The 141632-nt window shown below is 49.9% G+C and overlaps 1 long non-coding RNA gene across 2 annotated transcripts; it reads right to left on the reverse strand.

The window, feature by feature from the left end:
* Positions 1 to 11825: 11825 nt before the first annotated feature.
* LOC144173372 (uncharacterized) lies at positions 11826 to 121112 on the reverse strand. Of its 2 annotated transcripts, none has more exons than XR_013323237.1 (7): positions 121036 to 121112; positions 52113 to 52208; positions 37820 to 37849; positions 32545 to 32577; positions 25711 to 25767; positions 14963 to 15013; positions 11826 to 12235 (listed from the first exon to the last, which is right to left on the reverse strand). It is a non-coding gene; the product is annotated as an uncharacterized LOC144173372 (long non-coding RNA). The 2 variants fall into 2 exon arrangements; XR_013323238.1 differs by lacking the exon at positions 121036 to 121112 and adding an exon at positions 58336 to 58821.
* Positions 121113 to 141632: the final 20520 nt, after the last annotated feature.

Genomic DNA, 141632 nt, shown 5'->3' on the forward strand with positions numbered 1-141632 from the left:
TTCAGAGAGACCGGCTGCAGCAACTGCAGCTTGTAATATCTGATTCTTGGGCTTTGAAACAGATTTACCTTTCTTGGATTTTGCTTTTGGCTGCACTTCCAGGGTTTCGGTACTAGGTGATCCGGAACAGTCTCCATAGGCCAAGCCTGAAGCTCCATGTCCGAGTCTGAAGAGGGCGAAAGGGGAGGAATACAGTTGAACACGGATATATCGAACACGGATATATCGAATTATTGTCTATATCGAACAGTGCAAACATCCCCTTGAAAATCCCATGCAAAAGTATAGGGCTGTTGTGCGCGTGTATCGAACTCCTGATCACGGGAAAATTCGATATATCGAATTCCGCGCCGAAGGTGCCCCTGAAAGTTTGCTTCCTCTGATGGGGTGGAGTTGATGATAATGTTGACTCATCGCAGGAGCTGCCTGGCTTGAAGAGACAAAGGCGGCGTCCGCGGCATTATGTCGCTTCGATGGCCTTCAACAGCTGTTTTCACGCTAGCAGGACGGGCAGCTCCATGATAGCTAGAACGCGGATAGTGGTTGGGGCGAAAGGACATAAAGGAGCAAACAAAAGAAATTGACCGGAGGCACTCTTTTTCTGTGATTTAGCTGTTTGGTGGCTCGTGCAGGGGGACCGATGCGGCGTTGTATGTTTGTTTTGAACAAGGCATTCATTTCGGAGCAACGAAGGCGAGAATTCGTCGGGTGCAGGCTGCTGAAAAGATGTTGGTATAAAAGGCGTTCGGAATTCCTCGCAGTAGTTTTGAGGGCGATGCTCGCATCAACGTTGACGTAAAGGCGAATGCAGCACAACCCACCCCGGCTTTTCCGGAGCGTGTCGGGCGCAAAGCGACTTCGTTGCACGCCTCCAGATGGGGGAGGTGTTCGGTTCAGATACTGAAGTTAACGGCCCTCAGTGCCTGACAACGTTCCCAACCGCCTACTGCAGCCGAGGTTACGTCAGCGTTATTCGCCTCTGTTGTGGCACAGTGTACAGCGTTTATTTTCTAATTTGTGCGTGTTTGTAATCTTGAAGACAATTTGGCGAACTTTACGACGCAGGAGAAAAAAAACAAGCGAAGCTCAACGACATTTCAATGATAAATAAGTGCGGTGGTCATCATGCTGCGGTTCGGATTTTCCGTGCTTTGAGGGTCAAAACGGTAAACTACCGTTTTCCACAACTTCAGAAAACTCTCAGTGATGTGCGGAGTTGTCAGATAATCTTCGGATAGGCGTATTTTATATATCGAATTATCGATATATCGAATTCTTTCGCGATCCCCTTGGAGTTCGATATATCCGTGTTCGACTGTATACTCGTTGTCGGCCGTAGGACCACGAACAGACGAAGTACCAGCCTCAGCGTAAGTAGGATGTTCCGAACCACGCACCGAAGTAGCGAGAGTAGACGAGACTTTAACAGAATCCGAGGCAAGATTAGCTGCTGAGAGCAGTGGACCTTCAGGGACGGTGGAAACTTGCTGGATCACTTGGGGAGAGGAGGTACACAAAAGGGGAGCGGGCTGCAAATGTGGCGCCAGCTGAGTCACCACTGTGCGAGACACGCACTCGATTATGGTGGAAGTTAACTGGGTGATTACTGAAGAGACACCCTTCTCAACAGCCGCTGCTACAACGGAAGCAAAAGCTGGGTCAGCGAGGGAAGACTGTTGGAGCTTGGCAACGGCTTGTTCAACCGCTGCAACAATGGTATTCACTACGGCTGCATCAGCGAGTGATGGAGAGTGTTTGGCCGTAACTCCAGCATAACCATGTGTCCTTTCTTTGACAATTGTAACAGCATCCCCGCGCGAGCAGCGACGCTTACCCATGACCTCGACAACTTGGACTTCTTGAGCTCTCGCAGGGCAATTAGAATAGTCAGCTGGGTGTGCCGCTCCACACAAACAACATTTGGCATCTTGGGCAGTACATAGCTCGACAGAATGGCTCTCACCGCATGCGCGACACCGGGGAGACGATTTGCATGCCTTGGATGTGTGGCCAAAACGCCAACAGTTGTGGGACTGAAGAGGCCGGGGAGAGAGAGGTTCCACACGGTAAATGAGAGGCCATACTTTAATCTCCGATGGACATTGCGTCCCAACAAATGTAGCAATGACAGATTCTGTTGGCACCCTGTTTTTCTCTACAACACGGCTGCAACGGTAAACTGAGGTGACTCCCGCTACCGAAAACTGCTCTAGTACCTCCTGAGGTGTCATCTGAACATCAACACCTCGAACGATGCCCTTCACGCAAGCAAGGTGAGGGGGGATAAATGCACTCACCTGAACAGAGGTAAACATTGTACATTTCAAGAGGTCAGTGACACAGGTCTCGTCTGACGATCGGCACAAGACGCCACCTTTGCCAAACGGGCGGACCTCCGTAATGTGCTCGAACTTCTCAGTAGCCGCTCGAAGTGCCGCCTGTACAGCCCGCGGGTTTTTCAGCCGGATGAATCCGCCACTTACTGGCACCAAGGCCACGGGGATGCTGCCCACCCCACTGCGCTTTAGGGCTTCCAATTGCATGTCCTGCGGACGAATCGAGGCCGCCCAGGGGGAACTCCCCCGGCCAGGAGACTCAAAAGACATCCAGGCGCGGAAACCAGCAACCTGGAAGAAAAGAAAAGACCAAAAGAATGGCGGGAAACAACCGCTAATACGCCTGAAGGTTGACCGATCACCTCAACCAGGAAAGCGAAAAACCAAGCAGCTAAGCTTCTTCTTCTGTACGCCAGCACCGTCGTCGTCGTCGCTGGTCCTTTGTACTGCCGCTAAGTGGTATTGCCCACCACTATGTCCTGTCACCATATTGATGGTACTTTTTGCGGGCAGTCGTCAACCACAATAACATGTCGCTCGCTGTAACGCCACAGGGCCACGTCGAAAAGGTCGCTGGAAAGTCATTAATATTTATGTCTTTTGAAGAGAAGCTTTGTACCTGTAGTCCCCTTCCCCCCCTCCCCAAGGGTTCTTTCGCGACCGTTGGTGTGAACAGAAAACCCGTGCGAACAAATAAAAGAAGTTACTGGCACCGGCAGGAATCGAAAGTGGAACGAACAGAGAAATGTAGCGAGAGTCGAAAAATCAGTCTTACTGATTTTGTAGCGAATGTAGCGAAAAATCAGTCTTACTGATTGAGCTACGAGCCCGGGCGGGTACGGGGGAGATAAACGGTGCACTCACCGAGCACATATGCGTATTTACACCCCCTGAGGTTCGGGGAAAGACATGCGTCACGCGAATTCTGGCATGTGCTCCGCCCACAGCACGTGTAGCGGCCGTGTGCGTGCCTTGCGTATGCGCGAGGAGTTAAAATTAAAGAATGTTCACACCAACGTATGGACTCTCCCTTCTCATCCGTCTCTGCCACCAATCTCGTCGGCTCCGTCGGTGGCGGCAGAGACGGAGAAGAAGTGAGATTGTCTAAAACCGAGTTTGAGCATCCTTTAATTCTATAAAAAAAGAGTTTAAACTCATGTGCTTCACCAATACAACTCAACTCAAGCACTGAACCATAATTCATAGATTATGCATTGATTTAACTTTAGAAAAAATATCTTTGAAGTAATGAAGGGTGTGGTTAAGTGCATTTCACTTGTCTTTGGTTTACGCAATCGTGTGTCATCGCCTGCATTTATTCCGTTTTTGACCGAGCCTCATCTTCTTTGCATATCAGTAGTTTAAGCCGCAGCAATTCACCAGGGCTTGATGATAACGTACACATAAGTGATATCTACATTTAATCCGTCTGATATTGACTTACCCATTGAATTATCTTGCATTCATCCGGCAGGACGAGCTCATATCCCCTTCCAACGTTTGAGCATCCAACAGGTATCTTACATTTCACAACCGGACTTCATGCGTATACCGACGGCTGCCACGCTTCTAGGTCTGCCGCTGCGTTTGTCGTTTTTTCATACCTCGAAACCATGTAAGCCGCCAAAGATTTCGCTTGGTTTCCCCCACTAGTTATTTCAATGCCGAAACAATCGCCCTGCACCAATTATTCCAGTATTTCTTATGTAACATACCCACTTCCCAGTTTTCACATATATACAGACTGCCACTTCCTTGTCATGGCCCTGAACAGCCCTTTCACCATTTCAAGCAGCATCCACAACGTCAAGAAAACCATCAACTCTCTTCGACCGATCGGACCCTTACATGTATACCACGTCCCCAGTCACTGTGGTGTCTGGAGAAATGAACTTGTTGACTAACAACTCAGGCCGCAATGAAAGGCCTAGATGCGGACGGCAAAATCACTAAGCACATGGTGCGTTCTGCCTTACTAAGAGCTGGTACAAATCACTGCAGTACAAATCTGTATCGATGGGCGCCTAGTGTTTAGGACATAGCGAGGTATTTCCCGCCCCCCAGAAAACTGACCCGATTGTTAACAACCTGCCAAGGACGCTTCCTGCACTACTTTTTCCGCCTGCAATTACAGACCAGTGCTTTTGTGGACTGCCAGTGTTTTTGTGGACGCAGTCTCTCATCTGTGGCTCCTTGCTTACTGGACCGCGTTAAAAGAAAACCCTACATTAAAAATTGCAGAGGCTCACAAAACACCCACTTGAACCACCACACTAAGTTGATTACGTGATTATAACGCAGCAATTAAAATCATTACATAGCTTGTGGACAACGTGGCCAGATCTGTACTTGAAGTTTGCTGTCTCACCTGTCGTTCTGGAAGCCAACGTTTTCAAGAAACGAAGTCATACACGGCCCCGTGGTTGGTGTGGTGCTATTGTGTTGGGCAGTGTAATGCACAAGTGGAGTGATTTGTGGTGAATTTCCCAGCCGCCTTATACGCGTTAGTAGTGGGTCCTGATTCAACTAACTGCGCTTTGGTGAATGATGAAATCCAGTTTTAGAACACATCGATGCCGACACGGCCGTGCAGTTAAGTGTATTTAGAGTGAATTATTGTACAATGGGAAAGATGATGCAAAGTTTAGTGCACGAGAGTGTTTACTTTCCTATCGAGTACTGTTTCTTTGGGCTACGTGGTTTTGTGTCACTTTTCGCGGGTTTATTTCTTGTTGATACGTTTTAGTGTAAGTATTGTGTCCGTGGGTCTACATGCGGTGAGGAAATGGTTATTGATGCAGCAATAAATTTCGCATAATTCTATAACTTGCCGTAATGAAAGTGTTAGTGTACAGTTTTTGATGTATTTTAATGTGTTCTCATTTAATAACGCCCTTGAACTATTTTCACATCTTCAGTTCTATATAGTTAAATTGAAAAATTATCTGTGATGTATACGATTATTTTAGTGTGGATGTAGACTGTAGCGGCCTTGTAAGTGGAGTGTAATTTTTATTATTTTTATTTTTTAATCAACACCGAATCGGCTTTTTCCTAAAATTGTTTTGGGCCGAGTGCCAACTTTATTTATTTTGAACTGGTTTAAACCTGGGGTAGCTTTGTTGGTGCGGGTTTTGTCCTGGATATTTCTGTTTTTTTATTGTGTTGATCGGAGGACAGGAATTAAACGGAAATAAATAGGGATGAACTCCGCAACCTCCACCAGAACGTGTTACGTGGTGGAAGGACACAGAAAAGGAACCATGAAAGATGCGAGTGATGTTTACAGTGTGTTCACGATGACGGCCATGAGAGAGCAAGCACAGCTGACTCTTCTTCGCCTTCTTTGGAGACTGGGCCCGCACCTATTTTCTTCTTCTTCCAGTGACAATACAAAAAATAGCGGAGATGATGAAGGGTGTAGACCCCGCATTTTCGCAAAAATGCAGATTAAGCGGAATTTCCATCTTTAATCGTGATGAATACAATAGCGTAGGTGGTGATTTTTCTGAACTTTGCATTTCACACCGCTTCCACAAAAAATAACTGCCGCCACTCTTCCTCTGGTCTCCTATTTCAAAATTTATGCCCTTACCGTAGACTCCGTATCCCATTTGCTTCACCCACTACACCGGGCCAACCACTAAATTCGACGCTATGATCAGCCGTGACCTTGCCTTAGATGAGGTACACGTTCTTAGTATGCTGGTCGCTTCGTACAGTGACATCTTTTACTTAGAAAATCCCGGGGGGAACCGAACCAACTTCGTCATACATCAAATTGGCGCAGGTGACGCCTCTCCTACCCACAGGCGCCCGTATCGCGTGTCTCGCGCCAAATGGGACGTCATCCAAGCTGAAGTTGACAAGATGCTCTCCAAGGATACTGTTGAGCTTTCGGGAACCCGCTGTGCCTCAGCAGTCGTGCTGGTAAAAAAAAATTCCCTCGCCCTTCCCCGAGGGGGAGAGTGTGTAAGTGCGAATGCACGGTTGTTGATTGCGCGATTACGGTGGATATCGTGATCTTGGAGTGGAGAGGAGGCGCCCAACACCCGCAGTCACTGAGCGGAGAGAGGAGGAGGAGAGTAGCGCCCGCCGTTACGGCGAGGGCTACACGAGCGCCCTCACGCGTCGGAATGCGGAGCGCCCGCTACGCGAGCGAGAGCTCTCCCGCCCGAAGTGGAGAGGAGGCGCCCAACACCCGCAGTCACTGAGCGGAGAGAGGAGGAGGAGAGTAGCGCGCGCCCATCTCCCCCCGTTGCTAGGGAAGACGAGGAGGAAGACGAGGAGCGCGCGCACCCGCAGCTGTTGCTATGCGGACGACGGCGGCGGACGATTCAGGCTCGCTTAAGAAGTGCATTCGCATTTAAAAGACGGCCCATGGCGATTATGGGTCGATTACCGGCATCTTAATCATATTAAAAAAACCTACCCGATACTCCGTATTGACGACACCCTCGACTCTTCCCATGGTGCTAAATGCCGTATTAAATACTCGCATAATGATCGCACTCGCGTAATGATCGCACCCCTTAAGTACGTCGTCCAAGTTCAATTTTTTATTTCCCGCGCAATGGACGCAGCCTGAACTAGCCTCAGCAATATGTACTATGTGTGCAAAGTCTAGCTGATGATAGTAGTGCTAAGTGTGTTTCCTTCACTTTCGAAAAGGACAGGGATACGTTATTGCGGCAGACTTGCCGATATTAGCGATATCAGCGTGCATGCGTTCAATATTGATGAGGAAGAAACTCTCACTAAATGCGGGTAATATACTCACAAGTCAAACAAAACAATGCGCTCAGGTTGCTGAGTCGGCCGCCATGTCTGTTTTGATGCCCCGCACTGTCAAAGTGGCAGCCACGTATTGGTCGAAACGTTGTCACCGCGCCGCAAACTCGTACCGACCCGTTCGGTAATTCATGAAAACACGGCATTTTGTGCCACTTTGCACAGGGCTGGAGGCGGTGTGGGGAGTTTTTATTATGTTTCTATTTATTATTTGTATTGTTCATGAGAACTACCGTAAAAATTTGTACCCACAGCTTGCTTGCGTTTTCTGTGCTCAAAAATGCTTTCCGAGAGAACTACCCTGCGTAATGAACACACCCCTAAATTTACATCAAATTTCTCGAAAAGAAGTGCGATCATTGCGCTAGTAAATACGGTATTTCTCTTGTATTGACCTTTGATCTGGCTACTGGCAGATAGATGTTGACAAAATGGACCGAGAGAAGACCGCTTTCATTACACCAGACGGCCTCTATTAGATTAACGTTATGCCGTTTGGAGTTCCCAGTGCTCTGGCAACATTCGAACAAAGAGTGGACTCTTTACTGCGCGGTTTAAAATGAACAATGTGCTTAAGTTACCTGGACGATGTCATATTTTCGCCCTAATTTCAAACGCATCAAAGACATTTTGGTAATGTTCAGACGGACGGGCCTTCAGCTGAACTACTTAAAATGCCGCTTTGGCCGACCACAATCATCCTTGGCCATCTTGGTGGCAATAACGGGGTCCAGCCCGACCGTCAAAATGCACGTGCTCTCAAGCAATTCTCTGAGCCCCGCTCATCGAATGACTTCCGATGTTTTCAGGGTTTATGCTCTTACTTCCCGCGCCTAATACGGGGATTTGCGGTCATCGCGTTCGCTCTGACGGACCTTCTTAAAAAGGATGCTGAGGTCAGTTGGGGTGCATCTGAAGCGAGGCGTTTGCTAACTTGATATCCGCGCTCTCCATCTCCCCTTTCTTGGCTCACTTTGTCTCCAGTACCGACACCTAAGTCCTGGCTGATGCTAGTGGACATGGCATCGGCGCCATCCTAGCCCAGTGATAGGATGACCGACACCGTGTTATTGCATACACAAGCAAGCCTCTGGACATCCGCTTAACAGAACTTCTTAATTACGGAGAGGGAGTGCCTGACGCTGGAGTTGGCTGTAGCACAATGCCACCCGTACCTGTGGGGCTGCCCCTTCTCGGTGGTAACGGAACACCACGCTTACTGTTGGATTTCTTCTGTGAGAGTTCCAACGGGACGGCTGGGTTACTGGGAACTGCGTCTACAGGAGTATTCATACACCATAGTGTATAAATCTGGCCTCTTGCATCAAGACGCCGATGGCCTGTCCCGTTACCCTATCTACAACCCCGACCCTGCTACTTAGAGAACCTCGAGGAGTGTGCTCACCATAACGGATTTCTTGCGCCTTCGCGACAAGCATCACCACGATCCTTGTGTGCGAGCAAGTAACATTCGCCTAAACTCTGCCTCCCCCGTGCCTTCGCTGCACCGGTTGAATTTACGTAATGTGGTCCTCTATCGCTGTAACATCCGCCCCGAGGATTCAGAGATACGCGCTTGGAGGTGCTCCAACAACGTGACTTACCCACTGAAGACCACCTCTGGGTTTCGCGCACACAGTCGTTGGTGCGCGAAATACCGAGGTGGTTTCGGCTCGTCGCTACTTCTATCCAGGACTCTACCGGTCTGTCCGGCGTTCTGTGGCCTCGTGGGACCTCTGCCAACGCCGTAAAAAGCCTACGACATCCCCAGTAGGCCTGCTGCAACCATTCAACTTACCACTCGAACCCTTTTTTCGTGTAGGCGTCGATCGCTTTCGTTCCGTCTCGGTGTCTACTCCGCGCGGCAAGTGTATCGCAGTCGCCACTAATTACGCCACCGGTTGCGCCATCACACGCGCTTTCCCCGCCAGATGCGCCTCTGGCGTTGCTGAGTTTCTCCTCCGGGACATTATCTTCCATCGTGGCGCTCCTCGCCAGCTCCTTACTTATCGGCGCCGCTATTTTTGGTACCGGGTTGCCATTGATATTTTTCGTGCCGGCTCGATGCAACACAAGATCATGACTTGTTGCCGTATTCACATGAATTGTCTCACTACGAGAATCAACAGATCACTTACAGACATGCTATCAATGTATGTCTCCGACGAGGATCGTGATTGGGACGTGGTGCTACGGTACGTCCCATTTACGCACAATTCGTCCCGTTACGACACTGCTGGACATTCTCCCTTTTACCTGCTCTACAGACACGAGCCCGCTTTGCCATTGGACATTGCCTTGCCGAATTGAGTTCCAACTTCCGAATATGCCAGAGCCACAGTCGACCATGCCGACCATGGTCGACAAGTTGCCCGGTCTCACCTCGTCCTATCGCAGTTCTCCCTAAAAGCGCTTTATTCCCGGCATCGAAACTTTTATTCTCCCTTCTGACTCTTGTTCTTTTGTTGTGTCCGCCCTGTCGCATGTGGTTCTCTGAAAAACTGAAAAACGCTACCTCGTGATACTTCAAGTGACCACAGTCACATACGAAATATCTCGAGCCGCCCTTTCGCAAACTTGCCACCATAGCCCCGGAAAAACAGACATTGTCCACGTTTTCCGCCTCAAGCTACACCATCACCCCCACGCAGCCTCGCAGTAGGAAGCACCGGGGGAGGCGCTTCCTGGCCCCTCACACCATGGGGTGCCATGGGGGTTATGCCACAGTGTGTGTCACGCGCTTAGGAGTTCAACAATCATAAATAGCCCCATGTATTGTGGACATGTGCTAGGTCTTAGCGAAAAAGAAGAGGGCGCTGGACATTCTGGGCGCCGGGGGACCGCTGGAAGTAAAGGAAGGACAGGGCCATGCTGTGGCCAACTTGGTGCTCGCTTCTCTCTAAATACGTGTGCTAAATAGACACTCGGTTTCACGTCCGTAACAATATCTGGCACGGTTCTTGTGATTTATTAAGCAAAAAATAAAAACAAAGGATTAAAGCCAACGTGTCTAAAGCACAGGATCTAGGTCGTCGCAGGGAGAACGTTCGAATCCCGGATGTGACGTCCTTTTTTAAGTTTGTTTTACAGCAAAACTATATAACATTGAGCTTCGTCCTGTAGCGTTCGCAAAACATACCAAAAAAAATAGCGAGTGCACTTGAGCGTGCGCCTAGTGAAGAGCGCCGGGCGTCGTTCAGGCTCGCGCGATGGGTTGCGCCACGTGAGGAGCTTGAAAAAATACCAAGAAAAATACCAAGAAAAATACTAAACACACGTGAGCTTGTGCCTCGCGAGGAGGGCCCGGCATCATCCAGCTAGACCTTCGAGGGCGCTCTGCCCGGTGTTCCTGACGTGATCTCTCGCGCACTGTCCTCCCCACCAGTTCGCGTGAGTTCGCCCCTGAAATGGGAAGCACAGAAAAGCACGCGCTACAGATTCCGAGTTCGCAAAGCCGGCTACCGCCTGTTCTAGCGCGTTCGAACGCGGTTCACTTTGGGAGAAATGTGAAAGCCTGTGGACAAAATGGTCCGGGACTGCGAGTCATAGAGAACCTTCAAGGGCAAGTCCGGAAATCCATGTGAGGTGCAACAGTTGGGTCTGTGACGAAGGGAGAGGGTCCTACAGTTCTGCTGTTTCTCGAGCCTTGCGTCACTAGTGCAAGCTGGGCCACGTTCTTGGTTAGGTAATGTTTTCTACACTGCATTCACCATTTCGCGCTGCAACTTTCATTGATCCACGAGTGGCTTGGCAGACTGCGTGCTGACTGACAATGACGCGCTGGCGACGTCGCCTTGGCGTGATGAGGACGTCAGCACTGGCAGGCCGCAGGCATTGTGGCAAATGTCGGCCTTGTGCGAACACGCCTCCTACGACACATGGACGAGCCAGGAAAGCTCTCGCGGTAGGAGGGAAGAACATCGCAGTTCAGCATCTAAGGCGACTCGAAGGGCGTTCAGTCACTGCGTACGCCTGCGATAGTGAGTGTAATTATTCTAAGCAGTGCTGGCCGGAATATCTGACCAATTATACAGCCAAGAACATGGCAGAAGCGTGGTATGTCGATTACAAAGTGAGATCGAGAGTACCCAATCAAGGGTAAAATCGGATGCCCAAGCATGCCGTTGTAGAGAACCTCAACCGAAACTGGTTTGAATTCCAATCTTGAACATCGTCCAGTCACATCACACCTCGAACGCGGGTCACTGCTGTTACTTTTTTGCGGCCGAAACAAAGGTCGCTCGATATTTCTTTCTTCCTGGCTTTATAAATAAATACTGCTTTATGGACCGGATAAACAATGAACAGTGCGTTTATTTCAGCCAGTCTCTGCAATGCGAACAAAAAGAGAAGGTTGAAAAATTCACTTCGGTGTCTCTAAGTCGGGAGCGGTGTGGTCATCACGCACGCATGGTACGAAGGTAGTAACTGACAGAAGACTCCGCTAGCACTTTGCGTTATACCTAAAAACGAAACGAAAATCGGGTACAGGCGATTGGAAGCTTGCCAGAGGGTCTCGTTTCATGCGTGAAAAGTGACGCCGTAATTATATAGAGCTTCCCTGCAAACGCGCTGGCAAGAGCACTGCAATCACGCTGACGAGTCTTTGCTGATATATAGCACCGAAAAACACACTTTTTCATGGAAGTAAAACCATTTTTATTTTACATATTTTGTGCGAACAACTTCAGGCGTGGAACAGAAACTCATAAAGTAAGCAAGCAGTTTTCTGTCGTCGTCTGCAGTGTTTCAGTCACTTTAAAAACCTTGCGAAAATGTGCCTAATATTGCTGCAAGGTGGCTATCTACACAGAAAGGAATAAAGGACCTTTTAGAATTCCGCCACGAAAATATATGACTAGTGAGAAATCTGTAAGGATTCACGTACAGAATTTATTTCTTTTCTTTCACTGCTAGAATTTGGAGTGTCCCTCTCCCGCCAATATTGCTCCGAAATCGCGATTATTCTTTCACCATGACCTCAGGGTACCGAGCGTGAAGACAGCGTGGCATCAAATACTCCAAAAGTTCATGGCGATGCCTTTCCGGTCCCAGATAGTTTATCCTAATTTGTCGGCGAAGACTTGGATCCTATAGAGGACGAAGCACTGCGTGAGAAAGAGAAGAATTTGTTAACATCACAGTTTGCATGAAGTTCCTTCGAGAAATCACTGTATGTAAAGTACAAGGTGCTATTGTTGTGTTTCCGAACGTAGTTTACACACAAAATTTCTGAACAAGTGGGAACTTCAGGCGCAGCCATGAAGCATGTAGGTATTCGTGCATTCAGAATGACCTCCAACATTAATGATTATTGCGGTATTATTGTTACAAGATGGAATAAATAGGCAGCAGACCAATGCGTTATGTTAAGCTGATTGAGAAGACGCCGAACCCAAGTCGCACACCCCGGAATCCGTGCAGCCACAGCTCCTTGTTGACATTGTCACCATAGCCATCATTTTTCGCATCCTCTTTCCTACCTCCCCGAAATAGTTTAGTTAAACATGTCATGCCAGCCTAAACATCAGTGTCACCGTTTGTTCGTACGCGTGTTATGTACCTAATGTGCCCTTATGTTTGGAAACCTGAGTTCAAATGAGACTAGTAGAGAGGTGGAATATATTGAGTGTCTGAGGCCATGCTACACAATGTTATATCATAACGGGGGAGTATTGTTCAAAACACTATCTAAAACGGAGAACCCTGAGGCGTCCTTGCACTCAAACGATTATTTGCTGGCGGCTTTCGCGCATATCCCCCCGGTGCCTAAATGCAACAGCTCTGCATTGCTAAAAGACTCTACTACTTCCCTTGGTTTCCGGCCTACATAAATTGAGCAAGTAGCGCGTACAATACACTTAATCAAGGATAACAATATAACTAATTTCCTACAGCTATTCCGGTGACAAGCATAGAGACAAGGTGCGGCCAACAAACCACAGGTTTCAAATTAAGTTCCTGAAAACCGACTGCATCGCTAGATAATAAAATCTCTGTTCTTCCTAAGTGTCGTTTTTTTATGGGTCCTGGTGCGAGGTTCGAAGACACGAGAGCATTTAGATGTTCCAGTCATAATATTAACCTGTTCATTTGACTTGGTGGCGACGCGCCGTAAGCTTGAACGTATCTACGAATCTGAGTTACGTGAAGTGAATTTGTACGAATTATTCGAGGTCACGAAACAGCGGCTGTTTCATGATTTATAACAATTCTCAAACGGACAAAAAAGCTTTTAGCTGATTCTTCTGAGGGTTACTCAGTCTAGTGCACCTAATATTTTGGTTCGATGAAACAAATGGGTGACTTATACTCAGCGACTATCACCGCGGAAATGTAGTCGCTGAGTCCAAAGAGTTGACGTTGTTATCGCTGGTAATGGCGTGGGACACGTGAGCTGGACCATAGCGGTGATGCCTGGAAGTGCTTTATCATAACTAGGCCCCAAACATACCTGGGGGCTTTCAAGTCTGCGTACGTGCTTTGACGGTGAAAGCCTAGCGCTACTTATTACAACTTCTATACTGATAACATCATAAATGCGTATCTCCTCTTTCGTTTCTTTGTCTTTTGGCTCCAAATACTTCGACCGACTTTGTTTCTGCTACACTATGTTTGCGTCACTTTCTCCGTTTTTCATTTATTCACTTCAGTCGCGTCATAAAGCAGTCTTGCTGGAATCACTGCCAGCAAGCGGTAGCATGAACGCCACCACGACCCTAGAATCAGGTTTCTGCGGAGCTGGTGCGCACCTGCCCTGCTCACGTGTCACTACGTTCAGCCGTCACGGTGCAGGCGGTTTCTACAACTTTGATGCATCTATTTTGTAGGTTTGTGAAGTTTGTAAAACGGACACATAGCCCCTCATAGGTCCCTGTTATAGGCCATTGCTCCAAGTGGATATGTGCACGGAAAAAAAAGAACGACGTTTGTCCCGCCGCTGGCAAGGTGCCAAGGTACCGCAGTGGCTGCTAGTGAGGTGGAGAGAGGAGGTGGAGTGATTTCTAATTCCATCCGATGACACACGTTTTTTAACATTGCTTCGGCGGCGGCTATCATTTTCTTCACAGAAGGGCCACACCAACATGAACGACGACAACGGCTTTCGGTAGAATGGGCCACTTAAGCCTGCGACTTAAACCCACTCCGGCGCACCTACTGGTGTAGCATGGAAGACATTCTGTATCGTTCTTCTTATCGCACGAGTTTCTTACATTCACTCTTTTTTTGCATTGTTTATTAGGAGCTGTTCAACTGGCATTTTTAGATTTAAAAATTACGAGTACTGTAAACATTGCTTGTTATGTCATGAATCGAAAGCCATTATATTCCGTTGGCCCAAACATGTCCTCCGAATGTCATTTCATTCTTTTTTCTTTAAGCCTTTTTCCTTCTGCCTGGTTCTATCAATGCTCCGGTGCGTGCAGTACAGTGTCTAACGTTGATGCGCGGAACAGTGCCACAACTACAAAATATAAATTGTGATGGGCAAGTTCGTATCGATGAACAATAAACATTGAAATGCTCCTGTGAAGGCACACGTCACTTTCATGTTTTACCGGTTCCCATGAAAGAGCGATCACGCACATATTTTTGCCCAGTTCAGGTTCCAGCTATTTGGTGACTAAAAACTGTAGTTGCGTCTTGTCCCAAAAATATTTCCGTATGTGCCTTTTTGGCAATGTCTACGGGACACATACAATAATATTTCAATCATTTTGTACTCATGTAATAAATCTCTTAAAAAGTAGCCAGAACTGAGTATGTTTATTTTCAAACGATATATATTTAAAAATACGCAATTTTCAACCGGGTGTATGAAAGTCATCACTTACGTCAGCCAGAACACGAATGACCGTATTCCCAAGCGTGTTACTCTTGTAGTACTGCAAATAGAAGTAGAAAAAATTAATGTGGTTCCACTCAACCTGAAAGCTGTTATGTGTCGGAGCAGTGATTCGATAGAGGGGCTGTGGCGCTCTCTCGTGACTAGTTTCAGTATCAGCTTGGTGTGGATACCAAAAGTTGTCAAATGAGGGCGGCGCAGCCCCTAACAACAAGAGACACCGAACGTATGCCTTATAAGCCGGGGAAATTAATGCTTTGATTCATAACTAATGTTCCTCATTTTGTGCTATTGTGCACTTATTTGCGGTATAGCAACGGCGCCGTCTGGGGTAATAGCGCAGCGCAAGCATCAGTCCCAACACTGGATATAATAACGTATGCATCCGTAGCCCAATAGATTTGACAGCGGCTTTGTGACGCAAGGACCCAGTTTCGATTCCCACCGGGGGAAGGGGCGATCTTTCCGCAGCCTCCGATTGGGTGCCTGATCATTCTGCGGGACAACGGTGGCTAAATACCGTGACCCCGGATGACCTATGATGATAAGCCAGGCCGTTAAAGGGCTCCGCACTTAAGAATGATGCGTGTAGCCGATCATTACAATTTCTGCAAGGAAATAGCAACACGAATCGCCTGGGTGTGTGCGGTCTTTGGAAAAATCTGTCTTGTCAATGCTGCGTTGTCTCCCAGCCTCAGTTTAGACTGCGTGGCATCCGCGGAGCAACATTCTCTCCTGGCAACATTCCCCACGACTACCATCAGATCCTTAGTTTAGCTAGTCGGATGCATGAAACCAAGGTGGCCAGAACAGAGGTAGGCGAAAGAGCGTGATTGGCCACAGAATCCACTGACGGCACCGCACATCCCGCACTCAATTTAAGTGCAAGCTAGATTTAGGCGTGTCGGCAGGTGCTCGTCCTATTCATAGCGGTGAAAAACCTGACCCTACGTCAATGAACTGCTGTGACGACATGTACGCACGAATAAAAGCTATTGCACGCAACGCCCCTCGACTGTTTCCATGTGAAGCCACGCAGACGTACCAAACACCAGGGTGGCCAGTACCATGAATCGTAAGCGGACCTGGAGTTTCATCGAGTCGCTTGCAGATTATTTCAGCCAATTGGCGCTTTTTAAAACTTGTCTGCGATTTTCGTCAAATATCTTTACAATTCTCGCGACATTCACTAGCGCGTTCCTTGTCCGAATTACCCAAAACCCGGTGTGTACAAGTGCGGATTTCCAGGGATGCAATTTGTTAAAGCGTTATTAAGGAAAATAGCAGAGTTACCGCTGTCGTTCTTAGCCGTGGCCGTCAGGAACGGTGACGGCCAGGGCAGGTGACGGCCAGAGCAGTTGAATGATGAATAAGGCAGTTGAATGAAGCATCCCATATTTAGCGGCGTCCTGGATGTACGTTATGGCCTCAATTCTTGAGGCATCGCTTCCACGATTTTCAACTGAGAACAATGATATTGCAGCTTTAAAAAAAAAAAAAAACGCTCGTGATTCAGCTGAAGTGGAAGCTGGGGATTCTACAGATGGGTCAAACTAATGCCGCACATGCTGCAATAACTGTTTTTAGTTGAGGTGTGAAACGAACCATAGTTTGAAGAATAAATAAGTCGGCCAATAACGCACTGGTGTTATTACATTGCTCATAAACGTCCGACGTTACTACGATATAATCTGAATAACTGTTTTGGTTTATAGTGCAGTAGATTTTTGGGATAGACAACTTTTAATGTTCGTTATTTATTTTTCCCTCGGATTTGGTGGAGCTCTCGTAGTATTAAAATTCATGGATTTGTTTAGCGGTGCGTGCATTTACGCATTTATATAAACATTTACGAACTATAGAATTAAGATTCCCGACAAGAGTTTCACCGCGTTTTTGTGGTTCTTTTGGAATGGCTATTTGCTTGCTCGCTGGGCCACATACGGCCACCCTGCCAATCAGCATATTAAATGATCCAAGGACGTTCCGCCGTGGAAATGTCGATGAACAGGAGCTTTTAAGTCACTGGCACTTAGTAACAACTCCCACGACTACTTTGTAGGGAAGTATGCCTATTTTGCTTCCTGCGGCTGCTGACAGCGGTGCAGCAACTGTTCCTTTCGGCGGTGCGTACTCGGTCGTCTCCCTGCGGAATCTGCGCTTCGACCTTTGCGTGCCCTCAACGTTTGTTTCTCACTAAAAGGGGGAAGAGGACCGAGGAGGATCTCGAACATCTTCCTTTTCCCACCAGGCACAAAATAAACTTGTTTTCTCTCTCTCACACGCACCGTCTCTCGGGGTGGTATTCACTGACGTGGAACGCGTGCAGGCAACCATGTGTGGGCGCCGTCACTGGTACCGTCGGGCTCCACCAGATGGCGGTCTTTGTCCGTGCTAAGCACACGACGTGTGTTCGATGTTCAAAACTGTGCACCAGGGTACGCAAAGTAATGCCTCAAGCAGGGTGTAGAACCGAATTTTCCGGATGCAGTTCGAGTTCGGGTTCAAAACTTGCAGGTTCATTTCCGGGTTTGTGCAACGTAGTCAACCGCCGTGAGTACTTAGATAAGGTGGCGGGAAAGAGCCTCGGCCAAACATTACTGCTCTGGCATATCAGCTAAGCATAACGGCACCCAACAAACTAAGTAAAATATGTGCCTTAGTAGACAGAAAGAAACAAGGTTAGGAAGCCGGTAAACATGACAAGTGCTCGGTTAATTACAAGAACAAATATGTGCCATGCTGTGTCGGTTTTGTTTACAAAATCCCTTTGTCATGTGGTCAGTTTTATGTTGGCCAGACCGGCCGATGTTTAAATGTGCGTTTAAGAGAGTACTTTATTTCATTAAAATGCACACCCACATCTCATTTCTCGGATCATTGCCGTTCATGTTCTTCGCGCGCCTGTCATCCCCATTTCGATAAAACAGTTGTATTATTCCGTCATCACATTCAGCTTAAGCGAGATATTAGAGGCTTTTAACATAACCAGGCTGGGTGATAAGTGTGTTAGTAAGCCCTCTGTTTGCTCGAGAAATAAGTGGCTTTCTTTGATTGTTGTCAAACCGCTGCTGAGCACAAGGTCGCGGGTTCGATTCCCGGCCGCGGCGGCCGCTTTTCTGATGGAGGCGAAAAGCAAAAACGCCCGTGTGTGCGAGATTTCGGCGCACGTTAAAGATCCCCAGGTGGTCAAAATTAATCCGGAGCCCTCCACTACGGCGCGCCTCATCGCCTGCGTTGCGTCGGCGCGTTAAACCCTACAATCAATCAATCAATCAATCAATCAAATCAATCGATTGTTGTCAAACGTCGAAGCAAGGGTAAATCGTTCCTGTTATCTCTTTAAGTGTTCGAGTGTGATTCTCACCATTGCGCATGCGCAGATATGAATTTTTATGTATAAATATTTCTTTTTTGTCAATAAATCTCAGTTGATAGTCCTGTCCGGTTCTTTTCTTCGTTTCCTGTTTTAACGCGCTGTTTCCAACAAACCTTGTCGCTTTACCAACTGGCCCAACTCTCCATCCTGCCCATAAGATAACTTGGAAATGCTCAAACGATTTTTTTCTCTTTTCTGGTCTTGGCGTCCTTCGATCGCTGAAATTATGTCATTACAGCAGTGTAATGGCTATTGGCCGGCTGCCCTTCAGTTGCAGCAATGAACGCATTCGATTTACACTTAAAAAAAAATCGGCGCTCCTCGCACAAATGGTTCAAGGCTGGAGAAACAGCGAACTTGGTGGGTTCACCTTGCTTCTTCCGGTTTTGCTAGGCTTTGCTAAGTTCTTTTTATAGTTTTTGTTTTGTTCTGCGATGTTCTTTCTAAGCTAGGCTAAGCTTTTGAGGGGTGAGGGCAAGTTTAGCCAGATTTCACAAGGCCGTTCCGGTCCGCCCACCCCAGTGAGAGTGGATCCCTGGCGGTAAAAAAACTTGGTCGACCCCCAGCTCCGCTGTTTATCCAGCCTGGCATCACTGGTGCAAGTTGCACCAATATTTTAGAGTTTCAGCATCGCACGAAATTCTATTACCCTTAAAATGGTATAATAAGGGGTACACACCCGCATAAGCCCATTGTGCTCCCATCCGAGCGGGCGAGAAATTTCGCCGGCTTCACTGTTTTATCACCCCATCTGCAGTGGTGCGCCCTTTCCTCGCGGCGCAGTTTTTTGCTAACGACACTGGATCAAGTTCAAGCTTAAACCGCTGAACAGTTAAAACGAAGCCACGAAAGCAAAGCACAAACGGAAGGCGTAGCTGCTGCGAGTAGCAAATCATGCTGTGGCGCTCCGTGCTGGCGATAGCTAGAGCTTTGGCACGGCTCCCAGGCGCAAAGGAAAGAGCGAAAGCATCTATCAGAAATGTTGCAGAGTCTCTTTAACTGTATATTACAACTGCAAAATGTTTTCGATGGGAAGTCAACGATCTAAACACTAACTTAACGGAAATAAAAAAAGCTCGCAAGGAAGCTCAGGGCTGCTTGTGTGAGTCAATGGGTAAGCATTGCAAAATGTTTTCGATGGGAAGTCAACGATCTAAACACTAACTTAAGGGAAATAAAAAAAGCTCGCAAGGAAGCTCAGGGCTGCTTGTGTGTGTCAATGGGTGAGCATTGCTCTTTACAGCTGGAGGTTTATTTTTATAATTGAGTTTTTTTCGTTGACACAATTGAATTTAACTTTATTCTTGCCTCATAAACCCGCCGTTGCATACACCGCAGTTTTCTTGAGAAAACAAATAAAATGGCGCAGCTTGCACTACTCGTGTAAGGCTGGAGAAACAGCAGAGCTGGCGGTTCCTCTCCCTTCGTCGGAGGCCCGGCTGTTGAACCTTCCATTCATTTCCGAACTTGCCGCTGAGAGTACTTCATAATTGGTTAGTCAGGATAGTTTCCACCGCAGGCTTTCACATTTCTCCCAAAGTGGACCGCATTAGCATGCTGTAGAACCCGCTGCCAAGTCCAATGACACCGCCGCTCTACGAACCATAAAGAAATGCTGTGCATCGGAAATGCGATCGTAGCTCAATCATTTAGACAACGCTTCCATAACACGAGGGAGCCAGGTTCGATTGCGACCACGGGGGGAGCATGTATTTTGTCTTTTCAATCGGCTGCACATGTTATTGTTCCCCGCAGCTGCAAACCCCGTACTCTTCGGCCCTTTGTGGTGGCCCACTGGTTAGGTTACCGGTTTAACCGAGCAAAGTGCCGGGTTTCGCATCCCCAGACCTCCCTAACCACATTTGTTTAAGGCTTTGAGTTTTTTTGGTGGGACGAATGGACAGAGCTCGGCCTACACAGCTCTGCTGTAAAAAAAAACGAACTGTTCATTGTGATACTGGCTAACATCATGAAGGTGAACATTTTGACAGACTTCTGTCTGGTTGGGAAGTTACTAAACAGAAATTTAATTATGCTCCAACCAATCGTGCACAGACAAAACCCGAACGCAGCGCCGTCACCAAGCACTGTGAAGTGGCCGACCACAAAATTGACTTCTCCGGAACGGCCACCCTCGAAAGGGAACGAACTGGAGGAAGCGGCTTTTCCTTGAGTCGTGGCCCATTCATCGAACACCTGGGAACCTTAATCGCTAGCTTGAAACCCTCCCTTCGGTGCACACACATGGATTGCGTGCCGCAGCGAAGGGCTTTGCGCGAAGGCAGCAACAGTGAAAGGCTATAAGACGCAGCTGCAGTGTGGCTCCAGTCACCCCTGAAGAAGAAGTCGAGCCGGCTTCGAAACGTCAGGTTTTGTCTATGTACGTACGATTGGTTGGAGCGTAATTATATTTCTGTTTGCCTAAAGTCAGCGTCTGAGGAAGTGATGGCGTCATGAGCAAGCGCACGAAGGCGCGCCATACTCTGGCGGCATCTCGTAGCGCGTCGCCGCTGGGAAGCGCATGTCGCGCGGCCTCGGCATACGGCACTGCCCCACACACTTTGGCCATACTTTCATTACTTGTTCGGTCTGCCTTTGGTGGCCTCTTCGTTCCCTCGGTTACAACGATGCCGACGCTGAGGGACTACGCGAAACCACAGGAGCGAGCACTTAAGAGCTGCGCTGTAACACATAGCTCTGCGTAGAGGCTGCGGTGCCGCCATATGATCCACTCCTCTCGCCGACCAGTGACGGGACTCACTTCGTCTCCAAATAAGGCATCCTCGCCGTAGTCTTCTGGCAGGTGGGCATGTAGCCTTCCTGGCATTGGGAATCGCCTCGGTGTCGCCGACGTCCCCTTCCCCTCTACCCCGCTGTGTCATCCTTCCAGAAAATCTTCTGACAATGGGCAGCCTCCGTGCAGGCTACCCATTGCCCCATTTGTCACTAAACTGACGTCCCGACCGTCCATCGTCGTTTTTTGGTACCATCGAGTGTCACCAAGGTGCGGCATTGTGCTCCCCTACCACATTAGTGGCTCGTGGTGTGCCGCCCCTCGACTCCAAATCATACATCCTCGCCGAAATTTTCTGGCTGGAAGGCAGGCAGGCAGACAGGTAGTTTACTGGCAAGCGGGAAGTCCTTTGGTGGGCAGGTAACTTCTCTGGGTAACCGAGAACCTGCCCACCAGCTGTATTTTTTGGTACCATTAAATGTCTACACAGGCACACTCACACTCACGTGCACACGTATTTTCGCACAATGGGGAAAACAAAATTCGCATTGAAAAAAAGTGCTTGCAGATATGCGGTTTTCATGTGCCTATAGTTTCAACTGCATTTTTGCCTTTAAACAAGGTCGTTAGCGTGGCTAGAACTCGAAAACTGTCCGGCGTGGGCGTCAGCCTCTACTGTCAAGCATAACAGGTGGCGTATAGAGCGATTTCATTGCCAGCCTTCCATGTGCTAACAGATTTGCTAGAAGGGAAGAACGACTGTAATGACCCCCTGTGAACCAACTGTGAACAGTGGGTTCACAGCTACCATCATCCTCCATAAGGAGAGCAGTAAAATACCTATAAGGAAGGGCGTCAGACCAGGAGACACAATCTCTCCGATGTTATTCACAGCATGTTTAGAAGTGTTCAGAACATTGGCTTGGGAACAGGTGGGAGTAGCGGTTAATGGAGAATACCTCAGTAACCTCAGATTTTCTTATGACGTTGCCTTGTTAACTAGCTTGGCGGACGAATTGCAAAGCACGCTTACCGCACTGGAGAAAGAGAGTAGAAACGTGGGCCTAAAAATTAATATGGGGAAAACTAAAGTAATGATCAAAAACCTCGGAAAAGCGCAGCAGTTTGAGATAGGTGGCGAGGCAGTGGAAGTGGTAAGCGAATATGTCTACTTAAGACAAGTTGTGACCCCGGATCCCAACCATGAGGCAGAGATAATTCGAAGGATAAAAATGGGGTTGAGTGCGTTCGGCAGGCATTCTCAGATGATGAATGACAGCCTACAGTGCCTGAAGATGAAAGTGTATGACAGCCACATCTTACCGGTACTTATCTACGGGGCAGAAACTTGGAGGCTCACTAAGGGGGTTCAACTTAAATTGAGGACGACTCAGCGTACAATGGAGCGGAAGATGATACGTGTAAAATTAAGGGACAAGAAGAGAATGGAGTGGATCATGGAACAAACGCGTGTTAAGGACATATAAGTAGAAATTAAGAAGAAGAAATGGAGGTGGGTAATGCGAAGGCAAGATAACCGTTGGTCATTAAGGGCAGCATAGTGGATCCCTAGAGAAGGCTAGCGTGGCAGAAGGCGGCAGAAAATTAGATGGGCAGAGGAGATCGAGAAGTTTGAAGGGACAAATTGGTCGCTGTTAGCACAGGACTGGGATAATATGAGATTAATGGGAGAGTCCTTTGCCCTGCAGTGGGCGTGGAAGGGCTGGTGTTAATGATGATGAGGAAACTAGTTAGTTTAGTAAGTTTGAGAATTGCGCAAAACTGAGGGAACTTTTATAATTGCTATTTATCGGAACCAGTTGGTACTGTCGCCTTTTATAATACTTCTTAAAACACAACCGTATTGGTATCCACCAGCTTAGAAAACGGAGTAGCTTTCATAGCAAGCAGTGCGCAAAAGGTAGCGTTTCTTTAACGGACAGATGTCTGTATGTGGTTTGTACACTTTGTTTTCCCGCTGTGCAAACGAATCCTTAACATGTGTTTGCAGTACCACCACGTAATGCCGTCGGATGCGGTTATCCTGGAGCTGCTATTGAACGCGTTAATCAATCCGTGCGAAGGCACCGCGCAGTGGATGCGAAGCTGCACCAAAACAGGCCCAAAACAACCATCGCTAAAGCAAACTATAAAGCCCTTACAGCCGACGCAGCCGCCGGCGAGCTAGCACTTCCGCGCGGGGAACGCTGGTTAAATTGGCTGCGCCATTTCTAGTGTGCTCCGTGAGTGAAACCCTCCACCAACCCTGCCCCCCCGCCCATCCGCCGCGTTGGGAGTTTGTTGTCCCGCACGCCACGAAAGAATCGTTGGCTGGAAGAGCTAGAAAGCTTTACTTTAAAATATCTCCAATACACGCTGTGAGGTGGTTAGAAAGCAAAGGTTTACACAACACCCACAACAATTGCCCGTGCGACGGCACATGAATTCACACACGCGGCTCTACAAAGAGCGAAACCTGAAATTCTGCCAGCCGTTACGTGGAATTCGCGGGGGTGGCGCCCCGAAGACCGGAGCGTCGGCTACGACCGGGTTAGAGCAGCGGCCGACCGAACCACTGGAGCCCAACTCCAACCGTGCGTCGGCAGAAAACTGAGAGGAGCGTCTTTCGAAGGGTGAGTGAGCGGAACCCAGCCATCCTGATGTGCTAGCTACGGGCTACACGACTGCGCCAGACAAGCGCAGACACCGAAAGAATTCGGCATGTGAGCTCAGTGATTCCCGTTTATACCAATTTAAACTAGTTAGTTTAGTAAGTATGAGAACTGGGAAAAAGCTTAGGGAACTTTGAGAATCACTATTTATCACATCCACTTGCTCCTTTCAGCTTTTGTAATACTTGTTAAAAACAACCAAATTGGTATTCACGAATGTAGAAAATGGAGTCCCATTCGTGCAAGCATGCGCAAAAGGTGGCGTTTCTCTAGCGGCCAGATGTATGTATGTAATCTCTACGTTTTGTTTTCCCGCCCTGCAAAGCAATCCCTAACGTAGATTTGCCGTACGGTCACTTAATTCCGTCGGGTCCAGATTATCCAGGAGGTGCTTTCGAACAAGTCAATCAAGCCGTGCGAAGGAAGCGCGCAATGGACGCGAAGCACGCCAGTACAGGTCCAAGCAACCGTCACTAAAGCAGCCGACTGAGCCGTCCCTCCAACGCGCCCGCCGGTGGGAACAGGCACCCGCGCGCGGGGAACGCTCGGTAATAGTGCCGTATCGCCGCGCCATGTACACTGCGCTCCGGTAGTGAAAACTGCCCTTCCCCTTCCCATCCGTGTTTGAATTTTTTGTCCCGCACGCCACGGAGGAATCGTTTGCTGGTAGAGGTGGAAAGCTTTGTTTTAAAACTAGGCTTGCAGCTGCGGTGATGCCTATTAAGGGTGACAAAGGAACGTTTAGGAAGGATTCTTCCTCGCCTTCGTCAAAACATGGCTGGAGACATCCGTATTATATCCAGCCATGACTGCTGCAGTGGAAGGCTGCATCCTCGTCGTCACTGGCAGCGAAATCTTGTAATCTTCTGATTCGGCAAATGATGACAGCGCAGAACCCACCCCTGCAGTCGGTAGAGCATCTACGTATTCGATAAAGAAATAGTATTTTAAAATGTCTGCCATGGGTGTTGTAGGCTAGCTGTACCGGACTCCACTTTCTCCGTCTGTTCCTCGCTCCATTCTTGAAGCGAGATGGCCTTGTGTGTAGATGGCAGGTGCATTTCTACCGGGTGCCAAGCCGCCGTTGGGGTGGTGCTGAGTTTGAATCATCCGTGACGCAATCTGGTAGTGTTGAAATGCACGGGATTTTTTATATGTAGACTTCTATGGAGGTTGAATGAACCAAATCGTATAGTTTGAATCATCCATAAATTTGATTTACTGAAGTTCGAATGATCAAACCTTAACTCTATTTTGACTATTTTTAATCTTGTGTCGTCTATGCTCAATGCGGAAGTAAAACTGGGTCAAATGTTTACCTAGCAGCGAATCTGCGGTTTCTCTTCTTAAACGCAAAAACGGTGGTTCATTTGTAATGCCCGGGCATTAATGAAACATTTCTCGTAAAATTGTCGTCGAATTCTGATATGGAGAATACTCATGCAATTCCTAAAATCCATGTTGGGAATCACAAAGCAATGTCAGAACTTCAAATGCTAGTAACTCTACTTTTAACAGTACCTAACTATGCAACAAGAAAAAAAAAACAATTTGAAGAACCAAAAATTTAATCCCTGATTCAATTCCTGCTTTTAGCTCTGAGGCCACCACTCCAATCATTCAGTTTGGAACCAAAAATTAGAAAATTATATAGCATGTGCTACCCATGAAGACAAATACAGTATAAACGGTTATCTATGTGGTCCTAAAACCTGAATTTCTTTTATCACAAATGATAGCCATTACAAGACGAAAAAGCCAGAGCGCAAAATTAAGCCCGTTTTTTTCTCTTCTCATGCCGAGCTGTTTTCTGACCCTCCAGTTTCGTCCGTAGGGGTGGAAAAAAATGGGTCGCGTTCGGCAGTATGGCGGAGCCGAAATTGTGCAATTTCATAAGACATGTGCGTTTTCATTCTTAGGGAATCTAGAAGTTTGCACTGTGATTCACGTACTAGAGCACGAAGTGAGATTCCTTCGTCGTCTTTGGCTCCACGAATCCGTCCCCACAGCTGGAATAGAAAAAAACATTTTGTTGTGAAATATGCCGTTACATAATAAAAATATTACAGACATGAAATTTTCTGCTATACAACAATGGTAATTGGCTGCATTCCGTAACCGTATATCGGTGACTAATAACGTTTGTTGTTGCACTGGATAAATAAAGTTATTGCAAGTATTTAAGCCGATAGGGAGGCGGTTTGTATGCACAAAACGACAACAACAATGGTCGCGGGTGGCTATGAAATAGTTTGGACAAACAGTGCACCTGCATTACGATACCAGAATAAAAAACAAAGAAGTCTGCAGTCATAAAGGTCATCACTGAATAAGCCCTTATACATTGAACACAAATAATATTTAGCCATTTACGTCGATGAAGAATGAACTCGTACTTGTAATGAGCTTTAACACAGGACGAAGAAGGAAAAGACAAAATACACGCTAGACTTCAACTTGGTTTATGCCAAAAGGGAACAAGAAAACACGAATTATATGCCTTATTCTGAAACATTAAAATTCACGAAATTCAAATAGGTGTGGGACAAATTTTTAGCACATTTCATATTAAATATTCCTGTCGCGGAAGATGAAATATTGATGAACCTACTAATGTGACGAGTGAAACTGAGAGCTCGGCTTTCGATCGTCGGCACCTGCATGCACGGACATCACCTATTTATGAATGCTCCGACACTGACACCTGCCTTCGAATCTAAATTCTTTTAAAACATGTTTCTTTGGTAACCAGCCGAAAAAATGGCCCAGGTGGAAAACTTGTATTCCTAGTAACTTGTAAACCTAGTGACCACAAGCGAAAGCTGTATTGCACGCGCAGATAACCAGGCCTCTCATCATTTAAGGCGAGACTAAGTGATCAAGCGTCGCCCAGCAGGCGTTATACCATCACCTAGTCACGTGGTACAGCAGCGGCTAGGCTCCGAGAACAGCCTATCAGCCGCGGATCACATGCTCGTGCAACATTTACAGGCACATGTAATCACAAGCGCCTGTCTCTTTGGTGACTCAAGGTCATTGCGACGTGATAAAAGAACTGGCGAGACATGGCGTAGTAGACCTTTGGCAATATTAACATTTGCCTTCATGCAGTGGGCATTAGTTCTATTGGCAGATGGCAGGTGCCAAGCGCTGTTTGCAGCCATTAACCCTATAATTGGAGGCCGATAACGGCCCCGCAAGGCCACTGTCATGTGTCATGGGCACCCCCTGTGGGGCATACATCAAACCACCCCGGGAAAGATAACAAAAAAAAAAAAGGGAATTCGAAGTGCGCGCCAAGACCGCACTAATAAACGACCTACGCACAGGAGCCCTTAAGGCATCATGACAAATAATGGTAGCGAGCCGGGCAGCCAACCCGAGTACGCCACGCAGGAGCAATATGAGAACTGTTTGTTGTCAGAAACGAGACGATGGTGTTGTTAAGAGATTTGTTTGGACTGGTTTTGGGCGGGTGATTGCTTGAGCGGTTTGATTTAGGGTCTTCAGTGTGTGTGTATTAAATCTGTGCTTTGTTAAACCCGCCAACGGCTCCCCTGCGTCTATCAAGGCCAGTGCAAATTTTTTACACAGCTCAGGGGACCGCTCAGCGTCTGAGAGTGTCAACGCGTTCTCTAAGGCGCAGCCGAGCACCGGGATTTCAAACCAACTGGAACAGCGCCCTCTCTGTGCTGTTGATGAAGAGTCAGAACTACTGCAGTGGTACAAGGAGGCAGGGTAGGGGGAGTAATCTCAGGAAAAAGACGTTGGGAGATTCGAAGAAGCAAGCGCAGGCACACGGCTGTAAGGAAAAGTCTGCACGTAATCAAAAGAGCAAGCAGTGCAGGAAAGCAACGCCGTTCAGCTGTAGTCCGGGTACAAAATACGGGAAGAATACCATTGACAGGCGGTCTGTCTCGAGACGTTGCCCAGATAAGGCACGGAGAGGGGCAAATGACAACACGACGACGGACTAAAAGCCGTAAGAGGAACGAATTGCTCAGTAATCAACACGCCAGCCAAGTTCGCGGGTGCCACGAGATAGGCAATTAGTCCTCCTCTTGGAGTAGCCATAATACCAACTTTAGAGAACGCAAGCGCAGATGAGCGAATAAGACAAAAACGGAGAGAAGGTGTGAACTGTGCAAAATCTAGAGAATGCTTGCAATAGGAAATGAGTGGAGACGACAGGGGTGGGGTCGTAGGTACGAGAGACAAGTGAATATGGATGGGTGTCAAGGCCGAGCCGACAGTGTTGTTAAGGGTGATGAATGAAAGAGGCGGAAGAAGGTCAAGCCACAGGTCAACAAACCCGACCGAAAATACGGAGCTGTCCTGCACAGGAACAAGGACTCAAAGGATGACCAACAGGTTGGGTATTAAAGAAAAGCATAAATCTGGTAGGGTAAAAACTAAAGTAAAACTAAAAACTAAAGAGCCTTGTAAGTGTATAAAGTGTAGAGATAAGTGAGGCAATTGCTAAGCTCGTATTGGGTGAGATTGTTTTCCAGTTTGAGATTTTTTAAGTCGTTTGATTTCGGTTTCATTCGGTTTGATTTCAGTTTGATGTGTTAGAGGGGAGTGTATATGTAGAGTGGTGTTTGGGAGAGTAATGTTTTGATTATAGAAGTGGTGAAAGTTGTGTGAGCACGATGCGTGTCGTCTGTGAACTGGGGTAGACTACAGACAAACATTAAAAGTGAAGAGGAAGGAAAGTGCGAAGTGAAAAGTATGACGGGGAAAGTGAGCAGTAGAGGTGAACAGTGGACTCATGAGAAGTGAGCAACGGCGGTAGAAAAAGAAGACATCGGTTGCCAAGGGCAAACAGTTTTTTGAGAAAAATTCTCTTCGAGCACCCCCTGAGAGGACATGCATGAAACACTCTCCACGTCCCTGAAAGAAAAAAAAAGAACTAAGAAACGGGAATTTGAAGTGCGCTCCAAGAACGCACCAATCGACGAACGCCACGCAGAAACACCGAGGAACTATTGCCAAATATGGCAGCGCACCAGATACCCAATCCTACAACACCGCGAAGGAGGCAATCGGCACGGTCACCAAATATTGTCAAGAAAAGGGTAACAGTCAATCAGGGTGGGCTGCGATAGACGCCAGAGGGTCAAAAGCGGGTAGCACAAGGAGACGTGGGGAGGCAAGAAATCAGAAGGTGGAAGGAGCACGTGAGCTTCAAAATTCCCCCGCGTTTCCCCGAGGGGGAGAATGTGAAAGTGCGAATGCACGGTTGTCGGCCCGCTTGCGGCGCTTGCGCTCGGCCCCCGCAGCCCACCGCCTCGCCGCCTTCTCTTCCATCTCTTCCATCGGGTTTGTAGTATCACGTGCACACCACGCAGTTATCAAGCCGCTATAACGCCGCTGAGTCGCCAACGCACGCCGCTGACGACGTAGTTTGAATGCGTTAAAGATATAAGGCGCGTCACTAACATTGATATCAGCGTCGCGTCCGTGGCATGGTCGGTAGAGCGTCGCGCTGCGGCCGCGAAGTCCTCGGATCGAAACCTGGCGCCGGATGCTGTTTCTTTTTTAAATATAGAGGAGCACTGCGGACGCCGACGCCGCCGCCGCCGCCGCCGCCGGCGATGGATGGTTTGGGGTCGCTTATAAAGTGCATTCGCACTTAAAAAACGAGCCAGGGGTACGCGGCAAGGCCGCCGACTATGCCTACCAAGTCTGGGCAGGAGCGGGCCGACTTTGCAGCGTCTGCGGCGCCCTAGTCGCACCACGAACTTCGGTATTTGTGGCCCCAGCGCCGGGAGTTGGGAACCTGCTGCCAGCGTGCACGCTCCGTCGAACTTCGCTTCGCCGGCTCCGAAGGTCTACGTTCGTTCTGGGACCTACCTGTGACCTCCAGCGGCCGCGGCTACTACGGGGGTAGCCACTGAGGATCTACTTTGGGACGCCCGGTGCCAACGCCGTTCACACGACGACCGAGCGCAGCGACGCCGCTATCACCACGAGATGACGGGTACCAACGCACCGCGGCCACGCACGGGTGCGACACGTCAGCGCCGAAGTCCGGGGTAGGCCAGTTCGGTAGGGACACGTAGTATGCGACACAACTAGGGACTATAGTTGTTAATAGCACTCGAAGATGATGATTAATTATTAAAGTGTGGACTGCGGTCCTTCAATTGGACTATATATGAACTTTATTGCAGCGACTTTCGGGTTTGGTTGATGATGTGTGTCGTGTATGTTTAATAAGGGGTGTCATTGTTAATCGGGTTTGTGCTGTTTTTTTGCTACTGTGGTTTACTTACAGGGTTTTTGCGAGTGTGTAAAACAAATGCGTTCTTTGTTAAACTCGTCAACGGCTTTCCAACGTCAATCTCTCTGAGGTGGTCAAGACACCTCCCCATCATCACGTAACAAAAACAATTGTGTCCTCGGGTTGGCCGTCCGGCTCGCTACCATTCTTGGCCATGATGCCTGAGGGGCTCTTGCGCTGCGCTCGTTGATTGCCGAGGCCTTGGCACGTGCTTCAAATTCCCGTTTCTTCGTTCTCTTTCCCGGGGGGTTTGATGCATCCCCTCTCAAGGGGTACCCTAGACACATGACAGCCACATCTGCTGTAGCAGCGTTCTTTGTGTAAACTTCGCAACGGTAGGTAAATCGCGTAAAAGCCCTGGTTGATTACTTGATTGCCCTTATTGTACTTACTACTTGGTCTTCTCTTTTCCAGATGTGTCGAGGCGTCGGTTAAAACAGATCACTTTTTTTCACGAACACTCCTTTGTTGGTTTTTCGCTCGATTGTGCATGTATACGGCTATGGTTCATTTGTGATCCTATAAAATTCTTCCTAGATCTTTCTATGGCAGTTTTTGGCTTATTCTGTGTTTTGTTTGTATAGTGTGTTTTGAAATGCCTACGCCCAAACGAGTGTAAGTAGCTCTCTACATTTCGTAATTGTTTAGAGCACCGTAAAAGTACTGTCTTTGTTACAGTTTGAAAACCGATCAGTAGTTCAGTTTAGGTTGAATCCTCTTCAGGAAGAGTTTCACATCTATTTGTAGCTCCACTGAAACGGGCCTTCAGCCTCATGTGCAGCCACTGTCGTATTGTGAAATAAATGTTTTTAACGAAAACTAAAGAACGGTGCTTAGAAAAAAATCTAGTGCAATTCTTCAACGTGCTTCCAATAACACGATTAACTTTTGTGTCTTAAAGAAAAGGGAACAATTTGTTTGCTTCGGATTTAGAAGCTAATAGTAGATAGATGTTGTATTGTGTGCTTGAAGTACTTGCAGTCTGCGTTTCGATGAATTGTCATTTTATGTAGGCTTGAATGTATTAGCGTCCGTCAGTGCCGCACACAATATGATACACAAAAATTCCCCATTAAACTTAAATACGGCAAAGAGCGTTTAGAGACTTAAATCTTGGCCCGAAACAGCGCCTACATCATGTACAGGAAAAGTAAACAAGCGAAGAAAGGTGGTTTGGGGTTCAAAACTAGCAAGCGGAAATTATGCGAGCATCCAGGGACGTCCAATTTTTAAAATTCCCCAATAAAAGATGTCTTCTATTCATGTTTATGTAATGTCGGCCCCCAAGATTTGTTGATGTTTTGATGCCCGTTGCTTCAAATAAACTGTAGTGTCTTGGCTACAAAGAGACCAAAATTATGAAGGCATGTTTATTCCTTAGCTTATGTTTCAAGTTCTCCCATTTTTTTATGTTACCATTGGAGAGTTGAAATGACTACACGTGCGGGTGGTTAGATTTCCATGGAACAGACGCCCGACACATGCCCATATCGCAGCTGATGCGGCTTGCCACCACCAGAGTGCGACCCGACCGCTTCCCTTGCTTGAGGGTACTGAAGGGTGCCAGCCTCTTTCATTGCATGAAGTATCGTCGGCGCACCACGCGTACCCTTCTTGCTCAGCGTTGATCGGACATTCCTGGTGGTTTTAAGCAGCCGCTAGGAGGTGAAGCTTTCGAGAATCCGCATCAATGAAGCTATGACGCCCGCGATTAGAACCTTTTGTTCAACACAAGTTACTCAGGAGGAACGTCCGTTTGTTACTGTGCCGTCCACGCAAGCTATTCTGGACTACCTCTTGGGGACATGCCAGGGTAGTTAATTAGCCAGAGTTCGTTATTAGATTGCCTGCGGCTATCAGCCAGGATGACCACACGAGCTTCACCTGTGCACGCACGGTCGCTTATACCGAGTAGTCGTTATTTCATCGGGGAGACGGGAGAAGTTAGTTTCATTTAGATTATGCGGCGGGCGCATTTCCACAGTTTTATTTGTTGGGCCACTAAAACACCTAAACGTAAAAGTGTTACGTGAAGCTAACTTCTTCACCTAATTTCAAAATTGTTATATTGCAAAATTGTTCGGTAAATCAAAACTGGAAAACTGTTTTGCAATTTTGCAAGCAAGACTGTAAAATTGTTAGATAAAGCCGTTACGTGAAGCTAACGGCTTTACCTAATAATTTTGCATCTGGGCTGCATAAGATATACGTGCTTAATCTTAGTACCCCGTTGTGAGTCTCGCATAACTACTGCGAAATCGCGCTCAATAGTACCACGAGCAATGCCAAGGATACTACGTGGAAACCGGCATGCAGTGCAGCTTTGGCAGTTAACAACACCATTATGAATTCTCGTTTGCGGTTTTTATGGTTACACGTTATGCCCTAATCTTGTTGTTTTTACTATGCTGTTTGACGCGCTGTTTTGGTTTTTAAAACTTCCTCAATAATCTGGCAGTACACGCATACTGACGAAAATAAGGTAGAGAAATCGACGTACCGCAGCGATGAAATAATTCAGGTGGAAGTTTTTCTGCAACAAAAAAGACATTTGACGTGAGATGGAGGCATAAGTGCACACGGTTGACATAAAATGCACACGGTTGCCAGTCTGTCTCAACCTCTAAAAGCTTGTGGTGGACAATTTGGTGACATATACTTTATTTAAACATTGGCGCAAAAAAACGAGATCAAGTAATTTTTTTCCTGTACCGTCAAATATTACCGGAAACTGCCAATAATACGACAAATGGTAAACTACTTCGGCAATCCGCATTTTAATAAACGACGACAAGAGTCACCAGCATTTCAAAGCGTAAACAAATCGCAATAAAAATTTCTCTGGGCACTGATGTCTGCATGCGCGCTTTCAAGGTCAAAGCTCCTTGACATTTTTCTGTCCGTTTGTTTTTTTCGCATCTTCCTCTTGAAGCAGCATGCACTCCCTATTCTACAATATTTACATTTTCAATTAACAGTTTTGTTAATTTTGTGAAGCGTACACATTAACCCCTCAAACCTCCGGATTACTCGCCAATCCCATCAGTGGGCATTTGCCATGGAGAAAGGAACAACCACGACAACATTTTAGTTTGTGGAGCGCATACATTAACCCTTCAAACCTCCAGATTACTCACCAATCCCATCAGTGGATATTTGCCATGACGAAAGGAACAACAACCACGACAAGTTTTGTTCTACAGCTGGCAATTTAGGGTGACAACTCGTTGGTAACCAACTGGGCTGCTACTGCGAATACCTGGGTGGAAATGCCCTCGACTCAGATGTGTTTTTTATATTACCCTTTCCAGCGGCGGCGATTTCCTTGACCGGACAACTGCAGTAACTAGAAACACCTGTAAATATTTTTATGTACCCTCAAAACATCTTCAATCCGCCGCTTTACTGAAACCGATAATATTGTACAATGCATGAATGTTTTTGTTTTGCTTTTGATGAACGATATGTCTTGCGTGGTTTTCGGTCCTCCTGCGGAGCCTTCTAGTCCTAAAAAGTGTTGTATTCTTATTGTTGTATTGACTTATAACAGTGCTTAGGATGGAATAAAATTTCAAAGTTTCGTTATTTGCTTTGTTGTCCGCAGGAAAGTTTTTCCTACTCTTATTACTACCTTTTCTCTGTGTTTTACAAAGTGATCGGAATTTTTTATATTCATATCTTAAAACGCAATTACGCAAACTTTGAAATTGTGCTCAAAGATATATGCTTCAGTCCACATCGGAAGATACTGTTTTCATAGATACCTAATCTGAAAAGAATTGAAGAACACAGTAGGAAACATTATTTGCGAAAAGACATGGCGACTACATAAGTATACACGATACAATTCCCAACCTTTTATTTATCTTTGTATGGTTCTCGAATCGGTCTGTATATGAATATGTGGTCCACTTCTTGCGCAGTGAGCATTTAGTATGGAAGACCGTCTCTCCCAAACTTACACCTTGTGATATCACAATATGAAGGGAGGATATTTTGTTGGTAACAATCCTATATATATTGATGTTCAATCAGTATCCAACTTCGCCCATTCTCATTTTTAAAATTTTTGCCATTCTATTTTAGGCTTGCTCCTGAGAACGTCTAGGTCCTTCCCCAATTCTTTTTGTTATTTGCAGTATGCCTTAAGGCCTGTGCCACAGATTTTCCTGCAATTTTGCTATTTCTGCGGGATTAAATGTTCTCCTGCTATACTGCGCTGTTTTTCCCTAATAAATTAGGGAGGCCTCTTACTTTTTATTTTCTTAAGTTCTTGTTGCATCCAGGAAGTTTTAGATCTTGGTGTTGATATTTAGAACAGCAGCTTGGAGCTCAAAAACAGCGTATAATCGTGTCTTCTGATTCGGGGTATGTTCAGGATAGTATCGGCTCTCTGTCAGGATAGCTTTTGTTCCTGCTTAAATTTTGTTACTTTTCCCATATGGCTGAGACATTTTGTTATCAGTGGTTTTCCTCTTGTATTCCTTTCAACAAATGCAGCTCCCATAGTTTCGTAGTGTAGCGAACCCCCTTTACGCTCAGGTATATTTACTAGTTGTAGTTGTTTTGAGCAATAGAAAACTCAAAATTTTTCAGCAGACTTTTTTTTTGACAAGCATTGGTTTTTTATACAATTTAAGGTCTTGTGATGCTTGATTTTCGTATTGCAGGCTACTTTCTTGTTTTAGAATGTTTTCATTGTATTGCTGAATGAGGGCTTTCTATGGGATCTTTGCATGGGAGCTTCCGTTTGAGGAACTCCAAAACTGTTTTTTGTCCCTTTTTTGTTAAGGCTGCCTTTCTGCTCCCGATAAGCAAATTAAAAGTACACACTTTTTTACTGTCGTTACATAGAGTGTTAAAAGCTGCGTCAACTACTATATTGTAAGTATGGTCGATATGGTAACTGCACAACGACGTAAATATCAGACGCGTACAACGTTAGACTTCAAATGAACCTTATTACATTGAATACCCAAGCATTTTTACATAGGGCTCAGGGTCACGCATGTTTACTGAAAACAAAACGCTATCATGTAGTCAAAATCTCACACAACGCCCCAGTCTATATAAAGTTCTTTGAGACTGCCAGTGAAGGCGCGATAGCGCTTACGTCAGCATCTCTAAAGTGTGACCTAAAATTAGATGTTGCGCACACATTGTTTACGTTGTATCGCCCCAGTTTATATTGGTGGAAACTTTAATTCAAATACCATACTATGTGATTACGTTTGTTGTGATTATGGCGGAAAGTTTTGGAATACACGGTAGAATAGGCCTCCTTACCGCCGAAACCAACCCTTTTGTCTCCATTCAAATCGGTTTTCAGTGCACCCCCAGACACCACTCCCGACATTACCCCTACTAAACCGGGTATTGGAGAAGATTTTAGACTTTTGTGTGCACGTGGGGAACGACCACTTTATTTTGACCTTCCGCAATGTGACCGTAAAAAAGGCGCCCTAGCAATACGAGTAGCTCCCGTAAAGGAGAATATACTTCGCTCACAATTCCATACCGCTGCCAAAGGTTGCTGCCTTTATTGAAGCGCGCACTGCGGCTCTCGGCGCCGTCAAAATCTATAGGTCAGACCCACATTGTGCAGCTGATGGCATGCGCGCAATTTCATATGCACATGTGAAAGCCTCAGTGAACGGTAAAAAAAGAACAAAAAATTAGTGCCCTCCCTTTCTGTGGAAACGGATGACCTGCGAAGCTGGACGCAGTCGATGGAGTGCCCAAAACAAGCCACGTTTAAACGTAATTTGCAATTGAGCAATTGCAATTGAAATTGAGCATACTCCATTTAGCTGAATGAAACTTGCAGGGACTCGCGGTTTATTCTAGCGAACAAGCATAGGGCTGTCTGTTTCCCTACCGCATCGTACACATCTTACTGCCCGTCTAACACACAACCCAATCCGTTCGACCAGTGAAGACACCGGACTGGTCGCATTCGGCTGTTTGACTTCCGCGTGTAAACCTCCTGCAAGCAGAACGGACATGTCATCAGTGAGGGCATGGAACCTATAGCATCGCTTGCCACCACTTCTACCTTCCGCCACTCCCACAACGTGCACGCACAAACTTGCAAACGCTTATGCGAGCCTGCTAAAACGTGAGCGAGAGGGGGTCGGCGGGTGGAGGCGAAAAGAAAAGAAAAAGAAAGGAATGAAAATCGGCGGGGATAGACATATACTATACTTTGCAGCGAAGACACCGACGAAGTACTTAAACCCGAGCAGCGTCGGCTTCCACACGGGAGACTTGTCCAAAAACGTATGAATAAAAAAACATAGTTTTCGGATGCTTAGCAAATGTGAACCTATCATGCTGCTGCCACGCAAACTTGAGGATCAGCTAAATGCGCAGCCCTTCGGTTTTTTCAGAACCCTAAAACCCTACTACAAGCGTCTAATCGCTTGTTCGTTCGAAGAGGGGTGCGGCCAGGGGATCCGGCGATAATGCAACGACGAGTACCATGACACAATAATTCGAGGAGGTGCCATGCTGCCTAGACGAGTGACTACGACGAGCACTGTATCTTTTCTTGCGGCGCAATTGTGTTTGCGTTCCCTGCGCGCCCTTGGCGCGAAAACCCACCTGTCGCTCGACGAACTTGGGTTAACCGCGTTCCACCACGGTGATTTTTGTAGCGTGACCTACACTGTCCGAGGCTGAGAAGCTTCTTCTGGCTCCTGGAGAGCCGTGCTGCGCATGCGCGAGGAGCAGTAACGTCTCACTACGCACAGCTGGCGCGCCGGAGCCGCCGCCACCGCGACAAGACTGGACTAGACTGAATTGTATTGGACTGGATTGGATTGGATAAAATTAGATTTGATTTTATTGAATCGGAAAACCATTTTAGCAGCAGTAAGCATAATAATCAGCTAATCGTAGCCAAGCAGGAAACCGAAGAATAACTAACTGAACCTTAGCTCACGCAACGTATATCCTGGCATAGCCGAGATAAGACACTGCTGATATTTTCCCGCGTACTAGGCGCAGCACTGGCTTCACACTACATTTTAAAAAGCGTCTAAGTGCTGACAATATTGAGGTGCCGTGCGAGGGGCGCATGATGGAAGAAAGAGGGGAACCGCGTTTCAAGTCACCAGCGGTGCAAGCGCAGCGCTACCCCAGGAAACGTCGCCCCGGTCGCGCGGGTTTACCTAAAGCCAACTGTCTCTGCACACACTATGTCATTATTGGTTCTCCTAAGGTTCCGTGTCTGCGATCCGTAGCGCAAAATTTTACAGACATGGGGATATATAGCTCGTGGAGCAATCAAAACGTCAGCATATGCGGTGAAATGTTTAGTGCGGCGTAGTAAGCCGAAGGAATATGGAGTAAACTGGAGGCAGATTGCCTCCATGTGGCACTGCCGCATATGGAGGCAATCGGCAAAGTTAACGGGTTAGTCTTTACTGTTTACAGCGGGGTCGTTCTGTTGACTCAACATCTGCAAGAACAACAAAGGCGCTTCTTCGCAGCATGGGGCACTTGAGGCTTTTGCTATTATATGCGTCTCATAGGTGTTCAGCGTGGTGCAACAGATGAATGAGACACACGTGTTAATGCTGAGCCATTTATGAGAGCCGTCGCTTTCTTTTCAGAGATTTTGAGAGCCGTGCTCACGTTGATTGCCTAGAATCATTTGTCCGACCGTTCATCAAAGTTTAGTAGATCGTTTTTTGTTCGCGTGGTAGTGTGGCTCTGTTCGTCTGAAATAACATATTTTCCCCAAAAAAAGAGTTACCAGTTAGTAAACTTACCTTATCTTCATGCTTCGAGCTTTCAGTACCCTAAAAAAAAGACGAGTAATGTTTTTTACGAGCAAAAACATTCAAAATATAGTTTTACAATGTAGTGTATGAAACTAAAATGTGAAACGCTGGGCTCAACGACCGGGTAACACAGAACGTGGTGGCGTATTTGAGGTAGATTGCATGTTCCCTAATGTAGCAGCATGGTTGCGACCACCCTCAATCTTGCTAGTTTCTTTTTTAAGTCTGGTACTTCGATGTAGATATGTTCTATATCAATACTCGCACCAAATTTCGTCAAAAATTACAACGGTTCGGAGGTTTTAGAATTGTTTAAGCGCAACGTTCAGCCTATCACCTTTTTCATTACTGCTTTGCATCGTGCAGGAGGGGCCGCTGGTTTACCTTTGTTGAAATTTAAAGCGGCAACCCCTGCGTATTTATCATACCTCCATTACTACCGTACCCTTCCCATCTAACGCCTTCCCGCATACGCACCCTTATTAGCTAACCTACGCATCATTGGCTCAGACGATCTCAGGCTTCGCCATGAAAACGACACTCTCCGACGGCCTAGTCAACATCTCAACTTCGGTCCGCACACCTACCCAGACACTCGCATGATGTCAACGGTCAGCAACGAAAGCACACTGCCTCCCACGTAGCGCAAGGCCCCCAAGACGGCCCTGCCGCCACATTGACACCCATAACCCCTTGCCTTATGGAAAGCCCTGTGGCCAGAGCGGCAAGAACATCTTCAACTTCACAGCTTCCTCATCACCTCACAAAGAAGAATGCACGACAACACTGCCAGCCTGCCCAATCAGCTCCGTACTTGTGTCGAGGAACTTATCCCATCCACACCCATATTTCTTGTGCTAACTGGGTCTTCCACTATTCTCTTACCCGTGGAAACTCAAAGTGATGGCAATGGCTCCGCAGGAGATTCGAAGGCAAACGCGATACCCTCCAGGCTTATACTACCACTACTGATACCGCCCACCCTTCCCCGCTGTCATCGCAGTTCAGGAAGCTCGTCGTGCTACCAAATTCTGCGGGTATTGATCCCAACAAGACACCAGCTTTACCACCCTGCCTACCCTGGCCCAATGATTCTTGTGGGCTGGCAAAGCATAACTCACCATCAACGCCCTCCCGCACCTATTAGTAACCATCTTCCCCTGCAAATATTCGCTACCTTTAATACAGATTACAAACATCTACAGTGTGCCTTTGCAGGGTCATCACAACTTCCTCACCCTCCTTAGGCACGCTATTCGGAACTAGCAGCCGCCACCATATAATGATGTTTTGGCAAATTTAACGCATAACATAGCCTGGGGTTGCACTCGCACCACGTTGAAAAGCTGTCTTCTTAGAGAAATCATTGAAATATATTTTGCTTATTATATACTGCGTACAATTCAAGGTCAATTCAGGGTGAGTATTTACACAGTAATCAATGCAAGAAATACAAAGCGCACACGAATAAAATGAAACAGACTAACAAACATCACTGCAAAAATGTATGGACTATGTGAAGGACTTCCATTCAGACATTGTGCGAGGGAAGAAAGAGAAGTGAATTGTGCAAGATCCCGCAAAATAGTGCTTTAGACACGTACACAAAACTTACACTCCCCGGCCAGGAAGGCTAAAGACTGGCTTTAAGGTTCAGACTTTGAAGAGGGTGCTTGGTCCCAGCGATCACACAGCAATGATTGTCATTGTCTTTGCATAAGCGGTGCTAAAGCGGAAGTTATAGCAGCCTCACGCGGGGGGGGGGGGGGGGGGCAGCCTATGGCTGTGATTAAGGCCGCCCTGCTGTGACGATGGCGGTGTGACCCCGATGGCGGGAGATCGGATGGGGAACGCGAGCAGCGGCACTTTTGTTTCGACGAGCGGTAAGATCGTGACGAGCGCCGAGAACACAGGTGGTCTCATGTTCTATCACCCAACCGCGATATACGTTGTTGCTGATTAATGTAACCACCCTCGTTTAGCAGATTTCGTCCTTATTATGGCGAAGAGTGATTCGGCGGTGCTTCAATAATAGCCGGCATTTTCTGTAGCTCCACGGGGATGAAATTGGATCACCATATTCCGTACAACACCGGAACAATGGCTAGGTCTTTTGGCCTGCCTGTAGGAGGAACCCCGGGAGCCTCCAACGGCCACCTGAGTCCTCCAAGCTATCGGGACAAAGAGCCTGCGGGCGCATTTAACGCCTGGACCAAAAGCTTGACCTGGATTCCTAGGGGGTTGACTTTGCTGCGTAGGCACTTGACAGCTTCCCTGAAAACCACTGCCGATCAAGCGGTACTGAGAAATCTTATTTTGAAGAATCACATTAGCGGCGATGCGGCCTCTCTGTACGCTTACACTGATACTGCCCAAGCTACTCGCGGGGTCAACGCCTGCTTCGACGCCGCCCTCCGCTGTGCGGAGCATGGTTGGTTTTATTCGCGATGAGACTTCCCGTATGCCTCACCAAGTGGCCCATATCTGTCGATCTGGTGCCGCTGTGTAGAAGTGATGTTTAGGCTCGCTTTAGGCAAGAGCGTCTTCCCTCTTGGTAATCCGCTTGTGAAATCGTGGGACTGCATGCTGTCAAAGATGAGGCAGTTCCTTCAGGACTCGCAATTCCGCTTTTCGAATATTTCTCTTCGCCTTTCGCTTAATTGGTGTTATTTCCCCCAGCCTGCGTCGAAACTGCTGCGCGTATTAGGTCATTAGCGCGAAACGCGGCGGTTTTCCCGCCAGGAAAACCAAGGACGCTCGGTACCCGGCCGACCACCCAAAACGATGGAGATGTAAGTTTCTGCATGTCCACTTTGTCATTCAGTCCGTCTGGCTTATTACGAGCGAAACGTGGCATTGCATGCCTTCATTTCTGACGTCGCGCCGCATGTGACAAGAGCTTCATCTGCTGCAACGCCGTCGAGCGAGTGTTCCCCCTGGGTCAGGGACAAAACGCTGAATTCCACCGAAGGATGGTCTCTGCGATCGGAGTGGGCACCCTGAACAATCCAGCCAAGAAGTAAGGCATAAAGTCTGCCGTAGAATTTATCGCTACGGGATTTGACAATAGCAATCGGATACAATTAGTATACTGATATGATGCTCCATCATGCTGAAGCGAGAGGAGGGTGGCTGCGCAAATACCACGGTTCTCCATGATTCTAAGTGCTTAATTGGTGATTGGGTAACTCGTAACTGCTAATATGCTTGGTACTTCAAGGGCGCCGATGGAAATTTGCTTCCCATCACGCTGGGTGGCCGTAGTGACTCACATGTGATGATTGTTGTTGGATGGTTCTTGCCGAATGTTACTAGCTTGGGTTCTTCGATTGCTTCAAAGGAGCAACCCGGAGCCCACGATACGTCCCACCGAACAAATTTCCGCTGGCTCTCAGTGTCGACAAAGACCCTTAAAAGCAGCTGACCCTTCAGCCCTAGCACCCACGAGCGGAAGGTCTGTAAGGAGACTGGCCTGGGCTGACTGTCGTTGGTCGAGGCCATGATAACCAATGCCATGGGGTCGAAACTTCTGATCATATCAGCTGGGCCCGTTTGACAAGACGATTGTGCACGCTTGCCCTCGAGCACTGCGTCTGGTTGGAACACGCCGCACAGCGACATGGGACGTCGGCATGAATAGCGGCTGCAATTCAAGGTTCTCAATGCTTCTGCTTGCCGCAACTGATGCTGGGTCTGCCTGTTTGCAGTCGCCCTCGCTTTTCGTCCGGCGCTATGAACGCCGTGCGGTGCGCGATGCATTGGCCTCGTCTATGATCCCGACAAACGGGTCAATGGTTCCAACAAGGAGGCGAACACCCGGCAAGTAGCGCTAAGTGAACGGTGGGCTACGATCCACGTGCGGGACCTCTCAGGGGGCTGGAGGGCGTTCAAAGTCCTAACCGGTGCTGTGGGTCCTTTCTCACAAATTTACACCTGAATCCGGTGAAACCCTAGAATTTCTCCCACTTGCTTCGCGTCGTCGCGTGTGTTATTTTGACATATTTTCATCCGTTGCCAGGAAAGAATAGCAATGTCCGGGAGCATAGACTAGAGAAGGCTTCGATGGACGACGACAGCGAACTGGCTGATGTGACACCTAGTCCCTACAGCGGGATGATACAAAAGACGATCTCGTCATACAACTGCCGCAGCCTTTCGACTCCGAAGAGGTATTCACACGCGTTATGGCTAGGAGAACGTCGACGTGATAAGCCACTAGAACATTTCTGCGGCCAAAACGGTCTCAAGAATCTTGAGAGCAGCGTCATAGCCGTTCAAAGCGTGCCTGATACCCTTGAAAGCGGTCCTAATGGGACCGCTGAAGCAGGAGCAGATATACTGGAATTTACCGATCTTTGGGAAGACGGGATTGTATGAATCGTTCCTTCTAACTGCTCCAAGAATCCTGCCTGGTACGACGGTGCACTGAGAATGATTGCCTGGAGCTTTGGGAGTGCGCCTCGGGAACCAGACACGGCTGGAAAACTTGTAAATGCACTCACCATCTGTCATTGATCATGATCGCCAATCACCCAGTCGAGATACGCTGCCGCCCGCTTTCTGATGCTTTCTGATGTTGCGTCGACACCCACATCTGGCGAGCATAGACCGCGGCGTCGCACGCGCGTGAACTCGCGTCTTTATGCATTTTGGTGACGCCCAGTAACCGGTGTCAAGGCAGGGCGATGTCGACACGTGCAAACGCAGAATATACGCCGCATACGGTTGCGGTATGTCCTGTTACAGTTGATGCGTAAAAAGTAACGGTAACGCGTTACTAGTACCTAGCTACTGCTCCATGCTGGTCTATCTGCGGGTGTCCCCACCATCGCTTTCCCCTTTTCACTCCCCCTCACGCTGGGAGCAGGACCCTAGAGTTCCGACGTGCAAGTGTTCTCGACTTTTGTTAAACCGATAACTCTTTGATGGAAAGTTGCAGTCATCCGCTGCAAAATTTTGCCTCAAGCTACAATCTCATTACCAAAAAATAAAGACTCTCAGGTTTCTGCACTTTGACGCTCTCTGAGGCGCTTCTTTGGCTGCTCACGGGCAGCGGTGTGACCATATACTCGTACTTTTATATTTCCACCCGTCCTGCGTAATTCCTTGCCCCCAAAAAGGCGGACGCACCAGATCGCGCGATATAACTATTGTTTGTCCAAGGAGATGAAAGGTTTCGATGAGAAACAGTTGAAGCGAGGACTGATTCTGAAGGCACCGCGGAGAGAAGCAACAGGTCTTGATTTTAAACATCCTAGCTCAGTTTCTCGCGCTAGCTAACAAGTCTCCACAGAACGCTCGGAGTCCAAAATACGCTGGAGGTAATGAAACTTTGAAAGACGCCAGACAGAGCGACACCACACCCTTGTGAGGAAAAAACAACGACTAAATTTATTTCGATAGTGCTGCTGCCTACACAGCGAGCTCGAGGCGGATATCCAGTGTTGCCAGATGGCTAGAAGAAAGGAGCCGAAGTTGGGGGTTTCTACATACTCCCCCCGGAATGAGCTTCAGATCATTCTAAGGTACATTCTATAGGATACAATAGCTGAATCGGTCTTCTGAGGATGGTTCCACTTGGTAGACGCACCATACACGCTCTAACATGTCCATCTCGTCTGACGAGCACATCGTCTACCACTCCGGTTTTCCAAAGCTGTCTTGGCAGATGATGCTCATGAACTAGCACAAGAGTTCCTTTCTTCAATGCACTGGATACGGCAAAATGCGCGGAGCGCAAACAAGTCAGGTACTCCTGTCGCCATCTTCGCCAGAAGTGATCAGCCAACCTTTGCCGGTATCGCCAACGACGGGTCAACTGATCCTGCGTTGATGAGTGTGTTTCCTGACTAGACCTACTGGGAAGGCAAGTCAAACGTCTGCCAACAAGAAAATGTGTCGGGGTCAGTGGTTCTGGTTCGTTCGATTCCGCATACACGTAGGTTAGCGGTCTTGAGTTTATGACGGCTTCGATTTCGGTCAGAACCGTAGTAAGCTCCTCAAAATTGCAGTAGCAGTTGCCGAATACCGTCTTTAGAGATGTCTTTACGGACCGTACCATTCTTTCCCAGAATCCGCCCCACCAGGCGGCTCTTTCGACGATGAATTTCCACTGAATCTGATGACCCGTGAAATAGTTCTAGACATCTTCTCCACGCAGTGTTTCCCACAGTCGCTTCAAATCCTTTGATGCTCGCTTGAACGTTTTTGCGTTGTCCGAAAAGATGGTTCGACAAACTCCTCGTCTTGCTATGAACCTTTTGAATGCCATGAGAAAGCTGGAAGTAGTCATGTTACCCACTAGCTCCAAGTGCACAGCGCGTGTAACCGCACACGTGAAAACCAGTATGTATGACGTTTTGCTCCTGCCCTGATCCTTTGTATTCAATGGTCCTGCGAAATCACGGCCAGTCACCTCAAACGGTGGAGCCTGAGTCACCCTGTCACGTGGCAAAGGAGCTAATGATTCGGTTGCAGCGCAGCTGTTGAAACGGTTGCACGTGAAGCATTTCTTCAAGGCCTTTTTGACCATCTGTCTTCCACGAACCACCCAGTACTGTTCCCTGAGCTCCGTGAGCGTTTCAAGTGCGCCAGCATGTAAAAGTCGACGATGGGTGGCGCATATCAGGAGCTCGGTGAAATGATGGCCCGCAGGGAGAATGATCGGATGCTTCGTGCTGTAGGAGAGGGCGGAGTCGCCAAGACGTCCTCCGACCCTTAATATTCCGTCTTGGTCGCAGTAGACATCCAGGTCACGCAAAGGAGAGTTGCATGCCAAGCGAGTTGACCTTTGAATACATTGCAGCTCTTCGGGGAAGGCCTCGCGCTGCACCTGCGCTATCACAAGCGCCGGAGCTCATGCGATCTCGTCTGCTGTCAGATGTCCCGTGTGCTTCTCGTTTCGGTTTCTTGAGTTATGCAAGAAACGCTGCACCCACGCGACAACTCGAACAAGCTTAAAAAGGGAGCTGTACTGCTTCATTGGGAAGACCGTTTCTTCGACTGATACGTTGTGAACGCGAACTGGTCTTCTTTCTTCCTCTGCTTCGGTCCGTTCGACACCCTCGTGTCTTGGCCAGGCCGCAGGTGGTTCAGCAAGCCAGCTTGGTCCATTCCACCAAACCATGTTTTCCTTGAGGGCCTCAGGGCTCACTCCTTTCGTCAAGAAATCAGCTGGGTTCTCCGCTCCGGGGCAGTTATTCCACGTATCCGGATCAGTTCGTTGTTGTATCTCCAGCACTCGATTGGCCACAAAGGGTTTTCCAGAGTCGCGCTGACCCTCGGACCCAGTGTAGTGCAACGTTAGAATCTGTCCACATGTACCACCTCGCAACTGGTAGGCTCAAAAATTGGGACAAATATTCCTTCATTCTGGCACCCACCAGCATTCCCATCAATTCCAGCCTTGGAAGAGAAAGCTTCTTGATTGGCGCCACACGTGACTTCGATAAAACCAAAGACACGGTCGTTTCGCTTGTTCCTGTTGCGCACAATTACGCTACAGCCTTGGGGCGTGCATCCGTGAAAATGTGGACGTCAATTTGGCCGTCCTTGAGACCACTGTATCTTCTGGGTACTGTGACCTACATTAAATGATGCAGCTGTGTGTGCCACTGCTTCCAAGCTGTCTGTACGTCTTCAGGTAGAGGGGCATCCCATTCGAGTCCCCGTTCCCAGAGTGTCTGAAACAGCAACTTCGCGGTCACTGTTACTGGGGAAATGAGTCCAGGCGGGTCATAAATGCGCGCCGATGCTTGAAGGATGAAGCGTTTTGTATTGCTATTCTGATCCAAGAATTCCAGGACGGCATTTAAAGAGAAGGCCAAGCAGTCTTGGTCCTTGTTCCACACGAGTCCCAAGACCCGTGAGCAGCTGGCCATGGGGCATTCAACTTGGCTCTCGCCACATCCTGTCCTGTCATTGTCCAGCAATCGTTGCAATGTCTTCGAATTCGTGCTCCACTTCCGTAGTGTCATGCTCGCAAGATTCATGACTTCGAGGGCTCGACGGTAAAAATCTTCCGCCTCTTGTTCAGACTCCATTCCGGTGATTAGATCGTCCACGTAGAGGCTTTCCGCGATCTTTTTTGTCGTCTCGGGGTGGCTGTACGCCTTCGACAAGTGATGACGCAAAGTGGCGGCGAGAATGAACTGGCTGCTTGTCACTCCAAAGGGCACCCTTGTCATTCTCCAGACTTCTATCGGTGGGCTTGGGTCGCTCTTTGTTGGCATATGCTCATACCAAAGGAATCGCAGAGCATCGCGATCCTCAGGGCGCACCGAAATCTGCAGGAACGCCTTTTCAATGTCAGCAGTGAGGCCGATGCGATGAATCCTGAAGTTCAGTAGTACCCTCAGAAGGTCCGGGTTCAAATTTGGTCCTGCCTCCAGACTCTCATTTAGGGAAGCACACCCTGCATCACTGGACGATGCATCGAACACGACTCTAATTTTTGTCGTAAGACTGTCAGGTTTGAAGACTGCTCGATGTGGCATGTAGTACATTCGTTGTTCGGGCTTGACGTCAGCCTCTGCAGGTACTCGTTCCGCAAATCCTTGCTGCAGGTACTGACGTATCGACTCATCGTACTCAGTCATCATCCGTTCATCATTGATTAGCTTCTTAGTGAGGTTGAACAAACGCTTCTTTGCTACAGCTTCGTTGTCAGCTAATTGGAAATTCACTTGCTTCCAAGGCAGTCCAACCTCGTAGCGTCCGTCAACGAGCTTAATGGAGGACGTAAATTGCTTGACAACATGGTCCTCTTCGTTTTGTTGGGCGACTGGTTCGGTAATGCCCAGACTCTCAAGCTCCCAAAAGGTCCTGAGTTCGGCGGACAGGCTCTGCGTTTCTCCACACAGGTGGGTCCGGAGAACAGCAGCGGTCGAACAGCAGGCAGTTGAGCTGCTGCGAGGAGTTGGTCCCTGAAGTGTCCACACAAACTTAGTGTTGACCGCAACCAGAGCTCCCTGCAGTTTCTGCATGTCTCCAGACACGAGAGTCCAGTAGTAGTCAGCTCCAACGAGAATGGAGATGCCAGTTCTCATCAAGTGGGCTGGGGGCACGGTGACATCCGCCAATTCCCGTATCTTCGCCTTGGCTTCATGAACGACATGCTCAGGAAGAATGAGATGGTCAGTGCAGATCTCTGGTATTTCTAGAGCTTCGATGGAATGCTCTTTTCGGTTGTACTGGCTCCTGAGCCAAAGTCGCACTCGCTTGCGTTTTTCCTTGATGATGTTTCCGGCTCCTCCGAAGGCGTATATTGTGACGTCCTCTTCCCCAAGAACTTCCAGCTCCAGTTCGCGAGAAAGTTCTTCGGTCACAAAGGTACGCTGGCTACCTCCATCAAACAGGAGGCGGGCCAGTGCTCTTCGCTGACGTCCTTCTGCCCAGACTTGGGCCGTTTGGAGAAACACGGAACACGCCTTCTCGTTCTTCTTGCCCGTAGCGGAATGCAGCTCTGTTGTTGTGTTCTCACTTTTCTTCCACCCAGGGTCGCACATCTGAGTCAGGTGCCTTTTGCCGCAATTCTTGCACCTTACGCTTTTGTTGTGACACTGTCTCGAAGTGTGACCTTTGACAGCGCAGCGGAAGCATCTACCGGAATCCCGGAGGGTCTTCTTCTTTTCTTTCTTCTAGAGAAAGTGGTGCTTGACATTCCTTCGTTCCGTGGTTCTTCGCAGCACAGATTGCGCATGGATCCATATGCAGCGACCCACTTCCTGAATACAATGAAGCCGTTGACGCTTTCGACTCTGGTCTTTTCATTTTCGAAACGAGGTTTCGTACTGGGGTTCTTGCGTTCTTGTCGGCCAACTTGCGATGCTTGTTCTCTACTTTCCACTTCGGTTTTTAAGAAATCAAGCAAGCCCTCTATGCGCAATCCGTTGTCTTCCTTGACTGCGGAACGACGCCTGTGATGTTCGATGACAAGTTCACTTGGCAGCGTTCGCAGCAGCGCGGAGCAAAAGCATCGCTCCGTAGCTTTCGCTGTTCACACCCAGAGCCGCGAGCGCCGACATGTTGCGCTGCAAGTGATCGTAGCGGCGCCGTAGGCTGTTAGCCACATTTTCACTTCGTATGGTAGGCAAGTCCAGTACTGGGTGAGATGTTCCTGGATAAGCACATCCGAGCGGCCAAAACGCTCCTTCAAAAGCTCGATGACGTTGGCGTAGTTCGCTCCTGTCACTTGTATCCCAGCTACCGCCGATGCAGCTTTCCCAGTGAGCGTTGTCTGTAGGTACAAGAACTTCTCCGCGTTAGAAAGAGCTTCGTTGTCGTGAATAGCCTGCCGAAACTGCTCCCAGAACGGCTGCCACTCCGTGGCAGCGCCGCTAAATCGTTGTAGAGCGAGCTTCGGCAACTTCACCTTCGTACTCGCAGAGCTCCGGTTACCGTCGGAAGGCGGCGGCGGCGTTGCTTCGCTCTCCGTTTTCTTTTTTGGTGTTTGTGCTTCTTGGGCCTCCTGGCCGAGCCTCGCTATGCACGTGACGATCGAGTCATCGTATTCTATGGTGCTGGCGTAGTTCTGCTCGGCTTCGTGTTCCAACACAAGTGGCTCAATGGCGGCATCCGCTTCGTTTAGTTTTATTTTCAGTGCGCTAAGCCTGGCCGTTAGAACGTTTAGGGCCTTTTCTTCTGCGTGGCTTTCAAGCGCTGAATTCGCTTCGGAAATCAGTTTCGTCACCTGAGTTCGCAATGCTGCTCTTTTCTGTTTGAGTCGGTCCATAGCCCCGTTGTGGCGTGGTAGGCTTCGTTTGGTTCTTCGGCTTCGTTGGGATGGCGTCTTTAGGCTTCGTGCGTGGGCGCGACAGAGTCAACTCGCGTTTCACTTCCCAAGTCTGTGTACGTTCACCATGTCCTTGGATTTGTCGTCTCGTCGTCACCCGATAGCCCCGTTGTTTCACGGTAAGCGTTGTTACTTTCCCGCGTTTTCGGCACCAAAATAATAAAACTTTGAAAGACGCCAGACAGAGCGACACCACACCCTTGTGAGGAACAAACAACGACTAAATTTATTTCGATAGTGCTGATGCCTACACAGCGAGCTCGAGGCGGATATACAGTGTTGCCAGATGGCTAGAAGAAAGGAGCCGAAGTTGGGGGTTTCTACAGGAGGAAAGCATAAACGCTGCAACTACCGCAAATATTAAAAGCGCATGTGTGCAGGGACAACACGCAGAGCGTGAACGGCGTTTTGCATTGTGCAGTGTACCTACGCGGATGCTCTTTTTCGCTAAAGTTGAATGCTCGGCCACGTCATTAACCGAATTTCCACACTGGGCCTTTACGATTGGTCATTCTCAAGCATTGTGGTGAAGGCGACCTAAAGAACCTTTTGAGTCTAGCTTCTGCCCACCAAACTTGCAATAAAGCCTCGCTCTCTTTCTACTCCATCCTGGTGTACACCATGCAGGTATTAGAGAGTAAAAGTATTTTGAAATCAGCGCTGCCAGGCCATGTCTTTCATTCTCAACGTGTTATCCAATGAAGCATAGTGACCTTCTTATTGGTACAGATACCAAGTTTTCCTAACCGTTGCAATTCACCCTCCGTCCTCACCCTTTTTGTTCCTTTCTTTTTCGCTTAAAGAAAGCAGGCAAACCGACGAGTGCGAGATAAAAGACTCCAATAATGTGAAACCTGGGGAGGGGAGAAGCATGCAGTGTATAAGTGTATTCAGAGATTGTAAGTCTCTCTCTTGCCACATGCCCACGGAGGTGAAACGGAGATACCTAGGGAGATGAAACCGTTGGGGGGCTAAAATATAGCTTTGCTGCAGAAGCCTCGTGTCTTTGAAGCACGAAGCGTTGTAGCGCGAGCCGTTCGAAAACGAGTGTCCCGGTGTGTTCTTTTAGTACGCGTTTTTGCCAATGGATATGAAACGTTCTAGCCCAAGGAAATGAAAAACGAGTGTTCCAGTGGTGGTATCTTACTACCCTTCCCGTTACAGCACGAGGTTTTGAAAAACGAGTGCCCCGGTGTTTTAGAACCGTGACTATATGCGATGACGACGACATGTGACGACGATTACATCAGACGACGACACGATACGCCGACAGCCGAAGCCCCTAAGGTGCTTCGCCCCTAAAAAAGCGCGATCGCGTCTATATGTTCCAGAAAATAAAGTCCATGCGCACACGGACAAGCCGACTCAGCGCCAACCTGTCTGCGGCGGCATTTAAGCGCGCTGCACGAGCAAATATCATTTTGCTGCTTGGCACCACAGCGTCCACATGAAGCGCTTTTTCGTCGCTAAAGTGTCTGGGCTGCCAGTAGCCGTCGATCTCATTCTCTTTTCTTCTGCTACCTGCTTTACCCTGTAATTGCACCCCCACCGCCACGTCACGTGCATTCACCGTCTTCTCCTTGGTAACGTGCTTTTCTCGTTAGCCGTGCAGTTACGCCCCAGTCATCCCTTTCTGGTCAGCGCGAGTCACCCTCCCTTCCGTGGCAGTCCGTAGGTGGGTAACGTTTATTTTAACGCGGAGCGTGGAGGGCCCCGTGGTGCCATAAAAGCAGTGTCGGTGGCGTTTACCGGGAGGAGAAATCTTGTAGCGCCACTCTCGGCGCCCACCGGAATTCCCGGGACAGTAAGTCTCGAACAAGCAGTTGGGGTGCGAGAAGGTGGCGGCGCATCGCTGCGGCAGGCAGCCGGTGCCAGACATGGCTTGCTACACTTCGCGTCGGCGACAAAAATGTTGTTATCAGGAATGCACCGCGGATAGCTCGTTGCTTGAGGTCACACAGGAAACCGTAACTTACAATCTGTGCATGTTCCAAAGCAGTGCTCAGAGGGTTGACTACGTCCTCCGCGTTAAAGTATTTTGAAGGGGTCTGTTTTTGTGCAAAATTGACGAGGGGAACCTCATGTTGCCAAACTTAACCTCTGCCGCCCGGTGCGCGCTGCAGCGGACCCTGAAGGGGTCGTAATGTATACGCCGTAGTGCCTGCTCGCTCCTGCTTCGGGTGTGATGGATGCGCTGTCGTATATAAGTGGGGGCGACACAACAGAGTCTACTTCGTCGCAAAGTATGATAACGCTATGGTGTTCTACGATTGAAGGCGAAGCTGCAGCGTCCTCCATTTTTTTAATTGCAGAGCACTTTAGAGGCTCGCTCTGTTTGTCGAAGCTCGCTAACGGCAGATGTCAAGCGACTGTCGGAATCATGCGGCGCAGCCAGATAACGGACCCAAGTAGAGCCTGCTGTACCATCGTCAGAGAATAACGCTGAGGCTTTGAAAACCACACGGTTTAAACAGTGATAACCGTTCGAAGCCCGTGAACCACTGGCGCTGTGATCCTTCTCACCAATGTTTAGTGCAAAAAAACTGCTGGCACATTTTAGGCAAAATCTGCGTATATGACAGGCAGCGGTCGCGTTTATTTAGTTAGGAACGCTCATTGGCTTGGTTTTTACGATAGTAAACGAAACAAGCGGCAGTGCAAAAAAAAAAAAAAAAATGGCGCATTCGGAATTACGCAGAAAGGCAGCAGCCGCGCAAGAAAAAAATGGCGCGTTCGAAATCACACAGAAAGGCAGCAGCTGCGCGAAAAAGTACGCGTTGGAAATGACTCAAAAGAAATCCAGCATACGAAAGAAAGCAAGAATAAAAACAACGGAACTCCCTCTGGTGCAGTTTCAGGCGGGGGACACACGATCACTGCGGAGGCGAGAAATTTGAATTGCATTAGACGAAACGTCGTGCCATTAATCGGGTGAGCAGTGACAGGGCGATGAAGAGCGTGATGGGTGGCAGCAGTGAGCGGATAACGGCGCCAACACACATTATGGAGAATCAGTGCTCTGCACTTCCGACAGCTGTCACATTGAGTGGGACGGCTTTAATTGTTAATGTTTTGCACTTGTGTATCTTACACATATTTATAGCAAGGTTCCAATCTCGCTGAAGACCCGATTTCATCTATTAAGAGAGCACCATTTCCTCATGGCCATGGCTAAAGTCTTAAGGGGAGGCTACACTGGGACCTCAATTCCTTGTTTCAGAGACTGATAATTGACGTAAGAATATTGATAATAAAGAAGGGGGCGAGGGTAGCGACGAACAACATGGAGGCATAGTCTACGCATCTTGAAAGGACATGTAGGGGTTGCTCCCAATTAAAAGAACCAAGTGTAAGTCATGTGCCACGCTTCAGCGAGTTTTCTACAGAAGCTATTGCACATCGATTTTTGACTACTTCACTTAAAAGAGGCCAGAAGAATGTGGTTTCCGTTGCGTACAAGCGTAGTAACAGTTCCAAAGGTGTACTTACCCCTGGGATGATGTATACCGCCGCGACCCACAGGATCATAATCAGCATGTTTATTTTTAAGCCCAAACAGACCTTTTCCAGTAGGCTTTTGCTGCCCTAAAAAACAGAAAATAAAAGTTAGCATGAACAGAAACGAAATAGAGTCACGGCACTCTCTTCAAAGCGGTTGTCGACAATCTTATTATTGGTACCGTTGAAATGCATCAGAATAGTTATACTGCTAAGACAGCTTTGGGCTCTTAGATGAAGCGACAGTGAACAATGCGCAGGAAATAGCGTGAGAAAATCTGAGTGGCTAAAGAGTCGTGCTGCTATGCCGAAGGACGCGCGTACTGTTCTGGCCTCGGTCAAAATTAACTCCAAGCCGTCCACTACGATGCGCCCCACAGCACAGGTGTCGGCACGGCCCGTTGAACTTAATTAGTCATGGGGATGGGTAAAAAGATGCATGGGTGTCTTATTACCACGATGGCGCCAGCAGACGGGAGGTAGAGAATTTTAGTTTACATTTCTAACAGTTTTAATGAAGGGATTATCCCGTTTTTTTTATAGATTTCTGTTTACTAGGCTACTATTATTTACACAATTATGCAAGATTATTTTTGGACCCATAGCCAGTTGCCGAGTAGCGGGAGCAATGCAAAATACGCTATATTTTAGCGATAGAAAGAGGCACAATGGTCAGAAAAATAGCAGGTAAGTGACCATATCATAACGCAACGAATATATCATAGCACATTATGGCACAATCAATGTAATAATAATATACCAGTAAAAATGCAATTGATATATAAACAGACTCAGTAAACGTATTTTAAACGTAGACAAATATTGGTTGTATTTCTCAAGGTGTTTTGCTATACTATTCCACATATGGAGCATTTTAATTGGAATATATTCTTTTCCGTAGGCCCAATTACAAACAGGAAAATAAATTGCTTATTAGTCATCGCTAGTCACGTTAGTTCGGGAAGCGTTCCGAACTAACGTGAACAGCCTAGAATAATGTTCGTTGATCTGCAGTGTTCTGGATACAGTTCGAAGATTCGAGAAACCCTCGCGCCGAGTGACAAATTCCCGCAGAGCAGATGCCCCGGCATTCGAATCGTCGCGCTCGCCTTTGCACGTCACTTTGTTGAGTGCTGCTTCGCCGTATTCTGTGAGTTGTTAGGGGAGCACAAGTTCGCTCCAATAAACTTGTTTTCCTTGAAGACAACTGCGTCGTCTTTGGCTTCGTGACATCTGGTGAAGGTGCAGGCTACATGAACACTAAGCCCTCGTCAAGCCGACAAGCAAGCCCCACTCGTGTCAGCCGCCGACAGCAAGGTCTTCAGCCAGAGTTTGGACTCCTTCCGGATAAAGTCAAGAAAGAAGACGTCGTGAAAACCACCATGATCAACGCAGGCACCCTGACAAGCGCTTCCAATCCTGCCCTCGTTCTTCAGCAACCCATGGAGCCCCCATCATTCCATGGGTCGCCTGCGGAGGATCCCGAAGACTGGTTAGAGCAGGTCGAACCGGTCTGGCAATTTAATCGATAGGACGACGTGGAGACACTGAGGCAAGTGTTCTTCTACCTTGAAAACTCAGCACGGATCTGGTTCGAAAACTATGAGAGTTCCCTAGAGTCTAGGAACGATTTCGGAACACAATTTTTAACGACGTTCACCACGGTTGTGCGGAAAGAGCGGGCCGAAGTATTTATTGCTGCTGACGTGCACACAACAACCTAAAGAAAACATTGTTGTGTTGGTCGAGGAGATGAAGAGGCTTTTCAGGCGTGCTGACCCTTTCATGGCGGAAGATAAGAAGTTACACTTCTTGATGGGTGTTGTGAAGGAGGAACTGTTTGCTGGACTTTTCCGCAATCCAGCCCAAACCGTTCCCGAATTTGTGACCGAAGCCAGGAACAATTGAGAAGGTCCTCGAAATGCGTGCTAAGCAGTATGATAGCAATTTTCTTAGAATGGCCAATGCGAACTATTTCGACAGCACGCGGATTCCGGCCGACAGCCTACGCGAGAATATTCGCGCAATAGCTAGAGAGCAGCTGCGGAAACTTCTCCTAACGCCGCCGCAACCCCAAGCCGCTTCCCTTACTGACGTGATTAAGGAAGAAGTGCAGCTAGCGCTGGGAAATTCAATGACGCAAGAAGAACCCCGCGAGCCGCAAGCCATGGCCTACGCGGCTGCCATCCGTCGACCTCACCCGCCTGCCTTCTATCGTCCCGAGGCTCCATACCGTCGTCCCCTGTCGCCCGCCCGACCACCTGCGGTACAAACCCCCGCCCCAAGGAAGACCGATGTGTGGCGAACGCCAGATAATCGGCCGCTGTGCTACGACTGCGGAGAGGCCGACCACATCTACAGTCGCTGCCCCTACAAGAAGCTCGGTTTGCGAGGGTTCTCCGTCGACGGACCACGCCCCCGGCCCGGCCAGCACCCCACTGAAATAGAAGATTACCTGTCCAACGCCAAACGAAATCCAGCGCGCTTCAACTGTTCGCCGTCACCCTACCCATACCGATCGCCAAGCCGTCGGAGCAATGCAGACTTTACGCGTAGGAGTTCCCCAAGCCCAAGTAGGGGAAACAAAAAGCAGCAGCTTCAGGAAGTCAAGTTGCTCTACGGTGAAAAACCGGAAACCCTCCAACGACGCAAGGACGCGTCGAAGACAGTGATTCACGACGTGCCCTCATCCCGACGACCCTACCTAACCCTAACGAGACACCTAAACACGACGACAGTTACACGGCGCGACGGGTACCCGACATGACCGAGACTACCACTGAAAAGACGACGACAACGACGACACACAGTGCCCGACCGTCAACACGCACAAGCCGAGATGCGACGCCCCGAGCACCCGGAACTCGAGGAAGGCGGCGTCCGACGTCAAGGTGTCCATCGACGGCTTTCATGTAGTCGCCCTCATAGACACGGGAGCCGACTACTCAGTAATGCGCGGACCATTTGCGTCTCAGCTGAAGAAAGTTATGACCAGATGGGACGGTCCGCACATACGCACAGCAGGAGGCCATCTCGTGACGCGCGTCACCATAGACGGCGCCACGTACCCTGCGGCGTTCGTCGTTTTGCCTAACTGCCCCCGCGATATAATTCTCGGAATGGTCTTTTTGACGGACAACGGCGCAATAATTGATCTGCAGACCAAGTCTATAACTATTTCTTCCGATCACTCCATGACGCCGGAACCGAACCCCGAACACCGTGGAGCTGTAAGGATTGCCGATGATCATGTCACCATGCCACCCCGTGCAAGCTTGATGATCACCGTCTACTGTGAAGATGCTGCTCCTGACGTCGACGCTATCGTAGACACTGATCAAAGGGTGCTTCTCGACCGTGGTGTGTCGGTCGCAAGAAGCATTGCGCGCTTCAAGGAACACCAATCCCACATTTTGGTTACTAATTTCACCGAGGAGTAACAGCATTTAAACAAGGGCGCGGCAATTGCATTACTCGAAGAAACGCAAGAAGCAAGTGACGTGATTGCAGTCGCCGACTGTGAACGCGCACCCGAAGATACCTTTAAGCTCCCGCATCCCTTCGACGTGAATCCGGCGCTACCGCAAGAAGAGAGGAACAAGGTATTGGATTTGCTGCGTCGCTAGAGCGAGTACTTTTTCGTCAAACTCAAAGTTACGCCCGACACCTCTGGCGAAGCACCGGATAATAACTGAGGATGGAGCCCGACCTACCCGACGGTCGCCGTATCACGTCTCTTCACACGAGCGCGAAGCCATCCGGACTCAAGTCGACGACATGCTCAGCGACGACATTATACAGCCATCGAAAAGTCCGTGGGCTGCGCCGGTCGTACTCGTGAAGAAGAAAGACGGCACGCTGAGGTTGTGCGTTGACTACCGATGATTGAACAAGATCACCAAAAGGACCCCCTGCCACGAATCGACGACGCCGTCGACCACCTCTACCACGCGAAGTACTTCTCATCAATGGATCTGAAGACAGGCTAATGGCTAATTGAAGTGGACGAGAGAGATCGAGAGAAGACTGCATTCATAACCGTGGATGGCTTATACGAGTTCAAGGTGATGACGTTTGCGCTGTGCACGGCGCCTGCAACGTTTCAAAGAGTCATGGACACTGTGCTAGCTGGCCTCAAGTGGCACACCTGCCTCGTATACCTCGAGGACGTTGTGGTATTCTCCCGGACTTTCGACGAACACCTTGCAAGGTTTCAGGCTGTACTCGAGGCCATTCGTACGTCGGGGTTAACGCTGAAGCCTGAAAAGTGCCGTTTCGAGTACGAGGAACTCTACGAGGAACTCAAGTTTTTGGGCCATGTCGTCAACGCCGCGGGAGTCCAGCTCCCGCGGCGTTGACGACATGGCCATAGCGAACTTCCCAACTCCAGCCATAGCGAACTTCCCAAGACAAAGATAAGAAGAGAATGCGCAGATTTCTCGGACTGTGCGCATACTACCGGCGCTTCGTCGCAAACTTTGCACGCTTTGCAGAGCCACTCCCGTGGTTGACGAAAGATAGCACCCCTTTCAGCTGGGAAAACGCCCAAGAGAAAGCCTTCTGCGAGCTGCAACAATGCCTGCAAAGCCCGCCCGTGCTCGCGCATTTCTACGAAACCGCCGAAACGGAAATGCACACAGACGCCAGGGATATTGGCTTGGGTGCTGTCCTTGTTCAAAAGCAAAGCGGTTGCGAAAAAGTAGTCGCCTATGCCAGTCGTGGTCTGTTCAAGGAAGAAAAAAACTACTTAGCCTCTGAGAAAGCGTGCCTCGCGATTATATGGCCCATTTCTAAATTTCGCCCATACGTGTATAGAAGACCGTTCAAGTTTGTGACAGATAACCATGCGCTGTGTTGGCTCGCCAATTTGATGGACCCCTCTGGCCGTCTTGGGCGGTGGAGCTTGCGCCTGGAAGAGTTCGACGTTACGTTCATCTACAAATCCGGCAGGAAACGCTCCGTCGCCGACTACCTGTCGCGCGACCCCGTCGACCCACCACCACAGGACTCCGATGAAGACAGCGCATTCTTCGGAGTCGTGACAGAGAGTGACCTAGCCGCCCAGCAGCGTGCCGACCCTGACTTGCGCGTCATGATCGACTCCCTCGAAGGACGCAGCGTCGCCGTGCCTAGGGCGTTCAAGGGGAATACCAGCATTCAGCATAAAAACTCCATTCTCGTGAAGAAGAATTTCAGCCCCGGAACAAGAACGAATTATCTACTTATCATCCCCGCAGACCTTCGTTACAAAATTTTGGAAGCATGCCACGACGACCCGTCTTCCGAACATTTCGGCACAGCTCGCGCTATTGCAAAAATCAAGGCGAAGTACTTCTGGCCCCGCCTTACATCTGACGTCTCCCACTACGTTCGGAGTTGCCGTGACTGCAGCGACGGAAAACACCGCCAACAAGACCCGCCGGACTTCTGCAAACGATCGCCGTCCCGTCGAGGCCATTCCAACTGATTGAAATGGACCTTTTAGGCTCATTGCCTACGTCACGATCACAGAAAAAGTGGATTGCCGTAGCGACAGACTTCATGACGCGCTACGCAAAGACCGCCGCTCTTCCGGGGGGAATGCAGAAGAAGGGGCGAAGTTTTTCATAAGCCAAGTTGTGCTGCGACATGGAGCCCCTGAAGTCCTAATCAAGCACCGCGAAACGGTCTTTGCTGCGGAGCTCATGCAAGGAATGTTGCGCTACAGCAACACGGATCACCGGAGAACGACAGCGTACCACCCCCAAACGAACAGACTAACGGAACGGCTGAACAAGACAATCGCGGATATGCTGTCTATGTACGTCGACGTTGAAAGTAGGACTTGGGACGAAGTCCTACCGTATGTTACGTTTGCGTACAACACGGCTATCCAGTAAACTACGCAGATGACATCGTTCGAGCTTGTCTACGGTAGACGGCCGACTACGATGCTGGATGACATGCTTCCCCACGTGGAAGACGTCGACCTCAACGCCGACGTGCAAGGATACTTTCAGCGTGCGGAGGAGGCCCTCCAGCGCGCTCGAGTTCTAACAACGGAACAGCATCTGGTGGATGCGAGACGCTACAACTTCCGACGTCGAGACGCCGAGTACCGCCCAGGGGATCGTGTGTGGGTCTGGTCTCCCATCCGACGACGTGGACTGAGTGAGAATCTTCTACGATGGTACTTCGGACCCTACCGGATTCTATAACGTGTTGGCCACCTTACCTACGAGATGATCCCAGATGGGGATTCAGGAACATCAGGACGATGCACGCGGCCCGAAGTGGTCCACGGGGTTCGCTTAACGCATGTCTACGCACGATGACGGACTTTTATTTTTTATTTGATCGGACTGTCGCCTATGTTAGCATCGGGTCGATACACTTTTAGAGGGGGGTAATGCCGCGAACCATGCATTGGCTTGTTTATTTGTGTTTTGCTTTCGCCGCCCGGCGCCGCTGTTATCGGTGTTGTGTGTGTGCCAAGGGAAGCGCGTGTTCCGTTCTTTCTGTGCCACATGTGTTATCTCTTCTGATAGGGAGAGCGTTCCAAACTAACGTGAACAGCCTAGAATAATGTTCGTTGATCTGCAGTGTTCTGGATACAATTCGACGATTCGAAAAACCCTCGCGCCGAGTGATAAATTCCCGCAGAGCAGATGCCCCGCCATTAGAATCGTCGCGCTCGCCTTCGCACGTCACTTTGTCGAGTGCTGCTTCGCCGCCTGTATTCTTTGAGTTGTTAGGGGAGCACAAAGTTCGCTCTAATAAGCTTGTTTTCCTCTAAGACAACTGCGTCGTCTTTGGTTACGTGACATCCCCGAAGAAAAGCAAGGTACAATATGCGTAGTATTCCCAAATGAACACGTTCTCAGACTTTTAGTAAGATGTGACACCCCTATTCAACCTTTGAACACACTTGTCGGATTTCAAACTTCAATTACATATCTGATTGGAATTGACACCTAAACAATCATGGGAAGATACATAGTGAAGTTGTTTATTGTTTATGAAAATAGATATACAATTTGCGCGTTCATGTGTGTACCAATAATGACAAACTGTGTATTTGATTTAATCGAAAATAAGAGTTTGTTGTACCCCGTTAGTCCACTTCGAGGAGAGTGATTTTATGTTTATTTCATCGATAGTTGCGCCTGGAAAGATAGGAGCTGTGCAATCGGCGTACATTAATACCTGCGAATATTTCAAAATTGGTGTAAATTTCTTTGTACGCAAGGAGAATAGAATATTCCTCAAAACTGAACCATGTGGTACGCCAGGGCCCAGTAAAAAACGGGCAAAAAACCGAGAAAATAGCCAGCGCTCGTGAGCGCGAGCATCGCTATGACCACAGAGGCTCGCACAGTGGCTCTAGCAAAAAACGAGAAAAAACGCAAACACCAGCGCTGTCTTCAAGCACCAGCGCGTATGTAAAGAATAACCTCCAGTGCTAACGCTGAAGGCGAAAAGACGGCGTGCTTGGGAAAGGTCACCGCGGCCACCGCATTCTCTAGAACTTAAGGATAATTGGAGAGGTGGCAACGAGTGTGCCAGTCCTTCCCGTGACGCTGTGCAGATCCCGCCACTGCTGCCCGGAGTAGATGAGGAACTAGTAAATGTCTACAAGGCTGTTCATCATATACTATCCACCACTCGCCGCGGTGTAGACGACGACTTCTTCAATGCATATGGCGACGTGTACCACCGCAACTGTGCAAATAAACAATGATACTGAAACTTAACTACGTGCCCGGCAATGATCTTCTACAGAAGCTTCGTCATTCAAGTCTTGCAAGCTTTTCTGAATATTAAAGCAAACCTTTCTAGCTCTACTAGCCAACGGTTCTTTCGTGACTTGCGGGACAACAAACTCGCAACGCGTGGGGATGCGCTGGCGGGGGAGGGAGAGGGAGGGCGGAGGTTTTCACCCACGCAGTTCATTATAGATAGCTCGGCGAATTTACCCAGAGTTCTACGGGCGGAAGTGCGTGCTCGCCGCAGGCGGCGTCCGCGGCACGGCTTTGTCGTCTGCTTTAGCGACTGTTGTTTGGGTCTGTTTTGGTGCAGCTTGGCGTTCATTGTGCGGCGCTTTCGTACGGCTTGATTAACTTGTTCGGCAGGCCCTCCAGGGTAACCCACACCCGATAGAATTAAGTTGTAGCTCGGCACACATACGTTAAGGATGTTTTGCAAGGGGAAAACAAAATGTGCACACTACATGCAGACATCTGGTCGCCAGAGAAACGATACTTTTGCGCAGAGCTTGCCACTAATGGTACTCCGTTTTCTAAGTTGGTGATTGCCAATTCGACTGTGTTTTAAGAGGCCTTACAAAAGGCGAAAGCAGCAACTGTTTCTGCTAAGTAGCGATTATAAAAGTTCCCTCAGCTTTCTCGCAATTCTCAAACTTACTAAACTAACCAGTTTAAATCGGTATAAATGGGAATCACTACGCTCACATGCCGAATGGTTTACGTGTCTGCGCTTGTGTCGCGCGATAGTGTAGCCCCAAGCTAGCACATCAGGATGGCTATGTTCCGCGCTCTCACCCTTGGAGCTTCTGTACGTTTTCTTTCTCCGGCCTCACGGCTGGGCTACAGCGGCGTCGTCTGCCGCTCTAGCCCGGCCGTCGCCGATGCTGCTACTGCTTTCGGGACGCCGCCCAGTGAATTTCCGGTAGCGGCTGGCAGAATCTTTGGTTTCACTCTTTGTACAGCCACGTGTGTGATTTAAAGTGACGTCGCATATCCAACCACCTTCACAGCGTACCTTGGAGCCTATTTTTTCTTTCTGAATATGCAGTGTTTTTGTGCTGCGGGTTGAAAGATTGTAATGAACCCGCAAATGTTAGTATTCTGTAGCAGTTTATAATGAAAAGAAAGAATGAAATGCTTTGTCTAACAAGAAAAAGGGTAGAAAGTAATCAACAAAGTGTTCCACGTATTACAAACTGACTTCACAATTATCCTGAACTGGTTATCAAGGGCAATAAAAAATTGTGTCCGCTTCCACTAGTGGCACAAGGCTGGAGAACTCGAGAGCTGAAGGTCGTTCTCCCTTCGTCGGAGACTCCGCTGTAACACCTGACATGTATTTCCTAACTTGCCGCTGAAAGCTCTTCATGACTGGCACGCCCGGATCGTTTTGTCCGCAGCCTGTCACACCTCTCCCAAAGTAGACCGCGTAAGCACACGCTGGAACCCTAAGCAACCGGCTTCGCGATCTCAGCTTCTGTGCTCCCTACTTAAGGCGCGAACATGCCTGAACTGGCGAGCAGAACAGCGCGCGAGAGCTCACGCCCCGAAGGCTGGCCGAGTAGGCCCGAAGGTCGACCTGGGCGACACTGGGCGGTCCGCACAGATCGCAGGCTCACGTGCGCCTGCTCGGTGATTCTAACTCGAAAGTGTTTTATGCCGGGATACACAAATATTTCCATGACGTCATATCCGACGCGGAAGTAACGCCAGTGCAACAAAGCAAGCAGCCTGTGGAGGGTGCACCCCTGCACACAGGGTCGTCTTGTGGGAAGCACCCTATAGTACTAAAAATACGTCGTATATGGGCTTGCTAATTTCCGGGTTTTATATTGTAACACGAACGTGTTTTATGCCGGGGTACACCAAGATTTCACTGGCGTCATATCCGTCCCGGAAACGGCACCAGCACACCTTTTCCGAAGCGACCCGCCAGAAGGACGTCGCTCTCCAAGCACACCCACAAGACAAGCGCCGGCCTGAAAATCATGCTTATTTACCTAAGGCTTTCACTGCACATTTAACTCCCGTGTGCTACCGATTCCTATGACACAGGAACCAACCACAGTTTTTCTTGGTATTATTATACCGAGCTCCTCACGTGGCGCAAGCCCACGCGCAGGTCCTCCTCAAGATGCGCATGCTTCCGTGCACTTGGTATTTTTTCTTGGTATTTTTTGGTAGCTCTGCACGGCAAAACCTAAAGATGATGATGATGAATTTTTTATTAGGAAGGGGAGGACCGAAGGTTTCTGGGGGGGGGAAGCGGGGGAATAGGGAGGGAGGTAGACGCCCACTGAATGACGCATGCCAGGCCACTGGCAACGCAAAACTGAACTAAAGTCACCAGGTGTTAAGGGTGCTCAAGGATGTCCCTACGCAATGCTTCTATATCTGAATTTGAGAAACAGTATGGTACAGTCTACGAATATCAAAAGCGGAGCAGTGCACAAGAAGATGTTTCATGTCTGCTTCAAGCAGCTGGACTGTTAAAATAGGAAAATTATTAGTTTTTGACTCAGAAATAACACCAACACAAACACTATTATAATTAGAACGAACATGGCCAATTTGCGTAATAGTTCTCGGAGTAATCTGGGTATGCTCAGTTATTAAGCTACGCAAATTAAAGGACACAAAAAGGTAATAGTAGTTTTAAGGCATTCAAGTGGGGTTCAGTATTAAAATACCAAACAATTGCAATTCAACATTTATGTCCACGCGATAACAAGTAAAGGGATGTTTCAAGTTTTCTTAGTGCGGATTCAACAACCCAGTTAGGGGCCCAATGTATACGACACCTGTTATTGCAACGTAGTCCAGTTTAATACTGAGTGCTTCAAACTCACTCGCACTAACAGAAGCAGTAGATAAAACACGAAAGCCGAAGGTCATCTCTTACAAAAACCGCAACGCCTCCTCCCCGTGAGATCGAGTTGCGCGAGGTTGACGACCTTTTGTATGTAGCAGTGAAACAGTCTGATTCATTTTTCACAAAGTCTCGCTGGGAACCACTATATAAAACCTGTTTTAAGACGAGATGTGAGCGTGATCAAACTATTTAAATGTATTCAGAGGATCCGTGTTAACGTGATAGAAAGCTGTACAGGTGCCATACTTAAAGTGTCTTCGTTTAAATGATCTACTCAACCGATAAATTGTGAAAACAAAGTCTTCTTTCGATGAACGTAAATAGTTATCCTTAGAACTTGGACGATGCCTGCCAAGTCTACTTCACTTCGAACTCGCAAGACACGCGAATATTCTCTATTTCGCACCACGAAATTACCGTTATTACACTGAAACGAATTTCCACTTTAGCACTGCTGATTGCATCTGTCCTGCCCTGGACGATCTTGTTTTCTACACGAAGATACTGTTAAATAGATACTGGGTGTTTTTTCTTGACACCTAGCATTGGAGTTCAGGTTTTTCTTTCCGGATGATACGTGCACATCGACGAGCGCCAATCGTGACCGCAGCTTCCCAACAACACTTGACATATGTTTGTAGACGGCACATTGTGCCCGATGTCATTCTCTTCGTGAAGAACTGTGCTGCGAAAACAGGCGGCACTGGCTTGCACACTTTCGCCTATAGGTCCTCCTCTTCAATAAGCGGAAGGTCCTTGGTATCTAACTTTGTACCCAGATATTTCTTCATAAAAACACACCACATCTGCCCTGAATTCTTTTAGGACGTCAATTACGTGTGTCATAGCCAAACATGCCTACGCAACTTCTTTTCAAATTTCAGCATTGGACCCTGCCACCTTGACTTCTTACATTTTAATTTCACTCGCAAACACATTCAACAAAGAGGTGTTAGCAGCTATCCAATTTATTTGATGCTGAACGGCTGCTTGTGCCCGACAACTTAGCGACATCACGAAAACCTCCGGGTTGTTTTGCCCCCTCTCCTCCCATCGTACTTGGGAAGGCTTGTAGGAATTACGGAGGTCTGCCAACTTCGCTACCTCTCTCGGCCCGCCGCGGAGGCGAGAGGGGGAGGTCTCTCTTTCCCGCCGGGATCCACTTCTGTCGTGTAAGAATGCAAACCACAACGAGACGGCACAAGCGGAGGCGCGAGCACTCACCAACCGCGCCCCCACAACTGACCGTCCAACGTGGTTCGGTGCTAAGGACCGAATGACACACTATGGCGAAATCACCAAAGCCTACCGCCTGGCTCGCAGGACCTTCCCACCTGCGGAATCGGGGTTGAGCCGGGCGGAGGCAGTACTACTAAGGCAGCTTCAAACGGGGTCCCTACCCACCCAGGCTCTGATGCACCAAATCTATCCGGAGGCATACCCCACTGACAATTGCCAGCTCTGCTGCGGGGAGACAGCAGACCAGAAGCACATCTTATGGAACTGTGTCACAAGCCCAATGGAAGCGACGTCAACAACCATCCCGCCATGGCTTGCAGAAGCCGCAAAGAGCTACACCTACGAAAATCAACACTGGGCCATCCAGCAGGTCCTGCGGGTGCTCCCAAGGCATGAGACTGGCGAGTCGGCAACGGTGAGCTCACGTCTCGGATGAGTAGCCACCAGGACGACGCCGAGGCCCGCGTCGCGGCGCGTAAAAACGTCGTTCTGCCGGCTTAAATAAAGTTTATTCAATCCAATCCCGTGAGAGCGGGGGCGCAGCCGAGCCCCTCACCTGACTGGTTTGCCAGGAGTTCCGCGCGGGCGGGTCTGGTGCGGTTGACGGTGGAAGGCTCTCTCTGGATACTGGCCATCATCGGGAGCGGCCGCAGGGACGTGTTGCTCCTTTTGTAGCGTGAGCTACCCTGGCCGAGATTAGTCAGATTTGCGTGGCTCCTGGAGAGCCGTGCTGCGCCACGTGCTGCGCAAGTGGCGGCCCAGTCCACTTTATGACCATGTGAGAGGTGGCCGGGTGTGGAAACCAGCGCTCGTGCTCGCAGCAACACCGGCGTGCACCTCTGGAACTGCACCCACGCGTCCAGCGTCTTTGCCAGCCTCCGTTCTGCACGTGGTCGCATTGTACACTTGATGATCATGTGAGTGGTGGCGGGGTGTGGAACCGATGGCTCGTGCATCGCAGCAATATAGCAGGGCGTTTGCCAGTGTGGTCTATCCGAACCGAAGGAGAGCGAAACGGCGAACAGCTGGCGCGCCTGAGCGGCCGCCGCCGCCGCGACTGGACTGTTTTGAATTGAATTAGATTGGATTGGATCGGAAATCGTTTTAGCAGCAGTAAGCATGCTTAGCCACTGCTAATTTTTCGGCCTTCCTTTGTCTGCCCTCGCGCCTGTTTCTCCTGCCCTGACCACCATGGTCTTGGCGGTGGTAGAGCGACGCGCCCTACGTCCTTATTGCAGTGCAATAAACGTCAGTGTTGGCGATTTTTGTGTCTTGTGTGTTGCTCGCTGCTCGCTGCTGCTACGCCAATTGGCGGTCCGTGGTGGTGTTCAGTGGCGCTAGCCTTGCGGCTGAGCCAAGAGTGTCGAGCTATAGGTCACCCTAAGAACCTGGTCCCCACATTTTTGGCGCCCGAACGTGGGACTCGTCTTCAACTAAATCCAAGGTTCGCTAGCTCCGAGGAACGTGGCACAGGATTATGAGTTGGCGGATTTGATGCTCTTGGCCTGCCTTTGTGATCATGCGCGGGAGGTCCCGCGATGCTCTGCATCAACAGCGTCCTCCGCAGACGCAGGTGCGGCTCGGGTCCCCCTTCTCCACGGCCCCTACGCAACCGCTACTGTGGCTTGCGCTGGAAAGAGAATTTCGGGAAGTTCCAGATTCCGCGAGCGCTCTACGTCAGGTGGCGCTGTGCGTTCAAGCTGCATGCGCTCGGTATATGCGGATGCTGAAGCCCTATAAGGCGCGCTTCTCGTGCGAGTGGGCACGCAGGCGTCCGTAAGCGAAGGAATGTCTGTAGATGCAGCTTCCATCGCGAACACTCTCGTAAGCGCCATGGAGCAAGTGCTGCAGGCGACGCGCTCACATGCTCCCAGGCTGCACCTGCCAATGCCGAAGTATAGCGGTTTCAGCTACCAAATTAACGCTAACGCTTTCCTGCTGGCTCTGAGACGGTACGAGCAGGCGACCAACATCAGCGAGAGCAAGGGGCTGCGCAGACTTTGGCCTGTCACCCTAGTCGACCATGCCTCCCTGCGGTATCGAACGATAGCCATACGGCGCGCCCGATGGACGACTTCCGAAGGATTTTCAGGGAAGAATTCCTACCCATCGACTACCTCCCGTGGATGCGCAGAGTTGAAAATGCGCACCAAAGCCCTGGACGAATCGCACGGTCGGGTATGTCCGTGCGCTGCAGGAGCTTTACGAGTACGCCGACCCACATGCCCCGAACTGAGAGCGGGTCGATCGGGTCGTCAGGAAATGCCACCCCACGTTTGCCTTGTACTTGAGGCACTGCAGGTGCAGTTATCTCAAGGAGCTTACGGCCAAAGCACGCCGTGTGCAGCAGCAATTGCAGCTGCATGCGTGTATCGGCAACCAAACACTGGAACCAAGCTGTGCTTGGCGTGCCATTACGGGCAGCAGACGAGCCGAGGGCGGCTCTACGTTGATACGCAGCCATAGAGAAACGCTCGATCTCAGTGACCGAGCGCTTGACCTGTACTCGTATGGGTTGCGCTACGCGGAGGTGATACGGCCGGAAGTCCTGCCAGCCCCGCGAGCAGAGCACACAACAAACCGGTCGGTTAACCGGTCGGCGACGGGGCGCACAACTGGGCTTCCCTAGACTGGATCGGTGCTGCCGCATTTGCCTGCACATGCTCACAACTCGCCCCCGGAGAACCGGATTCGGCCAGCTGGCCGTGGAGCGCATGAGCAGCCTCGAACGGTGCGCCAAGCAGCACGGAATTCTGTTCGCTGTTTCAAGTGCGGCCAAGTTGGTCACACAATGCAAAGAGAGAGAAAGAGAAGGCCTTCTTTTGACAAAGCCGGGAGTATTGCCGGCGTTTCCAATCGCCTACGTGCTTCTATGCTAGGGGTCGGGGATGTAGGGAAAATAGGCCCTAGAAAGAGGTGAGCAGAAAAAGAAAACACTGGCGTGGCATGGCGAGCTTGACGGATTATTTTGTAGCTTCGGTCACAGACAGACAGACAGACAGACAGACAGACAGACAGACAGACAGACAGACAGACAGACAGACAATGAACTTTATTGAATGTCCTGAGGAGCACCGCTGCCGTTCAGGGCGGCAGCGCGGCGGGCCGCTCGCACGTGAGGACCGGGAGGCCGAGCTTTACAGCCGTGTCGTGGGCCCTCTGGACGGCCCTTAGGTGGTGTAGTAGATCGGGGCTCTCCAAGTCGGAGCGCCACTCCTCCTTGGTTATGCGTGAATGCCCCGAAGTGCATGTGGATCACATGCACCGCCAGAGCATGTGATCCAAATTGCTACGTTCGCCACAATCCGGGCAGTCAGGTTCAGAAGTGTCCGTGTAGAAGCTGAGAGTGGATAGACTAGGATAAGACCTGGTCTGCAGCATTCGGAGCGTGGCTGCCTCCGGCCTGGAGAGTTTCTCGTCCGGAAGAGGAAACGTTCGCCTGCCCAGCTTATAGTGCTGAATAATCTCGTTGAACGTAAATAAAGTATATCCGAAGACCTCCCAACCAATCCCCGAGGAACCGCCTCTATCCGACCCGGCGCGGTGGAGTATTTCGCGCGCGCGGGTGTGGGTGACTACGTTGAGGTTAGTTAAACAGGACAAGTGCGACCCTAGCTGAGTGGAAAACCAAGTGGTGGTGTGTGAGGAAATGACCTGATTTCCTAGGATGCGAGCTACCCCGGCCGAAACGGAACCTGATGCAAAGGCCCTAATGGCTGGGCGGGAATCGGTCTAAATTCGATTCCGGCTGTCGTCAAGTAAAGCAAGAGCCACGGCGGCCAGAATTTACAATTTCAAAGTGTCACCAATGTCCTCCAAGCAACAAAACAAACTTTTTGAGCTTGGCACTGCTTTGAGGGGCAAGTCCATGGTTCTAGGGTAGTCTTCAAAGTTACCAGGTCTTGATATAGGCGTTCAATATCCTCAAGAAACGCGATCTTCGTGCCAAGTCTGCCCAGGCGGGCAGGGAAACGCAGCGGGCCCCCGGTGGATTCGCCGGCGCCTGATCAACGCGCCCGAGAGGCGAACAACACCCCACCCGCCGCATTCAGAGTCGGAGTTCCGACCAGCGCGCCTGCGCCCTTTCTCGACCTCGCAGTTGCGGGGTGGAGTTTTAGGTACTGCTGGACACCGGGCAAGCACTTTAATGATAGGGGACGAGGTCGCTTCCCCTCTCGAGCGCAAAGCCGTTCGGCTACGAGCGCGGAAGTTACCGCTCCAGCTTGCCTGTGTGTCACAAACTGCAGGCCAGGCCCTCCATTTTTTATAATCGGGCGGCCGACATGACGGCCTCCCGGACGGGGGTCGGCCATTTTGCGGCGCGCTTAGGAATCCGGGGGTCCGCTGGGATTGGTGCTCACGCCCTTTGTTTCGCCCTGCATGCTACGAGGACAAAGCGAGCTGCGGCATTCCAGCGTGCAGGTGCAGGGGGTGACGTCACGATCGCTAGCTCGGATGCGTGCGTGCGATCGTGGCGAGTTGCCGAGGTGCCCGGGAGGGGGCAAAAGAGGAACAATGGGAAGACGTCAGGGCACGACAGATCTGGGCCCGGTGGAAGTTTATTTAAGGGAGCGCACGCGGTCGCTTGGGGCAGTCGGCTGGAGATTCTTGAACGTGCTACGCGGGGAAGGCTCCGGAGGTGACGCGCTTTAGCGGAAGTACCTCGGTAGGCTTGCGACGGATCGACCAACGCCTCGGCTTAGCGCTCGAGTTCGCCCGTCGTCGCGAGTCCCATGGCCGACCAGCTTCCGCACCGCGGAGCCCCGAAACACGTAAGCGGCTGCCTGGTGATGCCGGCTCCATCTCGCCGTGACTTTCCGCCAGTGAACCGACGGGTTCTCCTTGCCTCGTAGAGACTTTCTTTTGCCACGCCTTCCCTTCCTAATTGTTTGTTGCATCGGATATCCGCCTCCTCCGGGTTTTTTCTAGCGTCACTTGTAGCGAACGAGCTGAGAGTTAGTTTTTTGTGTGTTTTGTGTAGTAATTGGCGTTGTCGAGGGTAACTATGTTTGAGGGCATTTCACGTGTCGTGTACAGCTTGCAGAACTGCTAGATTTTTTATAGTAAGTGCTGTTGTCGGGGGTTAACAATGTTTGTCCCCTAGGGTGTTTTGCGTATTGCGTACTTGTTAGTATTATTGCTGTACTTGCATTGTCGAAGTTTAAACAAGTGTTTGCCTCTAGAGTGTTTCGCGTGTCGCGTACAGCTGTCTGAGTTATGTTTTCCAGGTCGAAGGTTAAGACGTAGGCCACGGCGAATCGAGTGTCGCCGTAGTGGCCCCCCTGTTTTCTTTTGTTCTGTTAGCGCCATGCGCTAGCCTCCCAGCGCGCGCGTGCGCTTAGTGGACGGCAGCTTAGTGCCTGCGCGCACAAGGCCGATATCGGTGTGAAGGTTCCTTCTTTTTCTTGTGTCGGGCGTTGCCTTGTAATGTTTGTTCGTGCAGTAAACCTATATAGTTAAAAACGTAGTCGAGCATCTCGGTTGTGATTCCATTCACCCCAGCAATCTCGGCACACGTGAAAACTGACGGGCCGGCCACCATGCTAAAATATAAATAACTGTTGCCTCGCACCCTTCTTCATTGGGTTTCTGCTAGCGGACGCAATTATCCAGGGGAGGGGTTTGTGACACTGTGGTGAAGCTACGTCAGGCAGTGACGTATGCCTCGTCGTGAGTTGGAGTCAGCGTCTACGGCGAATATGTTTCGTCCACTTGCCCGGTCTGACGGTCCCAGTCATTTTGGAGAGAGTCTTTATGTCCGAGGTTCGACGGGTCTTGAACGTCGGTAACGGAGGCCGCCAAAGCCGTTTGCCGAGCCGCCACCTGCAGCGAGGACGCTGTATGGGCGCGCCCCCGAAACGTCCTCCACGCCGAGGGAAGCAGAAGCTTCAGGGGCAGCCGGTAGCCGGCGCTCGCAGCAATCTCCGAGCTCGGTTGTTGGTGCTGCCGCGGCTGATTTTTCCCGCGCCGCCAGCTCTATAGCTCGAAATCGGAGCGACCACCTATGCACGCTCCTACCAGGTGCTAGTGGGCTGACTGCGGTGCTGCGTGACCGCGTCGTGGACATCGGCAACGGAGGCTATCGGGAAAGCCCATTTACGATGCTAAAGCCGTTTTCCGAGCCGCCGCCCGCAGTGAGGTTGCTGTGTGGGCGCACCGCCGAAATGTACCCCGCGCCGAGGGAAGCTAAAGCTTCATGCACAGCCGGTAGCCAGCGCGCGCAGCAACTTTCGAGCTCGGTTGTTGCTCCTGCAACGGCTCACTTCTCCAGCGCTGCACGCTTTCCACCCCGATATCAGGGCGAGGAATTACGCGCGCTTCTAGCAGGTGCTAGTGAGCTGACAGCAGCACGGCGTGATGGCGTCTTCGTTGTTAGGTGACTTCGGCGAGATATTCACTGAGTAAGCAGGTTGCACCAGGATGTTGCAGCACTGCATAGACACCGGCGATGCTCAACTATGCAAATGCAATCCCCGGCCCGTCAGTCTCGCCAACAGGCAAGGAACTGAGGAGGTGCTGGAGGAACTGCTGAAAGCAGGCATTATCCGCCGCTGGACGAGCTCTCGGAGATTCCCAGTAGTGCTCGTTTGAAAGAAAAACGGTAGCTGGCGTTTATGCGTTGACTATCGGCGGCTGAATGCTGTCACGAAAAAGGATGCGTACCCCTTCCCGAGCGTTGACGAAATCGTCGCGAATCTCGGTTGCGCAAAATGCTTCTCCATTTTCGACGCCAGCAAGGGGTACCTTCAGGTCGAGATGCGTCCCAGCGACGAATGCAAGGCAGCGTTCACTTGCCATCGGGAACTATACGAGTTCGTACGTATGCCCTTTGGTTTCTGCGGAAGTCGCAGCACATTCCAACGCTTCAACGACCGAGTGCTCGGGGAGGCAAAGTCGCAGCATGCCCTCGCCTATCCGGAGGACATCGTCGCTAACTCCCGCACCTTCGAGGAGCACCTCGGCCACTTGAAAGACGTCCTGGGAGGACTCAGGGTGGCTGGCATAACCCTCAATCCTGCCAAAGCGCTAATATGCAGCGCTCAGGTGAGCCTGCTCGGCTATCGGATCGACCGCTGACAGGTGTCCCCCGATCCCGAAAAACTTCGGGCGATATTGAAGTTTCCTACACCGGAGGATGTCGCTTGAGTTCGGTGCTTCCTAGGGATGATTCCCTACATCCACCAGTGTATCCCCGCTTGCGTGCGCCTACAAGCACCCTTGACCAAGTTGTTGAAAAAATCTACCCCTTGAGAATGATGAGAGGAGCAGGAAGGAAACCTACGCCAACTGGCGAAAGCCGTTGCAGACACTGCATCGCTGAAACTGCCGGATCAAAACAGGCCGTTCGTGATCCAAACAGATGCTAGTGGCCTCGGCGTAGGGGCAGTGCTCCTCCAGGTGAATGGAGAACAACTGCGACCCATGGCTTTCGTGAGCCGTGCGCTGACACCGGCAAAGCGAAACTACTCGGTCACCGAGGAGTGTCTGGCCACAATCTATGCACTTCGAATGTTCGAGATGTAATTCACACTCGAGACCGATCACATTACCCTTACATGGCTTTCTTGTTTCTGTGGACCCAGCAGGAGGCTTGCGTGATGGGCCATGAGATTGAACACTTAGAATTAGGAGTTCGCTACCGGAAAGGCGCCACGAACGCGGTTGCCGGCGCGCTGTCACGGGCGCCGGTGGCCGACATCCGACTTGCAAGAGAGGCCGAGGAGGACGCTGAAAGTCAGTGACCCTTCTCGGCGTGGGAAGAGCGCGGAACGCGGGAAAACCCAAGTTTCGGAAGCTCAGCGCACGTGCATCTCTTTGGTAGAGGACATCTGCTCGAGGTTGCATTCAGTCGGGAAAAGCTACTCGACGCTCAGCAGGTGAACTTGTGTTGTCGGGATGTGATTGCCTGTCTTAGTGAAGAGACGGACCCTCAGGCAAATCGAGCACCGGAAAATGACGGGCGCCCAGAAGCTGCTGGTATTGCGGCTGGCGCTGGCTCTAGTGCGGCTGTTATTGATGCGAGTGAGCTGGAGAGTTACCTGCTTGACACCGACGAAGCTCTGCTGAAATACGTGCCCAGGAAAAATGACTCAAATTAGCGTTTTAAAGCCGTGATCCAGCACTAGCTCAGGCGTGCTGCGTTTCAGCACTACCACGATGCTGGCGGTCACTGTAGCACGGCAAAGACATGTGAGTAACGAAAACGCCACGTATTTCACATCAATGTTGTTTTGTGAAGCGGGTGTGGCCATGGGAGTCAAACAGCAAACAACATCGTGTTATCACCCCCAGTCTAGTGTGACAGAGTACCGAAATCGACACGTAAAGTCACTGCTTTGGGCCAGGTGGGAAAAAGACTGGAACGAGCACTTGAGCTCGATCTCCTTGTTCAGTGCACAAGCGTGAATTGTTGCACGGGCCTCACGCTTCCGTTCCTAATGTTCGGCAGCGAGCAGAACACGCCGACGGACACGGTTCTGGCCAGAAGGTCGAACGCAGTCCCCGCGAAAGCAGCAGATGCGGCTTACGTGCGGCCCTTGCGCGAGCGTTTGGTAGAAGCCATCAATGAGCGAACCGCAGCCGCGGTAATGCCAGGATCGACCAGAAGGTGGCCTATGACCGAGCTCATCGAGACGTGGCGTACCAAGTGGGCGACACTGTCTTAAAACGTAACCATGCGCTGAGCGATGCTAGCGCGGGGTTCGCGGCGGGTCTCGCACCCAGGTGGGTCGGAAAGCTCGTAGTCGACGAGAGGATCTCCCAGCTAAATTACAAGCTGAAAGACCAAGGTCTGGTCGGATAAGTGGCCCCATTCACGTGGGCGAGCTGAAGCAGTACTTTCAGAGGGAAGAAACTGCTGACACTCCCACTTCGAGCTTGCTAGGTCGTGAGCTCGATGATTGTGCGGAAAGAAGGTCCCCGACGCACCGCGACAACACCAGCAATCGGCGAGTTTGCTGACCGTGTGGGCCACCGTCTTCAGAGGGTTCAAGCGCCCACGCCCAAAGTCCGAGCGACCCTCCAACCACGACACCACCATGACAGGCCTGCGGCGAGCCAGCCAGGTCAGCTGCCACGTGGGGACAAGGATAGCCCAGCTGTTTACGCCAAAACAGCACCCCGCCGCCCGTACAGCGAGCGATCTGCGGGGCGGGGCGGTTCCCGCAGTCAGCTGATCGTGCCCCTCCTCCACGTTGGCGGAGTTTCCCGCCGGAGGTGCGCCGAGCGGAAGCCATCGTCGGTGTTTGCCTAACCCACTGGGAGGAAGCGCTACCAACGCGGCTTCCTGCCCGGGTACAGTCGTCAGGGGTCGTCACTGCTGTCCCGTAAGCAGCGGAAGCCGACGGCGGTCCAGCGAGCAAACGCACCGCCGGTGTGGGGCGAACCGCTGCTGGAAGTGACCGCCTGGGAGTAGCCTGCTTCCCGGGCCCTGTCCTCAAATGGCCCAGCCTACTTCATCGGAGGGGCCTGCAGACCATAAGCTGCCGACAGTGCTCGCGGCCAGCCTTAGGTGCAGACTGATGAGCCCAGGTCAACCGGCGGATTATGGCGAACTATGTGGTACCAGTGCGGTGGAACGTGGACTTGGCGCAGTTGCGCATGTTCTGGATTGGACTTTGTTTGTCCTGCTCGAGAAGTGTGCCAGGCAGCGAAACAAACGGTGAGATCATTGTTGACTGGAGTGTCTCGATGACGAGTGGCTTCGGTCTAAGGGGGAGCAATGTAGAAATTACGGACGTCCGCCATCTTGTGTATCTCTCTCGGCCGGTCGTGGAGGCGAGAGGGGTTGGTCCCGCTCTGCCCTGCGGCCGCGCGCTTCCCGCCCCGGGAGCATGCCCGTGAAAACGGGGGCGCAGCCGGGCTCCTCACGTGACATGTTTGTCAGGAGTTCAGCGCGGGTTTGGTCTGGCGCGGCCGTTGGAGGAAGGCTCTCTTTGGATACCACCCATAATCGGGAGCAGCTGTATGTACGTGTTGCTCCTTTTTGCCCTCCCTTTGTCCGCCCTCGCCCCTGTTTCTGCTATCCTGGCCAAGGTGGTCTTGGCGGTGGTAGAGCGACGCGCCCGACGTTTCTTATTGTTTTTATTGTAGTGCAATAAACATAGGGTTCGCGATTCCCCTGTCTTGTGTGTCCCTTGCTGTTCCCTGCCGCTATGGCAAGTTGGTGGTACATGGCGGCGTTTGGTAGAGCTAGCCTTGCGGCCGAGTCTTGAGTGTCGAGCTATGTCGCCGTAAGAACCCTGGTCCCCACAAGCTTCAGAACCGGACCAAACCGTCAGTACAATCTAAAAAAACAGACTTGTGGCACCTACACCAAAGGCAGACTGGGAATGCGTTCTCCGGCAATAAAAGGTTATGCCAATGTATTGTGTACATCCGCCAAATAGTTTAATAATATCGCGGAAGCGTTCAGCGGCTGGTGGGTCACCCCCTTAACATGGTAGAAAGCGGCGAAACGAGCGAGAATACATCATACAGTTGACATGCCTTCTTCCACATGGCCGCGAAACACGGAGGCCAAGATGCACGAGGAGGTGAACCATGGAGCGGGAATTAATCGAGACAGCGGAACCGGCTGCACATTTCTCAAAAAAGCCTTCTTGACTTCAATCGGAAGCTTATCGCTGAATTGAGCCCATTCTTAATGAGACCACAGGCGCCGAGGCCGCGTTTCCAGCATAGCGCTGACCCATTGACTGGAATCTGTGAGAAGCTTGAAGTCCTAGCTTATGGAACCGGAGTTGACAGCGAACACATCGATTCTCTGCAGTCTAGGAAGGCCGCTAGGGGGCCAGCGGGCGCGGCGTGTGTCACGTCGACTCCGTAAAATGATAAATTTCTCTAGCGGAACTAAGCAAATTTTGGCCTGAAACTAGTGTGAGTTCACTCCGGAAGTGACGAGGATCCTGTGGATACCAAATCAAGCCCGTGAGTGAGCTTTTTAAGACTTTATTCCATCTTCCGCGGTCGACCACGCCGAACGCCTAGCTAAGCCTACGTTAGGCCTGGCAGCCCAGCAGCCCGGGCGGCAGCCGCCAGCCTCGGCGGCAGCTCGCGGTCGCCATCATGGTGATGGAAGTGACAGTCAACGGCACGGACATCGATCCGGCGGAGCTGAAAAAGTCGAATTGGGTAACGAAAGTGACCAAGAAAGTCAAGGAGCTCCAACAACAGGGGCAGCGAGAAAGTCAAGCTGGTGTTTCGGGCGCGGCCGTAACAGCTGCGGTCGGAATGGAGCGAAATGCGAAAGTGTTTTTCACAAACGTGACCGCAAAACAAGAACATAAGATGAAGCTAACCGGCAAGCAGCTGGCAGAAAAATCGATCGCGTCGAACCTTCCGAGGCTACCGCACGCGGATTACAAAGTGATTATACGACCCAAGGAAGGGCTCGCACTCACCAAGCTTTCGCTACCCGTTATCGGGGGGCTACTGAGACTATCCGCCGCCATAGAGTGAAAAAAAGGACAAGAAGAAGACCGGGTCGTGATGAACGACAAGCAGGGGACGATAACCTACAGCACACCTAAAGAAGAAGACGCCGTCAAAATGCTTGCGTTGAGACGATTGCAAGTCGAAGGCAAGGAGTTTGAAGTTATGACCTACATGGCTGCACCCGACAACTGCGGCAGAGGAGTGGTACATGGACTAGACCCAAGGCTGGCCGAAGAAGAGCTGGAGACTGCCTTTTCCCACCCCGCAAACCCCCCTATCATTGGAGTGCGAAGAATGGGAAACTCCGCCTCGGTGATCATCACGTTCGCCGGCCCCCGAGTCCCCAGGTGGATGCTCTGCTTCGGGGCGCCCATGAAATGCTACCTCTACAGAAAAAGGTACGAGGTGTGCTTCAAGTGCGGCGACATCGGCCACCGGTCGGACGTCTGCAACAACCCTACGGAGACGTGCAAAGGATGCGGTGAACCATCGCCGACGAACGAACATCGATGCGAACCTAAATGCAAGTTGTGTGGCAAAGAGCACATGACGGGGGACAAGAGGTGCAAAGCCCTTTTCCGAACTCCCTATATCGTCAAGAAAAGACAGTGGGAGCGCAAGCTCGAAGCGGAAGCGTGGAAGCAAGAAGAAGAAGAGAAAAAGAAGAAACTCGGCACCCGCAGCTCGCCACGCACAAGCAGAAAGGACCAAAACCAGGACCGCTCGAGAAGCAAGTCCAGGCAACGCAGCAGGTCGAGGAACCCATCGGAATCCTTCCCTCGCCTGCCACCGTTGAGGACTGAAACATCAAACACCAAGGACTCACGTGACAGTGGCAGTGTTCGTGCAACCTCGGGATATCCGGCAACAATCGCACCAAAGGTAGGTTGGGTGGGTAGGGCCGCCCAGGATGCTAATGCGGAAATCTTAAATGCCCTTAAGGAGCAGAATAGGATCCTGATGGAACAAAATGCAGAACTAAAGAAGCAGTTAGACGAACTTAAGTCAGATTTGATTAAAAAAACAGAGCAGGAGGCTACACCGGCTCTGGCAGTCAGTCCTCCTCCCTTCAAGAAAGTTAAATCCAGGCAGAATGAAGAGGGCGTCAAATACGAGAATAGGATAACGAACCTAGAATCGGAATGCAACTCGATAAAGGGCATGCTAGAGTCGATACTTGAACAAGTAAAATCGCTGGGCAGCGCTATGGAACAGATGAAAGGTGAAATCCAATTCAGGGACAAACAAATTCAATGGCTATACGGGGAAGCTCAGTCAAAGCAAACGACACGAACTCAGGATGACACCAAAATGCAGCAATAACACGATCTGGCAATGGAATTGTAGGGGCTTCAATAAACGTGCGGTCTTACAGGCATTTCTCGATGGAAGCGATCGCCCGGAGGTCATTGCAGTTCAGGAATGCGGAAAAAATTCAAAATTGGCGGGATATAAATCCTACCCGGGCATTGGAAACGATACCCAGGTAGTCACTTTTGTCAAGAGAAATGTAACGGCAATGCAGCATGAGACGGGGAACACCGAAATCGACCACTCGCTGGTGGAGCTCATACCGCGCAAACGTGCGCAAAGGAATCTATACGTACTAAATATCTACAGTTCACCCAAGCAAAGAAAATGTGATTTCGGGGACCTGTTTCTCAAAGTAAAAAGCCTAGCTCAGGGCGACCCTCTGCTGGTAGTGGGGGACTTCAATGCTCCACACCCAGCCTGGGGTTACAAACACACTCTAGCTAAAGGTAGGGCCTTATGGGAGAAAGTTCAACATCACAACCTGGTGCTGATTACAGACCCCATGCGACCGACGAGGCAGGGAAACAGCGTGTCAGCAGACACGACGCCAGATCTGACCCTCACGCACGGCGGTATCGAGGCCACGTGGTGTAATACCGGGGAAGACCTAGGCAGTGATCACAAGATCATAGAGATCGTGGTTAGCAACGGACCCCCAGTTCCGAAGAAGCGCAAGCACAGAGTAACTAACTGGGAGGCCTTCAGGAATATAGGTACAGATAAAGAACCCATAGAAGATATTGGGGCATGGAGTAGGAAGATAATCGATGCCACCCAAACGGCCACAGACGAGCTGGAGGTGGACGAGGTGCTTGAGATAGTCGACAGCCACCTCATCGGCCTCTGGAGGAAAAAGAGAGACATAGAGGAGAAAATCCGAAACAAGAGGTGGGATAGGAACCTCCGTAAGAAGATAGCCATCCTAAACAAACAGATCGAGGAATACTCGCTAGAGCTGACCAAACAAAATTGGGGAAATATATGCGACCAAATGAACAGAGAACTCAGCAGCGCGAAAACGTGGAAATTACTCCGGCACCTGCTTGACCCGGATAAGACTAGATCAGAAGCGCAACAGCAACTTCAGAGACTCGTTTACAAATTCGACGGCTCCTCGAAAGAGCTACTAGACGAGGTCCGCAATCGCTACCTAAGTCCACCCACTCGCGAAACTCTGCCCGACTACACAGGTTCCGCGAATGAGGCCCTGGATGCACCCCTAACGGTAGCGGAGGTTAGAGCCGAAATTAACCGTCTCAGGACCAAAACGGCTGCGGGCCCGGACCGAGTCAGTAACAAAATGCTAAGAAACCTAAACGACGAGTCCATCTGCAACTTAACTAATTATATGCAGAGATGTTGGGATAGAGGAGATATACCTCCGCAATGGAAAGAGGCTAATTTAGCCCTCATTTCAAAACCAGGAAAGAAGCTCGGACTCGAAAACCTCAGGCCAATCTCCATCACGTCGTGTGTAGGAAAACTGATGGAACACGTCATCCAAAATAGACTCAACAGGTACCTTGAGGACAAAGAGCTCTATCCAGACACCATGATCGGCTTCAGGGCCAAACTTTCCGTCTGCGACGTGATGCTCCAGATTAAAGAGGAAATCATAGAGAAAGTTACCCAAGACACCAGAGTTATCGTTGGCCTAGACGTCGCTAAGGCTTTTGATAATGTAAAGCATACCGCAATCCTGAACAACCTGAGCTCGCTAAACGTAGGTGTAAAAACATATAACTACGTGAGGGATTTTCTCTCTAACCGGACAGCGACCATAAAGCTAGGGGGAGCATCCCTCGAAAACATACAACTCGGAAATCGGGGAACGCCGCAGGGGTCGGTCTTATCCCCTACCCTTTTCAACATCGCCATGATAGGGCTCCCCAAGAGACTCAATAAGATAGAGGACCTACATTACACCATATACGCAGACGACCTCACGTCATGGGTCAACCATGGCAGCGATGGGCACATTGAGGAAGTCCTCCAAAAAGCCATATGCGAGGTCGAAAAATATCTAGAGCCAATAGGGCTAAAATGCTCTGCGGAAAAATCGGAGGCACTGTTCATTGTTCCAAACAATTTTAGGAAGGCCTTTCGAAACGATTATGACATAATGCTGAGAGCCGGCGGAAGACCGATACCCGCGGTAGAACGCATCAGGGTACTCGGACTTTACGTCCAGGCAAATCGCAAAAACACAGAGACAATTAGGAAACTAGAAAACAGTATAGAGCAAATCTGTAGAATGTTAAAACGCATATCTAACAAACACGGTGGGATGAAGGAAGCAAACCTCCTCAGGCTGTTTCAGACCTTTGGCGTTAGCCGCATTCTGTTTGTTGCCCCGTTCCTGAAACTCACCAAGGCAGAGAAAAGTAAGTTAGACATTATCATAAGAAAAGGTATCAAAAGTGCATTGGGTCTTTCCCCGAACACCTCGACGGCCAAGATACTCAGCCTAGGCGTCTCGAACACCATAGACGAGCTCATCGAGGCGACCAAGGCGTCACAGCAACAACGACTGCTAGGCAGCAGAACAGGTCGGAGAATACTAGAACGACTGGGTTACAAATCCAGAGAGATTGCAAAGGACATGAAGGACCTACCTAAGAATGTTAGAGAAAAGCTAACAATATCGCCCCTGCCCAGGAACATGAATCCGGCATATCACGAGGGCAGACGTAGGAGCAGGGCCATCACCCTGCAAATCAGATACGGAGGCCGGCCGGACGTCCTATACACCGACGCCGCAGAACACATAGGAAAGAAAGCTTACACGGCAGTGGCAGTAACCGAAGACGGCGTCCCGCACTCGTGCTGCACAATACTTAGTTGCGACACGCAAGATGCTGAGGAGGCTGCCATCGCCCTGGCGCTTACTAAGCCAGGAACGAGGGTGATAGTTAGCGACTCTAAGTCAGCCATTAGAAATTACGACCGAGGCAGGATTTCCAACGCTGCCTGGAAAATTCTCGCAAATGCGGAAGTGACAGCGGAACAGGTAACGCTTATTTGGGCTCCAGCTCATCGGGGTCTCATCGGGAACGAAAAGGCGCATGCGGCCGCCCGAGGTCTTACTTTCCGGACGATCGCCGAGGATGCCCTAGACCCGTTTGTACAACCATCCCCGAGGGTAGAGAAACTGGGAAATTTTCACGAAATTACCCAACATTATAGACTAGCGCGTAAGGTACTTCCCCCGGCTAATCCACAGCTTAGCAGGAAAGAAGAGGTCTACTGGAGGAAATTACAAACCGGGGTCTTCGCAAACCCTTTATTATACAGCAAATGGCACCCCAAAGTATACGACTCTAGATGCAAGAACTGTAACGGCGTCGCGGACCTCGTCCACATGGCGTGGACGTGTCCCTTTTACAACAAACCTCATAGAAATACTGCATCCTGAGAGGTCCTGCTACTCAGCCTGACCTCAAGCACTCAGCGAAAAGTCATCGGTCTCGCCTCAGAAGCCGCCGTGTCCCAAGGGATCCCGGCCGACTGATGGGGGGGGGGGGGCACTGAGCTTACTCTGTGCCTTTGACTGGTGCAAATAAAGTTTCTTCTTCTTCTTCTTCTTCTTCTTCTTCTTCTGCAGTCTATTGAAAGAGCCCAGTGAAATATTGACTATTTACTACGAACACTTTATGGGCGAAACGGAGGCACCCCACAAGGGCTATTTATAGGAAAAGAAGACAGAAACCACCCCTACCAATAGATGAATCGCTTACTACAAGTGAAAGCAAATGGCATGGGGAAGAGACCGGAACCCTTCACCCACAAACTAACGAAACGACATCGATGTGCACTCCGATAACCGTTTTTGGCCCTAAAGATCTCCAACCATGGTTACCTCAACGTTACCAATGACAGCATGCGCCTTTCTGAACAATTTAACTGTGAAATTGCGGTGGACACGCCAGACAACTTGTCCCCCATCGCTCAAGCGTGAAGTACCGTGATACCACATTCACCATATACGCAACGAAGAGCAATTCAAAGATTCTCAGCTACCTAATTCGGTCGCATCATTACCAGAAAAGGAAACCTTGAATGACGATGATGGCCCGGCTTCGGAAGGAATCACCGGCAAGAAGTGCTTGACATCTTCCCTGCGGCCACAAGGTACCGTGTAGACCTTATGGGAAAAGACGTTAATTACGGAGCATGTGCGGGAATATGAAGATGGGCTAAGCAAAACAGTCGAGGCAATTTCAATGACGACAATAAAGAGACCACTACGATGCAAGCCTAACTATCCTTCAGTTCAGCAGCTACGACCACATGATGTCTGGGCCGCCCCGACATGCGAACTGTTTGAACGGGCTGCTCGTAACAATTGAGCACCTCGGCTTTAGGGACACTTGAAAAGACCACGCATTCGCTCATCCAGGAAAGAAGCCGGGCAAACGTGCAGCCGCTGGCATGATATTCACGATTAAGGAGGTGACTAAACGTGCTGGGGAATCGAACAAGCCTGGACAGCGTGGTACCTGGATGGTTGACACTACCCGAGATGCACACATTCAAGGTTCCTTCCTGCGTTAAGGTACAAGTGCAAGGCATCAATAAGCGCGTGCAATTAAGACTGCACTAAAAGATGCGACTGTGGCTTATCACCTGGTGTGATCGTGTCAAAAAAACATAGGGCCAAAGATAAACAAAAGGCGGAGTCCAGAAGGAAGAGAAGTTCGAAAATAAAGAAAAAAAGGGATAAGTTCGGACACCGGCAAGACACGAACGGCAAACTTACCAGACACCTTCACCGCTCACATGAACTCTTATAGGGCAGGGGGATGTTGCAGGAAGATAAGGATGAGGAAGGAAGGAATGGCGGAAGATACTGAGGAAGGTAGACAGCTCAGCCGGCGCATAGGCGACGAAGAAGAGGACTCAGCGAGGCTTCAAGATGGCTGCTTAGTACCCAGATATGTGCAAAAAGTGCAAATTTATCTGCTTTTCTCCAACAATAGCCTCTTTCATGGGTTTCATGGAACGTTACTAAGCAACTATTGTTCAGGAAATGTTCGCTGAAGCAGCCGGGAGTTCCTGAAATCAGGTACAAAGCACTGGAATGATGCCAAGGGCGGGTCTCAAACTTGTGTTCAAGTTATTCACCTAAAACCGCGCGTTGGGTCGTTCCGCAGTGAACTAAAGCTTCGCGCACACTCAATCAATGTCAAATCTTGCAGGAAGTTATGTTTTGTTTTTTTCTGCGAGCATTTTTAAGCGGCATGGTTGGCGTATAATATTAGCGAATCCCAAACAAAACTATCTGATTGAACTGTGGAACTACTATATCAAACGTCAATGCATTGTCTAAGCCTATGGCATGGTTTGTCCAGTCTTAAACTCGTGCTTTGTATATAGGAAAAGGCAATTGTACTTTCAGAGGAAGAAATACTGAAGTGTGTATTTTGCGAAATTGCTATGCCTTTATATAGAGAAAACATAGTTTGCTTCAATTTACTTAAATAAGACACAAGGTAGCCTTGGGGATGGGGGGAAGGGGGGAATGTACAGCCACGGCAGGCAACCAAACCCTCTACTTATCGAAATAGGCAGCATTGACCACGTAAAAGATGAACGAACAGCCTTTACAGAGAGAAACGGGGCTCCAGGCAATTCAGCGGAAAAGTGAGGATAATATATTTGTTTAGGGCAACCATATGCAGGGTCGAATAAAAGGCCAAGCGCGGTACCAAAACTCCCCCAACGTTTTGAAGACCGCCTGTAATATGATCTACGGTGTACTTGTTTCGTTGATAAACCCAGGGTCGCCGAGAAGTTTCACGGAAAGTAGTGGGGAGAAGGGGGAAACTGAATTCACGACGGACTCTAACGAAATGTCCCGTACCGTGCAACTTTTCGGCTGCTTTTTGTTAGGGTTATGGAATTTTAGAACCGGTCGGAATAATGGAATGTAATACTACTACGGCCCGTGTACGCGCTAGTATGGAGTCAACACAACAGAACCAAGCTCGACAGGGGTGCGAGCGAGCGGCCAATTAAGCAATATTGTCCGAAGCCGAAGATCACGCAATTGTCTTCAATGAAAGCAAGTTTATTGGAGCGAACTTGTGTTCCCTAACAACTGAAAGAACACACAGGCGGCGAAGCAGCAGTCAACAAAGTGACGTGTGCAGGAGAGCGTCGGTGGTCAAATGCCTCGGCGTCGGCTCTAGTGGCATTTATCTCTCGGCGCAAGTGTTTCTCGAACAGTCGAATTGCATCCACGATACTGTAGATCAAAGAAGATTATTCTAGGCTCGTGACGTTAGTTCGAAACACTTTCCCTATCAAAGGAGATAACACGTGCGGCATAAACAATAGAACATGCGTTTCATCTGGCCCACAGATAACACAGATAACATAGCGCGGCGCAGCCGGTCGGCAAAAACCAAAAATAAACAAACAAACCCAAAATATGGTTCGTGGCATTAGCGCAACTATAAAAGGGCATCGACCCGATGCTAAAATAAAATACAGTACAAACAAACAACAAAAATGTTCAACATCTTGCGTAGTAGTGTTTCAGGCGAACCACGTGGACGACTTCGGGCCGCGTGCGTCGTCGTGGTGTTCCGCAATCACCATCGGGGATCACCTCGTAGGTAAGTTGGAAACACGTTGTAGAATACGATATGGTCCGAAATACCGTCGCAACAGCTTCGCACTGAGTCCACGTCGTTGGATGGGAGTCAAAACCCACCTGGGTGGTACCCACCGTCTCGGAATCGGGGGTTGTAGCGTCCGGCATCCACCAGCTGCTCGTCCGTTGTGCGAACTTGAGCGCACTGGCGGGCCCTCTCCGCACGCTGAAGGTATCCTAGGACGTCGGCGTAGAGGTCGTCGTCTTCTACGTGCGGAAGCATGGTGTCAAGCATCTTAGTCGACCGTCTTCAATTGACAAGCTCCAACGGTGTTAGCTGCGTAGTTTCCTGGATCGCCGTGTTGTACGCAAATGTGACATACGGAAAGAATTCGTCCCAAGTCTTATGTTCAACGTCGACGTACATAGAGAACATACCCCCGATCGTCTACTGCAGACGTTCCGTTAGTCAGTTCGTTTGGCGGTGGTACGCTGTCGTTCTTCGGTGATCCATGTTGCTGTACCGCAAGAGTTTTTGCACAAGCTCTGCAGTGAAGGCCGTTCCGTGGTCCGTGATTAGGACTTCAGGGGCTCCATGTCGCGGCACAACTTGCTTTATGAAGAACTTGGCGACTTGTGCAGTTGTCGTCAATCCACTTGTTCTCGGATCGTGACGTAGGGAACGGGCCTAGAAGGTCCATTCCACTCTGTTGGAAGGGCCCCGATTGGACGGCGATCGGCTGCAGAAGTCCTGCGGGTCTTGTCGATGGCGTTTTTTGTCGCTGGCCGTCACGGCAGCCCAGGACGTAGTGGGTGATCTCGGAGGTGAGGCGGGGCAAGTAGTACTCCGTCTGGATTTTTCCAATAGTGCGAGCTGTGCCGTCACGTCCGCAAAGCGGGTCGTCGTGGCACCGTTGCAAAATGTCGTCACGAAGGACTGCGGGGATTACAGGATAATTCGTTCTCGTTTCGGGGCTGAAATTCTTTACGAGGACGGAGGTTTTCACGGTGAATGCTGAATAAGTTCTGTTTGAATGCCCTAGGTACGAGGTAGTCGATCATGACGCGGAAGTCGGGGTCGGCACACCGATGGGCGGGAGATCGCTCTCGGTCACGACTCGACAGAACGCGGTGTCTTTACCAGAGCGTTGCAGTGGTGGACCGACGGGGGCGCGGTACAGGCAATCGGAACTGAGTGTTTCGCGCCGGATTTATGAGCGATTGTTAAGTCGAGCCCTTGCCGGTGCAAGCTCCACCGCCCAAGATGGCTAGAGGGGTCCTTCAAAATGGCGAGTCATGGCATGGTGGTCTGACCCAACATTGAATGGTCTATCATACAAGTATGGTCGAAATTTTGAAATAGCTGATATAATTGCGAGGCACACTTTCTTCGAGGCTGGGTAGTTTTCCTCCACCTTCGACAGACCACAGCTGGCAAAGGCGATCACTTTTTTGTAACCGCTTTGCTTTTGTAGGAGGACGGCACCCAAGCCTATATCACCGGCGTCCGTGTGATTTCCGTTTCGGCGCTTTCGTCGAAATGACCGAGCACGGACGGGTTTTGCAGGCGTTGTTGCAGCTCGTAGAATGCTTTTTCTTGGGCGTTTTACCAACTGATAGGGGTGCTATCCTTCGGCAATCACGTGATTGGCTCTGCAATGCATGCGAAGTTTGCGACGAAGCGCTGGTAGTATGCGCGCAGTCCGAGAAATCTTCTCTCGCCGTTATCTTTGTGTCTTGGGAAGTTCGCTTTGGCTGAAGGTTTCGCCATGTCCGGCAGGACTCCCACGGCGTTGATTAAATTGTCCAAAAACTTGAGTTGCACGTAAGCGAAGCAGGACTTTTCAGTCTTCATGGTTAGCCCCGACGAGCGAATAGCCTCGAGTACAAACTCCAACCTTGCAAGGTGTTCGTCGAAAGTTCGGGCGAATACCACAACGTCCTCAAGGTGTACGAGACACGTGTGCCACTTCAGGCCAGCTGGCACAGTGTCCAAGACTCTGAAATGTTGCTGGTGCCGTGCACAGCCAGAACGGTATCACCTTGTACTCGTAAAGGCCGTCCGTGGTTATGAAAGCTGTCTCCTCTCGGTTTCTGTCGTTCATTTGTATTTGCCAGTAGCCTGTCTTTAGATATATCGATGAGAAGTTCTTCGCGTGGCAGAGGTGGTCGAGGGCGTCTTCAATTCGTGGCAGGGTGTACACGTCCTTTATGGTAATTGTGTTCTGCGCCTGTAGTCATCGCAAAACGTTAACGTGTCTTCTTTTTTCTTCACGAATACGAACGCCGCAGCAGAGGGGCTTTTCGAAGGCTGTATAATGTCGTCGCTAAGCATGTCTTCCACTGGTGTCCGTGTGGCTTTCCGTTCGTGTGAAGACACACGGTACGGTGACTGTCAAATTGGTCGGGCTTCATCTTCGGTTATAATTCCGTGCTTCACTAGAGGTGTATGACGTAATTTTTCGACAAAAAACATTCGCTGCAGCGACGCAGCAAAGCCAATAATTTGTACCGTTCTTGTTACGTTAGCACCGGATTCATGTTGAAAAGATGCCGAAGCTTGAACGTATCTTCAGGTGCGCATTCAAAATCGGTGACCACGATCACGTCACTTGCTTCTTGCGTTTTATTCGAGAAACGCAATAGCAGCGCCCTTGTTGACATGGTATTCCTCGGTGGAATCAGTGACCAAAACGGGTGATTGGCGTTGCTTAAAGCGTGCAATGCCTCTTGCGACCGAGACACCATGGTCGTAAAGAAACATTTGGTCATTATCTACGATAGCGTTGACGTCAGGAGCAGCATGTTCACAGTAGAAGGTGATCATCAAGCTTGCGCAGGGTGGCAGGGTGGCAGGGTGACATGGCGATAATCGGCGATCCTTACAGCAGCATCCTGTTCGGGTTCGTTTCCGGCGTCATGGAGTGATCGGATGAAAAAGTTACCGACTTGTTCGGTATATCAATTATTGCATCTCTGTCCGTCAAAAAGACCATTTAGAGAAGTGCGTCGCGGGAGGAGTTATCAAAATGACGAACGTGGCAGCGTACGTTGTGCCGTCTATTGTGACGCGTGATATGCACGTTCCGGTTGGCGCTACGAGATGGCCTCCTTGTGTGCGTGCGCGCGGACCGTCCCATATGGTTGTAACTTTATTCAACGTTCACGCAAATAATCCGCTCACTACTGAGTCGTTGGCTTCGGTGTCTACGAGGGCGACTACGTCAAAGCCGTTGATGGGCTAATACAGGATTTCCCGCTCAATATACTCAGGCGCCAGTGAATATAAGCCACGTGCCAGCCAATATAATCCAGCCGCCAACCAATATAATCCAGGACCCACGCAGTGCGGAACACATGCCAGCGCTTTGTAATTTAGTTGGCAACCACTACAAATCTGGGCGCAGCGTATTTTCATCCAAGTTAGAAGGACCAGTTTAACCAGACGACATGCGACTATCCAGCACTCTCGCCTAATTACTATTCTTATTCTGAGGATGGTGTCATGGGTATGAATTATCGCATTTAAATTGCTCACTTGAAATTTTAGGGGAAGCTGCCAGAATGCCTAACTCTCGAAACCTAATACGGGCCCGAACGTGGGATAGGTGGCGCTGCTGGCGCCGTTCAACAGCGCCACCCACAGGAGAAAATGACAAAAATGGTCTGGACATGCCCTGGCGTGAACGCATGGAGAAGGCGTGTTTCCGTGTTGCTTAAAGGGGCAACCTCTCATTACCGTGATGATGTTAGTAATACGAAACTCATTTTATTATGCAGAAATGCATTATAGTCGGGGGTTGTCGTGCGTCCCTTGGCCGGCGTGCGCAGCGCGTCTGATGATGATTGTGGCATGATGCCCCTAGGGATTGGCCAACCAAACAATCCATCACGAGATAGCTTCGCGTTCAACCACCATCGTCATCTTCCCGTAGGGGAACCGCTGAAGAAGAAGAAGGAGAAGAAGACAAAGCTGCGAAGAGGAGGGCTGCGTGAGTTTTGGCTACCGTTATCCTCCTCGGCCGGCGCATCTTCCCGATCTGAACCCGGTCGAAGAGCGGCTCATCGCGCCTCGACTCCCCTTCATTAGCATCAGGCGGCTGACTCGAGGCAACGGGCAGTTTGGAATCAAGGGACAGGCGGTGAACGTGCCCATCGATGTATCGAAGGTTGTGCGGTGCCTTCCTCGCATGGTACCCGAGGACGTTGCGTTCGACGTTCGCATTTCTGCATCCTCACAATCCCCCTCGGGGAGGTGTGGGGGAATATTTTTTTGTCAGAAATTAGGTCCGGGCGACACGCGTTCGGTTAAATTAATTACAAAAATAGGTAATTAATTCATTATTCGTTGGTCATTAATTTGGTTAAAAGTCAAGTTGATGTAACCAGGGCTTCTGAGGTACCAAATTAAATGTCTTGATAAGGCGAATCACGTGGAAGAAATCAAAAATTGCTTCCTGCTTATAGTCATGCGATAGTCACGTGAGTCATATAGTGGGTTAAATGTCAAAATAATGCCACTAGGGCTTGTGAGGTATCAAATAAAAGGTCTCGATAAGTGGAATCACATGGGAAAAATAAAAACTAGCTTCCCGGTTGTAGTCAGGAGATAGTCACGTGAGCCATAGGTTAGGTTAAAAGCCAGTGATGGCAGTAGGGCTTGTGAGGTATCAAATTACAGTAAAGCCCGCTTATATCGAACAGCGCGATGATTGTAATATAGTTCGATATAGCAAAAATTTGATATAGAAAGTGAAGCAAAAAAAACTTAGACAGCAATCTTGCCGCTGCAGTAACGAGCTAACGCTGAGCTCTAACCACCTTGCAGTTCACTATTCATACGGCACTTTCTCGGAAAGAAAACGTTAATTTATTGGGGCGGAAGGACTGCGTGAGTGTAGCCTGCTTCTTGCAACAGAACACGTTGCTGGTGACTGCTTGCTCCACGGTATCTAAACAGTCGACAAGCACAAGACCGCTGCCCTCAATGGCACTGCAGTATCGCCACATCAGGCCCACGGCAGTGACGGCTTCGCTCGTGCTCGGAAGTGGTACGGAGTCCTCGGCGTCTTCGACAGAGCGGAGACGAGCATGGATACAAGCGAATAACGGCAAACCCAGCGAACCGAGCAAGTGCGCTCAGCGAGTGGCGCGGACTTGAAGTTCGGTGACACCGCAGCCCGCAGCGCCTAATGTGGCGCTTTCGGCTCCAACGGCATGAATGCGTGTAGCTGGTCCACTCTGCCACGGTTGGTTAAAGGTTTGGACGCGCCCGAGCTCGTGCGGGAGTCGCAAGCGACACACACCCGTGCCACCGCTGCACACCGATGTATTGCGGGAAAGCCTGCCGCATGCATAAGGAGAACGAAAAACCCCACGCGGGAGAATTCGATATATCGATTGTGAGCAAAATGGCGTTCGATATAAAATGCATATAAACTTTACAATAATTATAAAAATGTTCGATATATGCAATAATTTGATATATCCGTGTTCGATATAAGCGGGCTTTGCTGTAAAGGTCTCAATGAGAGGAATATCGTGCGAAAATTAAAAATTGCTTCCTGGTTATAGTCATGAGATAGTCTCGTGATTCACAAATTGGGTTCAAAGTCAATGTGACGCCACTAGTGCTTATGAGGTATCATATTAAAGGTCTCTATGAGGGAAATCATGTGGGACAAATAAAAAAAAGCTTCCCGTTGGTAGTCATGAGCTAGTCACATGAGTTATAGACTGGGTTAAATGTCAATTTATTGCCACTAGGGCATTTGAGGCATCAAATGAAAGTTCTCGATACGTAGAATCACGTGGCCCAAATAAAAAATAGCCTCCCGGTTGTAGTCATGAGATAGTAACGTGAGCCATAGATTGTGTTAAGAATCAAAGTGACGGCACTCGGGCTTGTGAGGTATCACATTAAAGGTCTCGATGATAGGAATCTCGTGCGAAAATTAATAATTGCTTTCTGGTTATAGTCATGAGATAGTCTCGTGATTCACAAATTGGGTCCAAAGTCAATGTGACGCCACCAGTGCTTATGAGGTATCATATTAAAGGTCTCTATGAGGGGAATCATGTGGGACAACTAAAAAATAGCTTCCCGTTTGTAGTCATGAGATAGGCACGCGAGCCATAGATTCGGATACAGGTCAAAATAATGGCACTAGGGCTTGTGAGGCATAAAATTAAAGGTCTCGATGAGAGGAATCTCGTGCGAAAATTAAAAATAGCTTTCTGGGTATCGTCATGAGATACTCTCGTGATTCACACATTGGGTTCAAAGTCAATGTGATGCCACTAGTGCTTATGAGGTATCACATTAAAGGTCTCTATGGGGAATCACGTGGGAAAAATCCAAAATCGCTAGCCAGTTATAGTCAGAGACATAGTCACGTGAGTCATAGATTGGGTTAAAATCAAAGTGATGTCAGTACGGCTTGTGAGGTATATAATTAAGGGGGTCGATGAGGGGAATCACATAGTACAAATTAAAAATTGCTTTCAATATGACGCCACTTGCGCTTGTGAGGTACCAAATTAAAGGTCTTCGTGAGGGGAATCCCGTGGGACAATTTATAAATTGCTACCTGGTTAAAGTCATGATAATAGTCACGTGATTCACAAAATGGGTTAAGACTCAAAGTGATGCCACTATCACTTGTGAGGAATCAAATTAAAGGTCTGTATGAGGAGAATCACATGGTACAAAAAATAAATATTTCTTCCTAGGTATAGTCACTAGATAGTCGCGTGAGTTTTATAGCAATTTCTTACGTTGAAGGTCAATGTGATTACGTAAAAGCCATTTTGATGCCACTAGGGCTTGTGAGGTATCAAATTAAAGGTCTCGGTGAGGAGAATCACGTGACACAATTTAAATATTGCTTCCAGGTTATAGTCATGAGATGGTCACGTGATTCTCAAAATGGGTTCAAATTCAAAGTGTTGCCACTAGGTCCTGTGAGGTACCATATTAAAGGTCTCGTTGAGCGGAGTCACGAGGGACAAATTAAAAATTGCTACCGAGTCAGTCATGAGATGGTCACGTGAGTCATAGGTTACATTAAAAGTCAGTGTGATGTCACTAGGACTTGTGATGTGTCACATTAAAGGTCTCGATGAGGGGAGTCACGTGGGGCAAATACGAAATTGCTTCCTGGTTATAGTCATGAGATATATAGTCACGTGAGTCATAGATTGGGTTAAAAGTCAAAGTGATGCCACCAAGGCTTTTGAGGTAACAAATTAAAGGTCGCGATAAGGGGAATGACGTAGGACAAATTAAAAATTGCTCCCTGGTTATAGACCTGAGATAGTTGCGTGAGTCATGAATTGGGTTAAAAATCAAAGTGATGCCGCTGGGGCTTGTGAGGTATCAAATTAAAGGTCTCCATGAGAGAATCACATGGGGCAAATTAAATATTGGTTTCTGGTCATAGGCATGAAATAGTCTCGTGAGTCATAGATTGGGTTAAAACTCGAAGTGATGCCCTAGAGCTTGTTATCAATCGCCCGAGTGTAAAAAGAAAGTTGCACATGCGAGAAAGAGGCTGATGTCGTTTTGAAAAATTGGTAATTGGATTTCTTATGTTGTCTCGTGACGCCTATGGATGATTAATCACTCATGTGACTTACCATGAAGTGTATTTTTTCACGAGTAATAGCATAATAGGTATAAAAAATCGCTAGTCATTTGCTTGTTTGCGGTATGTGCAAAAAAATTTGTCATTGCAAAGATCCTTCCCAAAGATGTTGCATGATTTCCATGCATCATGATTTAGTCACGTGACTTCTATTGCCTAGTCATGACAGAACTGTCATGAAAAGTACTACACCTATGTCTTTTCTGCATTCGAGAAATCAGGCCCTTCTTTGTGCTTCAAAATTTACGTGCCTGCAATCACGCACCATAGCAAAAAAGCGTGTATTGAGAGAGACGGGTTGTTCCTTGAGGCCGCGTTTATTAGCTGCTGACTCCGACCGTTCCGAGGAGGCCGAACCCACGATGATGATTATCCGCAGATGATAATCCCGATGGGCGGCTAGCTGTGAGTGATTGAGGAGCACACCCCTTGGTGACAAGAATGAATGATGATGATGCCAGGTTCACGGGGAACAGTCTCAATGCACATCCCTGGTGCTCACAGTATTCACAAATCACGTGAAGGAACGATTCAATAGCATTATATAAGATATATACAGTGACCTTACGCGTGACGCCATAAGCCTCATGGTAGGTCACCTTACATACTTATGATAATTAGGAGTCATGCCATATGTCACAAACACGGGCGTACGTCGTCTTGAAGTATCGCACAGCTTATTTATATTATTGAACAGCAGCTAATTCTGGCTACGCAGTCGTTCGATTCGTGCAATTGCAATTCTATTCGCACAGAGAAAATGCTGGAACTATCTCGAACGAAGCGGTGGTAACGCGATCACTCGCCGGCTCGCCGTCAAGAAAATACTAACATAAAAACTCCGCCGCTCAGCTTTCCCCGAAGCTTCGAGTTCTTTCGAGTGGTCGCGCGTGGCCTTGCCAGTGCTAAAGTGCACCGATGATTCCAGAAGGGAGAAAGAAGAAAATTGTTTGGCCGATGGCGGCGGGCGCGTTGTGTGTTGTGCCCTCTCTCTCCACGCTGGCACAGTTATAAAAAAAGAAGCCGCGCCTAAGCAAACCAGGTACGTTTGGACGTCGTGATGTGACAACCGCTTCTGCCAGTTTGTGCCCAACACCATCGGTGACCCGCGCAGTGGAGGACTCCAACGTACTCCCGGGCCTCCAATCAGCGTGATCGTCTCGGACGGCCTGGCCAACAATAAAGCCACGCTTCACAGGTAGCCGAAACGCCTCCGTAAGGGGTGCATCGTCCGGCCCGGTCGGTGAATATTGTGAGACTCTTGTCTCTCATATGCATCGTAGTGTCTTTCTTTTAGTTACTTTTTCTGCCTCGTAATATTCCTGGTCAAAGCTCCCTGTTGAACCTGATGTATTTGATCTGTTTCTCACATTTTGTATTCGCTCTTAGTTACCTCTCTTGATCGGTACCTGTCCTCGTGCTTGTATAGTGGTTTCCTGCCCAAATATAGGTCTCTGTTTGTTATCGTTCAAGGCTCTGGCTCATTCTTACTGTTGTGGTCGGTGAAAGCCACACATCAGACGGCCACCCCCTTCGTCACCTGTGCCCTGTAGATTCGGTGGGGTTGTTGGCTCGCTTGAGTCGACTCCGCATATCTTCTGACAGCGCACCAAATTAAGCAAACGGTGACAATTTCTGGCGTCCACGTCAGGACGTCTGATGTGTACAGTAAGGAGAAGGAAGATCTTGGAACTTTTCCGGTATAGATTGCTGTTGTCTTTGAGATAGTGTTCTCGTTGTTAACTTTCTCTGAGTAGATATACCTAGCTAGAGGCTAGAGTATTGTGTTTAGATTGCGGTAAATTCGCAATCATGGATCTAGAGAAAATTGTAGCGCTGGGCTGCAAGCTCGGCTTGTCAGGGGCCGAACTAGGAAACTGGGTCGCGCATAAAGAAAAAGAAGAAAACGAGAAAACTGAGAGAGCAAGACAGGCAGCGCGAGAAGAGGCTGAGAAAGCAAGAGAGGCAGCACTTGAAGAGGCTGAGAGGCCTGAAAGAGAAAGAAAGAAATTAAGACGCAACTTCGGTTGGAACGAGAGAAAGCAGAGCGGAAGGAGAAAGCACACAAAGAGGAGCTAGATAGAGCAGGAGCACATGTTGATGCTCAACGCTTGAAGCTCGACTGCTCATCAGCAGATCGGAGCATGAGAGGAGAGAATATGCGCCTGTGTCTCAGTACCAACCATGAAAAGATTAAGGAAGATTTCGAAAACACGGCAGTGGACCGCAGTAGGGCCAGCCGAAAACCCCCGCTGAGGTGCACTCTTGTAACAAGTTTGGGCACATTGCCAAGGACTGTTGGAGCAATTTTAAGGGACATAGTGCTGCCACGTGTTTTAAGTACGGTCGGGCTGCGACACGCAGAAGCAGTAACGAAGAAAGGCGCTAAGATTTGCGCGAATGCGCACCTCCCAGGGTACCCAAGCAGTACGATGCTACTTATGGCTCTGAGGAGCGAAAAGGGAGCAAGAAAATTCGCGTCGTGGGTGCCATTACGGCATTCGGGTCGAAGTCAGTGCCGGTGGCTGAGGGAAAGTTGTCAGGCAAAACCATTACCGTTTTGCACTCCACCGGCATTAGCACAGTTATTGTGCGAACGGACTTAGTCCGAGAGGATGAATTCACTGGGGAAGTAAACCGAGTGCACTTTATGGACGGCTGAATACGAGAGTTGCCTGTAGCCGAGATCGAGGTGGAAACTACCTACTTCAGCGGAAGTGTGACCGCCTTGTGTATGGAGCGTCCATGTATGACCTCATCCTTGGCAATATCGACGGAGTCAGGGATCCCGACAACCCGATAACTTTAACGGCCCAAGAAAAACCACCCGCCGGGGCGGTGGAAGAACCACTTATTGAGGAGCCACGCCCAATTCTGTCGGTTGGAGACACGAAAAGTAGCACTAAAGTTGCGCAAAACGAGTTCGATCGGAAAGATGAACTTGATGAAGGAAGCGCGAGAGATGAGAATACTGGCCGAAGTACTCACCCCGAGAAGGCGAACGAAGGCCAGGGGAGCTCCGGAAGCGTAGAGGCGGATTTATGCGTGGTCCGCAAGAAGGAAATGCCTCTATATATTTGCGAAAGCGCACCACTTCAGATATCGGAGGACCATGATCCTACGGATCGTGATGTGGAGCTAGAAGATGGTAACATCCCGGATGTGGATGACATCGGGGCCGAACGCCCTCGACGAAAGTGCACCCGATATTGCGGCAAGAGTGTCTGAGGAAGCTGTTGCCTTTCCTAAATAAGGGGCAGAAGCATGCTTATTGTGCAGGAAGACCTAGTTCAAGACTGCGAACGCTCTGGGCAGACTAGCGCCGCGTGCGTAACTGACAGCTCGATGAGCAGAGACCAACACTGCGGTCAAGGTCGAGGTACCCGTGCGAAGCGAGGCCGCACTCCACATAGAGAGCTCGCTGTACATAAGCGTCGGCGACGATCCTGTGACTTCGACGGTGTGATAGAAACGACCCGCCGTCACGAAAGAAGAGCCAGTTATCGGGGCACCCCGATTCGATGCCTCGGATAGAGGCGAAGCCGTGCTCGTCGTAACACGAGCACTTGAAAAAGCGATGCCAGCACATTTCCGGCGACTAGAAACTGCGGCCCTTACGACGGAGCCGGCTCGGAGGAGGAGGAGGTCCAAAGGGCAGAGAAAGAACAAGCCATTGAAAACCGGGCTTACAAAACTCGGCAAGCCAATGAGCTACCAGAAGAAGGAGTGCAGGTTTGGGCTCAAGAGTATTAGAAAACATCTCTTCTGCCATTTGTCCCGACTTGCGGGTGGGAAGAAGGTTTGGGCTCAAGAGTAAGAGAAAACATCTCTTCTGCCATTTGTCCCGACTTGCGGGTGGGAAGAAGCGCCAAGCCGTTACTAGCCACTCGGACGCTCGCCAGATGAAGGCCCAGACACTGAAGTATTGTAGCGGGCCCGGCATCACGGCGGACACGAAAGAGTTTGTCGCTCCGCGCGACATTTGGACAGGAACTTCCCCGAAGCGAATAATTCCGCAGGCGCAGTTACGCAAGCGCCCGATAGACACGCGCTAAACAAGAAGTGTGCGAATTCAAGCATGCATGTGTTGTAGGAGTAGAAGTTTATGACCGAGTTGTATTTTGAAGTCGTGTACTGTATACTTGAGCATTGTATTCATTATTTCTCTGTTGTACTCTACGCGAAGCGTGTACTTATTTTGTCACTCTAGATGCACAGTGTATACGGTGTGTATTCGCGTACTAGTTGCGTCTTGCGTAAACTTTTCCATCACTTTGGTACAGTCTCTTTACTGTGTATTATTGGCGTACTAGTTGCGACATTGGTGAACTTTCCAGTTGCATCTTTTTGAATTCTCTATATTGTTTGCGAACAGCATTTTTGAAATGCTTCATTATTGGTTTTATTGTTCTTGCGCATTGTATGTATTTCTACGCACTGACGTACACTCATTGTATTTGAGCCAACGAGATCTTTGCACGGGAGCGCACACTGCATTTTCATGAGTTTCGCACTTGTCATGACTACTGTCCAGACATTTATTATGGTCACTAGCTTATTTCGAGTACTAGAACTGTATTGTTCTTAAACTAAAAGTATTCCCTAGGATGTGTATTTGTTCAGGAATCTGTGGCACCCCTTGGACTATACGCGATATGTAGGTGTCATTATTGTTATTTAAAATAATGCACTGTACTACACTTTGTGTTTGTACGAACTGCACCTTTGTTGGCTAAGTGTGCACGACGCGTACGCACGACTTTGCGAGTTTTGGGAATATTATTGCTTATAATCTGAAACTGGGGGGCTGTGTCACAAACTCGGGCGTATGGCGTCTAGAGGTATCGTACCAGCTTATTCATAATATTGAACAGCACCTAATTCTGGTTACGCAGTCGTTCGATTCGTGCAATTGCTATTCTATTGGCCCCGAGCAAATGCTGGAACTATCTCGAACGAAGCGGCAGTAACGCGATCATTCCCCGGCAAGAAAGTACCAACAAAAAAGCTTCGCCGTTCAGCTTTCACCGAAGCTTCGAGTTCTTTCGAGGGGGCGCGCGTGGCCTTGCCAGTGCTAAAGTACACCGAGGATTCCAGAAGTGAGAAAGAGGGAAATGTTTTGGTCGACGGTGGCGGGCGCGTTCTGTGTTGTGCACTCTCTCTCCGCGCCGGCACAGTTAAAAAAAAGAAGCCCCGCCTAAGCAAACCAGCTACGTTTGGACGTCGTGATGTGACAACGGCTTCTGCCAGTTTGTACACCACAACATCAGCGACCCGCACCCTGGAGGACTCCAACGTACTCCCGGGCCTCGAATCACCGTGATCGTCTCGGATGGCCTGGCCTACGACGAAGCCACGCTTCACAGGTGGACAAATCGCCTACGACAACGGTGCATCGTCCGACCCGGTCGGTGAATATTGTGGGACTCTTGTCTCTCATATGCGTCAAAGTGTCTTTCTTTTAGTTACTCCTTTTGCCTCGTAATATTCCTGGTCAAAGCTCCCTGTTGAACCTTTTGTATTTGAATTGTTTCTCTCTAGGTTACCTCTCCTGATCGTTACCTGTCCTCGTGCTTGTATAGTGTTTTGCCTGTCCAAATATAGGTCTCTGTTATCGTTCAAGGCTCTGACTAATTCTTACCGCTCTGGTGGGCGAAAGCCGCACATCAGACGGCCACCCCCTTCGTCACCTGTGCCCTGTAGATTTGGTGGGGTTGTTGGCTCGCTTAAGTCGGCTCCCCATATCTTTTGACAGCGCACCCAATTAAGCAAACGGTGACACCATATCATACGTAAACATGTGCACAACAACAAAAAAAAATTCCCAGTACGTAAGCAGCAATTCAACACTATTTATTTCATACCTATGATGTGATTACTCGTGGTATAATAAACCTTATAACTCGTATAAATATTTCATGATCAACCGCAATCCAAGCCAATCCAATCGAATCCAATTCAATGCCCCTCGCGAGAGAGGAGAGGGGGTGAGCGGCGGAGAGCGCAGCTGGCACGGTGACGAGAATGGGGAGGGGTGGACAACGCCTACACTTTCACAATACCAGCCTTTTTCTGCACATCACGAAAAAATTCAGCAGCGTTTGTTTGACAGCCATGACACCAATACTCGTCCTGTAATAAACCTCATAGTAAGGCACGTGACTAATTCATGATCCATAGGAGTCATGCGATATAAAAAGGAAACATGTTCATTATGACAAGATGTTTCTGCGCATCACGTAAACAAGCATTTCAGCAGTGTTCTTCAATACCCATGATGCCAATAGTCGTGATGTAATTACCTATAAGATAAGACACCGACTAAATTGTGATGCATGGAAATTATGCGACATCTTTGGGAATAATGTTTGCAATGACATATTCTTTTGCACATACCCCAAACAAGCAAATGAATGGCGATCATTTTATACCTATGATGCTATTACTCGTGAAAAAACGAACATCTTGGTAAGTCACGTGACTGATCCGTATGTGTCACGCGACATCATAAGAAATCAATTAACAATTTTTCAAACACCATCAGCCTCTTTCTCGCATGTGTAACTTTCTTTTTACATTCTGGCGATCGATAACAAGATCTGGGCATCACTTTGACCTTTAACCCAACTTATGACTCACGAGACTATCTCATGCCTTTAACCAGGAAGCAATATTTAATTTGCGCCACGGGATTCTCTTATCGAGACTTTTAATTTGATACCTCACAAGCCCTAGTGGCATCACTTCTACTTTTAACCCAATCTATGACTCACGTAACAATCTCAGGACAATAACCAGGAAGCAATTTTTAATTTGTTCTACGTCATTCCCCTCACCGAGACCTTTAATTTGATATCTCAAGCCCTAGCGGCATCACTTTGACTTTTAACCCAATCTAGGGCTCACATGACTATCTCATGACTATAACCAGGAAGCAATTTTAATTGGTCCTACATGGTTCCCCTCATCCAGACCTTTAATTTGATACCTCACAAGCTCTATTGGCATAACTAACTTTTAACCGAATCCATGACACGTGACCATCTCATTACAAAAACCAGGAAGAAATTTTTAATTTGTCCCACGTGACTCTCCTCCTCAAGACCTTTATTTGATATCTCACTAGGCATAGTGGCGTCAGTTGACTTTTGACCATATCTCTCACGTGACTATCTCATGACTATAACTAGGAAGCGATTTTTAATTTGTCCTACCTGATCCCCAAAATCGAGACCTTTAATTAGAAGTCTCACAAGACCTAGTGGCGTAATGTTGACTTTTAACCATATCTATGACTCACCTGACTATCTCATGACTATAAGCAGAAGCAATTTTTAATTTGTACCACGTGACTCCCCTCATCGAGACCTTTAGTTTGATACCTCACAAGCCCTAGTGGCGTCACTTTGACTTTTAACTCATTTTGAGAATCACATGAATATCTCATGGCTATAACCAGGAAGCAATATTTGAATCATTCCACCTGATTCCGCTGATCGAGACCTTCAATGTGATACCTGAGAAGCCCATGTGGCATCACTTTGCTTTTAAACAAATCTATGACTCACGTGACTATCTCATGACTATAACCAGGAAGCAATTTTTAATTTGTCCCACGTGACTTCCCTCATTGAGACCTTATTTTGATACCACACAAGCTTTAGTGGCATCAAAATGTCTTAACGTAATCTATGACTCACGTGACTATCTCACGACTAAAGCTAGGAAGCAATTTTTTTTACGCGTGATTCCCCTCATCGAGACTTTTAATTTGATTACTCAGGAGCGCTACTGGTGTCACTTTGACTTTTAACCCATTTTGTGAATCACGTGAATATTATCATGACTATAACCAGCAAGCAAATTTAAATTGTGCCACGTGATTTTCCTCATCCAGACATATAATGTGGAACCTCACAAGCCCAAGTGGCTTCACATTGACCTTTAAAACATTTTGTGAACCACGTGACTATCTCATGACTATGACCAGAAAGCAATTTTTAATTGGTTCTACATGATTCCCTCATCGAGCCCTTTAATTTGATACCTAACAAGCCCTAGTGATATCACTTTGACTTTTAACCCAATCTATGACTCACGTGACTATGTCTCCGATTATAACTGTCTAGCGAATTTGAATTTGCCTCATGTGATTCCCCTCATAGAGACCTTTAATTTGATACCTCATAAGCACTAGTGGCTTCACGTTGACTTTGAACGCAATTTGTGAATCACGTGACTATCTTATGACTACAACCAGGAAGGAATTTTCAATTCTCGCACGAGATTCCTGTCATAGAGACTTTTTAATTTGATAACACACAAGCCCTAGTTCCATCACTTTGACTTTTACCCAATCTAAGGCTCACGTGACTATCTCATGACTACAACCGGGAAGCTATTTTTATTTGTCTGACGTGATTTCACTTCTCGAGACCTTTAATTTGATAACTCACACGTCCTAGTGGCATTACTTTGACATTTAACCCAATCTATGACGCACGTGACTATCGCATGACTATAAGCAGGAAGTAATTTTTGATTTCTCCCATGTGATTCCCCTTATCGAGACATTTAATTTCGTATTTCACAAGCCCTTGTTACATTAATTTTACATTTAAACAAATCAATGACTAACGGATAATTTATTAAGTACCTATTTAGGTAATTAATTAAACTGAACGCGTGTCCCCCGGACCTGATTTCTGAAAAAAATGCGAGTTTCGTATGACTAACATCATCACGGTAACGAGAGGTTGCCCCCTTTAAACAACACGGAAACACGCCTTCTCCACTAGTACACGCAAGGGCATGTCCCGACCATTTTTGCGATTTTTTGCTCGGGTGGCGCTGTGGAACGCCGCCAGCAGCGCCACCTGTCCCACGTTCGGGCCCGTATTAGGTTTCGATAGTTAGGCATCCGGGCAGTTTCCTTTAAATTTTAGAGTAAGTGAGCAATTTAAATGCGATAATTCATACCCATGACACCATTTTCAGATTCGGTACAGTAATTAGGTGAGAGTGCTGGATAGTCACGTGTCATCTGCTTAAACTGGTCACGTAACCTAGTTAATCTAACTTGGATGAAAATACACTGCGCCCGGATTTGTAGTGGTTGCCAACTAAATTACTAAGCGCTTGCAGGTGTTCTGCACTGTGTGGGTCCTGGATTATATTGGTTGATGGCTGGATTATATTGGTTGGCACCTGGATTATATTCACTGGCGCTGGGATTATATTCACTGGCATTTGGATTATATTGAGCGGGAAATCCTGTAGACATTGGACGCCACCTTCCTCGAGTTACGGGTGCGTCGAGGTGTCGTATCTCGGCTTGTATGTGTTGACGGTCTGGAACTATGCGTCATCGTTGTTGTCGGCTTCTCACCAGCCGGCCTGGTCATATCGGGCACGGGTCGCAATATTGCGCGGTCGTCGCTTTCGGTAGTCACGTCATGGATAGATCGGGTCGTCCGGTTGAGGGCACGCTGTTCGGTGCGTCCCGGCGTCGTTGGAGGGTTTTCGTTTTTTCACCATTACGCAACTTCACCTCCAGAATTTTCTGCTTTTAGTTTCCCCCGCGTGTGCTGGGGGACCTTTCACGTGAGAAGTCAGCAGTGCTACGGTGGTTCGGTGACTGGTAGGAGTAGGACGAAGGCGAATGGGTAAAACGCGCTGGAACTCGGTTGGTGTTGGACAGGTATTCCTCGATCTCAGTTGAGCGCTGGCCGTGTAGGGGGCGGGTGCATCGACGGAGAATCCTCGCAGACCGAGCCTTGTGTTAAGGCAGCGACGGTAGATGTGGTCGCTCTCTCCGCAGTGCCATCACAGGGGGTGAGGATCGGGCGTTAACCACAGGTTGTCTTCCTCAACGTCTGGTATTTGACTACAGGGAGTCGGGCGGGCGACAGTGGGTGGCGTAAGTGCGGGGCCTCTTGACGATAGGTTGGAAGAGAGTGGAGTCGACGAAAGGCTGCGGAGTAGGTCATCACTCGCCGGGTGCTTCGGATGGCGTAGAAGTCCCCAGTGCCTGTTGAACCTCTCTCGTATGACGCCAGTCAGGGAAGCCATTTTAGGTTGCGGCGCCGTTGGAAAAAGCTTCTGAAGCTCCTGCCTGGCCACTGCGCGGATGGTCTTGCGCAGTGTATCGGAGCTTCGAGTTGCGGCTCGGATGATCTCCGAGAACAGCGCGTTGACAGGGCGGTCGCACTGCTTCGTTCGAATTTGCAGCTGCTTCTCCATCACGGCAGCTTCAGACGTGAATTCGGCCACTGTTTTAGGGGGGTTGCGGTCAAGGCAAGCAAAGAGTTCTTGCTTTGCTCGTCGCATAAGAAATCTGTTTCTTCTCCTCCGTCATTTTCAGGCCCGCGCGGCGAAATAGTCGCTTCATTTCTCCAAGGAAGATCGCGACTCCTCGTTAAGGGGTTTCGTCTCGAGTTTAAAGCAAAAGCGCAGCTCGTTCTTTTCTCACCACTGTAGTGAAGGTCTTAAGAAACTCGCTTTTGAATTGAGTCCAGTTGGTCAAAGAGCTCTCACGGTTCTCGAACCAAGATAAGATGGCAGAAAGTTTCTTCATCGTCCCACCTGTTAAAGATGCGGATGCGCTCCAGCTTTTGCAACCATTCTTCTGGGTCTTCAGCGGGGGCTCCCCGTAACGATGGCGGTTCTCGGAACTTCTACAGGATGATTGGAGACGTTGTTTCTCGCACCATGGTGGTGGTTGCAGCGATCTTTCTCATGGGCCATTCGACCAAAGTCGGGAGGAAAACCTTGTAGTCGGCTGCTGGCTCTAGTTGGACTGGCTTGGCGTCTTCCAGAAGTCGTAGTGAGCATAAAGGGTGCGTACATAGCTCTTTCACCAGATGTCACGAAGCCAAAGACGACACAGTTGTCTTTAAGGAAAACAAGTTTATTGGAGAGAAGTTGTGCTCCCCTAAAAACGAAGCAGAAGTCAACAAAGTGACGTGCGCAGGCGAGCGTCTGTCTGTCTAATGCCTTGGTGTCGGCTCTGCGGGCATTTATCTCTTGGCGGGAGAATTTCTCGAACAGTCGAATTGCATCCAAAATACGGTAGATCAAAAACTATTCTAGGCTTGTGAGGTTAGTTCGAAACACTCTCCGTATCAAAGGAGATAACACGTGCGGCATAAAGAATAGAACATGCGTTTCACCTGGCCCACAGATAGCACATATACGATAGCCTGGGGCAGCCGGTCGGCAAAAACCAAGCATAAACAAACCCAAATCATTGTTCGTGGCAACATATTGTAACGTGGCGGCAGGTGACATGAACCATGCAGCGATGAAGCGATGTATACTCATAACGCGAACTATTTACATGACGCCAATACTGAGCCCGGGCTGGCTGCACCCAGCCCACAGCTTTCTCGTAATTATCGGTAGTGGTGCGTCATGGCGCCACTATGGTTGTCCAAAATGTCCCGTGACATCACCCAGCCAGTCGAGGACGACCATGCCGGTCGAGGCCGAGGCAAGCTGAAAATTGCATGCGGATTAGTGCGGTTAAAAAATGCTGCGACGAGTCGCCTGCCAAAACGAATGACGATAATGACTTTGATAATTCCTGGCCCTACAACAACGATAGCTTCATTCGCGACGAAGCGCCGAAGGTCCTGGATCCAAGTCGGACGGAAGCGAAAGGGAGCACGTCGTCTTCGGGCGGCACGGCTCGTCTCGGCTAGTCGTCATTCAGGTTCCTCGGGCTGGGGACACGGGGCGGGGGACATCGTCGTGTTCTGGTCTCGGTTGGGCAGGGGCTGCCCGGCGCGTCTTCGTTATCCTGGATGGCTGGATCCACGCCGGCGCAATGCGTTGCTGTGGGCCAGGATGGTGATCTTGTACACTCCACGAAATTTAACGTGGCGGCAGATGCATTAACCATGTAGCGATGAAGGGATGTATACACACAATGAAACTGTTTACATGCGACTCCGTCGACTCGGAGAGATGAACACGCATGTTACGAGGAAGATGTGACAATAAGAAATAAACGAGGATGATGCAAGAACGGTGGTGCATTTGCAGGAGTTTACAATAGGCGAGTAGGAGAAGTCATGACAAGTCGGGCAAGCCGAGCCCGGTAAGTGTGATACTGAGAATGAGGTCGAATGGTCAGTGGTGGATAACAGTGAAGAAAACAACTGATTGCTGGCCAGTGATGATGACGCGGACGGCTCACAATGCCCGCACTTAATGTGTACCTCCGTCGGCGACACGCACAGCACAAAAGGGGGCAGGGGTAAGTGCTTTGCGAAGACGGCGATGAAGTACTCCACTTATGACTAAACTTTACGTGCCAGTGTCAACGACGGCCTTGACGGGCATAGCATCTACGTGAAGTTCAATTAAACTGTTTTCACCCGGTTTCATAAAAAGGGGATTTTGAGCGTGGGTAAAACTGCCGCGTCGCCTCCGGGAGCTGCATTTCTCAGTTCTCGGAGGAGGGACATCCGCTTTGGGCCAGCGACTGGAAACGCCCAGGTTGCGGCGAATAGGGACAGGCGGTGCTGGGGATATCAAGAACGGTCGAATCGGAACGCATGGGAGGGAGCGTGAGCGTTTTGCGACGTATTGGCATTCAGAAATCGGCGAAGCCTGGCGTCCACTTCATAAGAATAAAGAGAGGGCTGTTGGAGGGACGAAACCGGCGCTAGCGGCAATAACAGGCATCATGACCAACCCTATGGTAGTAAGCAGATATGCCTGTCGTTCGCAGTGCGCTACTCAGCGAGGTTACTTGCACCAGATCAAGAAATGGTGAAATGAGCCGGCGGCTCCTCAGGAATGAAGTGGGGGCGCAGATTGTGGCAGCTCACGAAGCAGGCGGTAGCAAGACCGATGCTCGCTATGCCTTGATGCACGATTGCCTGAATGAAGGGTAGCATGGGCATCCCATTCTCAGGGGTCTGTTGATGAAGAGCTGGAGAACGAATTCCGGGTTTCTGACAGGCTACAGAGACCGCACTGCGTAATAGCCAACATCGTTGTTAGGATTCAAGGTTCCAATGCCGTAGCTGTTCAGCATAGATACATCCCATTTTCTCCGGTAAATGGATCCGTCAAAACGTCAAAGAGTAAAGCCGGGCTAACATCCCTGTACAACGTGTGCAGATTTCCTCCCATATTCTCAAGTTTCATATGTACCAGCACATGTCACCGTGTATGAGCGGAATGGGGTCGTTCTTTTTACGTATGGTCTTTTGGCGCGGTGTGGAAGCGTAGACGTACCACCCTATTCTTAACGTAAGCTTTTTCAGACGTCAGCGGAGTGTCGGATTCATAAGAAAATTGGTAGAAAATCGCCGCAAACGGAACGCAGAAAGTCAGACGGCCCATATCCCAGAGCCATGCTGGGTCGCAGAATATAGCAGAAGCAGACGCGAGTAACCGGATGTTTGTGCAGACGTCATTGAGAAGCGAGGCGTCCTGGGCACTCATGCTCGCGCTTTGTGAGGAGGGGGACGAAACGAGGGAGAATCGCGGCGCGGGCGAAAATGCGATGTTCTGATTTGGGATAACTCTAGTAATACTCATCGAATTAACAAAATTCTTGAAGGAGGTGATTATTACAACATTGATTTACCAGGAAATGTGAACACCCATGTATCGGCTAAACATCTTGACGGGCTCTTTAGGAAAACAATTTCGAAGTATCATCGGCAGCATCAAAATAAACAAGAAAAGAAATCTATGAGCAGTAGAACAACGCAGCTAAGGAGAAGCTTCAGGTCACCCCCCCCCACCCACCGAACTCGTAGCATTTGTTATCGACAACCCCCCCAACCCGTCCCCTGTACAACTATAAGTTTTTGGGTGCATTAGCACGAAAAATGCATTATTGCAAGATTAAGCGCAAGAAACCATTATAATAGCTCGTAATTTGAGACATTTCTTCGAACGGAATTTACAATAAATGAATATAAAAAATAAAAATTACATTTAAAAATGAAGTTATTTGTCCTTCGTATACACCGCAGACACAAAACGAACCGGAACACAACATGGTGAAAATGCCGGCACCGCCCGCTATGCTTTGCGTCTGCACAAAAATACATAAATGACGAAGTTCAGGCACTTAATCTGTGTTAAAGTTCTAATGTATGCCGTTTACGAAAGGAATCAGTGAAAAACTATGAAACGAAAAAAGAAACCAGCGTATTACAACTCAGCGAAATCCGGCTATGGCTTGCATGCATTGGCGAGGCACGCATGCAAGCAACCATGTTAATGCGCCGTCACTGGTTATATAGTGGACTATAAAGTATTCTAGTTCACTACACTGGTTACGTCGAGATCCGCGGAATGGCTGCACTTGTTCATGCTAAGCAAGTGATTTGTGTTAGATGTTCCAAGCTGTACCCCACCGAACGCAAAGTAATGCCAGGAGTCCAATATGAGTACGACTAACATCATCTCTGTTGACGCCACAATTGAGAATCGCGTTGAAACGGAGCACACGACGCACGCCGGTGCTTTTCGTTTCTTCGGCGTGCCGGCGCAGTTGCACAAGCCGCACCATATCCGTGGTGCAGCGGCCATGTCCGTAGCCCTTTCCAGTGTTGCCAAGCGAAGAAATTGCCAGCTAAACTTTTCAATGAGTACCGCCTATAAGAAACACACAGTGAAGACAACTCGCTTAAGAACGCTGGCGGATTAGTAGACAATTATCTGAATTCGTGTGGTTTTCGTATGTTCGTGAGGAGGAGGAGGGGCTAGGCGGCGCTTAAAGTAATTGTCCCTGATCTATACGAGCGTGGTGAGGTAGGAAAGCTTTTACGGCGTCCATTTGGCAAAAGTTAGCGTTGACATGTCAATAATGTGCTCCTCTGGAAGCTAACACATCAAGAGTGTTCTGACTAGGGCCTGCGAGTTACTTCGGAAAGCTGGTGCCTGCGAAGTAATGGGAAAATACGAAACAGAACGCTTGCTGTGTACCTAAGGCAAAAGGGAGGGAACAAGCGAAAAGGTGGAACTGGGAATGGGTTCAAACGGGAACGGTCGAAATGGGAAAACGTGAAAGGGGAAGGTCGTTTTGCGCCAGGTTGTAAAGGGAGGAACAAGCGGCAAGGTCCAAATGGGAGTGCGTTTAAACGGGAATTACCCGCCGCGTGTGCCAACATTGGGACGAAAGCCTCTTGGGGTGGGAGAAGTACTCTTGCACTAATTAGAAATAGTGGATGAGGCGATTGTTAACTATTCTACAATAGTTACTCTATTTCTAGGATTACAAAACGGGGCGCTGATTTTTAAACTGATACTTTCCACCTCTCACGCATGTTTCTGGTGAAAGTAAAACGCCCTGCGGGAAAGTCGACTTTTTAGGACGATGATAATGATCATGGGCGAACTGAAGGACAAACACTCTCGTGGTCGCAGTCGAACCGGGGTGCCTCACGTTTTAAAGCTGATGACGCTGACGTCTATCGGATTGCGCCATTCTGGCACGGTGGAAAGAGTTTGGATTTGGAGAGGTATACATAGACGTGCAAAATTAGACATGTAATGCCAGTATAGGATGTGGGCCTGCTCTCTACGGCATGCCAAGAAACGAGGCACACGGCGGTTGTGTACAAGAAAACTCTTTACTCACAGGGAGCTCACTCTCAGTACAGTGTCCGGACACACACCAGAAAACAACCCCCTAAAACTTCCGAGTCCCAGTCCCGCCAGCCGCGCTCTTCTACCAATCCACCGCCCGCTCCTCCAGGTCCACTAGCGCCATCTCTTGGACGCCGACGTCCGCAGGTCCCGCGGCCGGTGGGCGTTCAGCGGCAGAGAGTGTACGAAGAGAGCTCGCAGCGAGGGGCGCCGAAGCGCTCTCCACATCTCTCCCCCTCAAGCCTCGCCCACTGTCCCCAGAAGCAGCTGGTCGGCGGCCTCCTCCGAGAGGTCCATGTCGCCGGCGTCCTTCGGCGTCAGGCTGGGCGACTCGAGCGCGTGCCTCGGGCCGGCCTTAGTGGCCACCCCCGGAGGGGCCGCGGACGGCTGCCCCGCCGCTCTGCTGTGTGAGCGCAAGTTCCTGGGGGCCGAGTCCGGTGCCCCGATGGGTGGGGCGACGAACACGGGCCGGCCAACCGCCAGCGCCTGGTTCGCTGCACATTTCCAAGGGCTCCCTGGACACCAGGCCGCGTGCGGCGGCCGTGAGGAGGTCCGAAGGGGTTGCCATCAACACCCGCACGGCCGCCTCCTCGAGCCCGGTGGTAAGCCCGGACGGCGCCGACCGGAGGAGGCCGGCCGCGCCGGCAGCTGCGGCCCGAGCCGCCGCCCTGTTGAGCCACGAGTGCCGAAAAGCGAAACTCAAGGCATAAGCAAACTGTTTATTGGCTATGCTGCCAGTTTCCGAACCGTTCCCTGCCAGATTCGATGCACGAGCTCTCGTCCCTTTCACTACTGCCTCGTCGTCTTCGTGGTCAGAGGAGGCAGCAAGTCGAGGGATTGAACATACTCCGAGCCCCGGCAAATGTGTTAAGTAGCGGCAAGTTCAAATGGGCAGAGTCTCTGGATAGCTCTGGTGGTGACAAGACCATCCTGCACCTTAATTTTGCACGAGCGGATACGGCCGTGCACGCTTCTGTAGACTTCTAGTATCCGAGCCAGCTTCCACATTTGACGAGGCGTTTTCTCAGCATAGACGAGCACGATGTCCCCCACGTTAAATTCTGTTGCCGTCCTTCGGGGTGTAAAATGGGCTGATCGCAACTGAAGGAGGTACTCCTTCTGCCATCTTGTCCAGAAGTTTTCCGTGAGTCGCTTTCTATACTGTTGCCTTCGGAGAGCGTCTGTGCGCGTTGAAGTGGTGGCGACATTTGATGCCCCATGCGGTAGAGCTGCAAACCTTCGTCCGATCAGGAGGTCGGCGGGCGTTAACGCACACGGTTCACCTATTTCCGACTCGATGAATGTTAATGGTCTAGAATTGATCACAGCTTCGACTTCGGTAAGAACTGTTGCTAGTTCTTCGAAGGTGAGAAGAGATTTACCAAGAATTTTTCGCAGTGTCGTCTTAACAGTTCTCACGAGACGCTCCCACCACGCGCCCCACCAAGGGGCGTCAGGCGCGATGAACCTCCAAGCAACTTCGGCGCTGCTGATGTGCCCAGCGACGCCGTCTTGTAGGAACATCCTGTGCAGTCGCTTGACGTCAGATGACGTTTTCCTGAATGTCTTGGCATTATCTGAATAAATGACTCCAGGTAGGCCCCTCCGTGACACGAAACGCAGGAAACCCATCAGGAATGCTTCTGAAGTAATCGAACTGACCAGTTCTAGATGCAGTGCTCGTGATGTGGCACATGTAAAAACAGCTATGTAGCTCTTCGGGTTGTTAGAGGACCGTATGTAGAGTGGCCCTGCGAAGTCTATCCTCACAGCTTCGAAAGGATTAGTCGATGACAAGCTGTGACCAGGAAGAGGGGCAGCGGGAGCACTGCCTGGACGTGTTCGGAACCGCTTGCACAGGTAGCAGCCATGGATGACTCGCTTGACTAGGGATCGAGCTCTGTGAATCCAGTAACGTTCTCTCAGTTGAGTTAACGTGTCCCTCACACCACCGTGCATAACTTGAAGGTGGGATCTTACTACAATCAGTTCCGACAAACGGTGGTATGGTGGTAAAATGATTAGGTGTTTCACTTCTGGAACAGGTAGACGCGACAGACGACCTCCAACTTGAAGTAGACCATCAGAATCCAGAAAAGGATTCAGTTGAGTGATTGTTGATGAGCCCTCTCAAGCGGTGTCATTTGAAAGGCACTCGATCTCAGCTTTATATGCTTGACATTGAACCAGCTTGACCAAGTACTTTTCGGCCTGTATCATTTATTCAGCCGTCACTGGGCCGGAGGTTATTTCAAGGCGTCGGCTTTGGTTTATGAAGCGGAAAACCCTCGCCGTGACTTTAAGCAGCAAAGGAAGCTTGCTGTATCGAGCAATATGAAGAAGTGGTTCCAGTGCTTCAGATTCACCAACGGGTGCGATTTAGAAGGTTACCGCTTCTGCCTCCAAGGGTTCCCGTTCAGTGGTACAGTCGACAGCTTGCGATGGCGAACTATCTTTATCCGTCAACCATGCAGGGCCATGCCACCAAGCTTGGGTTGATATTATTTTTTCAATGGATGCACCACGAGTTAACCGGTCTGCCGGATTGTATTTTCCAGGACAATACCTCCACATGGTTGAATCTGTCTTTTCGTTGATTTCTCTAACCCTGTTTGCGACGAATGGCTTCCACTTGACCGACGCACTCTTTATCCAAGTCAATGTGATCGTAGAGTCTGTCCAGAACCTATAGTCCATTTTCAATCACGCAAGAGCCTTGGCCACGTATGTAAGAAGTCTTGCCCCAACCAATGCTGCTAAAAGCTCTAGTTTAGGGAGGGTTACTTTCTTGATCGGAGCTACGCGTGGTTTTGAAAATTGTCTTGGGCGATTTGTGACGATTTAGACAACAGCTCCGTATGCTAACGGACTTGCGTCGCAAAAAACGTGTCTCAAATTCTTCTGGTAGGGCGAAGGTTCCACCAACACACCTAGGAACAGTGACAATGTTGATTTTCAGTAATTGTCGCACCAATTCGTCCCATACACATCGCAGATCTTGCGGTAACTCTTCGTCCCAAGCGATGCCGCGTGACCAAAGCTTCTAAAAGAGTATCCTTGCCGCTATGGTGAAAGGGCCAACAAATCCGAGTGGGTCAAAAACACGCGAAGCCGTCTGCAAGACAAAATGATTTGTGTTTACTCTTGATTTCAAAAAGTCCATCAGGTTAGTCAGAACAAAACTGAACGTATCCTTCGCGGGATCCCAAGTGATTCCTAGTACCTTTACCGTGGATTCTTGAATGACAACCATTTCCTTGCTCGCCGCCCTTTGCTCTTGCTGCAGAAACTCCCTGACTTGGTCCGAGTTTGTCGTCCACTTCCTCAGTGTCATTCCGGCCGCCTCCATAATTTCTTGCGCTTCACTGCATACCTTGATGACCTCCTGTACTGTGGCGGCACCAGTGACCAGGTCATCGACGTAGAATGACTCGCTGAGCAATTTGGCTGTTTCAGCTTTTTCTCTAACTGCAGTCTTTAAGTGGTGAAGGATTGTTGCGGTAAGCAGGAATGGGCTACATGTTGCTCCGAACGGAACTCTCGTCATTCGCCATTCCTGGAGCTCATCCTCAACGTACTGTAAGCTACTTCCTTCTTTAAACGAGATGAATCGAAATGCATCCCTGTCATCTTCTTTGATAGATATCTGAAGGAAGGCTTTTTCTATGTCACCCATGATGGCGATGGGGTGAGTCCGGAACCGGAGGAGAATTTTTCCCATTTCTTGGTACAAGTTATCACCTTTCTCAAGGCATTCATTGAGGGACTTACACCCTCTGGCATGTGACGACGCCTCGAACACGATCCTCACTTTTGTGGTAAGGGCCTGCTCTCTAACAACTTCTCTGTGAGGCATGTAGTAGAGTTTCTCTGGGTTTGACGGAGGGGTTTCTACTACGTCAGCGTGTCCTGATTCGAGGTACTCTCTGATCGTCTTGTCATAAATTTTCAACAGTCCCTTATTCTTGGACAGCCTGCATAAGAGTCGTTGCAGTCTCGTGGTGGCAACCTGCTTGTTGTTAGACAGCTGGAAGCCGTCCTTCCAGGCTAGAGGAACCTCGTACCGCCAATCTAGGAAACGAATAGTCTTTTCGAAGCGCTGAATGGTTGTGTTTTGCTGGGAACATTCGTCGATCGATTCCGATATACCCATGCTCTCAAGCTCCCAAAATGAGCGGACAATCTCGTCTGACTCGACTGCATGTGTTCTTAGGACGTAAACCATCATGCGCGAGGTTTTGCTGGCTGTTGCTAAAGCGGTTGTGGTACCCTGGAAGGTCCATCCGAACTTGGAATTCCTTCCGATTAGGCTTTCGTTTTCTTCAAATCTCGAGACTTCACCGGTTAGCACTGTCCACATCTGGTCTGAACCTATTAGCACGCTTATGCCACCTGTAGTTGCGACGGTCGGCTGCATCAGTTGATCAGCGATGTTTTTCCCGGACTTTTTAAAGGTTGCCACAAAGGATGACTCCATGCAAGTCGCCTCAATGTCGTGGCAGGTGTGGGGTATCACAATTGCCCGCAACAGAACTTCACTGTCCGTGAACTGGCTACGTAGCCGGATTTCTACGACGCGACGTTTTGTAGGTGGTTGGGTCCTCACGTTAGCGAACGTATCCAGCGCAATTGTGGTGAAACCAACCCTCCTCGGCGGAAGATGCGCACATAGTTCTTCCGTCACAAAGGTGCGCTGGCTGCCGCCGTCGAAAACTCCTCTGACATATCTGCAGGAATCGTCACTGACTGCCCAGGCTCGAAAGGTTTGAAGGACAGAGCTCCACTGTTCATCGACCACTGGTTTGCCCCCTTGAAAGGACGCGCACACCGTCGCACTTGCATCGGTTCCCCCGGTATCTCGTCGTGCTTGTGAACGGCTTCTGTCGGGATCACACATACTCGAAGCATGACGGCCGGCGCACTTGCCACATGACACTTTCTGGCGGCAATCGCGGGCTCGGTGCCCTTTCCATGTGCAGCGGAAACATCTCATGCCCTTGGCCAGAAGTTGCTTCTTTTGCTGCAAAGAAATATCTGCCCTGCAGATTTCGGTCAGGTGTTGCGTCGACTTACAAAAGGCACAGTTCTCGGCCGTCTTGTTACAGTGGTTGTGCAATACGGACGATGTCGCTTTCTGGTCACGGAAATGGCAGCCCTTGCCTTCGATGTGACCTGGTATATGCTGCTGGCCCTTGGTGCTCTTAAAATTGCTCTTCTCTAGGCTTTCTAGCTCCATGCCAAGAAACGTCAACAGGCGGTCCAGGTCAGTCTCTTCTTGAGAGGCGTCTGTACTTTGGGTAGATGCTTGAGCGGCAGACGTGCGGTGGTACTGGACGACAATGTCATGGGGTAGAGCCCGCAAAAGAATGTCGCAGAGCATCGAAGAAAACGATGACTTCTTTACACCCAGAGTCTCGATGCCTCTTATATTGACGAGCACATAATCGTAGAGCTTGCGAAGCCCCACTGTGTCGCTGGATGTCTTGACGGGGTTCAGCATGCGCAATCTGGTGAAGTACTCTTGCTCAAGACGCGTCTTGTCACCAAAGCGTTTTGTTAGTATTCCGATAGCATCCTTGTAGCAAGCTTCTGTCATTGGTAAACCGCTGACAGCTGAGGCAGCCTCTCCCTTCAAAAACAGCCGAAGATAATTGAATTTCTCGGAGACAGTAAGACCGCTGTCTTGGTTGATCATGTGATCAAACTGCTCCCAGAATTTATTCCACTTGCACAAATCCCCGTAGAAGGGAGCGATGGTGAGCTTCGGAAGGCTTGCTCCTTTTCTCTGTATAGCGACGACTTGAGGATTCGCATTCTCGGCGGCCGTTGTAATGACTGTCGCAGACTGTGACAAACGAGCGCTCCTGCTTTTCAGTTGGGTAAGGATGCGTGTCGCGTGGTCTTGACACTCAATCACGCTGTTGTACTCAGTCTGGAACGCGCCGTCCTCGATATAGCTTTTGAGCTGAGTGTTGATCTTGTTAAATTCGTCGTTGTTCGTTTTGAGCCTTTCGTATAACGACGTCAGTTGGTCTGCCGAAGCGCAACTGTCCTTCAGAATGGCACTTGCCTCGTTGATGAGCTTGGTATTCTGCGCCCGCCTCGATGCTCGCTTGCACTTGAGTTTCTCCATGTTGCTCGGTCTCCTCGAAGCACTCAGCAGGTTCCGGCCATAGTCCCGGGTCGTCGGCACCAAAAAATGTTGAGCCACGAGTGCCGTAAGCAAACTCGTAAGCAAACTCGTAAGCGAAGGCGTAAGCAAACTCTTTATTGGCTATTCTGCCAGTTTCCGAACCGTTCCCTGCCATATTCGATGCACGAGCTCTCGTCCCTTTTACTACTGCCTCGTCATCTTCGTGGTCGGAGGAGGCAGCGGGTCGTGGGATTGAACAGCCCTGTCGTTCCTCGCCGTCCGCTCTAGGTGCAGGGCGCCAATCCTGTGGGCGTCCCAGCTGACTACGAGGGTGCCGCAGGTGAATCACAGCGCCCTCCGCTCCTCCTCGGAGAACGCTGGCGGCTGCTCGTCGTCCCGCTCCACAAGCGTCAGGCCGCGGAACGGTGGCGGCACCCCCTGCAGGTCGTCCCCGCGCTCGGGCCGGGCCTGGTCCCTCTAGCGCCACCGCGCGCAGTAGGACACTGCCGTGCCGTCCGCGACCACCGTCTAGGTGGCCGCGCTCTGCAGCTTCTTCGGGCGTGGGGGTCGACGACGCTGGGCCCGCCGGCGTGGCCCGGACGCCCCTGACCGCCCCCCCACCGGCCATTGGGTTTGATGTTGCCGGGCGGACTCTGCGGCCGCTTCCCCCCTTGGTGGGCCTAGAGTTCATCTATATAGCTCCCACAGGGAGCTAAGAGTTGCGCGACTGCCCGCCATCTTGTTATCCCGATTGCTTGTTATCCCACGCGAGTGTAGGAGCCTCGCCGCCACGCTTCCGACGGCGGCTGACGCGTGGGGGGGGGGGGGGCGCTTCGGTCGGCGGCGCCTTACGATGGCTACTATGGTCCCTAGAAATATTTCTAGGGACCATACGGCTACGCTGGATTCCTTTGATGTCGCTCACGCTGCTGCTGCTGCTGTTCCTGGGCGGGGCGTGGTTCGCGTCTCTGCACGACATGGATAACCGGGGTGACGTCATCACGGCGGCGGGTGTAAAAGGGTCGCGCAACTCTTAGCTCCCTGCGGAAGCTATATAGAGGACCTCTAGGTGGGCCTGGTGGCCGGTGCCAGCGGGGGGTCCCCGCCAGCGATTGTGGGGCTTTGATCCCGGCGGAGGGTTGGGACCCCGCCGACCGTTATTCTTTTTGCCACGTCGGTTCCTGCAACGAACGAAGGGGTTACGCGCAGGCGCGAGCTCTTACCTCGGCGTGAAATCGTAGCGATGGATGCGAGCCCTATCGCCGATCCTTCTGACAGCCGGAGGGGGACTCCCCCGTTCAGGCTCTGCTATCCCTTGTTCATCATCGCCAGTGCGAACATGATAGGCCTTGAGATCGCTAACGTGCACTGGACCCACCACGTCGTCGCTTTCGAGCGACTGCATCTCATACGTGAGCAGAGTTGTCTGCGCCGTAATTCTGTGTGGCCCTTGCCCTGTGTGGCCCTGTGTGGCCCTTGGGGCGGCCCCCTGCTGCAGCGGCTGCGCACACACCGGCACTCGCGCATGGGGCGCATGCTGGCCCGGTACGAGCAGGAGGTGGCCACCACAGACTTGGGGCCCTCCAGCCGCCCTCCGGACCTGGCGGCCGAGCTGCACCTGGAGATCGCGGGCCTCCGCAGCAAGCAGCGAACGCCCCACTGCGGGTTGCTGCAGCTGGCCCGGGCCGTCGTCTGGAAAGACCTGGAGGGCCACACCCTCGCGTACTCGGATGGCTCTGTGCGGCAGTGGCAGGGCTCCGCTACAGCGGCTGCCGTGCTGGGGGAGGCCACCCGGCAGGCCCGGCTGCACTACGCCGCATCCTCGGCCACGGCAGAGCTTGTGGGGGTCCAGCTGAGCCTGGACCTGCTGCTGGAGCTGGAGCCCGCACCCGAGTACTGCGCCCTGCTGTGCGACTCCCGGGTGGCTCTGCTGCGCATCCGGGAGGGCGACCCGCACTTCCCTCTGGTTCGAGGAGTGCGCGAGAAGGCGGAGCGGCTGGCAGGCAGAGGTGCCCGGCTGCGGCTGCAGTGGGTGCCCGGCCAAATGGGGCTCGAGGGCAACGAGCGGGCGGACGAGCTGGCCGCCGAGGCCCACGAGCTGACGCCCGCGACCACGGATGCCCAGGCAGCGGTGGACGACTCCCGCATGCTTATACAGCGGCACGTGCGGGCACAGCACCCGGACCCACAGCTGGCTGCTGGAGAGGCCCCACCACCTGTGCGGGCCGCACGGCTGCCCCGACAGCAGCGTTCGGCAATCCTGCGCCTCCGCGTGGGGGCGGTGTGGACGGCGGAACGAAAGCACCGCCTGGGGCTGGCCGACAGCCCTGCCTGCCGGCACTGCCGCGCACCTGTCCAGTCGCTGCCGCACCTGCTCTTCGAGTGCCCCGAGTATGCGGCAGGGAGGCCGGAACTGCTGGCCGCCCTGGGGGAAGGGCTGGGCCGCTAGACGAGCTACTATGTCCGCCGGGTAACACCAGGGAGAGGGACAGCGTCCACGAGGCACTGGGCGGCTACCTGGATGCCTCAGGGCTCCGCCTGGCACTGGACTCTCTGGCACAGTGACTGTGTGAACTTTTACGAGTTCCATCTTGTTTTTTTTTCTTTCTTTTTTTTCTAGTCCAGACTGTGTGGGTGTGTAGTGTATGTTAATTTGTAAATATGCCCCTCCCCTGTGTTCTGTATATATGTCACCTCTATCATCTGTCTCTCCTCTCTATGAATCTGTCATCCTCTGCCCCAACCCCCACACCAGCAGGCGTTCTGGTGTCCACCCCTAGGTGTGACAATTTACGCTTGCTGGTGGCTTTTCCTTTCCTTTTTCTTGACAATAAATTCATTCATTCATTCATTTGTGTGCGAGCGCTGCGGTGAAACCGCGTGCACCGTTGCTGAGTGAATGTGTTCTCCTTAGCACTAGGTCACCGATGTTGAACACAAGGTGACGACGGCCTTTGTTATACTGCTCGGCTGGCTCCATGCGCGCCACGTCAGGTTCTCCCAAGCCGTGCGTTGCGCTGCCCAAAGGCGTTCCTGGCAGAGCCTAGCAGCGTACTGCAGCATAGAAGGGGCGTTTCCCGCCGCCGCGTACAGCAGAGCATTTTCCTTTGGGAAAGCGATCTCTTTACCGAAGTTTAGGTAACCTGGTGCAAACCCATTGACCTATTTACGGTAGTCCTAGTCGCAAACGCCAGCTCAGGCAAACGCGTGTTCCAGTCCTTAGCTCCTTGGTTGTCGCAACGAGCATGCACTTCAGGTTCCGGTTCACCCTCTAAGGGATGTTGCTCTGAGGAGGATAAGGACTCGTTTTCCTCTGCCGAATGTGCAGTGCTCGACAACAGTCTGAAAAGACTTTGCTTGTGAAATACGAAGCATTGTCAGTGATCAGGTCGGAGGGGAAGCCGAAACGAATGAATGACTCCAATAGCTTTTCTACGATCTGCTCTGACGCTAGCTTTCTAAGGGGAAACAACTCCACCCACTTAGAAAAGTGGTCCGTTATAACGAGAAGGAACTTGTTTCCTCCCGCGGATCTTGGGAGGGGTCCCATTACGTCACACGCTACAATCTGCCACGGCTAGCTGCTTTCCACCGGCTTCATGAAACCCACAGGTTTCCCAGCGAGCGGCTTCGCTACCTGGCAAAGAGGGCAAGCGCGGGAATAGCTCATGACGTCTCTCCTCATGCCTAGGCAAGGTCGCGACACGGCATAACTTGTCGTAATTCTTACTGCCGCTGGATGTCCCGCCAGCGCTGAGTCATGAAATTACCGCATGAACCGTTTCCGCAACTTCCTTGGGACCACGACTCGAAAGCGGGATGAAACCGCCTCTTCGTCGTCCAGTTGGGGTATGGTAGCGAAGTAATAAGCCATCGTCGCCCAGCAGATAAGCGTCAAACCCCTCAGCGCTACCGGTTCGAGCTACGCCGCTCGCTAGCCTTTTCAGCACCCACTGGCACAGACCGTCTGCTTTCTGGGGCTCAATGAGCTCTTCCTTGCTCACCACCTCCCCCACGACAGATTCCTTTCTGCCTCCGTTCTCGGGGGGCGAGAAATCGCCGCTGCGAGATGCCGCTTTTATTTCTCTTTGCGGCCGGCCTCGACTTCTCCGTCCGGCCCTTTCCGGCACCTCTCGGGGCCGCGCGCAGCTCCAATTAACCCGCTCAACTCAGCGCTCGCGCTTTCGCCACCCATTTCCGATAAGGGAAGCAAACTTTCTGCCAACATTGGACGATGATCATCGGATCCTGAAAAAGATGCGACGATCGCTTCTACATGAGAGCTCACCTTTCCTGGCGCCTCTCCCTGGCCTTCCGCAGCGCAGTAGAGTTTATTTGCCGCGTGCGGTTGTAAACCATACATCGGCGCGTTCGCGAAAGAAAAGAAAGGGGTTGCGGCCCGTACTGATAGCCTTTCCTCCCCATGTAGAGCACAACACCCTCCCTCGAGAGGAAAGCTCTGCCCAGTAGGACTGGAACAGACAAACCAGGCAAGCAAACAAAACGCTACGCTGTCTGCGCTTTCTTCCAGCAAAACCGAGCGCGAGTCTCACAGCTCCCTCTGCGTTTGCCGAACCTGCTGCTAAGCTCGAGGGTGTCTCGGCGGGCCTTACCCAGATTCCCCCTGTCCGGCAGGCCTCAAACATTTCGTCTCCTATTAGAGACACCGTCGAGCCTGTGTCGACCAGTGCAAAAAGTTCGCGACCGACAAATTGCACTCGCATGAATGGGGCCACTGAGGATAGGTCCCCGTCTGCCCTACATGCGGAGGGGGCCAGTTGCCCGTCGGCGCCAGCGTCGGGGTGCTCTGGGGGCTCCCTCGCACACCCTCTGCCTGCCTTCCCACCCCCTTCTCGCTTCCCGCCGGCGACGATGAGCTAACGCCCTTCACCGCCACCGGCGATCTGAGTTTCCCTGCCTACTTCGCATTTTCTCGGGGCATTGACGGGAAAAGTGGCCAGGCTTGCGACAAAACCAGCACAAATGGGTCGTTTCGTCCTGCCCCCCTCTTCCGTCGCCTGTGTTGCTTCCGACCGAGGAGTTATCGTCTCCCCCTTTCGACGAGGCGCAACCCGGTTCGAGCGATTCCTCGGGTCTCGGAAGCAACCTGTAGCGAAGCTCGGCGAGTAAATCCGCCTGAATTACGCGCGCCTTTTGTGCGAGGGTCTCGAGGTTTCAGAAACTCTGGCCCCGGAAGTACGGTCTGAAACGTGGGTGGCATTGTTCGTACAGCTCTTGCATCGCCCGCACGTACTCGAGGAGGCTCTCCTTAGGGTGCTGCGTGCGAAGGGCAAGCTCGTCCCTCAAGGATCTTCGCGCGGAAACGGTCCTTAAAATCTTCCATCGTCTCGAAAGCCGGTTGGCTTCGCCTCCAACGCGCAGCGCTTCCTACTTGTGCCGCGGGCAGGACTTGCCTCAGCACGCCATCATCCGATGCGCCTACCGCAGTCTGGTACGAATCCAGTTGCTGCAGGTATTCGTAAACGGATTTCACGCCACCGTACCCGGAATAGGAGGGAACCTCGATATTCAAACGCGGCTGCGCGACTGGCACTACAGGACCCGCGGTGGGGGCCGCTAGCGCCGAAGCATTTGGGTCATCTCCGCGAACATCCCGGTCATTTGCCTCATCATTGAGGCGAGACCTGCTGGGTGCAACTGATCAGCAGCCTCCTGCGCAGCGGCCGCTGAGTCTCCCCTCGAGCCCTGCGGCTCCTCCTTCTCTCCCGTCTCTCTCCGTGTGGTACGAGCCATTGCCAGCGAACTACCCAACAAAAAGTTGGCTCAACCACGGCAAACTGTGGACGCGAAGATACAGAGCAAGCCGCGCTGACTACATACGCAAGGCGACAAATACACCCCCTACACAAATCTACAATGGAAGCAAAAAAACATTTCATCTAGACAATGCATGACAAAAAAAACCTGCAGTACAGACGCAGCAAAATACATGAGCGACTGAGATCCTTTCAAACGCTATATAGACTCGCAATGTAAGCACTTAAGGAGTTAGACAAAAGGAAGAAAAGAGAACGCAAGAAAAACTTCAGGCATCCGCAGCCATTGTAAAACCTAAGCAAACTATAATATACCGGCATCGAAACTAATTTACAAAACATGCATCTATACGGCTCAAAGCCCTGTTCTCCTACTGCCAAAATGGCGCATCTTCTCGGAACAAAGAAATACCGTCCCTAACCACAGTTGGCCTCTTCCCGGCAGCCGCAGAGAGCAAATGTCCACGGGTGGGCTTGACATCAGCCCCACGTTCGGGCGCCAGATGTGGGCCTGCTCTCTACGGCATGCCAAGAAACAAGGCGCACTGCGGTTGTGTACAAGAAAACTCTTTACTCACATGGAGCTCACTCTCAGTACAGCGTCCGGACGCACACCAGAAAACAACCTGGCCTCCCGAGTCCCAGTCCTGCAAGCCGCGCTCTACTCCCACTACAGTCCCACTTCACCACCCGCTGATGATGGATGATGATAATGAGGATGTAGTGGCTTGACCCTTTGTAGCGGGTAGACACCAAAGGGGTGTCCCAGCCGGTATTACAAAAAAAGCGTTCACACACACAGGGGGACATGAAAACACAAGAAAGTTAGCCGAAAGTTTTTTCACGGTGAGCGCGGTGCTCCACGCGCGATTGCACACGCACACATCAGTTGACGGGGGGAGCACAGAAACAGAAGAAAGTCATCGACAGAAGAGGTTACATGGTGAACGTACGCTGATCCACACTCGAATGCACTCACATACATACTGTTGGCGAGGGGAGCATGTGTTGTCGAAATTTCTTTTCACGGTGAACGCACAGTGCTGCGAATGCGAACTAACACACGCACTCAGGGGACAATCCTATGTGAGCCTGTCGAACCAACTTCCCAACACAGACTGCTGGCCTGAATCAGGCCTGGCGCACAATGGTCCACCACTGAGTCCGTCGCTGTTTGGTGGCCGTAGCCGCAGAGTTCTGTGTCGGGATGTGTCCGGCCCCCCCCACCACTCTCGCTCTCGTCCAGCTCGTCACCACTTCCATCGTGCGTTTGGGGGAAACAGAGTGCCCGTGGTAGTGTGGCGCCATCCACCGGAAAAGGTCGTAGAGTGGCGCTGAACAATTGCTATTGGTAATATGATCTTGCATCGACGCTCTTCGAGAACTTCATGTGGCACTGTATATCTCCCTCTTTCTATGTGTTATGTAGCCTTATGTCCACTTATATTTCGGTGTTTATGTGATCTAGCTTAAATTAGCGTTACTTTGCATTGTATTGTCCTTGCTGAATGACCTTGCCTTTCTGTGTCCGCCTCGTGGACGGTCGTCACGTTTTACGCAGGAAATCGCTTCCGCATTTCCACCCCATGTGAAACCACGTGCCGTTTTGGGGCTTTCTTAGAACCTCTTTCATCCCCGCATTCCCCCATCACGTTTTACTCAGGAAATGGCTTCCGCATTTTCGCCCCATGTGAAACCACGTGCCGTTTTCGGGCTTTCTTCGAACCTCTTTCATCCTCGCATTCCGCCGCTGCCGTTCTCGCACCCCTCAGGATAAAAAAAACCCCTCACTTGTCTGAATCCCCCTCTTCTTTCCTTTCTCGTATTTTTCTTTTTTGTGTGTGTCTGTGTGAGTGTGTGCTAACGCTTGCACTATGCGTCCGTAATTAACTCTGGTCTGCCCCCCCCCCCCTTTTCTCCTAACCAGTCAATTTCCAGTTAAGAAACGAGCAGAAAACGAGCCCCTCCTTAGTCCCTCAATCTCTTGCTTTCCCGTGGTGACTTCAGTGCCATGCAGCGCCTTCCTCTTATCCTATAGCCTCGCCTGCCTTGCCTTGATTACGCCCCCCCTTTCCCCTCTGTTCCCCGGCACTACTCTAACGCTTTCACCCCCCCCCCCCGTTTGCTTTCTGGGGCCTCGCATACTTCTGTATCGCGAAGCCTACGTTTTGCTTTATACATCTGCTTGCTCCGCCCACAACTGAAATGTATTTAAACCCAACTGATCTGCACAATTGGTATCTTTGAAAAAGAACGGTCCCCGGTCGAAATGTTAGAATAAATGTTGTTATGTTTTTTTCAGTTTGACTTCTCTATCGTACAGCTAACCTCATAGACAGGAACCCTTTTCTCTTAACTATATATATATATATATATATATATATATATATATATATATATATATATATATATATATATATATATATATATATATATATATATATATATATATATATATATATATATATATATATATATATATATATCTGGCGCTTTTACTTTGTGCTAAAGATGTGACAATTGAATTTCTACTTACGTTAGTCGCTCCAAGTAATAGACCGATCGCCAAGAGTATGGAAATGCCAGCGACGACGCAATTACCTATGCGAAAGAATGTCGGTGCTCCTGAAAGAAATCCAGAAGTCGAAAATTGGAATTAGATGGAGTTATTTTTTGTTACCCTCCTAGAATATTTGACTGCGGCGACACAGTTCGACTTTTCGCAGCAGAAGGCCTTGTAAATGCATTTCTTAAAAAGCAGAATTCAACACTCCCCCTGTAGCGAAAACTAACTTCAAGGATCCCTCTGGCGAAGTTCATCCTCCAACTGTATTTGTCATACAGTCCGCCGATCTGCAATGAGTTGAAGCCTGTATCGATGTGTCGACCTGCCCTTCGACCTTGCCACCGCATCACCCCAACAGCGGCTGAACTGAGCATTATGCAGAGATTGAGTGCTGTGGTAAGCCCCAAGAGAACGAAATTGTTTTTGTAGCGCAAGCTACAGTACGCTACCTCGGGCAGTCTTCGCGGGGTGACCAGAGCGCTAGAGGTCAAAGCACACCCCCTTCCAGAACCGCCAGGCATGTAGCAGCGGCCCGATAGCAGGGAGAGATAGGCGGCAGGGCATAGATAGGTGAGGAGGGAAAGGGGACGTGCGTGGTACCCATGCCCGGGACGTGGCGGAGGAAGGCTAGGAGGCCCCCGCCGCAGGAATAAGCGCGTGCCACGAAGGAAGCACGCCAGGCCATGTGCGGCGCACAACCGTGCTGTGCTCGATAGGTTAGACCTTCCGGACCTAATAAAGTTTAATGTATGTCTGTCTGTCGATAGAGGAAGCGAACATCCAGCCGTGCTCCCTCGTACAGCGGCGAGGCTTCTGTGTTGCAAAGCCTCGCTATTTTCATGTCTTCCAGATTAGTATGAGCTTCCTTCATTTTGTGTGACCAAAGTTCCTGCTCAATTCTTAACATCGATATTGGTTTTGCTTGGGCCATTAAGAACGAACATGAATAGACATAATTAAGGCGAATGAAAAGTAGCTTCACTTTGACTCTTTATCTCAACTAGGACTTTTACAAGCGTAATGAGCTTCAGTTGATTTCATTCTTTTCGCTTCTATTTTCTTCCATTTGAAAGCCACTGTAGGTATTGACATGTTTGCAATTGGTTTTGAAGTTAGGAAATCATGAGGTTGCATGCTTAAGTTGTTCTCAGCTCATTTGGTCTTTCTTCGACACAGCAGTTTCCTGTTCCACAAACGAGATTCCGCCATTTTAATGCGCTTACAGGGGTTGAAAGTAACGTTTGCTACAACACAGTAGCACCAAATTATTACCGAAGTGGCACAAAATTTACCCTTTGAAAGCACAGTTGTAATGACACCCATAGTTGGCGGTAAGTTTTTGACATGTGCAGGACACGGCTGGGATTCGAATGATCCCACAGTCTCGAAAATGTGGTGTAAATGAAAGGTACCTGGAAAGTGTGTTTACCACGAGTAATGAGAACACCAGAGGAAAGTCACAGCTGGAGTCGATGCCAATCTAGCGAAGAAGAGGTCGAATAAATGATCTTGATTGATTGATTGATTGTGGGCTTTAACGCGCCGACGCAACGCAGGCGATGAGGCGCGCCGTAGTGGAGGGCTCCGGATTAATTTTGACCACCTGGGGATCTTTAACGTGCGCCGAAATCTCGTACACACGGGCGTTTTTGCATTTCGCCTCCATCAGAAAAGCGGCCACCGCGGCCGGGAATCGAACCCGCGACCTCGTGCTCAGCAGCGCAACGCCTTAGCCACTGAGCCACCGCGGCGGGTGAATAAATGATCTGTGCGAAGGGGGAGGAGTGATACCGATACAACACGTACCGCTGATAAGTACGGGTTAGGAGTACTTAACCTGCGGAAGTTTGTATGGAATTTCAGTTGAAAGACGCTTGAATCAATTTCAAGTCGTGTGCTACGTCTTTCGTCATCGTATTTTATTTGGGTGTCTTCACGCGTATCAACCTTGGACATTCCGCCAACCTCGCCGTCACCATCTTCCCTCCGGCCGGACCGTCACGACGTCCAAGGCGTTGATGCGACCCTCATCACAGCGCCTCAACATGGTCGCAGAATAGGCCTAGCGTTCCCCGGTAGTACCGGCCATCTGTCTAAGCGCACCATGGTTGCTGAAGAAAAACGAGCACTATGCTAGCTGTGCATCACCAGGTCGCTCCAGTTCGATGGGACGACCGCAGAAACGGCGGCTGTTCACTACCTCTGTGCCTCGTATCCAATGGAAGACTCTACACCAGCATGCGTATCCATGTTGGTTATTGCACTGGCACTAAGAAAAGATCATGTGATCAACTAACCATTGGACCCGTTTGCTACGTCTACGCTGGCAACACCTGGAAATAAACGGGGCCGTGTATCTGCAGTGCATGTGGTGTTACCCAGGTTAATGCCGGGGAACTTGTTTGCAATAAAATCACTTGAGTGTATCAACCTCACATTCTCCCAACACTGTCCTCTAAACCACCTAAAACGGCTGCCTCCAAACCACTGCGTTTCAAGGTTGCGCCATTCGCCGCCCAACTAAGGGCATCTCCGTATGGGTGCGTTCGCTTGCTGGTGCTGACCATGTGAGTGGCTTCAAGGACGTGCCTCTTTCGGGCTCCAACCACAATTGTACCAATATTTAACACGAAAACTTTATTGAAGCGATTCCAGAGGTGGTGTATGAGGAAAAAGAGGGCATTAAATGGTATGTTTCAGGGCTTAGGGAGCTTACGAGGCCAGGCGAAGACTTTACTGTGCAGAAAAATGAACACGTGCTATTCTACCGTTGTCTAGTGGACAGAAGAGAACTGGGACTGGGATTTCTAGTCAATAAAAGCAGAGCTGGCAACGCAGACGAATGCTATAGCATTAACGAAAGGGTAGCAGGCCCTGTAATTCGGCTTAATAAGACGTACAAACTCAAAGTGGCACAGGGCTACGCGCCTACATCCAGCCGCGACGACGAGGTAGTTGAACGCTTCTATGAAGATGTGCAATTGGCAACTACTAAAGTAAAAACACAGTATACCGTAGTTATGGGAGACTTCAATGCTAAATTAGGCAAGAAGCAGGCTGGAGACAAGGCAGTTGGGAACTATGCTCTGGGCTGTAGAAATACCAGGGGGGACCTACTATTCGAGTTTGCAGAACGGAATAATCTACGTATCATAAATACCTCCTTCTGAAAACGGCAGAGCCGCAAGTGGACGTGGAGGAGCACGAATGGGGAGCATAGAAATGAAATAGACTTCATATTATGCGATAACCCTGGCGTCGTGCAGGATGTGGAAGTGCTTGGAAGGGCAAGCTATAGTGACCACCGTATGGTAAGATCTCGAATTAGGCTAGATTTGAGGAGGGACCGCAACAAGCTAGTACGAAATAAGCCGATCAATGAGGTAACAATAAAATAAGACGTAGAGTTCAAGAATTCGGGATCGCCCTGCAGAACCGATATTCAGCTCTTACCGAGAAAGCACAGTTTACGACAAGGGAAGGAAGCGACAATCTTCACGCATTATCACTTAGTGATTATCACTTAGTGTGCAGTAGAAGTCGGGGGCACGATGGCTAGACAGGATACTGGTAAAAGTTTGCAGGAAACGAAATATCTAATAAGGAAATGGCAAACAATGATAATCTCCACCACAGCGAAAGAATAGAAATAGCGGAGCTAACCTATTAGCGGAGCAATAAGCGTAAGACAGCTGACGTATGGAAGTATAATATGGAAAGGATGTAATGCACTGTAAAGATAGGAGGCAGTCTGAAAGCAGTGAAGAGGAGTGTGGGCGTGGGGAAAAATCGGATGTACGCACTTAAATACAAGGAAAACAATGCCATAACAGATAGGGATAAAATAGTCCTAGTAGCCGAGGAGTTCTATAGAGATTGTACAATGGTCGGGACATTCAGGATAACACCGAGCGAGAAAGTACTTTCAGTGGAGACAAACATTCCACAAGTAACGACAGAAGAAGTAAGGAAGGCTTTGAAAGAAATGAGAGGTTGCAGAGCACCTGGTGAAGATCGGATTACAGCAGACCTCTTGAAGGATGGCGGGCAAATTGTACTACTAAAACTGGCAAACCTGTACAAGCAATGCCTAATGACCGCGAGTGCACCGGAATCTTAGAAGAACGCTAACATCATCATAATCCATATGCAAGGTGACATGAAGGAGTTGAAAAATTACAGGCCGATGAGCTTACTGTGAGTCGTTTACAAGGTACTTACCAAGGTAATCGCTAACAGAATTTCTGCAACCTGATATAAAATCAACCTCAAGAACAAGCAGGGTTACGTAAACGATATTCAACAATGAACCATATTCACACGATCAATCAGGCGATAGAGTAGTGCGCTGAATATACTAAACTCTTATATATAGCCTTCATAGATTATGAGAAAGCATTTGACTCGGTGGAAACCTCAGCAGATATTCAGGCATTACGGAACCAGGGGGTAGATGAACATTATATAAGAATACTAGAGGATATCTACAATGGGTCCACAGCTAGCATCATCCTCCATAAGGAGAGCAGTATAATACCTATAAGGAAGGGCGTCAGACAAGGAGACACAATCTCTTCGATGTTATTCACAGCACGTTTCCAAGTATTCAGAACATTGAATTGGGAACAGGTGGTAGTATGTGTTAATGGAGAATACCTCAGTAACCTCAGGTTTTCTGATGACGTTACCTTGTTAACTAACTCGGGGGACGAATTTCAAAGCATGCTTACCGCACTGGCAAACAGAGTAGAACAGTGGGCATGTAAATTAATACGCAAAAAACTCAGTAATGATAAATAACGTCGGGAGAGCCCAGCGGTTTGAGATACGTGGTGAGGCAGTGGAAGTGGTGAGTGAATATATCTGCGTAGGCCAAGTTGTAACCTCGCAATCCAACCATGACGTAGAGATAATTAGAAGGATAAGAATGGGGTGGAGTAGATTCGGCTGATATTCTCAGATAATGAATGGTAGCTTACCATTGTCTCTGAAGAAGTAAGAGTATGACAGCTGCATCTTACTGGTACTCACCTACGGGGCAGAAACTTGGAGGCTCACTAAGTGGGTTCAATTTAAATTCAGGACGAGCCAGCGAGCAATGGAATGGAAGAGATAGGTGTATCATTAAAGGAAAAGAAGAGAGCGGAGTGAGTCAGGGAACAAACGCGTGTTAAGGACATATTAGTAGAAATTATGAAAAAGAAGTGAACGTGGACAGGGCATGTAATGCGAAGGCAAGATGACCGTTGGTCATTAAGGGTAACAGAGTGGATCCCTAGAGAAGGCATGCATGGGAGGAGAGGGCAGAAATTAAGAAGTTTCCGGGAATAAATTTGTCGCAGTTAGCACAGGACAGGGATAATTGGAAATCAATGGGAGAGGCCTTTGCCCTGCAGTGGGCGTAGACAGGCTGGTGATGATGGTGATGACGTCGTTTCGGGCTCCGCGTTTTCGAGGTACGTAGTTTTCGGCGACCACTGAGACGAATCGCCAGAGCCCACCCGGCTACTCTCGGTTTTTCTACCCTTAAGGTCTCGAAATACCGGTAAATTAGTCGTGGCCGCACAGGCCTTATCACTCTTCGGTTCCCGACATCCCATCCAGCTGACCTTACATATTTCGGCTGCACTCTGCAATTCCGCCCATACGTCAGGCTTGGCATATTGCTACAGATGCTCTCAGCCGAGTCATACGCATGCCTCATCGTCGCCGCAAGAAAACTATTCACATAACTAACAAGAAAATGCTAAATATCAATGTAACATCTGCAAAAGGAAGGCCACGACTTTACATAGTAGGTCTGCCCGTTAAGCACAAGGCTAATGAAACTCGCCGCACTAATTCTGGCGACCAGAAATCGTTTCCCAAGACGCGTCCTTTTGTGGTGTTGCGACGTGTGACTTATTCGTGGGTTTGTTACCCACCCAAGAGAACCGTAGAATAACTTTTTATCTACAGGCTCAGCAGGGGCCTAACTACTCAATTCCTGCAGAACGTAGTCACCCAAAACATCCAGTACTTAGGGTGCAGGGTCGGAACGTACCTCAGCCTAAATTTGCTGCTCTGGGACCATCAGATACATTATATATTCTTCGAAATATTTCTCTCTTTTTCGCGTACTTGAATATCTTGGAGCACTCGAATAACGCCCTTCAGCCGTGTGGCGGGTATTGGCCCGCTTTCCTTCAGTTGCAGCAGGGAACGCATTCGATAGCCACGCAAAAAAGGAAGCCCCAAAAGCAAAACAGACTGGAAGGAACATCTGCCGCGACCCCGAAATTACGGAGTGCCGCTCCGTGCTGGCGATGACTGTAGGTTTACCAGTGGTTCCAGACTAGAAGAAAGGAGTGAAAGCGTTTATCGGAAGTGTCGCAGAGTGGCTTTAAGCCTGGATGGTTAGCTCGAGGGCACGGTTTCGTATGAGGTAGTCAAGCGTGCTATATGTGGAGCTTGTCGATCTCAAAGAGCGCCTTGGGACATGTAGCCGGACGTCTTGGATACTGATCATTATCTCATTTGCCCGGGCTAAGCTCCGGATATAATAGGCCTCAAGCAGCGCCGATGGTATGGCACAGTCGAATTTTTTGTCGGAAGGGCATCGAACTTTCCATGCATCAAGACTGCTTGGGTCTACTGTCTCTGCCACGTGCGGCCTTTCAGGATGCCATACGCACTTCTTGGATGAAAAGAACAAGCCTACATTTGATATGCCCCTTCTGACTCTGTGGGACGTTCGCCGCTGAGCAGAACCAGCGACCAGTAGACAGCCCTCAACTCAGCTATACGCATTTCGTTTAAGCGCCACACCTCTGCAGCTCGCTGTTATAAAAATTGGCCGCGTATCTGCTCCTTTTGTTGCAAATGTCGTCAAAAGACGATAGTCTTTGTAGACATTTGCCAAGGAAATGCCAACCTTTGCTTTCCCGCTCGCCTCTCATGCTGTTCCTGTTCTGTCGCGCTTATCCCAAGGTAAACACACTAAAGGTTTGCTCAAAGCGATTTGAATTTACTGCGTTCCACTGCTACAGGCCGGGTTCCTCGATGCCAGCGCTGCGGTATGGCGGAGACGCGCGTGAATCGAGGCAGCCGACTTCAAGGTTTATAGAACCGCGTTGGCGTGCTCCACGTGCGTTCCAGCAGAACGTGAAACCGAGGTAGTGGAACCTTTCGTTGCTGTTGCCGCGTGATTTCTGATATACCGTCAGGCGGTGGCGCGGGCAACAGCAGGCGGCGGTTTTCTGCATACATGTAGATTATAATTTGCTATCGAAAAACCATGCTTCCATGAATTTTTATTAAATAAGGGAACACTGTAAAAATCCCTTGTGTGATAATATTCGGTCCTATATTTGCGTAGTGTCTTGTTCATGTTCACCAATATTGACAAGTATGAACATTACACCGTACTTAGACGGGCACATTTAGCTGTGACTATATAAGACTATTGCGCAGGCCTTGTTTTACTTTGGCCGGGTGGCTGAATGGAGTCACAAACAGACAGACGGACAAACAGACAGACATACAGATAGACCAAAATTTTCGGGTTTAAGTAGCCCAAGAAAGACTATAGTCTTTAAAAATTCCTATTCCGTGTGCGGTGGCTGCACGGTGTGCCTTATTCCGGGTATTTTCTACCAGCGCGTCCGTCTCGCGACTTTGCGTCGTATGGAGCTTGGGGGCCACCCCGAGAAAAGGCAGGTACGGTATGCACCCGCTCTGTCCTTACCCAAGCCAGTTCGTCCTAGGAGTGGGCAAGAATGTCTTTCAAAGTGCGGCCCATCTCCAGTACCATTTGTCTGCTTAGGTACTCCTCCAATTTAGGTTGGGTGGCGTCTCTGCCGGGATGACCTTGACGGCATGTCGACCCCGTTCCCATTGTTGGGTTGTTTTCAGCTGTTGACCAGTTTAAATTCCCCACAGCAAGAGGACTGCAGTGTATGACATACGTAGAGATAAAGAACATCGACGGCCCCACTTGCAGTGGTTATTTGACCGGCTGAACACTATCTAAGCTATTGGGACATTCGGCTTACCTTAAAGCACGCGGGAGAGGTTCCTTACCGAAACCTTGGAGGACTAGCGACCAATTGGCTATATATAAGTCGTCCAATAGCACTGACATCGACTCTCAGCTCGGTAATAGAAAGGATGCTCGCCACGCCCTTGGGTGGTAGCTGGAACTATACGTACGCTTTCAGCCAGGTTATGTTGAGTTGCGTCCACCTCTGGAATCATAAGATAGCCAGGACCCTCTGTCATCTATAATTATCTTAATTGGCAGACCTTTTAAAATCCGTAGAATTTTTGCCATGAAGTTTGAAACTTCTAAGATGACTTTACTACTAAGGTATAATCGGTATCATGCAGTGACTGCGCCTACCACAAGTCCTATGACATTTTGTGAAATCCTTTCTGCACTGAAATTTGTTTTCATCTGCATAACAAAGTAACGCACGGAAAAATTTCTAAGGCGTGCCTTGTGGTTCATTATTTTCTCCTGTGCTCCCTTTATCTTTTGTACCTGGTTCTCCCTAGAACATCACAAGCGGGAGTACATTCTATCTGTGCTTGCTTTTACACGTTCTGGATCCTTTCTGAGCATTTTAAACGCGTTGTTTTTGTTCCAGGGCCACCTTGTTTTGGTTAGTATACTAAAAAGCGTACTAGCGTACACTCCTGTCTAAATTGACTCGAGCGCTGCCGGTTAAGTACATACATTTTCCTCAAAGGCATCTGCAGTTTCCTTTGGTGTAAATGATGGGGGCATGTATGACCAGTGGTGGCAGTTCCGGGAGTCTTGAACGGTTTTGCCTATATGAACCTCTCGATGTAGTATTCTTTACTCCTCTGGCCTGAAGGCTGAATCGAGAAACAAGCGCGTATCCTTTGAAGCCTCTATTTGTGTGTCCAATGCCGCGTCGCTGTGGTCGCTAGATGCCATGACAACGGACGAGCTGCGATGACAAGCCAGGCAACACTTCTGATAAGCGCTTTCACTCTTTCCTTCGCGTCTGCAACCACTGCGAAAGCTGGAATTATCGCCAGCACGGAGAGGCACTGCGGGATTTGCTCGTCGGAGCAGATGCGCCTTTCATTTCTGCTTTGTCTTTGTGGCGTTATTTTTAAAGTTGCCATCGAAAAGCGTGCATTGCTGCAGCTGAAGGAAGACCGTCCAACAGCCGCTACATCGCCTTGATGACGTAATTCAAGCGGTCTAAGAACGTCAAGATCGGGAAAGAGAAAACCTTTCGAGCGATTTTTCAAGTTATCTGATTGGCATAGACCAGTAATTTTTGGCTGAGGTACTTTGCGACCACCTAATCTACGTAATGAATATGTTGGGTGACTCCGTTCTGACAGCATTTATAATTTCAAAGAAAGTTGGATAAAGTGTTGCAGGATCCCCTTAAATAAAACACGCCGGCTGATCAGCCCGATTTCATAGAACGCCTTAAAAGGCATTTATTTACGTTTTCATCTTTCGTACTATCAATAGTAACAGCGACTCTGGTTAGTCAATGAGCAGACGTTGTTTGCCTGGTTGGGTTGAAATAAAGTCAGACTACTCCCTTGCAAGATGAAGCTGCAGAAAAACACATCACACAAGCCTCCTGGCGGAAACATAGCACCATAGTTTTAGGCAAACACGGAACTAGCAGGGCGGTTCAGACTAAATTGTCTTTTCGGTCCACCCCCACGCTTCTTTGATTTTTTGCCGGTGAGACCTCGAGCTTCATCTTGCATTGGTTGTTGGAGCTTGAGTGCTGGTTACCTTGATCACGACCATCGAGTTGTATGGCTGTCCCGCTCGATCGATGCACTGCCGTCGGACATCTGTCGAAGGCACCGAGACGAGACGACCTCACGGAGATGTTGAGTTCCGAAAATACTTCTTTCTGAATTTGCGCTAGTCTTTCGCACTCAAAATTTTTCTTTAGTGTCTTTTTCCTGATCGGGCGCCGTAGATGGCTCTTCCAAAGGTACACAAATAGCCTCTTTAAGAGCCCCGTTCATGTCCTGGAGGTGGGCGTTGCGAATGCCAGCGTTAATGTCCGCTCTTTGAAGTACTTGCGTCTGAAACCCGCCGCATTTTGTTTGCTGAAGGCTAGGTGTCCTGCTCTGTTTCTTGGCCGGCTCTTGCGGCAGTCCACCAAAGGGTAGTGTTTTGTGCAACTAAGCCGTTAACCTCGTTGCACCGAATCACGTCCCCGGTCACTATTCTCCACATTTAGTCCGCGCCTACTAGAAGGCTGATGCAGGCTTCTCACATACATCCTGAACCGTTTTTCGTCTGCCAGCTGATGCTCTAACTTTCTGAGCCGTGCAGCGAAAGTGCCGTTGATGTCCGTGTCGGTGGTGTTTCAGCAGACCTTGGGTATGGTAAGCGCTTTGATCACTTTATATGCACCGTCGAACTGGCTACGAAGCCGCAGCTCAACTATTTTGCACTTCCGTAACGTATGAGGAACGGGCGATGCAAATGTATTGACGGCGAGGCCTCTCACTCCCACGACTTTTATTTTTAACTTCGAAGCGAGGTCTTCTTTGATGAAAGTGTGCTGGCTACCACGGTCCAAAATGCCTCGTATGTAGCGCACGTTGCAGAGACCGATGATCCACGACCGGAAGGTCTGGAGGAGAACGTATAGACCCAGCTGGCAGCTAGAGAGTGCAATAGATGCTATCTAGGTGGCCAGCGTCTTCAGCGGGTTATTAGAGGTGGTTTCGCTTTTAACCTAGCATTGCCGAGCCTTGTAGCGAGGGTCGCACATGACATTTGCGAGCCTTCCCTTGCATGTCAAACACATTATCTTACGGCAGCGCTTCTTTGATTGACGGCCCGTCTTCGTACATCGGTAGCACCACATAGCTTTTGCCAGCCGCTGCTTCTTTTCTGGGATGCTCAAAGAACCGTGACATGCCTCGGTAATGTGCTTCGTCGATTTAAAAAAAAAATCACTCGTCTTTCTTGGGAATTGCCTCTTGTGAGGCGTGCAGTACCAATTGGCCATTACGTTTGAGGGGGGGGGGGGGTCACTCGATTCGGCAGAACTCCCTACTAAAGCACATCGATCCCCTGGCTCATGCTCGATCTGCGTGTACCGCAAGAGTTGTTCCAATTGCCGGCAAGCCTTTACGTTTTCTTCCCCAGAAGACGATGATGCCGTGGCAGTTGATTTTTCCTGGAGGCGGACGTGTCGGTAAAACGCCACGATGATCTCTACCGAAAATGGCTCCCGCAACACGTCGAACAACATCGCAGAAAAGCTCCCCGTTCGGATGCCCAACACGTTCAGGCAGTGGATTCTTAGCTGAATGCAGTCGTATAAACCCCACAGCTCTCTCGTGTCAGATGCAGATGACAAGTGCTGAAGCTCGCGGAGCATTCTAAAATGCCGCTGTATAGTCCGGCTCACGTCGCCGAACCTCTCTTAGAATAGTTGACTGGCCCTCTCGTAGCGCGCCTCCGTCGTTGAAAGTACGGCAATGGCAGCTGTGGCTTCACCTTCCAGGTAGTTGCGGAGGTAGTGAAACTTGTCAATGGTGGTGAGACCCTACTTGGTGTCGACTGCGCCGTTGAACTGCTCCCAGAATGACGTCCATTGACAGACGTCACCATAAAAAGGCTTGATGGTCAGCGTTGGGAGACGACGTCCGAAGATCTGGGATGGATCCATCGTTCCAGAAGTTGGCGTAATAATCGCAGCGTAGGGGGCAGCCTGCGCCGTGCTGCTGACGCTGAGGTCCTCGAGCAGGCCCGTAAGGCGGGTCAGGGCCTCGGGTGCCTGGTCGTCCTACTGCGCTGCCGATTTGGAGAAAGGGACTAGCTGCCATGACCCGTTTTTATGAGTGCTTTAATAGAAAATGCTTATGTTGATGATGATGGGCACGAGCAAGGCGAGGCGTCATCTTTTGCAAGAACCTCCCCGCAAAAAAATGGATACAAGTTTCACGGAGTGTCTATGCGGGCAATCATGGCGGGAAATCAGTTTAGTTGAGAAGCAACGTCATTGATGTCCGTAGACGCAAGCCGTGTCGAGAACATCACCACATCTGATTCCACCGACGATAACGTTGCTTCTTGCGGCTCCTAACGTAGGCCTGTTTCCTTGCTGAGAAGTCGTTGAAGCGTTTGAGTAGACGGGAATCATTACACCGATCATTTTACCGCTTGTTTTTGGGTATAAAGCGGTTTGTTCGGCAGCAGGTTTTCCTGTTCCTCTGTCACAAACCCCTCCCCTCGATAATTGCGTCCGCTAGCAGAAACCAACGAAGGGCGCGAGACCACAGTTATTTATATTTTAGCAGGGTGGCCGTCCCGTGAGTGTTCACGTGTGCCTGGATTGCTAGAGTGAATGAAATCACAGCGGAGATGCTCGACTGCGTTTTTAACTATATATGTCTACTGCAGAAACAAGAGATTACAGGGCAACGCCCAACACAAGAAAAAGAAACCTTCACACTGACATCGGCGTTGTGCGCGCAGGCACTACTATGCCGTACAATTAGCGGACGCGCGCGCTGGGGGCTAACGCACGGTGCTAACTAAATTAGTAACATGACAAAACAACAAATTAAAACCAAATACACATTGTGGCCAATACGGAGACACTCGATCCGCCGTGGCCTACGCCTTAACTTTTGACCACAAAAACATACCTAAGACAGCTGGATGCGACACGCGAAACACTCTAGGAGGCAAACACTGGTAAACCTCGGCAACGCAACTACAAAAAAATAATATAAAGTACGCAACACGCGAAACACTCTAGAAGACAAACATCGTTAATCCCCGACACCAGCAACTACTACAAAAATGTAGCAGCTCTGCAAGCTGTACACGGCACATGAAATGCCCTCAAACATCATTACCCTCGACAACGACAATTACTATCCACAAAACAAACAAAATTCTCAACTCGTTACCTACAAGTGGCGCCAGAAAAAATCCGGACGAGGCAGATATCTTAATACGAGGCAACAAACAAACTCTCTACGAGGCAAGGAGAACCCGCAGGTTCAACGACGGACAGTCACGGCGAGGTTGAGCCGGCCTCGCCGGGCAGCCGCTTACGTGTTTCGGGGCTCCGGGGTGCGGAAGCTGGTCGGCCATGGGACTTGCGGCGACAGGAGAACTCGAGCGCGAAGCCGAGGCTTTGGTCGTTCCGTCGCGTGCCTGCCGACCTATGTACTTCCGCTAAATCGCGTCACCCCCGGATCCTTCCCAGCGTCTTGCACCTGGTAAAATCTAAAGCCGACTGTCCCCAGCGACCTCTTGCGCTCGCTTATATAACCTCCGCCGGCCGGCGGCCGTCCCGTAGACCTGCTCCGACGTCTTCCCCATTGTTCCTCTGTTCCTCCCTCCCGGGGCCCCGGGCACTCGCCACGATCGCACGCGCGCGTCTGAGCAAGCGATCGTGACGTCAACCCTCGCACCTGCACGTTCGCTGGAATGTCGCAGCCCGCTTTTGTCCTCGTAGCAGGTCCCGCGAAAGAAAGGAATCGAGCACAAAGCCGAAGGGGCCGGGGGGGGGGGGTGCCCAGATTCCACAGCGCGACGCAAAATGGTCGACCCTCGTCCGGGATGCCCTCATGTCGGCCGCTCCCGCGCTCCATAGACCGTTTTGGAATCAGCAGCACTGTCTCCCTTTGTCTTCAGAGTCGCTTTAATATCGCGACTGTACTTGCGCTGCAGACCACTCGGTTTTTAAAGCAAAGCTTTTTACCTCTACCCCCCCAAGGGTTCTTTCGCGACCGTTGGTGTCACCAGAAAACTCCAGAGAACAAATAAAAGAATGTACTAGCACCACCGGGTTTCGAACCTGGAACTAATAGACCAACAAAGCGAGAGCCCGTTGTCTTACTGATTTAGCTACGAGCCCACGCGAAGACGGGGACGACAGGTGGTGTACTCAAAAAGCACATCTACGGTTTTAGATGCAGAGCATCTGATTCCCTCGCCTTGTCCCTCCGGCGTCGTCGTCGTTGTCGTCGTCGTCGTCGGCGTTGTCCACCCCTCCCCCATTCTCCTTGCCGCGCCAGCTGCGCTCTCCGCCGCTCACCCCCGCTCCTCTCCGATAGCGAACACTCTCTCGCAAGGGGCATTGGATTGGATTCGATTGGATTGGATTGGATTGGCTTGGATTGGCTTGGCTTGGCTTGGCTTGGATTGGATTGTATTGGATTGGATTGGATTTGCATTGGATTGGATTAAAGTGGATTGTGTTGGATTCTGTTGCGTCATAGCCGCGGCACGTTGCGTCATAGCCGCGGTAGACGCGCTGGGGCTGGCGCATGTGCAGTACTCTCTCTTCCGCGGTTTCCTCTCCTTCGGGCGCGCTGCGCATATAACCGGTGTGCCGTTCTCCGGCGAAGCAACATCCACGCTTGGCTCAAACACCTATAGTCCACGCCGCTTTACAGGTACACCAACGTCGTCATCGACTGGGACCGGCTTACGCAGTCCCCTCAACGTTATGCGCGCTATAAAACGCGGCCCCTTCGCCGCTCCGCCTATGCGTCGCATCTACACAGGGGTTCCCGCGAGGGGACGTTGGAGTTTTTACCCCCAGCGTTCTCGCTCAATGCCACGTGAAAGCGTGACGCGACCACTCACGCCCGTCTAGCGGCCCTGTGCAAACCTTGCTCACGTGCTAAGAGTTACAAAAATTAAAGGAAGCTCACACCGATGCATGGAATCTCACTTCTAGTACGCCAATATGCTGAAGCCTGTGGCCTCCAGTATTCACGTAAAAAATCACAGCTCCTTGTCGTCCGCCCTCACGCCAAATCAAGGAATACTTTCAGATATTCCTTGATTGTCAGGCCACCACTCCAAGCCCCAGCATCAAGATCGTAGGCCTACATCTCCAGACTAGCACCAAGAGTGACGTCTCCTTGCAGCGCCTCAAAAACAGCATTAATCAAATCATACACATGATCAGGCGAGTTCCCACCAAGAAGAGAGGCCCTGAGGATTAATTGAATTAATTTCGATTAATTGGAGCTTTTGTCCTCTCGAGAGTCACTTGCATAAACACCCTCTCTTCTTCCCGACAAGGAGGACATAGAGATGCTTTATATAATGATTAGAAAGGCGGTCCAACAGGCCATTGGTCTTCTCATGAGTGCGTCCACACAGAGCTCTGCTTAGCACGGGGCTCCACAACACGGTAGAAGAGCTGATAGAAGGCCATCTTTCTAACCAGAAGGTCCGAATCAGAACTGCGGTTGGTAACCGCATGCCTCACCAGATTGGCTGGGCAGCCCAGAATGTCACTCGGCTTGACGTACTCCCAGACCCTTGGCGACTAAAACTAAAGATGCTCCCTTTGCTTAGAAATATGAACCCCTCACATGACGAGGGTCACCAAATAGCACGGGCTCAAGCGCTAAACACCACCCTCGGTGGGCATCATGCAGTTATCTACACAGACGCCTCCAAACATCGAGGGCAGCAATACGCAATCATCGTGGCTACCTCCAAAACCAACCTCCTTGCGTGTACCTCGCTTAGGACCCGAGAAATGACGGTAGCAGAAGAGGCAGCCATCACCTTGGTTCTACTCAACCAGGGGTTCGGAGGGAAGTCACCGATTCCCAGCATGCCTACTGGAATAACCTGTTGGGTTGGGTGTCCTGACCTGCACTGCGCGTGCGAAAAAACCACTTCCCAAACGGTTCCATTCAGCTCATCTGAACACCCCCTCACGCTTCAATGGAGAGCAACGAATACGCCCACCCAACAAGCCTGCGATTTTACCTCCCGTGCTATGGAGCTGCATGAGGACAGTCACCCGCTTGTCACGTCCAGGGAGATAATCCAGCATTATCGCCTTCTGAGACATACCGTACCTTCGCCTTACCCTGACCTTTCCAGAGGACAACAAACGACCCTACGGCTCATACAATCCGGGCTCCTCCCCACAGCCTACGCGTCTTCACGTAATGCATCCGAATCGCTACGACGCTGAATGTAAATTTTGCTCAGAAGTAGGAACACTCCGCCCGTAATCTGGGTGAGCGACTTTAGCCCTGAGTACCCTCCTCTCTTTCCGTAAACTACCCGACAAGAGCAATGGCAGATGCTGCTGTCCAGGCCCTCTCATACTACCAAGCTTCAGAGGGTGGACAGAAAACAGGCCGCGCGGACTGCATATGGGCCCCGCAGAAGAAGGAATCACTCCCCTGGGCTGCACACTGGGCCGTTCTCAAATGTGAACAGTATTTCTTCTTCCTCCTGCTCCTCCTTTTGCGCCTCCGCCTTCTCTGCCGCAAATCTCGTCGCGTCCGTCCGCGGCGCAGAGACAGAGAAGTCAGATCGTCTAACACCGGGCTGGAGCTTACTTTACTTTTATAAAGCAAGTTTCCACTGTTGTGCTACACCAATACAACTCAACCAACCGCCGTTCATGCATCAGGCATTGATTTACCCCACCATGAATATATCTTTGACGTAATAAATGGTGTGGTTAAGTGCATTTCACTTCTCTCTGGTTTTACTATTTGTAGAGCGATGTGAGTGAATTTAAGTGACGTCGCATGGGTTATCGTTGTGGGTGCCGTTTACAGCTTTGCTTTCCAACCACATTCACAGGGTGGATTGGCGCGATTTTTTTTCTATTCATCCTGACGACGCGCATGTTCTGGTGCCGTTTGGTTCTCGAAGTAGTCGTGTTGCACAATGAACTGGCCTCTTTTTTTGTTTTCTTCGGTTTCGGCAGCTTTGTTTTGCGCTTTTCTCACGACATTTCAGAGATGTAATGTGATGCACAGCACCAGGGAACCAAAAAATCAATGGACGAAGCGGAAACACCGTGGTTCTTTCCTCTCGCTCTTCAAATGAATCGCTGCTTTGTATTTCATGCCAGTTTTTGTTGTGGGTAATAAAACTGTTTCAAAAAGTCATGTCGACATAGTAGTTGTTTCTGGTGTCAGTTTACGGGGGTCGGAGGCGTCAACTGTGGTTTCTGGTAGTGCCGCTCTCGCTGTTCTCTGAATCAATCCTACTTCCTTTGGGCAGTAATTGTCCATCGGATTGCACAAGGTATTTGCGACACATAAATCAAGACTGTTTCCTTTATAGGTGGTATAACTTTATAATTCAATTCTCGTTTGTACTAGCCTTCGTGTTTTTGGGTTACCAGATTATTATTTTCGTTTGCGCTTTCCGTACTCCCGCGAACCATGAATTGGGTTTGTTTATGTTTTGTTTTCGCCGACTGGCTGCGCCGGGCTCTGTTATCTGTGTTATCCGTGTGCCAAGTGAAGCCCGTGTTCGATTCTTTATTTTTATGCCGCACGTGTTATCTCTTTTGATAGTGAGAGCGTTTAGAACAAAGATAAACAGTCTAGAATAATCTCCTTTGATCTACAGTGTTCGCGATGGAATCGACGGTCCGAGAAACACTCGCGCCCAAAGATAAATTTCCGCTGAGCAGATGCCGTGATATTCGACTCGATGTCGCTCGCCTGCACACGCCACTTTGTTGACTGCTGCTTCACCGCCTGTGTATTCTTTTCGTTGTTAGAGGAGGACAAGTTCGCTCCAATAAACGTAGTTGCCCTCAAGACAACTGCGTCATCTTTGGCTTCGTGACATCTGGTAAGGCGCTGGGGAGGTCATAGTTTGCGGCTCGCGGGGTGCTTCAGATGCCGTAAAGGTCCCCAGTGCCTGTTAAACCACTTCTCGGGTGACGTCAGTCAGGGAAGCGACTGGAGGTTGCGGCGCCGTTGGAAAAGTTTCCGAAGCTCCCCTTCACGACTGCGGGGATGGTCTCGCGTAGTGTACCGGAGCTAATCTCCCCGACACCGATCGTCTCCGAAGTAAGCACATTGATGGGATGGTCGTACTGCCTCGTTCGAATTACCAGAGTCTCCTCCAACGTGGCCGCCTCAGACGCGAATTTTGCCACAGTCTGCGGGGGGTTGCGTACAAGGCATGCAAAGAGCTCCTGCTTTGCCACTCTACTCAGAAACCGTAGTTTCTTTTCTTCGTTCATTTGTAGGTTCGCACGGCGAAAAAGTCAGTTCATCTCCTCAACGAACACGAACACGCTTTCACGGGAATGCTGCGCGCGTGTCTGCAGCAGTTGCTTGGCCCGTTCCTTGCGTACCAGAGTTGTACGTTTTCGAAAGGTCGTTCTTGAATAACTCCCAGGTCGTGAGCGTACGTTCGTGGTTCTCGAACCAAATCGGTACGGAGTCTTCAAGGTAGAAAAACACTTGCCTCAGAGTTTCGTCGTCATCCCATCGTTTAAACGTTCGGACCCTCTCGAGATGCTCCATGCATGCCTCAAGACATTCTCTTGGTGATCCGTGAAAAGATGGTGGCTGCCGGGGTTGCTGCAGAACTACAGGAGTGCTCGCTGTGTTGGTCACTGGGGATGCGTTGTTCATGGCACCAGTCGGGATATCCTCCGCCTTAAATTCATCCGGCAGAAGTCCAATCTTCGGCTTTAGGCCTTGCTGTCCGCGGCTGGCACGAGCTGTGCTTGGTTGACGACTTCAAGAGGGTTGAGGGTGCATGAGTCCCGCACCTCCACCAGATGTCACGAAGCCAAAGACGACGCAATTGTCTTGAAGGTAAACACGTTTATTGCTGCGGACTTGTGCTCCCCTAACAACGAACAATACACCGGCAGCGAATCAGGTGTTCGTCGACCCCACCCTGCTCTGGCATGTCTTTAAGAGGGTCTGCCGTACCGCCGCCCACTGTTGCCCGCCCGACCTCCTGTAGTCCGCAACCAGACGCCGAGGAAGACGGACGTATGGCGGACACCCAATAATCGTACTCTGTACAACCACTGGAGAGGTCGATCACATCTATTGTCGCTGCCCATACAAGAAACTCGGACTTCGTGGCTTCTCCGTCGACGCACCTGGCCCTCTCCCTGGGAAACGACCACGTGAGATCGACGACTACCTATCTCAAACGAGCCGTGGCCCTGTCCGTTTCAACCGTTCACCGTCGCCCTACCTAAACCAATCGCCGAGCCGTCGTAGAAATCCTTACTTCGCACCTGGGAGGTCCCCCAGCCCACGTAGCGGAAACTAAAAGCAGCAACTTCTGGAGATAAAGTTGCACGAAGGCGGAAAAATTAAACCGAAGCAACGCCTCGCCGAAGACCATCATTCACGACATGCCCTCAACCCGACGACCCGATCTAACCCCTGCCTGACTCTCGAACACGACGACAACGACACAGCCCGACGCCTGCCCGACATAACCAAGCCTGCCGCTGAGAAGAGGACGATAACGACGACGCATAATGCCCCGCCGCCACCACGCACTTTTGAAAAAATCAAGGCGAAGTACTACCCGCCCCGTTTTGCATGTGACGACCCCCACTACATCCGGAGCTGCCGTGACTGCCAGCGAGGAAAACGCCGCAACAAGACCCGCCGGACTTCTGCCCCCGATCGCCGTCCCATCGAGGCCCTTCTAGAAGATTGGAATGGACCTCCTTGTGGCCGTTTCCTACGTCGTTACGACCCGAGAACAAGTGGATTGTCGTAGCGACAGACCACATGACGCGCTACGCAGATACCGCCGCTCTTCCGAGGGGGACGGTACAAGAAGTCGCGAAGTTCATCATAAACCAAGCTGTGCTACGACACGGCGTCGCTGAAGTCCTAATCACAAACCACGGAACCGCCCTTGCTGCGGAGCTCATGCAAGGATTCTTACGATACGGCAAAATGGATCACCGAAGAACGACGGCGTACCACATCCAAGTGAACGGACTGACGGCACGTCTGAACAAGACAATCGCGGATATGGTGTCAATGTACGCGACGTGGGACGAAGTGCTCCCGTATGTCACGTTTGCGTACAACACGGCTATCCAGGAAACTACGCAGATGACGCCGTTCGAGCTTGTCTACGGAAGACGGCTGACTGCGATTCTCAACGCCATGCTTCCGCATATAGAAGACGACGACCTCAACCCCGACGTCCAAGGATACCATCAGCGCGTGGAGGAGGCTCTCCAGCTCGCTCGAATTCGTACAACAGACCAGCAGCTGGTGGATACCGGGTGCTGCAACCTCCGACGCAGAGACGCCGAGTACCACCCTGGGGATCGTGTAAGGGTTTGGACTCCCATCCGACGACGTGGACTCAGTGAGAAGCTTCTGCGACGGTATTTCGGACTCTACCAGATTCTACGACGTGTTGGCCAACGTATTTATGAGGTGATCCCCGATGGTGATTCCGGAACTTCACAACCGCGCTCGCGACCCGATGTCGTCCACGTGGTTCGCCTGAGACCTTACTACACAAGGTAACAACCTTTTTTGTTTGTTCCGCCATTTTCTTTATTTTAGCATCGGGTCGATGCACTCTTAGAGCGGGGATAAAGCCGCGAACCATGCATTGGGTTTGTTTATGTTTTGTTTTTGCCTACAATGCCGCGAACCATGAATTGGGTTTCTTATGTCTTGTTTTTGCCGACCGCCTGCACCGGGCTGTGTTATCTGTGTTATCCGTGTGCCAAGTGAAGCTCGTGTTCCATTCGTTGTAGTTATACCGCACGTGTTATGTCTTTTCATACAGAGAGTGTTTC

This window comes from Haemaphysalis longicornis, unplaced genomic scaffold (genome assembly GCF_048455015.1).
Source record: "Haemaphysalis longicornis isolate Haplotype H1 unplaced genomic scaffold, Haemaphysalis longicornis Haplotype H1 scaffold_3, whole genome shotgun sequence".
Classification (NCBI taxonomy): Eukaryota; Metazoa; Arthropoda; class Arachnida; order Ixodida; family Ixodidae; genus Haemaphysalis; species Haemaphysalis longicornis.